The 144,179-nt window shown below is 39.4% G+C and overlaps 1 protein-coding gene across 2 annotated transcripts; it reads left to right on the top strand.

Moving 5' to 3' along the window:
• The first annotated feature begins 32,501 nt into the window (after positions 1-32,501).
• SH2D4B (SH2 domain containing 4B) lies at positions 32,502-105,048 on the top strand. Of its 2 annotated transcripts, XM_076338058.1 has the most exons (9): positions 32,502-32,685; positions 48,616-48,775; positions 49,902-50,049; positions 61,086-61,230; positions 69,638-69,827; positions 70,532-70,542; positions 73,204-73,347; positions 101,013-101,233; positions 104,956-105,048. In XM_076338058.1, the coding sequence occupies exons 1-9, from the start codon at positions 32,502-32,504 to the stop codon at positions 105,046-105,048; spliced, it is 1,296 nt and encodes a 431-aa protein (XP_076194173.1). The 2 variants fall into 2 exon arrangements, with proteins under 2 accessions (XP_076194173.1, XP_076194172.1); XM_076338057.1 differs by lacking the exon at positions 70,532-70,542 and having other exon boundaries at positions 69,638-69,848; positions 73,220-73,347.
• The last annotated feature ends 39,131 nt before the right edge of the window (positions 105,049-144,179 follow it).

The raw sequence follows: 144,179 nt of genomic DNA, 5'->3' as shown, positions 1-144,179 counted from the left end.
TCTTGTTCTCTCGTTGAAATCATCATCTGGCCTTCTCTTGGCTCTGATTTTCTGAAAATGTACTGTGTCACCAGGGCAGGGAACACAAGTCTCTATTAAATGCATCCTGTGTAACAGCTGAGTGATAAGAGTCCATGTTGATAAACTGCTAGAGTTCTGCAGGTCAAGAGTAGCTGGAAGGCATAAGAAGAGTCCTGAAGAAACTGAAATTTCAAGTCATAATACTGGAAAATAGCTGTTGGGTCTGTCTAGCAATTTAATAATAAAAATTAAAAGTTGACCTGCATTCTTATTCGTGTGCCTGCCTGCAAAATCATGTAGCTGTAAGCCTCCATTTTCTCATAGTATTTTTTAATGCTCTTCCCTGAAATAACAAAAATAACCCCTGGTCCATGGTGTCTCCCATATAAAGCTATGGTAACAAATGTGCCTGCATGCTGAATAGAAGAATTAGTAACAGTAGTAGAAGTAAGGCCCCCTCGTCTAGGAATGTGATATTATATTTACTTCATAATGAAACGTGAAAAAGGTGTAAATTGGAGATGGAGAACTCTAGAAGGGCTGGTAGGTTTATGTGTGTTAAGAGCAAATAAAGCATATAAGGTCAAATACTCACATTCCTGCTGACTGTGAATGGTGCAGCTGTATGATTATGGCAGTTTTGCTGTAACCAAGGGAAGCAAAAGCTGCTTCTTTTGACTTTGGTGGCCCTACCAGGGAAGGGAGGAGAAAGGTGCAATTCAATTTGAGGAAAGGTTTTTGAATTTCTCCAGTGGTGAATTATTATTATTCCATCTCTAGAAAGTCATGCAATGGTCTTGGGACTGGGCTGACATATTCTTTCCAATAGAACTATCTTATCTTGGTGCATGAAGTAAAGTATTGGAGGAACAGATCCTCCATCTCTTCAGACTTTCAAACCCGTGGCAAGAAAATTGTCCAATAAATCAGATAAGCTATTATCTATGCCTCCATGAAAAGCCACTTACAGCCACGTTAAAAGATATGTTTTGTGTCTTTGTCACTGCACTCAAGAGTGATGAGATGTAGGAGAAAAATCATTAGATTAAAAAGGAGCTGGGGAGAGAATTTAAAACCAATATCCTAAGGATGACAGGGATATAATTATGAACAACTCCTCACCCGACTTTTTTTTTCTTACTCTTGTTTCTCTAGAAAATGTTTTTGATTACTCATGTCTATTCTGTAGCCATAAAGAATTCACAATAAAAGTAAATTTTAAGGATTCCTTTGACTGAGGTTTTTTAACTTTTTCTGCATGGAAGTTACTTGAACAGAAATGTCTGTGGACAAAAAACGAATTCTGCTTTGTGGACACATTTGCTTTATTAAAATTAGAAAAGGGGGAAGAAAGCTTGAGACAGGATTTTAATTTGCAGTTCTCTTGGTGGATGTTCACTGGAATGTCCTTGGTTTAATTAAGCTGAACTGAGCTTAAGGCTTGATCCAGCGTGTATGGCAGCATGGGGTTGAAATCTAAGATGTTGTTTGGAATGGCACCCGGCATTACTCTAAATTAATTCAGCCTGGGCAGTCCTGAAGTTTACGATCATATGGGCATATATAGCCTTTGTATCTTTCTTGCCCCCGCATCCCTCCGCAACCCTCTTCAAGGAGGAAAGGAGTAGGAATGGATGGCTAGTATAGGTTGTCCTAGAAGGCTGGAGCCATGTCATTATCTGGGAATTGAAATCTCTCCTTCTGCCCACTCTCAGAATCTGAAAAGGGACGTATTTTCCCTGATATTCTTTTCTCCTGGTCTAGACTATTGGTAAACATTCTCAAAGTTAATGGCCAAATATGTACAGTTTCTAAGCATGCTTTAAAAATACCTGTTGCCAAGAACTGGAAAATAGAGGAAAGCCCACTGTGTTGTCCACAAAAACTAGCCTTTGCCCATTGCTTTTGCAGCCTTTCTGGATTGCATTGACCCATCTTGAACTCTTTAGAGCATTGTTCAGTGCCTGTGATCCTGTGGGATGCACCTTTGAACATTTTACTATTCAAAGAACGTGAGAATGCAGTGGGTTTTTAAGGAGATTTTTACTGTTTAGCCTGAGCTGCAGGTTGAAAGGATGATGAAAACGGGAATTTAAGCCTGACTGGCTAGTACTTACATTAATGTTCTCTATTAATCACAAGGATTTAAGAAAACTTTCTATAGTCCATATCTAAAGTTCTCTTAATTGTCATAGATCAGCCAGGACAGCCACAACTACTCTGTCTTTGACATGGTGTCATGTGTGGCTTCCCCCCACCACCACCCCAAAAAAAAAAAAAAGGTCAAAAAATGAGGTAAAGAATAATAGGAACCACCTAGCAGTACAGTAGAAAAAGCAAATGGATATAGAATACAATTGGGTCAGCATCTGGTTGCCACGGCTGGATACTGAGTGTTGAATTTTTAATTTCTGAACACCAACCATTAGACAGAAGAGCATTGCAAGGGGATGGGGAGCAGAAAGTATTAGAGGGAGTTTACTATGGTGTTGGTATGTCTACAGTATGTGCATCAGCTGGCCTTGGACTATTCCTTAATCTCTCGGCTGTTGATCACCACCACTCAGCCTTTATTTCTGCAGGGTTTCGAACCATTCATCTGCTCGTTGGCCTGCAGTTTGTCCAGAAAGCTTAGTTCTCCTTTGGCCTTTGATGCCAGGCTTGTTTCCAGGCATATTCAGAGCGGGTATCAGAGAACAGATGGGTGGACAGAGCGATTCGCTTCTGAGCAAGAGTTTTACTAACAATATGACTGCCCTGAGTGGTGAAAGACAACTTCGTTATATGGCTGAGAGATTTAAAAAGAAGAGTGTGCTGTTGCAGGAAGGAGTTTTAATTGATAACATTTATCCGTTGAGAACCTGTGCATAGTTTTAACTTGAGCAAGACATAAGTGAGTGAAGAACTTGGAAAGTGTAAGCAGTTAAAGGAGATGTAGAAATGTTGCATTATTTGGGTGGGAATTACATGGTTGAAACTTAGAGTTTCACAGTGCAATGACTGAAGTACAAAGCTGTAACTGCACGAACAAAGGCTTTTTTCTTTGTTAACAGGAAGAGCCTCAGCTATGCTTCACATGATCAGAAGGTGATATTTGCAGAAAACTGGTAGAGAAATTCAGGCGCAAAGGAAGAGGCCTTGGTAAAAGGTGATACTGATACTCCTTGTGGTAACACAAATTGGTACATTGTCTCTGGTGAGAAAAATGGCAATTGATTGTGAAATGGAGATTGATTGGGAGGGGGAAAACAACTCTTTTTTTTTTTTTTTTTTTTTTTGCAAATTTATTCTTGGACAATTGAATTCCACCAAGGAGGGAATGCAGGAAAGAGTGTGTGTGGGGGGAAAGCTAGGGGTAGAAAGCAGATACTACTGGCCTGTGGCTGATGCTGTGCCCTGTGGAGTCAACAGGAAAAATGGCTGCAGAACCCTGACTGAAAACAGATAAGAGGAAAAATCTGATTATCCTAGGATAACCTAAAACAGGTCAGTGAGATAAGTCGGAAGAAGGCCAGCCGAGTGCAGTCAGGGAGAACGTATGTGCTGAAGAGATGACCCATAGCATGAAAAGCTGCTTAATCGTATTCTGCTAAACTTACTCCTTTGATAGTGAAGGAGGTCAGTGGAAATGCTCAAACCAGTTCCTTCAGAAGGCCATTTATTCACCCCAGCCTGAAAGATGAAATAGGTACGAAAAGGAAATTGTGTCCTTCTCTGCCGTCTTGTGTGCTAATTCATATGTGTATGCAGTCCCTACGTATCAGGCACCTAGGAATATACGAGACAAAGAGGGGAAACAACCTTCAGAAAGGCTTACGGATGCAAGAATTCCTTTAGCTGGGCCGCTAGCTTTAGCTGAATGACCTCAACCATTTGCTGCCGCTTATAAGTAAAAACATGTAATTATAGGAAAATGTTATTCTACTTATTACCATTTCTATTACATGCAAGGTTGGTTTTAAAAAAAAAAAAACAAAACCAAAAACCCACCACCTCATCTGCTGCTTGAGAGCAAAGATGCTGCACGTCCCATCATTTCACCAAAGAAATGAATGCATTATGAAGCGCATGCCTGCACTGCAAGAGGTTCAGTGGAGAATAGGTCATATGGAGGAAATCTGGGAACTAAGTCTTTTCAGAAGTGAAGACTAGTTAACCATTAGTTATAACACTCAGGTAACAACCTGTATATCATTATCGATAGAATAGTCTTCGTAATCGTTTCATTTCATATTTATTTGTGCATTTAGGAGACATTTCAGATAGTGTAATGTAATTTACATTACAAAGGGATTCATTAGAGCCTGAAGTATTACTGTAAATGTCAGATCAATTTATTAAAATAAGGTGCTTAAAATAAAGGGTTACTCCTTCGCATTATCAATTCTGCCAATTCCTTCATAATAGCTAGGGAAAGCTGAATGTTAAATTATCTGCAAGTAAAAGCAACATTTTTACCACTACATCTTGGAATCTTAACTCAGTCGCACGTTGTTGATGAAAATGTGCTAGGAATCAAAATGTTGTAAACTTGTGTACAAATATGCACCTTTTTATGTGCCTGATAATTTAACTGTGACACTTAGTGCTTATGGAATAGGTCTGTCTGACATACGCCAGCTTCATAGGCTCATGCTGAGCCTGAGCTCCCAGATGCTCTAATTCCTTACGCAAGGTAAAGGGAACGCCAGCTTTCGGGTTTAGAAGTCAGACTTGCAGGAGTAGCAACAAATGTACTATGCTTAAAAGCAGAGAGTAATGCACCTAAAAATTACTTACTTTCTCTGTGAACAGCAATTTGTGGTTAGGTCATATTTTCAGGTTTTTCCTTTGTAAACAAGAGGTCAGGAAACTTGCTGGTTTAAATCAAAGTTCAGCTTTTTCCATAGTTGTTTAGTTCCAGGAGGTGTTGATTTCACCAAGTATTGTGAAACATAGAGGTAAATTGTCAGAGCTGGCAAAGCTATGCGCTGACTACAACAACGTGAGCAGATAAGTAATTGGACAAATTGTGACAGCTGGGTATAAATTGACTGACTTCATTTATGGAAATGAATGAAATCCCTCTGTCTTGCTTGCTCGCTGGAGATCTAGTTTTCTGCATTTGTTATGAGTGATGTTGGTCTCTAAAGGTACCTTTGATCACACCGTTAATATACATCTTAAGTAGGTTATCTTTTGTGTGATGGGCTTGCTGTTTGCTCGCATTCTGTAGTTTTGCGGCACAAAGTGAATTAAAGGAACCCTTCCCTTTGGTCATTACGTGTGTATGGGAAGTAGGCCATAGTCTCAGCCAAATAGCATTCAGTCTAATTTCCCTGGCTCCCTAAATTTAGCTTGAAGAGCTGTTAGTGGAGGAAAAACCAGTTAGACTCCGTAGCAGAGAAAACACTAATTTCCTTTAGCTGGCAACTCCTACAAGGGGTTTTTCAGCCAAGTAAAAAACAGCTGTGAAAAAATAAGCCTTTGTGCTGCTATCAAAGCATCAGCCCAGTCCTCAACTATTCCTGCTAAACAGTCTGTTGGGAGTGTAGGTGCATGTTAGAGACTATAGACAGTGACAATAAAGTTGGTGGTGTCCAGACCCCAGCATGTGTTGTCATAAGAAAAGATGTTGACAGGTGTTGGAGGTAGACCACAGAATGGTAGGCTGGGTAGCTGGGAAGATGTGCCATTCCTGACCTCCAGCTGTCTGCTGCCTCTGCAGTGAAGCAGAGAAGTCTTCATCCCTGGCCATGGCAGTGCACGTAATCCGGTTCTCCACAGGGACTTGTTGCAAAGCCATCTGGTTGGCTGTAGATGTTTTGGTTGGTGTATAGGTGTTGCTGGAGCATGGCGATGCACAACTGAAGCCAGAACGTGTGTCTGCAGTGAAGAGAGCATCACCAGGTAGAGTCTAGAGGATAGGACTGGCTGCACTGGGAAACCCAGCCATGTGGCATGGCTGACGGAACAAGGAGGCCCCACGAGGGAGCCCAGGAGCATGGGAGCTACATGGACAGATGACAAGTAATGAGGCAAATGCAATTATTGGCCTTTTGTGCCTGGACTCCACCTAAATAGGCATAGCACAAAGGTCCCACTGTGCAGACTAAAACTCCTGAACTTCTAGGGTTTAATTTACAATTGTTGTCTGTGCAAGGAAACTCACAGGCCTGAGCATTTGTCTGTTCCACTTGGGTGTGACAAATGCTGTTTGAGGTAGGTGTATCATGTAGGTTTAGGAGGCTATAGTACAAAGCTATGTTGTCAGACTTGAAAGGACATTCCTTTCTCCTTTGCATCTCTGGTACAATGCCAAAAAAAAAAAAGTGTATTGCTGTAATTCTCAAAAGGACAGAGCTTTTATCTGCAACTCATCCGTCACCTGCACTGGTCTTGTCCTTGCCAATTGCTTGTATGACTCCACCCAAGATCTGGAAAAAGCCATTGAGAGAGGAGGATCTTGTCTCTGCACTGTTGAGGAAGATAAGGGTGTCACATGATCTATGGTGCAGTTAGTGAGGTTCCTTATTAATCTCGGAGGTTTCCAGAATAAAACAGACTGAAGTGGGGACTTGTGTAAATTCTGGCAATTTCTTCTGTGGGCACTGTCTGAAGCTTTTGTAGTGTTCAGTATTATAGTGTCAATCCTGACGTGTATTTGACCTATTTTATATCTTCATAGGGATGTGAAGAAGATCCCTGGAAGATAGCCTCGAAGTTGGTTGCATAATGGACGTGCTAGGAATATTTTTTTCCTAGATAGTCGGGGTGTGTGTTTGGCTATTTTTATGCAGTATAAGATACCTCATACTGAAAAAAGGATCATTCTGAGGTCTGACACACATTTTAAAAATTATGGCTTTACAAGATCTCTCGGTGCTTAATACAAGTAACGTGTTGCCGTAATATATGAGCTATATTTTAGAGCTCTGCTCCAAAACCTGAGTTGCTCAACAGAATCTGCTTACTGGTACATCACTTTATTGATACCTATAAAGTGTTACTTTTGTGCTCGTTCCCAGTGGAGCAAGAAGGATCAGATTTTAAAGGTATGTAGGAGGGCACAGGTGTACTAACACTTTTGAAAATTCTATTTGGGTAATTTTTTTGTTTGTTTGTTTTAACTGAATTATGTTGACCTAGTGTTACCTGTGCTGAGCTTAGGTTTGAGCTCTGCTGCACAAGTGGGTTGGCGTTGAAGGGGGAGCACGCAGGGAGGACTGGAATGCAGCCTGAGTTCTGCAGAAGACTTGCTTCTGGGACCTCCCAGTAGCTGTTCTCTGCTGCCAATGCAAGAGGGTGATTATATCAAACAGGACTGTTTGAAAGGGAGCAGGCTTATACAGATTGACGTCGTGAGAAAACCCTGGTTGTATTAATGGAATAAATTCAATAAAGCAGTTAGCACACATTCAGTTGTAAAGCATTTTAAACAGAGTTCATGTCTACAATAGCTCCAGCCTATGCAAGATAACATGAATAACTTCTATCTTGGGTATCTTTTCCTGGGCTGAATATTGCAATAAGGTTTTCATGCACAAACGTATGTTTACGTAATGCTATAGAAGCTTTTTTGAGAGTACCTAGAACTGCCAGGTTCAAAAGTCTTTGCAGGTTCTCTCACTTTTATTTGCCTGGAAGAAACGCTTACAATCATTAGAAATTATCTAAGTCAGTTTTTTAATATCAAAGCATCTATCAAAGTTTATGGGGGGGGATTTGGAGAAAGGAAAGAAAGGAAACATTTAATAAAGGGGGGGGAAGGAAGTGTCTGTGAACAAGTCATAAGATTCTTTTGCTGTGGTGAGCTTGAGCACTTTGGTCTCAGTGCTTGGTGACTAAATTTCTTCCTATTGTTCTACTTCTCTTGCACAGAGAAGTTAAAGAATGATAAAATGCTTTTGGTGAAATAGTTTTGGGGTGCTAGATGTTTCAACAAATGGGTAGAACAGTGCTGATTCCGAATACTTACTGCTGGTATTTCCTACCGTCTTAGAAGGAAAATATTCTCTAATTTGTAACATGGGCTAATTTCTCTTAAATGGATAAGTATTTACTTTTACTTTCTGGAATTGGTGTATTTGAAGGAGTTTCTAGAGGTCTTTCAGTAAAGCTGAGCAGCTTTTATCCCCAAATATTTTTAGATTAAACAGGACAGTAATTTTACACTCCAATCTACAAAGGACCCTAGCAAAGCTCCCCAAAAAATTGGATTTTGATACTAGAATAGTGAAAAGATAATTCAGCTCTTTCCAAGTGATGCTATATTTTATTTACTTAATTTAGGTTTTTTTAATGAAGGTGGGGGGGATCCCAGAGCACAGGAATGATAGTTTTAGGTGCATGGATATTAAAAGTTACTTGGATTGTCACAGAGCAAAAAGAGGTGGGTTTTTTCAGATTGTCGGTGACCTTGTGATGCAAACAAGTGTTTAGAAACGAAGGGAAGATGGAAACACAGATAGTGAAGTGCTACTGGGTATGGGCCTTCAACAGCTGCCTTTCCTCAAGTGCAAGACCTTTGTTTCACAAAGAACATTTGCTGAAATGGCACTGAGAAACTTTGAGGAGTTTGCTCAAAACCATGCTGTTTGGGACCCCGTCTCCCCTTCTTCAGCCCGTACAGGTCAGGATAGCTTTATTGACTTTGGTGCAGTCTAGGTTCTAATTCTACAGAACAAGAGTAGCTGAATTTCCATTAGGTGCTGGAAAGCAACAAGCTTTGTTGACTCCAGTTTATTTAAGTGCATCTGACACAATGCTTTAAAAATCTATAAGGAAAAAAAAGCTTGAATTAAAAGCAGCAGCTGTGGGATTTCCCTATGGTATTGATATATTAAGGGTATCATGCTGTTGAAGCAAATGGCAAGATGCTGGGGAATGCCAAGAACCGCACACACAAGGAATTTGTAATATTGTCCAGGCTGGCTTTAATATTTTTAGTTGTAAGGAAGGTAACACAGCTTACATCTAAAAATTGCCTGTATTGTTACATGGTTTTACATGAATGAATGTTTCTTTTGAAAAGGAAAGCTTGACAAATCTGTACTTAGAAGTGTATGGGTTTCTGTTTGTCATTTATTGTTCTCCTGTCCAAACCTTCATACTTGGGGAGCAGAAACAGTGCTGTGTGACCAAATGCATGCTGTAAAGAGCACTAGCAGAAGTGGGAATAAAAACTCCGAGGCACAATCAGCAAATATCTCAAAAGAATAAGCCTTCTGAACAGAACATTCGGAAAGTAGGACAGGTACACATAAGTGATGTAGGAATAGGAGAAGAAACAATCCACCAAGTTCAGTTATCTCCACCTGAATCGCAATAGAAAGTCCTACAGAAATAAGTCTGTCCAAATAGAGCTGGTTCAGCCGGAAGCAATACCTGTGTAATACTGGTTTAGTCCACCTATATTTTGTGTCCATCTCTCTGACTGTTTAAGGTGCTTTTAAATTAAATTTTGACCTGTTTTTTTATCAGTGCCCCAAAACCACTGAGATGATTAACTTCACTTGAATAATTATTTAATTGACTAGGAAGGTAATTACTCTAAATGGCTGCTCAGTTGTCATACTCCACTTAGAGACAGATTATTTCACCTTTAAACACGTTGAGTACTACTAAGATTAGTTCCACTGATGTCATGAGGTCTAATTGTGGAGTAAGTTACCACCATGTGAATGAAGGTGGAAGGCTGAACCCTTTGATCCAGTTACCTGATACCTTTGAATGATCTGGAGAATAATGGAAATTAAAATCTCAAAGGTGTATTTTAAATCCAGTATGAATGTCATTCCTTTCACACGGAACGATCGTAGCTAAGGGCTTACACTCCAGCTTTACCTAGGCTAAGAGTTGAGTCATAAAGGAACATATTCAAAAGCCGGACCACTTAAATGCAGCTCCAGTCTTTTTGGTAGCGCTTGACAAAGTGGAATAAGTATGCAGAGGCATATGTGAGCAGCTTTGCTTTGATGTGTGTTGTACTGTCAATAGAGAATGATGAATTTTAGTTCCCTTCAAAACACTTAAATTCATAAGAACTCATAATTTTCCAATGCTTGAAGTTAATTTTTCATTGCCATTCTCATAATTTACTAGTGTTCTTTAAACAAACCTTAATTTCATGTGACTTTGTTAAGTATTGTTTGAAATAGGACACAGGAATTTCAGGTCACCTAGTACTGCATTTATTATAGAACTATACTTCTATATTTAAATGATCCTAAATTAGTTTTCTGTTTCTATCACATACATTTACAATTTCTATATGAGAGAAAATTAATCACATATTAGAGATCATATCCATCTATAGTTAACAAGAATTTTACTTACCCATAAAAGCTGTAGCTCTCCAGAATGGGGACAATAAAGAATAGCTGATCTGTGCTGTGAGCCTTTGTCCTTTACAGCTAGCAAGCTGTGAATAAGGGGGGATACTTTATGGCTTTCCAGCTGATGAGCAGCCCGCAGCACGCTCACTCTCTTTTCTCCTTCTGTCTTTTTCTGTGACCCTGCTCTTCAAATGCATCTAATACTCCATAATTACTTAATCCTCCACCGCTGCTTGTGTTTCCAGTTCTTAGATGTCATTAACAGAAATGGAAACACAGTAATTATCATGCTGGGAGAGAACCTTTCAGATCTTCAAAATAACGTATATTGAATTTCCCTCTACTGTCATTCAGAAGAGTGATTATTGAATCTAATAAGGGACAGATTTCCAAGAGAGACCAGATCCCTCATTGGCATCTAGGTACACCAGCCAGGTTTAAAAAGTGTTTGGCTCCTAGAAGCTACTTCTAAAGTCTAGCCAAACCGTATCAATGCCTGAATCTTACCTGGTGGGTGCTGAGCGCTTGAGAAAGCCTGATCCAAACTCATCTTACGCCGCTCCACGCTCACCTTTCAAGTTTGTGTGGCTGAAACATATGGGAGTATTCTTTTCTCTTCAGTAGAGATAACATTAGCGCCTGAAGCTGCCATCTCTGGCTTACTGGTTTTGATCAAGTAGACTGTTTTTTTTAAATATTCTCAATTTTTTTGGTAATTGTTATGAAAAACACAATGCTGTCTGTCAAGCAATAGTTTCAAAAATGTACATTTTTTTTTTCCTGTTGCCTTTTTCAGCCCACTTTATTGGAGAGCTGAGCCTCTAACAAGTAAGAGCCAGTTATAGGATGGCTTACGAAGTACGTGCTGTGTTCTATTCAGGATGCATTACAACCCCCTAGCGTTGCTGCAGTATGAGTTAGAGGAAACACTGTCTGCCAGTTAATACTATTTAACGATTGTTCCAGTAAGCAGTTTGAGCTTCCCAGTGTGGTGCTGTGTGTTGCGGTGTTTGTGGTAGTAGCAGTGGGCTCCAAGTCTGTAGCGTTCTAAAACTTTGCTGCACTGTGGAGCTATAATCGCTGTGGTGATTATAACACTGGAGTGAGTTTAAATCACTGACTCTTAAAGATAAAAAGCGATCTGATAATGAGTTTGGAGCCTGAGGATCCTGCTAAAGAGGTTGGGACATTTTACTGACTCTCTTGCTAGATAATTAAAAAGCTGGTCCCTTTGGCTGGGCTTATGGAGAGGGAGGGTGAGCTGAATGCTTTCTGGATTTTTTTTTTTTTCCAGTTGTAATGGCGTTTTGCAAAGTTGCAAATGAATTAGAAAATAAAAGTCCTAAGGTAGATTGCCACATTACATCTTGTAGCGGGGAAAATTGCTTATGTGTGTATCAGTTGTTTGTGTTGTCACGTTCGGAAAAAATGTGTTCTACAGATAGTGGAGAAATACAGCATGTATGTTTGCTTAAAAGGGGCCAAGATCAGTCATGGATTAAGCTGCACGTCACAAAACGGTGAGACCTTCCTGCCAGTTCAGGGACTGACAAGATGAATTGGTTCTTGACCACTTTTGGGTGTCAAAGGTACTGCTGTTTATTGAGGTTGGAGTGCGGACCGACTCTTAAGCAGGATTGCCGCATGCTGTCAGCATGGGCAGAGGTGGTGACATTTCTGAAATGCAAGCAAGAGGGGTAAATGTTAGCATTTTATGGGCAGACCTGGTAAACTGTGAAGCCCCAAAAGAGACAAAATACAAAGAACAGAGGGGATGAGTAGGTGGTGTTACTGCAGTATTAAGTATGCCAGAAGCATTGAACCTCCACAGAGGCCAGCTCCAGTGCCTTTTGAAGTCAATGGGAAGTTTTTCAAAAGGACACTGGATTAGGCTCATGGATATGTAGAAAATGGTAATAATGAAAAAAAATTAACAGCTTTCCTTTGTAAAAGACTGAAGACAACAAAGGAAACAAAATGAGTTATACAGTAAATGGGTGAAGACAAGTAAGAAATCACATCAGATAAACTCATCTTCAGTGTCATTCATCACCTTGCTGCAGTGAATACTAATGGGAAAACAGGTTCATAACATTGCACAAAGCACTGACAAGCAGCCAGGTACGGAAATCCTGTGCCAAATGAACTGTGATTTTATGTGCAAACTAATCAGTTACAAAGATTATGGCAAAATAAGACAGTATGGGGATCCAAATTTATAGAACAGCACTGTCAAGCTAAAATGCTCTTTCTGTTTGAATATAATCCTGCAAACCTGTTGTAAGAGGCACTGCAGAAGGGTCTTACCAACATCAGGTGCTGATTATGCTAGATGCTGTACAAATGCACAGCGAGCAATTTTTGCGCTAGGAAAGTTTACAACCAAACTGAAAAATTGGAAGATATCTCATCAGCAGCCTGGTGGAGGGTCAGTGGCAGAGGCGGTGAGAGGACCCAGCGGTGTTCCTCAGGTGAGGGAGGCCCAAGCTCTGCTCTGGTGAAGCCTTAGGTAGTCAGCACTGCTGAGAGGGACAAAGCGCTTGGGTCTGAGGCTGACCGTGTGCCTGTACAGCTTCTGAAATAAAGCTTGGTCATCGGGGACTCTGCCTGGGGGACCTGAGGTACGTTTATGCCTCCTCTGCTAGGCACGTCCCAGGACTGACAGACGTGGAGAAACTTATTTTCTCTGCAGACGCCAATAAGAAAACTTCCTTTCAGCAAAAGAAATTATCTAGAATAAATGGAGGAGTGTTTCTTTCTTTCTTAGTTGATGGATTGCTTTAAGTTAAGTTAATCTAATATTCTGCATTGTGATGTATCTCTCATCTGAAAGTTAATTTACTGCTTTAATTTTTTACAAGGTGGAAATGTGATTTATTTGATCGCGGCTTCAAGTATACTGGCCTCTTTTCAGAAAAAAAGTGGATAGCGGATACCCGTGTTGATCTGAGCAGTAAAATACCAGAAAAAGACTTCTTGGAAAGGACTCTTTACGCCGGGGAATATACAGTGCTTCCATATATGGCATTGTTTTTCTTCTCTGCCTTTGAATGCTAGTGAAAGGATATTTTAGTCTGGTTCACGGGTCTAGTAGATGCAGTTATTGTGGGAAAATCAAAAGATTTTTAGAAAAGGAACTATCATTGGCTTACTTGCTCAGCATGAAATTTCTGTAACTACAATGAAAATAAGCCTAACAGAACAGAAGGGAAAGCGGAGGAGTTAGAGCAGAGGGTGAGCATATTGGAGAGTAGAGCTAGGGCCTGTGGTCGTGCTTCAGCAAACTTTTTTGAGGAAAGAATTGGAAATAAGCTGATCTACAACATCCCATTAAGATCCCCAGTGAGTCCCGTTCTTTTCATGGGGGCATATCATCACACAGGGAGTAGTGCACAACATCACGGTGCTATGAGAGATGTGGCTGCAGTTCTCCCAGCGTGCTGCAGCGCTGCTCTAGCTGTGTAGAGGACATGAAAGATATATTACTCTCTGCAATTCAGATTACTCTGAAGTACTTTTATGGGGAATCCATATTAGCAAATAACATTACCGGGCTTAGAGGTACACTTTTGATTTATTATGAAAATGATTATTTATTCTTACCTGTAAAAACAAGAAGTTACCGGAGTTCTGTCCAAGATTTCCTGGAAAGAAGCACACACATCTAGTGTGCTCTGGATTTACTGTACATGCTCCTGTGCACGTTGGACGTGACCTGAGCATACTGTTTGTCTTGGATTTCTTGATGTTTTACAATTCTCTTGCAACTCCAGCCCTGAGTGGGCTACAGATATCCCCAAATCCAGGACAAATTGCCATTATGTATCTGGAGCACCCTGGTCCTAATGCACATGCTGGAGACCCAACTGGTGCATATTTAGGGGCCACGTTGGGAGTTCTGGCAGTTTGGTCAGGGTTGTATCGGGATGTACCTAATGGTCATGTTCTCAAATTAAGTACAACATTTCCTGATGGCAAAAAAGGACTTGTCAAGGAAAGAGTGTATGAATTGCTGCTGTCACTGCTACTTCTTTTCAGGCAGTTTTTATCAATACACATTCACTATTATGAGAAGAATTTGGCCACCAAAAGTTTGTCTACCCATTAAAAAGTCATGGCTTTATGGAACTGAGGCAGTGGGCCATCTGAATACTCTTATTTCACTTTCAGACTGACGTAGGTTGGTATTCCTAATTAATTAAAAGCAGCAACTCTTATGCTCATAATGGTGACACTCCTACCAAAGATTTTTAAATTAATTGCTTAAAAATGGATTGCATTAAGTTGGTGCCATGTTTCAGTGTAAACAAGTTCAGCTGGCCATGGCATCTCTTTGGACCTTTTCTTCTTCCTTGGCTGCCAAAAAAAAAAGGTGATTGCCTCTCCTTCTGTATGTGTAGTTAAGTGTCCCACTCACTTCAGAGATACGGTCTTTAAACTTTGGGTCATTGAAAATAACTAGAGAAAAACTTTGTGTGTTTGGTATTTTTTTGGTGTTTGGGTTTTTTTGTCACATGTCCATGTTATCAGTTTTATCCTTCTCTGGAATAGGGTCTTCCCATCATATGAAAATGTGGAGGTGATAAATTTGTAGTAATATGGTTTCATCTTCTTGTGTTGTATGACTGTACTTTTTGTATAAAGCATCATGGAGGGTCCAAGATTCATTTGATGCCATGCAGTTTTAAGCAGGTCATATTTAGTTGGAAAAAGTGGTGTCTACACCTACTGTAAACTGACTGAGAACCTTAGAGAATACCTCGTGGCAACATCTCTGCTGAAGATCAAATTACTTTTGAAAGTCTGCTTATGAGTATCTACTGTGAAGAGTAAGGGCTGATGTTATAAACTCTTTTCTAATCCTTTCGATCTTCATGTTTTGACAATGACTAATCAGGGAACTCTACAAGGAAAAGTGTGCTGACCAAAATGATGAAAAACAAGATGTAGAAAAGGATGATATCTTTTAGTGAATAATGCGTTAAGTGTGAAAAGCCGGATTTATTATTCAAGTCAGTCTTTGTTTCCTGTCCCACCTTTACTATTTGAATGCAATTTGTGGTACTTCGGGGGCAGGAGGGTTGTCCTTTTCTATGCGTTCACAAGGTACCTAGATCCTTCAAGCCTATTCATTTTTCAATAGTTTTGTCCGTCTTTGTTCTCCCTTGCTGCAATTTTTGTGTATCACTTTTTGCTTCCTGTTTTGTGTGGTGCTGGTGCAATAAAAATATACATACACCCACAGATTTTTATGCTTTTTAGTACAGAATAAAAATATCAAATTAAAATGGAAAAGCAGCAGATGCCTGTCAGTTAGCCTGAATCTCTTCAACTGAGAAAAAACCACCACCACTATCCTGCCTTTCCCTTGACTCGCATTTCAAAGAAGCTTATCTGGATTTTCTCTGTGATGGACAGAGACCTGAAGTAATTGAAGTCTGTGATTTTGGGGACCAGAAAGAAACTCACCTTTTTAAGACAAGGCAGATGAAAAATACCAGTCATTTCAGTCCTCATTTTTAAGAGATGCTTCTGGAAGGCAAAGAAATGACTAACAGGAATAGATGTGATAGTTTGTGATACTGGCTGAATTTAACTTTAGTCTGGAGGCTTGCATGTTGAAGATTCAAGTTGGCGGTAACGATCTAGTGCTCTGGTTTCTTATTTGGTGTGTGTCACTTTTACGAGGCCCACATACTAACGTTTCTCAGTGTTGTCAAAACACTATTCCTAGCCTTGTTTGGTGCTGTAGCAGTGTCATGGAAGAAATTCAGATTAGCGCTATCTAAGTCATAAGCACCATCAGTCTCAGGATGATGGCCAAATTACTGTGTGCTAAAGAGCAGCCCTATTCCACGCACACTGGATTTGGATTTATTATCCTTCTCTCCCATAACGTTTTAAGCAGTGGTGTTGGGACAAAATGGTTGCTGTGGTTTCAGTCCAGAAGGTCATTCACATTCTAGAGTTTCACTTCTAATTTGGCAGTCTTGTACTTCTGTCGTAGTGGACCAGCACGAGCCTTTACTGTGATGCTGTTTCTTGCTATTGTATATGTTTATTTGGAAAGTCTTGTGGTTTTGTACAGGGGCTGCCAGTGGAAGTCCTTAGGCTGCTTGAAAGGCCGTTGCATAGACTTGCACATACGGAGCTACTTCTGACCTGCTGTGTGATAAGATTTATTTCTTTGCAGTTTTTAGTTAAAGGGGTTAAAACAGGGTTAATACTTTCCTCTCTCCCTGGAATATTGAGGCCTTTGGCAGTGAATAAACTGACCTGTAATGAATTGGAAATCTGTGAATTGCATTAAGGTAGTAAAACGTACGCAATCTTAATGTGCGTGCTCCGGAGCTCTGCTCGGTGGGGCAAGAACTGTGGATCTGTGTGACCAAAGGACAAGTATAATTACTAACTAGTACAACCCGCTTTCACCTAGGAATCCTTTATTATCATGAATACACGTCAGATTTCCATTCCTTGATTCTCTGGCTGTAATGTATAGCATAGGTGAAATCCTAGGTTGTCATTGGTTCACTGTGAGAGTTTATTTATATAAAAAAGAAAGAAAAAAAAAAAGAGAAGGGATATTAACTTCTCTATAGGTTCCCTAGCTTTGTTGAGGCTAGGAGATGCCATGTCCTTCCATATAACTCACTTTTAAATCCTTTTTCCCTCAGGACATTGGTCAAGAAACTTTCTGAGAGAAAATTAGTGAACTTTCTAATTCCTTTTCACAGACTAAGGAATGGTTAAAGGAATATCAGTGATGATCTGGAGGGTAACTGAGCAAATCCTTTGTTTAGGAGAACTGTTCTGCCACTATGCATTTGCAAAATATTCTAGGTGTTGTGTGTACCAGGCAAATTTTAAATTAGCTATAGATCTTTCATTCTTCTCCATCTGGTTCAGTAAAAAGATAATTTCCCTCATAACATGTGTTACAATAGCAGCTGGCTACACAACACCAACTAGAAGACTGTGCATACATATCCAGCTAGGCTGGTAAGGCTGGTTTGGGAATGGGGAAATGTACACCTCTGTTCTGCCTGCTATCTGCTGAGAGTAGGTTTTAAATGAGAATTCATCCAGGTACATCAAAGACTTCAATATTAGGGCCAGTGCAATGAGAACGTCTCACTTTCATACTTAGAGCTAGCCCCAACCACCCTTTCTTAATGAAATGTTTATTGATAAGTCTCTGAAATATTTAGGCTTTCACAGAACTTTTTTTAGTCAAAACCATTCTGATAATCTCTAATTATTTCCATCCACGTGTGACAGCGTGTACAGCACAAAAGGAAAGCTAGATCCTGCTTTCTACAATTAGTACATTTATTGCTCAAGCAAAAGGTTTAAAAGCAGGCATTAGATTCAGTTGTTTGTACTTTACGTCTGTCAGGTTCAGAGAACTTACATATTTGACTCCAGAATTCAAACACTGTAATAAGTAATATTAGTGAAATATTCAATATCTTCTATGCCACTTCTTAATTACCTATTGTTATATAAATCCTGCTGTTCTTTTTCATTTTATAATGGAGATCAGAGGAACTTCTTCACTGCTGAGATTAATTTTTGGTGTCAATTCTTTTCTTAGGTCCTCTGAGTATTTGAGGGTTTACTTCCTATAATTTTCATTAATAGCTGTTTTATTTAGACCGGTTCTCCTTCAGTTGCCCATGCTGAATCATAGAATCATTAAGGTTGGAAAAGACCTCTAAGATCATCGAGTCCAACCATCAACCCAACACCACCGTGCCCACTAAACCATGTCCCTAAGCGCCTCATCTACAATAGAATCATAGAATCATTAAGGTTGGAAAAGACCTCTAAGATCATCGAGAATGATGATCTGAGGCTCAAGAGACAGATTCAGAGCCCCCTGAATGAATTCTGACTTGAGGTGCTCTATTCCCAGCTCTCCGCCTTGTGAGGCAGTGAATATTGTAACGTCAAGGGAATGAAGCAGAGAGGTCTTACAGCTCAGCTGTATAAAAAGTGAACAGAGTCTTTGCTTAGGGATATTGGAGGATCATTCCAGCTGACCTTTGGAGAAACTCTAGAAGATACAGAGAACCCAACCGTGGTTGTTCCTTGTGATATCTTCCTGAAATGAAATACTCTTCTAAATCACTTGAGAGAAGAATTGTCTATTCTTAAATGGATATCTGCAGAGCAATAAAGCAATCCAGTAGCTTCTTTGTTCAGAGAAAAGGGCTGGTGCATTATGCTTATGGTATTATAAAATTGCTTGAAAATTAAGAAATTTGCATTCCTATTCATTTTTTTTTTTTTAAAGAAACCATGTGGAATGATTGAAACTACCTGAACCTCTGACTTTGTAGGGCATAGAAGAGCCTGTAAAATGCATTGTAAATCCCCCAAAAAAGATTTGTTGCTGGTACACATGAACTTAAAAAGAGAAGAGGCAAAGGAAGGATATGTGCAAGTGTTTCTGATGCTCAGAATTGCTTGTATTCTTCTGAGATTGTTGTGGATTTTCTTCATCTCATTCCACTTCAGTGATAACAATCTATCATTAGACATAAAAAGTTATGAGGGTAGGGTTTTTTCTTTTAGAATGGAGTTGCATATGTAATTTTTTACAATACTTGTATGATAAAGGAGTGTGTAAACACAGAAACATATCTTTATATATGATTTTGCTTATTGAAAATTTAGCAAAGACCGCAAAATATCTTTGCTCACAAGATCAGGTATCCTTAATGGTACGAGCTATTTTGTTGAAATATAACAGTTGCAAAATGCAATGATATATCAGTAGCGGAGAACCGCCTTTGTATTCAACCTGCTGTTGAATTAAAAAAAGAGAACTTGTTCATAATGGAGAATGGGCAACAGTAAGTCTAGAAGTTTTTCAATTTCTGGGAGGCAAACATCATGGAAGTCGGGATCTTGGTTGCAATTTCAGAATTTCCACCTGTCCAGCACCCGTAGTCCTTAATCCACAAAGGGATCCCTCTAGTAGAAGAGTTTCTGATTGCAGATCCAGATTACAATATTATTTTTGTGGTTAAAATCTGGGATCTCGCTTTATTAAAACAGGCTGTAGTCTGTTTATTTTATTTTTAGTTCGTAACAGTTAGCTCTTCCTTTCTCCCTCTTTTTTTTTTTTATGCAGCTCTGACTTTAAAATGATTTCCTATATCAACCATCTGCATCTTCCTGCAGCTTGTTTTTTTTCTAAATAGGCTATTTAGTCCCTGTTCTACATACTGAATGTCTGTAGTATCACTCCTAGAGAATGCAAATATTGTCCATCTTGCTCTACGATGGATTTCATTTCCAGAAAATAAGAAGTTTTAATGCAGCATTTTTGTAATGGAACAATAACAGCTGAAGAAATATGGTCTCTGAATATTTCTGTAGGATCATATGGAAAGAGGCTGAAATGGAAAGGAAGAAAATGCAATAAATGACAATCTCAAGGACCTGGTCTTCAATTTAGCTGAGCCAAACTCTTTGTATAGCCTTGGAGTCTATGGGAAGGGCTTGGAGCGAAGTTGGGGCACTTCAAATTCCTGTGTAGCCTCGAGAAGCCTCCAGGTTGTTATAGTGCTCTACCTACTTTTTCTCGGCCTAAAGGGACCTGGATATATGCATCTTTTCTCTAAATAAGCCACCTGTTCTATAGCATCCTGCTGATGCCTTGTAGCTTGCCCTTCAGCTGATATGTTTGCTTCTTTTTGTGAGCTGCTGTATAGACTGTACGGAGCAACACAACCTATGGAATGGGGAGTCCTTTAGAAACTAGCTAAGATGGTTGTGTGGTCCCTGTGGCTTCCAAAGAGCTATATCGGGGATAAGAATTTGGCCTGTATTTCCCTATTCCCCTACATATCGCATAATACTCCCTTGTACTTATTGGGCTTTTTTCATGGAAGATGCAGTGTCTGATCCCATTTCTTCAGTGACCTACAAAGCTTTTTAATATTACATACTCTAGCTAATCCCATTGATTTTACTAGAGTTGACTATACAGCATAAAGTTAAGTGCTTGCTTCAGTCTATATTTTCATTAACAGCTGGGCAAACAAAGGAAGGAGACTCTGCTGGTGACAAATCTGCAAGGAAATCCAATAAATTTTAGAAAGGGATAGAAAGCTGCTTTGTTTTCATTTCTATAATAGTTATGGTTATAAGGATTATTACTTTATATAATCAAAGTAAAGACTAAATAAAATTATCAGCACAAGTACTGCATTACTCCAGTGCCTTCTGGCAGTTACCATGTTTAAGTGCTAACTTCTTTGTGCTATATGGTGACAACTCCACTTGGGAGCAGTCTGTCTCGCTCTTGGGTGAGTTTATAGATGCATAGTAAATAAGCCAGAAGGGACTATTAGATCATCTTGATCATCACAGGCCACTAAAACTTCACCCAGTTATCCATGCAGCATTTGTTCTTAAGGTTGGATATAACAGACCTATGATCTTTCTGAATTCCATAGGTGAAAATGGAGTGACTTCGTGGGGATTGCTGGAGCACTCTAGCACTCAGAATTGATGGTTAATTTAGTTTGCAAAGAACTGTCTGTGGTGCCAGTAGATAAAAATTAAAAACTTCCCACTAACCTGGGCCTTCAGCTTCACGTTAGTATATGACTAGTCACACTGTGAGACTAATGATTATCAGTATAATCTAATCAAAGGAGCTGCTTGTATCCGTAAGATGTAACCTACTGGATGACTCGTTTGAAACTCCCAACAGTATTAATGTAAAAATTTCCTCCTCTAGTAAATAAATCACATTTCACCAGTCAAATCAGAGGGACCAGGTCTTCCTCCATAGTTCAGACGCTGAGCCAGATTGCAGTTAGTTATGCTATGAGAACTTAAGAGTGACTGAATTCCCTGATGCCTCACCGTTAGTTTACTTCCATAAACTGATCTGATCTACTTGCTCTCATGAGGAATAAACGATCTTTTCTACCTAACAGGTTTAGCTGGGAGGTAGCAACACACTCAAGGGCAGTGTAAGCCCAGCTTCTATGGAAGGGCCAGCCTTGTGGCTAGTGTGGAGAGCTGGGCCACAGGCTGCAGAGACAATGGTCATAAGATTGTGTGCCAGCCTGGCCTGGACACTGGAGTTGTGAAGAGAGGACTGAAAGAAGGTTAAGGGAAAAAACAATGAGTTTCTTTGTAGTTTGGAGCAGAACAGTTAGTTAAGGCTTCTGGAGTTCATGGCAGTGTGGATGGAGGAGACCTCTGAGCTACTTGGTTGTGCAGTTAGGGCAAGTGGCCTGTGGAAGAGAAGACAGGACCTATTAGGATGGCAGCTACTAGTGTGGAGTATGGTAAGTGAGCCTTGGTATGAGACATCAGAATCCTGAAAATATCACAGGAGCTGAACCAGTGATGTGCTAACAAACTTCAAGGAGCTCTAGTTATTTCAGCTGTAAGGGAGATGGACCTATAGGCAGGTGCAGTCACCCGTGAGTGGCTTTCAACTGGAGACTCTAACCATGACAGGCATGACTGTGCCCATGACTGGAGCACATTTTGATAACTGAAGTGCAGCATTTTGATAGCTTAAGTGCAGCAGCTAACTGAGCTCTACTCCAGATTTCTGAGGACAGCTGACAGCAGTGTCTGTCATTCAATACTTTGCAGAGAATGGAAGAGATCTGAACTGCTGATACAGGTAGCAGTGAGAGAATAGAAAAATGTGAAACAGTAGTAGTACACTGTCTCCCACCTGGACAGCACACTCACTGCCCAATGGTAAGATGAAGAGGTACTTAAAGAATTCTAAGATGAACACATGAAAATAATCTTGTTTGGCAATTGGAGGTAATCTTATTTTTGGAAATCTCAGAACATCCTCTTGAGGGCATGTAGGTGGCTTAAGATGACTGAGTAAAAGGAAAGAAAGACCTGGAGCAATAGCCATAACCTGCTTGAATCCATTGTTACTCAAGAATGGCTATTGGCCATTATTTAGACAACATATGGTAGGTGTCTCTTTGCAGGAACTAGCCTGTATAGTACAATGGCAGTTTTTCCAAAGCAAGAGTTTCTGTAAGAAGAAATTCCTCAATCACCTGAGTACTTTTTGTGGCCATTGTATATTGTATAATGTATTTAATATAATAAAGTGTATGTCCTGGTTTCAGCAGGGATAGAGCTAATTTTCTTCCTAGTAGCTGATACAGTGCTGTGTTTTGGATTTAGGATGAGAACAATGTTGATAACACACCGATGTTTTAGTTGTTGCTGAGCAGTGCTTACACTAGTCAAGGACTTTTCAGCTTCCCATGCCACACCGACTGAGCAGGCTGGAGGTGCACAAGAAGCTGGGAGGGGGCACGGCCAGGACAGCTGACCCCAACTGGCCAGAGGGACATTCCATACCATGGGACGTCACACTCAGTACATAAACTGGGGAAAGCTGGCCGGGGGGGCCGCTGCTCGGGGAACGGCTGGGCATTGGTCGGCGGATGGTGAGCAATTGCACTGTGCATCATTTGCTTTGTGTATTATTATTATTATTATTATTTTATTTCAATTATTAAACTGTTTTGATCTCAGCGCACAAGTTTTTCTCACTTGTGCTCTTCCAATTCTCTCCCCCATCCCACCGGGGAGGGGAGGAGTGAGCGAGTGGCTGCGTGGTGCTCAGTTGCCGACTGAGGTTAAACCACAACAGTGTATTACCTCTGCATATTTGGGTCACAGGGAATGTAGAGGGGCTCATCTCCCTGTTGGGAGAGGGGAAGGGTGGGATACCACAGGGACAGTGGATACCACAGGGACAGTACAGTCCTCTGTTGCAGTGAGAGGAGCAGGGATGAATTTACTTGAGCTGGTCCTCTTTCTCTGGAGGCAGCTACTGACAGTGGGTAGAGGCTTAGCGCAGGAAGCAGCAGTAGAAATCTAAAATGCAGAAGCTTAGAAGGAGAAAATAAACAAAAGCATGAAGAACTGCACTGTGTGGCACTGTTGGAAAAGAATGAGGAGGTGACTATCATGACTGAGGATGTGACAAGAGAAGAGAGAATGAGGAGAAATAGAGCTGCTCTTCATAAGTCTGCCACAGAGGATTGATAGGGGTGCATCCCTATTGTGAAACTTGTATCTGTCATGATTTTGCAAATAGCTTTGAAGAGTGTCAGGTGAATGGAGCAGACATGAATGCCAAAGCTGCAAAGGCTTGTATTGTGCAAATGAGTCAGTGGGCTTAATCCAGATTTTGTGGTTTGAAACTGTGAAGATGATTAGAGTGAAGAAAAAAAAAAATCAAGTAAGTTTCAACAATGTCCTGAGCTGTTCTTTGTCCCGCAGTATGTGACAGGAGTGGAGAAGGTCTTAAAAAGGCTGTGAAGTAAAAGGGAAGGATTTTCAGAATACTTCAGGTACTGCTTTTTAAACCTTTTGAACAGCACCTTGGTGTCAAGGTATGGCAAGTGCTGAATATGATCTGCAGCAGAAAGCTAGGGGTCTTTTGCGGCAGAGGTTTTGCCACCTTAGGAGGTGAGCAGCAAGCGAAGCTGAAAATTAAAGGGCTTTAAAGAACAATATGATGCCAAAAGCGTTTATGGATTTTTCTACCTGACCCTTGAAAACAAAGAAAAGTCTGGCTTCTTATGGTGAGTGAAATATTAAAACAAACCCACAAAAACCCCCACCAGAAACAAAACCCAAACCAGAAATCATCAAAAGGTTGTTGATGCAATTCAGAATGGCAACTAGCTTTGTCTAGCTGGATTGTTGCTGAGGTCTTGCAAACAAGAGTCCGATAGTCAAAAGAAATCCTATATAGTCTGCATGCAGCATATGCTCTGCCTTTTGTAAATCTGTAGGATTTTATTGCCAAAAAAGATGACAAGAATAAGAAGTGGCTTAAATGGGCAAAATGCTATGCCCTGAAAGAAAATCACTTGCATGATGCCACTAAAGCAAGACATTTTGTATATAAAGCTGATGAGTCATTTAAATGATTAAAAATTTTCCAATCGGTGGCCTTCAATTACACAAGTAATCAATTTAGCTGCCATAATGCAGTGCCTAACACGATGTGAAGTTGGTATGATATGACTGCTGCATTATACATAATGCAGCTAGATTGTACCAGGGAGTATATTAAAGAAAATTAGCTCTCACATGGTACATTTTGATGCACTTATGGTTAGATGGAAAAAGGTGAACTGACTGAGCGTCTTCATAAGTTAATATATATCTGAGAGAAGAAACTCACATAATTTAGAGTGTGATATCTCTTGGGTAGCTTATTGTAATGAGTTTCATTGAAAATGTACCAAATGCTGGAATAATTTCATGTAGCAATTAGGTCATGGAATCCAAAGGTCTCTTGGGCTTTGCAGATACACAAAGCGAATAATTCATGTAAAGGAGAATATTGAATTCCTGCTTGAAGATATGTATCCTGTCGTTAGGCAGACAGCTGGGTCTTGGAAAGGTGTGTGCTGAGGGGCAGGGGAAGAAGAGCAGGCTATACCAGTGTTCTTTAGGTAGCTGTCAGTACTTGGAGTTTCGTCCTAGGTTAACAGTTCATTATAAAGATCAGATAGAGGTAAATCAATAAAAAGGAAAGGTTTGTAAAGTCTTAAGAAAAGCCTATCGCTCAGGAGTTGAAAGGCAGCCAGTTCTGCTTTGAAGAGTCATGGATGGCCTCCCTCAGCTACGGAAACTTCGGCTGAGAAACAGATGGACTGATGTATTTTGTACTTAAACAGCGCAAAGCTGAACTGCAGTGAGCAGTGTAAGTATATGCTGTGTTTAATGCAGTGAGGTATAACATCAGGATCTGACATGAGCAAGGAAGTGTAAATAGGAGAGCAGGGGGCAGTGCATTCTGCATATTTTTTTTAACTAAGAAATTCCTTGGGAGACTGTTGCCAGTGGGCCTTTTAATCGATGTTAAGGCTAGATCCCCACAGACACTTAGTGAGCTGCTTCCTAAGCAGAGCCTACTGCCTGCCAACCAAGTACACCCCATTCGCAGCTGAGGGTCCAACCTGAAGAGCTTGATTACTGTTTTGTAAATAAGTTATACACCAATTGAATTAGGCAGCACAGTCCGAGTGAGAGGATGGTGGAGTACCGAGAGTTCTGTTTTAGTTAACTGCAGTGTGTATGAGTGTTTTGCCTTCTTTTTCTGCCGCTCCTCTGTGAAGTATCTCTCTACAGTGCTTGGCTTATGGGACACTAGTTGTTGCTTGCAAGCCTATGTACTGTGTTTTCTCAGATAAACTCTCTCAAGGAAGCTTGACTTTTTTTCTGTTTGGTTTACTTTACTAGCTTTCACTCTGAATTATTTTAATGGTGGATGTTTCATTCTCCATTTGAAAAATTGCGATGGGACTTGCCAGTTCTTTGATGTATCTTGCTATTGTGAGTGTATTAATAGCAATAAACATGAAGTATGTAATGTTCTAGTTTGGGTTGCATCTGTGTCTCTTACTGTAGAGGTATTAAAATTAAAACAAGTCTAAACTTAAAGTTGACAAACTTGTATTAACCTCAGACCTTTGTAATGTAGGTCAGAATTTCAAATATCTACTATCAACTTGAAGAAAAATTGGAGTGCTGCCCTTTGTACCTGGCTTCCCAAATCTCTGATAAATTGTGCTGAACCACGAAGGCATTACAAGCTCCAGTGTAATCGTGTGTACAACAGCTGTAGCACAGAGCACAAAGGGATAGACCTAAAGTAATCTTGCTGGGTAGGATTGCCACGCTGCCAGGCAAAAATAATCACTGATGTGACTTCTTCTGAAGGGCAAGTAGTGTTGCAGAGAACAGAATTAACCTTGAGAGAGTGGAGTAATGACAGATCGCTCTATTGTCTGCGGCCCTGGACTTCAAATACTACTTTCTCTGGGTTAGTTTCCATCCCTTTCCTTTCCCTACTCTCAGTGCTATCTATATTTGGGATTGTCTAATTTCTGCGAGGGGCTGAGGAGTAACAGATTTGAATTTTGAAAAAGAACAGCTATCTGATGAGACTCCTGCCACTGTAAATCATCATCTCACCATTAAAATCCCAAGTTAGCATCACTTCACTTACAGCTATGTGACTGACAGTATAAAACATCTTTTCTCATTAATTGGTTTGTAGCTCTTCTGCTGCATTTCATTTCTTTAAGATGAGTTTTTAATCTATTTCATTCCTATTTTGCTGTACAGACGTCAAGTTTTTTCTTAATTTTTTTTTTTTATTATTATGCCAGTGCCTTGTAGAAATATTAGTCTTGAACCAGTACAGAGAAGATGACAAACGCCCAAAGCCAGTCCATGCTCCAAAACACTTCATAGTCTTATTTACTGATACTAGCCCCGTATGGAGAAGGAAGGTCTGGAAAAACATACCCTCATTCTTGCTCTGTGTGATGCTTTGTAATGGAATAGCAGCTTCAGGGAAATGATCATTCTGATCCAGCTGCAGATCATGGTGTTGAGGAGCTCATTTTAGCCCTTAGAGGGAGCCACAGACTTGACTATGGAAATGGAGGAAAACCAGGCAGGTTTTGTTACATCCATCTGTGACAGAGGAGGTGGGGAGGGGATGGTTCTCAATTGTTCTTGGTGTTTTCTAGTTTTTAATGGACAGCAATGTGCAAATCAGACACAAGACTGGTTTGTTGTGGTGAGTGCCCTAATGTATTTGCTTTTCTAGTGACAGATTTGTAGGGTTTAGAAGGCCTCAAACAAATGTTAATTTTACCTTTCCCCTTTCACGTTGTCAGCTCCCTCCCGCACCATTCAATGCCGGATTCCACTGTTCTCCTTTTGATGCTGACACAGCAGGACTTGAAAAATTCAGCTACTGTACACTGCTTCCTCTTAAAAAGTGAAAAATATAAAAAAAGACACCACAAAAAATTGATTAAGGCTACGGAGTTCACAGTCTGGAAAACATATGATTGCCACATTGTCTGTTTATTGTTTTTTTCTTAATTGTATCCCTTTCTTTAAGGAGAGAAGTGCATTACCCCCCTTTCTTTCCCTGTAATATGTATGTTATAGCAGAATATTTTTATGTAAATGATATGGCTAAAGTAGGTTATATGGCTGTGTCGTAAAATCCAAATGAAAATGCCGTTCTGCTGGCTCAGCATTCATCAGCATTGCCAGTGAGCTATTCAGTTCAGGGAATGGAGGATGCACATGCTCGGAGGAAAACGGATGAGGAGATTTGCAGGCCTTGGCTAATTAAGCGCTTCCCCCTTTCTTAAAAATGAAATGAAAATGTTTTTCTGTGCCTTTTCCTCTCCCTCCCTCCCCCTTCCCCAGCAGATGAATTCTAGTGGCGGTGCTGAGGACTGCTTAGCCAGAAAGATGCTGTACCAGAGATGGGACAGAGTGTGTCTAGTCCCAGAAGATACCATTAAAGATTAAAGGAAACGCCAAACTTAAATTTTAAACAGCTCTCAGCTCCTTGCAGAGACTGCTACTAATTAGAGTATCAAGTTGTGTGGCAGTTATTGTAAGGTAGTGACTGCCAACAAAGAACTGCATTAATAGTAAACTTTTATTTTGTGTATGGGCTGTTGAGATGTAATGTCTTTCTGTAATGAATTTAGCTTAGTTTGGACTGTTGGACTAGGGGTAACCAAGATGGAAGAGCAATGGAGAGGTCATTGTCCTTCTAAACTATTCAAAATACTTCCTAGAAAGGCTGGGAAAATGATGAACGGCCACAGTCAGGAAGCGAGCACCCTTATTTCAAATTTCCCTGCTCTTCTGAGTCATTAATTCATCCATATCTTAATCAGTTCTGGGAAAGGAAGGGAAGAGAGAATTTTTATTTTGCAATAGAAAGTTTTATTTTGTGTTTTGTCTGAGTTATCTCCTGTTCCTCAGCTTTCTGACTCTGGGTTGGCTGGAACTGCAAAGCTCATCCATTACAAAATATGAGCTAATCCTAGAAGTAGCAAGTTTTTAAAGTAGGTTTGGTGTTTCTTCAAGGTTGCCTTTTGAGTTTTGGACCTCACAGATTTTCCAAATTTTCTGAGAAATCAGGAGAGTCCGTGATAATTTCTTTGTGATAATTCAGACTATTCATTTGGAATATTTATGGAAAGGTGAACTATAATGAGAATCAGTGTCTACTAGGTTAAAAATCCAGTCTTGGTTTTGCATAGGATACCGCTGGGAACACTTCATATACAGACAACAGGTTCACTGAGATAGCCAAGAGAGAAGCAGCCCTTTTCTCTCTTTAATGGGACCATGTCTTCAATGAAAAGAAAAATTGTTTTCTAGTAGACAGACACTTCCTCTCCCTCTGACAGGACAGGTTTAGAATTGGAAATGCTGTTCTCAGTTATGCAAGGAAACCTGTGACCTCTCATATTTTGACTTTAACTATGGTGAGTGTTTTCTTTGAATTGTTGATTGTCAGACATCTCTCTCATATCAGAAACTGTTAATTTTTACCTGAGGTCATTCTGGAGATCGTTATTCATAGAGGAATTGAATGTCTAGCTTTCTCTTAGTGAAGAGGGCAAGCAGGAAGCAAAGCTGTGCAGATGCCTGTGTCTCGCTGGTCATCCTGACACCCCTGTGTGTTATGGGAGTGGGCTGTGAAAGAAGTCTACTTCTAAAGATCACTACAGGCCAGATGTGAGGAAGGCGTTAACATCTAAAATGATGCTTCCCACAGGAAGACAAGCAGTATAGAAAGAGAACGTTTTTACACAGATATTCTTTCATTCTGGATGAAGGGTCACAGCTAGTCAGGAAGGCTCTTGGGTTTGGACCGCCAGCTGAGGAAACTGGCTTCTCAAGAAGCTTCATCACAGTGGGCGGGAAAGCAGGTAGAGAGGCTTGGAAATAAACTGGGCTGGAAAAAGAATGAGGGGGAGAATTTTCCTGTGGTCCATCCTTCCCCATGATGGTTGTTACAAGGGGGCAGATGACTACGTTTTGTGTAGTCAGGTTTTTTAATTCTTTGCAGTGCGTGTTTGGGGTCATTCTGCCTGTATCAGAGAGGTCATTTAATTGCTTTCTAATAGTTCTTCAAAAGTATTTCTTCAGAGAGGAGAAATGTGATTCTGAAAGCATTTGTGTCAGGTGCAGAAGAGATTTGAGGTACTGGAATGGTGGTTAGTGACTACACTTCATTGCCTGAATTATTTATTGCTCCTTAGTACTTGTAGTCTGGTGAGGGTATGTGGAAGGTGGAGCTGCTGTCGAATTCTTTCATATCCTGCAAGGTGCTCAGCATAGACAGGTTGGGTGTTGCCAGCTCCTGGTGAAGGAACTTTAGCTCCTGATGAAGCCAACAGGCTAGGCCTAGTTTGGGCCAAATACCTCATTGGCCCAAAATATTCAAAGCTTGTATTTCTGGGAACACCATCCACCGTGAGTCTTTTCTGATAAGTGGAACATCGGATGGTTTCTCAAGCAGGTCTAGTATTTACTTATATGACTGAGGTTCTCTGTACCTTTGGGATCTGCAGCTAGGTAACCATCTCTCTCCTTCCATTCACTTCATCCCCAAATTGTTATCAAATCAAATGTTAATTAGTAAGGGAAAAGAAGGGACTGGTGAAAACACTTGATTCTTCCCATTGGTCCTCTTGGATTTTACACCCCATAAAGAAACATAAGTCTTAAAACAAACTTAGCTACCAGTGAAAGCAAAGGGAGAGAGCTGATGAAAACCTGCCACCCACATGAGAGTTCGAAGACCAAATGTTCTGAGGCAGAGTATTTTTATCTTGGACAAGAAACTAATGGCAGACTTCATGATGTATCTTTCTACTTCTGTTGGATGTTGGCTTATGTCAGATAGAGTATTTCTTTATCTTCCTTATTTCCCCTTTGAATTTCCATAATTTTTTATTTTGGGGTTGCTATGATCCAAAGAAGAAAAGCTACGACAGAGGAAGTTGATCAGATTCATTGCTGTGATTAGATGGTAACACTTCCACAGGTGTCTTTCTTTAAAAAAAAAAAAAAAAACAAACCACATGGATTAATTCCACTTGATCATTTGGTTATCATTCTTGAACATTTTTTGGTGAATAATCTTCAGGCAATGGGTTGTTCATGAAGCATTCATTTCATCTCCTTGCTCTTGCTATTTTTGTTGTGTGATCGCTCATTGAACATTACCAGTAGTTGCCTGAAAATTTGTTTGTATGCTGTCTTGTATGTCCATCCTAAGCTCCTTCTGCAGCTAAATGCAGTTCAGAAATGGTTCTTCTTATCATGTGTATATGCACATAATCCTTGATGGGGATTTTGTTCTTTGCACTGTGATAGCTTCTGATCAGGATTTGATTTCTGTTCTGTGAAGTCAAGTAAAATAAAATAAGAAAGATGACAAATGGGTAGAACAGCAAAACTGCTTGCCCTGAAGCCTTTGCAACGGTGAGTCTTTTTCAATTAGTGCCAAAATGTGGAGCCACAGCTCTAATATAATTGAATAAAAGCAGAGAAACAAAGGCCAACCCCCCCCCAGGCTCTCCCCTTTCTATACCTGACCAAGTAAAATAGAATAAAGAAGCAGTAAGAAAGTCTTTCTTACCCTAGGTTTTTTCTTGCCAAACTGTATTTCTTAAAAAATAAAAAATTAAAGCATTTTATTTTAGGAGACAAAATCTGTACATAAGAGAGATCCTGAATTGCAGAGTTGCATGCATGTGAACTGAACTCTGTAAAGCCCAGACATGATGGGTTCTGAAATTCTGTTTCAGCTGAAGGCATCATTCAAGTATAACCTTTGGATTCATGCTTCTAGGTGATACAGTGTCTTCTCCTGAATTTTAGTTTAGATCAGATGTATTTTCTGCCTAAGTTAAGATGATAGTATTTTGCATACCTCAAAAGAATGTTACATGAATAGATGCATTAACAGTATAAGTTTTTGAATATGAGGATCGTGGAGGTCATATAAGAGTTTGACAGATACCTATCTATAAAGCAGGTTTCTTGTGAGGAACTACAGGTCTGCTTTTGCTCTTCATTCTTTTATAAACATCATGCAGTGGGACGCGGCTCAGCCTGAAAATGTGATCTGTGTTTTGTTATGACTCCGAGTGGCCACATCTTGGTTCTCCTCAGAAGATGGCCTCCTTCCCACAAAGTGCCACCGTTCCCCAGAGGAGCTGAGCCCCTGCCCGGTGAAAGCTCCGGAATCGGAGGGTTTGTTTTTTGGTTTTTTTTGGTGTGTTGTGGGGTTTTTTTACATCATTAAGTGGCTGTTGGCCCTGTTGCTGAAATAATATTATTTTACTGATTTTGGTAAAACTCTGTTACATAGCGAAAAGCCACAATTAGCTTGAAGAGCAACGTTGTAACTTTCTCCAGTCACAAAGTGGAAAATGAATTAACAGCAGGACTTGCATAGTCCGCATGAACTGCTGAGAACTTACTCTTGTTTAATTAATACTAATGTACTATTTATAAAGTGATAACAAGATTCTTGTGGCTTTTGTTACATCTGCTTTTAATTTTAGAGGCATTTTAATCAGTTTGCTGCATGACAATATTTGTCAACACCGGGTAAATAGGACCTTTAATATGACCTACCCTGTTGAGACTAGTTAACAGGCTAGACTGGGAAATAATACGCAAACTCGTTTCTCCTCTCTTATCAGAAGAGATCGGTTCCCAACGTGACATAGATATTGTTGGTGTAGGTGATACCTTTAACCATGACATCACTTTAAACCCCTGGGCAACACTTACACCCTTGGGAGTGTATTGCTCCTGGAGGCAACCACTTGAGCTGACAGTCTGAGACTACCTCTACATTGCATTTCCTTCTGCTCCAGGGAGCAAAGCTGATGGGTTCGATCAAGAATCCCTTATTTTTACCGGCTTGCGGTCAGGAGCACTGAAGTGACTTTTTTTTTTTTTCCTCCTGACCTTTTCATTTTTTTTCCTTATCCTTGTCTGTTCCTCCCCCTCCCTTTCACTTGACACCTGTCCCTACCTTTGGAGGATGAGATAAGCGGAGAACTCCGTCTCTGTAAGAGACAAGGGGCAGAATATGCCTGCACGAAGAGGGCCAGAGCGAGAATCAAACCTCTCCTGGGCAGGCAGGTGTGGGAGAGCTCCTTTGCTGCAGGTTGCTTTCTGGAGTGCCGTTGGCAGGGTTTTGTCACTGTAGTGAGTATAATTGGAAGCAGGTTCTTCTCTCTTTTTTTTTTTTTTTTGGGAGCCGTCATGCTGCAGCAAATTTTGCGTGATATGTATATTGACCCTGAGCTCCTGGCAGAGCTGAATGAAGAGCAAAAGCAGATCTTGTTCTACAAAATGAGAGAAGAGCAGCTGAGGCGCTGGAAGGAGAGGGAAGAAAAAGCACGAATGGAGGAGGCCATGCTGCGAAAGACAGCGAGGCGCAAACAGAGTAAGATTTGTGACCTCCTCCTATACTTAAGAGCTGGGGATGGCGGGCATGCAGCTGGCTATGGTGCAGCATGCATCTGGAAGAGATTACAAGGAAGAGCGCCAGCTGTCCCCATAGGCAAAAAAACAGTCTGGGGCAGCAAAAGCACCATGTTCCTGCTCCTTGTCTCTCAAGGCTGGTTCTTTCTCCAGGGGAACAGTGTAGTGTGGGGGTAAGGGGAATCGTTCTGAAGTGCCTCTTTCAGTTGGGAGTCACTGTTCCTATTCTCTCAGTGGTAACAGATGCGCTATGACCAAGTTTCCCCTCCACTCCTAAGGCTTTTTTCTTCACCTACCATCCCCACCCCTCACCCTCAGTCAGGCAAAATGCAATCTTGCCTGTGCTGTTCAGGTTTCTTGACTTGGCATTAAGTGTTTCCAAGTGGCTGGAGTAGGAGATAAATTCATGAATTTGAGCGTGTTATGAAGGGCTGTTTGTGAATAAGATGGGATGTCATAACAGCCATACCATATGAGACTAAATTTCAAACTGTACTAATAAACACTCTCCAAAAGATTGGGATAGGGAATAGGATAATAGTAGGGCAAGCATGTAAAGAAAACCAACAACCAAAACCAAAAAACAGAAATGTGTTTTCATGCAATATGTAGTTAAACTGTGAGCTCCTTCCACAGGCTGTTACGGATGCTAAATGTGTGTGTTGACTTAAAAAACAAATAAGCAAAATCATGGAAGAAAACGTCAAAAAAGAACTTCTCCAAATGTCATTTCCAAGTGTCTGGTCTTGGGTCCAAGTGGTCTGGAATAAACAGAAATACTTATTTCCTTGCTCTCTTCTCTGAACAAGCGGCTTCCAACTCTTTCCCCATTCACAGGATGAAGTTGTTAGGCTGATGCAAGATAGAAAACATTTTCTCCTTGGAAATGCAGTTGCAGTGATTCCTCACTCACCAAGGAAATGTCACAGAAATATGTCAAACACCCCTTTCCCTGTGAAATGCCAAAGATCTTATCCTATTAATCTATTAAAATATGAATATTCAAGATTTCTAATAATTTTGGGTAGCTGATTTTGAGAAAGCGCTCTAATAGCTATGTGACTCTACAGTCAGTGTTTAAAGTGTTGCTCATCTTAACACACCCATGGTAGAAAGCTTTGCTTGGAGCACCTCAATATAGGTAGATTATTGGATTCAATTGTCAGACTTCTTAAAATGTTTAGAGCCTCTGAACCCTGCAAAGTGCCCATTAGGTAGTTAACAATTCAAAGACTATGATTAAAGTAACGTGTTTCAAAGCAAAAACTAGTTTCTAAGACTCACTTGAAGCAAAGGCCTTTATGAAATGACTCTAGAGTAAGTTACAATGGTAGCCTTAAAATAAAGGGGGAATGTTCAGAACACCCTAATCAGCTGTAATAAGAGTTTAAAATGCCCCCTCACAGATGGCAAGGTGGACGCTGGAAAACCTCATTCTGTTTCATTTCTATTTTATTCATGTTAGCGTTCTTACTGTGAATGACGTTCTCCTAAGAGGGATGGCATCAAAATAGCTTCTCTCATACAGCACAAAAACCTTGTTCGTTTTGATTGATTTGTAGCTGAGAAAAAAATTAAAAATGCAGTTCAGCTCCACAAACCAAAACAACATTGTATCGTTGAGATAATCTGTGTTATGCTCATTCTTTGAGGAAGACAGATGCAGAAAAATCTAACTGTAAAAATATTTATGTGATGATTTGTCACAGTGTTGACACCTAAATTTCCATATATAAATTACACATTAAACCTGTTCAGCTTCCTACTACAGGAGACCATTTTCTGGGTAATTAATTTTCTGATTCACAACGAATAAGAGAAAGGAGAGCAGCAGAGTAACCTATAGATTGTATTTGCTCTGACAAAAGTATTCACAAATACACATGGAGTTAAATTTCACAATAGCCCATTTCCATTTTACCTTCTTAAATTGCCAATTTAAGGTATTGCTTAGGTTTGACTTTTGCCCACTGTTAGAAATTTTCTGCTTCCTTCAGAACTGTACTAAAGAACTGATCTTACTGATTTTTTGTAGAGAGAACTATTAGAACTAGATTTGCAAGTCAGGCATTTGGTTCCGCTGAAAATATATTTTGACTTCCATGAACTGATGTGGGCCAGAGTTACAAAAGATAACTTCCATCTTTCAGGCATGCCGGTCATTAACTATACAGATACTTGTAACTGATTTCTACTGTACGGTTCCATAACATGATGGTAAATGGTCTCATAGCGGAGCTAGTTTCTTGTTAAAAAACAGAAGAAGGTGAAAAAAGTCAACCAGAAATTATGGGTGTAAGATAGGAATTACTGTGCAATATTTTTGCCTATATGACTCAAAGGGCCAGAGTAGATGACTGTAATAATCCTGTCTTATCTTAAAACGTGATTTTTTTTTTTTCTTTCTAAAAGACATTTGGCATCAACATTTTTCGGACCTTGAAGCTGCTTAGTTTTCAGTTTCCATTGACGTATAAGCGAATTTCCAAACATTCTCCCCCTGCTACACAGTGTAGAATGTGGAGTATTTTTACTCCTGTTTAAAATTAGTGGCTACCAGGAAATTTAGAGCTACCGCAATTACATATTCTTTATTCCTTTGAAACTGAGGGATTTGTGTGGTTTCATCTGCAAGGTTTTGTTTTTTATTCTCTACTGCATGACACAGGTTTTATGTTTGTGCTGTTTTGTTGAAGCCAAGAGTTACTCTGGCTTTAGAGAGATCTTTGTAGCCTGACATACAGTAGAAAACAGAGGTGAGACTTTAATATCTCTAACATTGTGCTGAGTTTCTGAAATTTTCTAGTTGACAGGAAAATGTGTATGTTGTTTGTGAATATGACATAACATTTGTATAAAATAATTTTTTACTAATTTAATTGGAATTATATTTATAGGACTAGCTTTCAAATCCTTCTGTTTTCCTCATAGTTTGAATAGCTACATATGAAAACTTTGCCCCACCTCTTTGGGGACAGGGTGAGATAGAACAAAAGGAATTCATGACATTGGGCACTTCTCTAAGCAAAAATGCTCCACAGAGTGCTTGGGCTTGATCTGGAGTCCTGTACCCCAAGTGGTACAATTCTCCATCAATTCAAGAGCTTACCTGCAATGGTACGTGTGAACCCAGCAGCACAGCAAAAGGGGTGGATTTTCTGAAACAGAGCAGTGATTGTGAATCCAATTTTGATTTTCTACGCTGACTTGAGGATGAAGGGTTCTTGTGCAAGGTTTAGATGTGTTGTCTTACAGAAACCACACGTGCAGAGTTGGGGAGGAAGGTCAGATTGGCCTTGTGCTAGAGTTAAAATCATCAGCAGGTTTAGGGAATGCTCGTCAGTGTGATCATTTTTTAATTGTTTGGAAACTAACTAGCAAAGGCCCAAAATCTACAGTGATTTTTGTAGAAGCGCCACTGAACGCAGATTGTCCATAAATGTCCTATTCAGTACTATGAAATTTGCTTCTTAGAAAACAAAAACAAGTCCAAACCATGGAATAAGATGTAAGTTGTTGAGAGTGTTTAGCAAGCCAAATAGTGTAACAGTCTCTGTGTAATTAGTCTTATTCTTCATTTCTAAAGAAAATAATATTAGCCACCTTCAGTAAATGCTAAATTGTGCCTGCTTTTCCATTTGGATTGTTTGGTTTCATATGTCTTGAGGAAAGGTTAAAATTGAAATGTGTATCAGAATGAGTCAATGGTAAAGAAATTATTTCACTTCGGGGTTGAATGAAATGTTTTCAGATTATTCAACAGTTGTAATTTCCTTCCTTTTTTAAAAACACAGATCGATGTCTAAAAGGGAGCAACATATAAACATCACTTCAGAATGAAATATTTCCTTTAGAAGATACTGAATAAACTGTTCCCATGTTTTTGCTGTTTGTACCTAGCCTACATTTGTACCTTGCCTAAAAATATTAGTAGAATTTGAGCGTCATCTGGGTCCTCCCAAAACTGCAGCATTTAGTGAACTTACTCAAGGTAAAAAAAGTATTTTGTAGCTTTCATTAAATCATGACTGCTGGCTTGTACCGAAATAGCTTCACAAGTGAGTTGAATTCTTGGAGGTCCGTCTCCAGTTCATTTATAAATTACTCCTGGGCAGATCTTTCAGGAACATATTTTCATTGTAATAAAGCAGGTTGCCTTTTCTTACTGTGCTAAAATCACTAAGGGAAGTCTCAAAATTTCAAGATCCCTTTGGGATTTGCCGAGAGTTGACTGACAGGCAGCTTTGCAATTTGCAAAGGAAAATATTTATTTGATTAGGCAGGAGCCCTTTAACCACTATAGCTGAGTTGGGACTAAGCGAAGGACCCTGCCAATTTGGATTTGACTCTGATGCAGTATCCAGAGCTGTCAGCATACCCAAAATGAGATCTCAAAAACTATTGAGCATTAGGTAGCTGAAGGACAGCCATGTGGGAGGGAAGACAATGCTGGTCTGCTGCTGCTTATTCTGACATTTATTCGTTGTGAACTACAGCTCATGATGTTCTGACAGGAGCTATTTGTAAACACTCTTATTTACCTGTCCTTAACAAGAGTAGCTGGGAGAAAATTAGGTAGGCTTATCACAGCGTGGCTAGAAAATAATGTCTTTATCTAAATGGCATTTGTGTTAGAAAATCATTAAAGAATAAATGAAGCTATTTGGAAGCAAGTATTTCAAATATCACAGGTGGATGGTCGGAGGATACATCAGTGTCGCGTGTGAAGGCCAGTGAGTAGGTGTGTGTTTCACTGTGTGTATGGAGGGTGAGTGGGTGTACGCACAGTGACATTTTTTTCTCTGTTTTTTAACTCAGAAATGTATTCCTCATTTATACGAAGGCCTCTACACACCCTGGTAATGCTTAGCTAAGATTTTACCTCCTACAGAGACGTGCTCCTGGCAGTGTTCATTGTCTCTTTCTCTGTATCGTTGGATATGGGTCTAACCAGAGACATCAGACCTGAGTATTTCTGAAATTTCTGGCTGTACGTGGTCTTGAATTCTGTAGAGCCCTGTCTTTTGTTTCCAATTCAGGTACAACTGAAAAAGTAACAGGAGAACGTTAGCAAGAACGTTAGAATAATTTTTATTAGGGGACTGAGCCAACTAATTTGAAGCCATTGGAAAAGTTTTAAAGTAACATTCACAACATGCATAGCAGCTTGCGATATGATGCAGTTTTGTTAGTACTGTATGCCTCGGGGCCAGAACTCAGTTGCTCAGAGCTCGTGCTCAGTGTGGCTATGTACCGAGGTACGGTGAAATGGCAGCTTCTAATCACTTCTTCGAACCTGGAGCTAGAAAGAGACCCCCAACTGCCATATGACCTGAATATGTACCAGATGGAACAAATCCAGAGGGCCGTCTCTGCCCTCCTAGGATTAGCCATAAGTCTGTGCTTTTTAGTCTCGTATCCTGCCCTGCAGCTGACTACTTTGTTTTGCAGAAAAGGGACAGCAGAATATTGCTGGCTACCTGGGCCTTATTACACTGGAGGTTTCTCTTGCACGCGTGCGATCCTCAGCGCTCCTGTTTTCTGAAGCATCTGGCATCAGCCGCTTTCTGAGAGGCTACTGGGTTAATTGAGCCCCTGGCATGGAGAGCATTCCTGTGTTTCTCTGCGGCATTGTGTTCCTCAGCCTGTCGGGACACAGGGGTGTTAGATGTGCTTTCCTGTACATACTAGTGCTCTGGTAATGGCATGAGGTTGTGACTGTCTGCAAGCTCATGAATACTTGATATGGAAAGAGAGCAGTACTGCGGCCCAGGGAAGAATGGGATTCACCCAAGCTAATTCAATGTTTCCTTGCTGATGTTGCCAGTTTTTAGCATAAATGACTAAAACATTCAAGGACAGAGGCACCAGGTTTTGATAGCAGGGTTTGGAAGATATGGGAAAACTCAGTGTATGCAAGTCAGCAGTGGATTTAGCCAGAAGCTGATGGTGGTTCATTAACCTTCAAGTCCTGGCACAGGTTGCCCAGAGAAGTCACGGATGCCCCATCCCTGGAAACATTCCAGGTCAGGCTGGACGGGGCTCTGAGCAACCTGATCTAGTTGAAGATGTCCCTGCCCAGGGCAGGGGGGTTGGACTAGGTGACCTTCAGAGGTCCCTTCCAACCCAAACTGTTCTATGATTCTAAGTGCACTCGTGTGCTGCGGTGCTAGAAAATCTCGCTGTTGTGGTATAGTTCTCCCTGCTTTTGTGGTCCTGTGTGCCTGATAAAAGGAGTCAGTGCAAACCTGCCACTCTGCATTAAGTAGGGGAGTCTTGGTGCAGAAAGTGATCCATAGTTCTCTGTTCATTCTGTTACAGAGAACCTTATCCTTCTGCTTTGAGTTTCCAGCAGACCCTGAAGTAGCCATGCAGACTTGTTTTTGTTTATTCTTCAGCAGTGGGAAAACCTGGATGCTTTGCGATAGCTCTGTGTGAGAAACCAAGCCCTATGTTTGAGCTTTGACTCTTTACAAGAGACAGTTGGGATCAGGAATCAGAAATTATAGTGCTATGTTCTTGACTTTATTTTTTTTTTATGAAGGAAAAAAAATCAAATTAATGATACTGACGTGAATGATTTTACAACCTTCAACTTTGATCTGACGTGTGCCTGCATTTTTATACTCTTTACAGTGAAAGGGTCATTAAAACGGACAGAGAAGAGACTACCTCTAGATTGTACATGGAGTTAGAACAATGTCTTTAAAAATGAGTTCTGAATGTTATCTCCCAGTTGAAAGTGGGCAAATTACAAAATTATGTGTAAGAGCATGCCTTGGCCAGGGAGCCAAGAAAACATCTGGGACAGACTAGATAGAGACCACATAAATGATACTTTATTTCTGTGTTTCTTTTTTTTTCCCCCTTCTTTTTTGGTTTACAATATGCAAACCTATATATACATATTGCATATATACATACCATGTGCTAATTCAAACCCACTTACTTTTGAGTGTTATGTACAGTTACCTTTGCTACATTTGTTAATTACCACAGTCTTATTTGAGCAACTGTTTCCTCCCTTAATGTTCGCTCTCTTGCAGTCACTCTTCCTTTACTTTATCCTTCAGGGGTATATTGCGGCATAATTATTTCCATGGTAACAGGCTGTAATTCCATAAACAGAAGATTGAGTTTGTTATATGATCAGGAAGCAGCTGGAGAGCCATGAAGGCTGATTTTTCAGCAATGCTGAGATCCTGCAACACTTACTGATATATTAATGTAAATCGGCTGAATTTCTTTCTCCCTCTGCAAATCCTCCTTTAAGTAGAAAGACACACAACACAGTGTTGAAATTGGAGGGTGTGTGAACTGAAATATTGGGGGGGATGCTTGAGAAGTTCAGAATTTTTCCCCATTTTCTTGTTGTTGTTTTAAGAATTAAAGTGACTGGGTTTTTTGAAGGTAGTCTTGGAAGACGGGTTCATGGACCTATGACTATTAGCAGGGGCAGACCAGAGAATTCCTTATAGCAGATCTTCAGCTTATTGTGGGATTATGTTATTTTCATTACTTTCATTACCACCTAATTATTCTATATGTATTTTAATGGATTTATGGCAGTTAATGTTTGGAGAAGTGCATTCTGTCCTTCGAACAGTCTCTCAGAAACATACACAGTAATTTCCTAGGTTTTCTCCTTAGAAAGAGGTGAAATTGTGTGTGTATGTTTGTATTAAAAAAAAATAATTAAACAAAATACTTGTACTGGGTAAGCTCAAGGAACTGAGAACAGCCTAAAGCTCACATTCTCATTTTCATCTTAATCAATGTGCTTCTAACACATGTCCTGCAGCTAATAAAACTCTGAATGGAACCTCATCTGCCCTGCAGACTATCAAAATTCAAGCTTCTACTTTAAAGAAGCCATAAAAATAATTTGCCTGGAAAGCCAAAGGTAAAATCTCATGTAAAACACATTGTGCTTAGACCAAAGTATACCAGGTATCTAAACTCCAAAAGAACAAAAAAACCCAACCCTCCAAACACACCAAACTCCACAAGCTACGGTTTATCTCTGAATGACAAAAGTAGATCAGGCTGATCAGCTTGCTGTCAGCAGTGAATGCTCATGCAGCCTATTTCAAATGCAGAATAAGTTTCAGGAGCCTTTTTCTAGCGCAGAGAGGAAAAGAAAAGGAGTATTTTCTAAAGAGAGAGTCAAAGGATATTTGTATGACTACAAAGCTTTCCAGCGAGTGACGAAAGAGAGTCAATTGCTATTGCAGAGGTCTGTGGCTTCCGAGCAGGAGAACTATGTTGGGAGGCCCAACCTGAGAGAAACAAGACTGTTCATGGAAATAGCAGACTCTTTTGAGAAAGTTTAAGCAGACTTTGAATGCCATTCCATGTTTCTGAGATTATAAATCAGTGGTCTTCTAATTTTCTGAATTTACACTTGACACAGCCTGTAATATTCCCTGTGATAGAAAGGCAGGCGGGGTTACTGGCACTCTCTGTCATTTTGCTGGACTAAGCAGGCGGACTGTGGCTAAGTGACAGCACAGCTGGGAGACTTGATACCAAATCAGGCCTCTAATGGTCCTTGGAGTAGTTCCCTTGTAAACACTGGAGATGGATCACAAATGGGAATTGTCAGGGACGTTGTAACTGTTAAAGCAATGACGAACAAGCTTGGAGGAAGGAAGCTGACGCCAGCAATATTCCATTTGCTCTCATTACTGTTATTTTTGAAGCACTTTTAATTAGACGCATGTGTGAAAATGAACCCAGATATAACCCAAAACTGTCATTTGAAAAAAAAAACACAACCCAACCCAAAAAACCAAAACCCATAAAACCTCCAAACCCAATCTGTGGTTCTGCTCCTCTGTCCCGATTAGCAGAGGCAGTGAAAGGCCCAGTTCTCCTTTGTGTAACTCCATTTGTTTTAAGCCTTAGTCACAATGTGAAAGTCTGAGCTGATTGGAATTGAAGCCTGATTTAGCCTGAGCACTGCATGCAGCCAGGATTCCCCCTCCCGTGCACCTTCAGGTGCTGCTTTCTCTCTCTCCCAAGGTGGCTGGCAGTGTTCGTGTTTTCTGGCAGCGCTCAGCCGTGGCAGTAATGATACCCTGCCTACACCAGGGACTTCCTAAGGGTAGCACAAAGGCCAAGAGTAGCCTGTGGTGCCGTATAGCACAACTCGTGGTTGCACTCCAGCACTGTGTGTGTGTGTGTGTATGAGATTAGTAGTGCTGCTGGTAGAGACTAATAATTCTTATAGGTGAGGGCCTTGAGTTTACTATTGCTCTCTAGGGCAATGTTTTATACTTTCATTGCTGTTATGGAACTGACTGCATAAATACAAACAAATAGGAAACATGATTTGGTATTATTTTTGATTGTCTGTGTTTTTATGTGCAAATTTGTGTTGCTGTTGGTTCAGGCTATAGGTCTCCAAGAAAGTTTTCACTGTGATCCCTTTGTGCTGCAAATTTGGGATACCCGATTTTGCATGTGTCGGGATACCCGATTTTGCATGTGTCTGGAGAAAGGAGCGATATCCAGAAACCAATTTACTGGTCTCAGAGCAGTTTAGATGTAGGTTTCGGGGAACGCCATGACAGATACTTATTCATGGAGGAGCTACAGGTGAAGAGAACTGCAAGAATTAATGTTGCCTTCTTGTGGTGCTACAGAGTTGTTTTAGACAAAAAAACTGGTAGAATACTACAGCCAATAAATCATTGGTCTGAAGATTAGAGATGGAAAAGACTTGGTAAATTATTCAGTACATTTTCCTGATAAAGCAGTGTTTGTGTCTAAACCACTTTCATTTCTACTCTCCAATCCAGACTAATTTTGATGTCCCCTACTTCCTAATGGTAATTATTTGCAGCCTGCCACAGTCTCTCCAGGAAAAGAAAAGTACTTTTGTGGTCCAGGCACAAGACTGGGACTCAAGAGATTTAATTTTTATTTCCTGACTCTGCATTAAGCTTTGTGACTGGGCGCAGAAGCTTGCTTCTGAACGGGAAACATAAGGTTCCCTTGCCTCTTTCTCACCTAGATTTCTAATTTCTTTAGTCAGGACCTGTCTCTTCCTTCTAGATTTAGTTGAATTTTTCTATTTCTTTTTTTTTTCTCTCTATTTCTGTTTCATTTGGAAATAAAGTGTGTTAACAAAATATCTTATTTTGCAGAAAAATGTAATGCTTGAGAGGCATCTTAAAGCAGAAATTGTTATATTATAATCAGCCCTCAGTGGTGGTAATTCTCTGCTTGCAAAGCAGACAACACCATTTCCCTAAAAATATTAAGGAAAATAATTTTCTGTACTTTCAGCTCAGATCTTGCAATTGGTTCTACAGTTTAAAAGTGCAAGCCCCGTATCGTTAGCCTAGAAGGGCTGACACTGACCACTGTGAACTTGATTCTGCAGGCTGCAAAGAGTTTTTGTATGGCAGGAATTCCATTTTCACAGTGCCAGATTTTCTCCCCGAGCTGCTTATTTCTTCTCCTGCACATTCATTTTTTAAGGTTATTCTGTGCTAAGAAACTACCAAGTTTTACGATCAGATTGTACAGTAAAGCCCGTCTCCAACTTTATGGGAGCGTAGGTTTAAGGGAAGATTTGCATGGGGGTAATTTCTTGAAGTAAAATAGAAAGGGTGGTTGGATGTGAAAAAGACCTTCTCTTGTTCTAACGAAAAACCTGAATGAAGGCATATGTCCTCAAATTGAATTGTTTTAAAATTGCACATGTGGAGGTCTGTCTGTTTAATGCTGAAGCTTAAAGTTGCCAGATTGTTTGATACTGCTATTATCTTTCAACTTGAACTATGGATGCGTATACAGTAGTATACTGTACCCTAGTATACAGTAGTTTGTGCTGAACCAACAATATGTTATACTGATGTTTTCAAAAGAGTTTATACATCTACCGTCTATAGCTTTAGAAGAGATCTCCATTGTTTTAAAAGGAAGAAAGAGAACAATTTCTCAAGACACATCTACAAATCAACTATTTGTTTTATGGGGCTGGGTAGTAATGGATAAGTTGTGCCTCTGAGAAACATATTAATAACTCTTTGGCATGGAAAACCTGGAAAGAAGCAAAGATAAAATTTGTCTGCTTACCTGAAAAGGGCTTTTTTATTCTCTTTCCATCTGATAAGCTCATAAATGAGCAGAAGTAGTGACGTTGTCTCAGAACAGTAGAAGTATTTGGTATCTACCAGTTATGATACAAATAAATTAACATGAGGCATGTTGTTTGCAATGTTTTCGTTAAAGTACTAAATAAAGGGGAACAACTAGGATATCCAGATTCCTCCCAGGAAAGAGGACATGGGCCACTTTTAAAACAAAAGCTGCCATTGCTTATGTAGGATCAGTACTCCTGGGAAATAATTCCATACCTCTCAAGATACTTTACCATGAAATGCAGTAAGTGAAAACCTTGTGGGCAAATACTGATATGGCCAGTCAGTGCTCGGCAGATGGTGTTCAAATGCTGTATCCAAAAAATACGACATAAATGTTGTGCTGACAGGAAGACAGAAATGTACAGAATAGGAACAACAATAAAATATATTCACATTTATAACCTGAGACATAATCTGATAGACTGAAAGAGCAAATGCTTTTGAGAGTTATTGAAGGAAAATGTTATTAGCTTAAATGTCCACCCCCCCTTGAAGTCAGTACCATTAGGCCAACACTGGGAATTCGTATAAATCACATTTTCAAATTTCATAAGAATATTAGCTTTCATTGAGAGATCTGATATGTTCGTTGCCTTCAGTTCGTATTGTCAACACTTGCGAGTGTGGGTTGGCACTGGCACTGCCTGCTGTCAACAGCCCCGCTTCATTCCCTCCTGCAGTTTTCTCCCGTCAGTCTGGGATGTCAAAAACACTTCATTGATTGTGCATCGGGAAACTTAATCTGGTTAAATGGATACTGTCCTACTGCAGAACAACAGGTAGCTGAAGGCAAGAGTAGCTAAGCTGATGCTAGTAGAGAAAGATGTAAAAAGAGCAGAAGCAAAGACTGGCCATTCAAATAGTACCAGGTTTCTTTTAATTCTTATGGGAACATCAGAGGAAAATGTCCATTTCTTCACGTTTTCAAATGAGCCAGGATGCCTTTTAGAAGCTATGTGGCCACGCACAATTTACTAACCTCAATATTTGGGTAAGAGGGTGAAATCTAGTGGACTGTACTATACAGAAAGTGAGATGAACTGCCGAGCCTTTATGGCCTTTTAGTCTGTGTTCTTTAAAATAAACCCATTGTCCATCTTGGCAATGGTCTTTGTGGTGGAATCTCCTTTTGTGAAGAACAGTTTCAACAAATCTGCAAGAAATAAACATAAAAATGGATGCATAAGAGGTGTTTCTACCAATTCCTTATTATGAACCTCTAAAATGCATAAAATATCTGTGTTACACATATAAAAGCAGAAGGAAAAGACCAAACCACACTAAGTCAGGTAGTGTATATGACTGTGAAAATGTAGTCAGATAGAATAGAGCTCAACGATTGTGATGATGATACGGTCGAGTGTTTATGGGTGAGGATGAGGGGGAAGGGCAACAAGGCAGATATCCTGCTGGGAGTCTGTTATAGACCACCCAACCAGGATGAAGGGGTGGATGAAGCGTTCTACAAGCGGCTGGCAGGAGTCTCTCAATCGCTAGCCCTTGTTCTCGTGGGGGACTTCAACTTCCCGGACGTCTGCTGGAAATACAACACGGCAGAGAGGAAGCAGTCTAGGAGGTTCCTGGAGTGTGTGGAAGACAACTTCCTGACACAGCTGGTAAGTGAGCCTACCAGGGGAGGTGCCTCGCTCGACCTGCTGTTTCCAAACAGAGAAGGACTGGTGGGAGATGTGGTGGTCAGAGGCCGTCTTGGGCTTAGCGACCATGAAATGATAGAATTCTCAATTCTCGGTGAAGTAAGGAGGGGGGCCAGCAAAACCGCAACCATGGACTTCCGGAGGGCAGACTTTGGCCTGTTCAGGACGTTGGTTGAGAGAGTCCCGTGGGAGACGGTCCTGAAGGGCAAAGGGGTCCAGGAAGGCTGGACGATCTTCAAGAAGGAAGTCTTAAAGGTGCAGGAGCAGGCTGTCCCCATACGCCGTAAGAAGAACGGGCGGGGAAGACGACCGGCCTGGCTGAACGGGGAGCTCTTGCTGGGACTCAGGAAAAAAAGGAGAGTTTACCACTTGTGGAAGAAGGGGCAGGCAACTCAAGAAGAGTACAGGGATCTCGTTAGGTCGTGCAGAGAGGAAATGAGAAAGGCAAAAGCCCAGCTAGAACGCAATCTGGCTGCTGTCGTTAGAGGCAAGAAAAAATGTTTTTACAAATATATTAATGACAAAAAAAGAACTAAGGAGAATCTCCATCCTTTATTGGATGCAGGGGGGAACATTGTCACCGAGGATGAGGAAAAGGCTGAGATACTTAATGCTGCCTTTGCCTCAGTCTTTAACAGGCAGACCAGTTATCCTCAGGGTATTCAGCCCCCTGAGGTGGAAGACAGGGGCAGCGAGCAAGATGAACCCCCATAATCCAAGAGGAAGCAGTCAATGACCTGCTACGCGACCTGGATGCTCACAAGTCCATGGGGCCGGATGGGATCCACCCGAGAGTGCTGAGGGAGCTGGCGGAGGAGCTCGCCAAGCCACTCTCCATCATTTATCAGCAGTCCTGGTTAACGGGGGAGGTCCCGGACAACTGGAGGCTTGCCAATGTGACGGCCATCTACAAGAGGGGCTGGAAGGAGGATCCGGGGAACTACAGGCCTGTCAGCCTGACCTCAGTGCCGGGGAAGATTATGGAGTGGTTCATCTTGAGGGCGCTCACAAGGCATGAGCGGGACAACCAGGGGATCAGGCCCAGCCAGCACGGATTCATGAGAGGCAGGTCCTGCTTGACCAACCTGATCTCCTTCTATGACCAGGTGACCCGCCTAGTGGATGAGGGAAAGGCTGTGGATGTGGTCTACCTGGACTTCAGCAAGGCCTTTGACACCGTCTCCCACAGCATTCTCCTCGAGAAGCTGGCGGCTCACGGCTTAGACAGGTGTACTCTGCGCTGGGTCAAAAACTGGCTGGACGGCCGGGCCCAGAGAGTTGTGGTGAATGGAGTTACATCCAGTTGGTGGCCGGTCACGAGCGGTGTTCCCCAGGGCTCAGTACTGGGGCCGGTCTTGTTTAATATCTTTATTGATGATCTGGATGAGGGGATTGAGTGCACCCTCAGTAAGTTTGCAGACGACACCAAGTTGGGCGGGAGTGTTGATCTGCTTGAGGGTAAGAAGGCTCTGCAGAGGGACCTGGACAGGCTGGATCGATGGGCCCAGGCCAACTGTATGAGGTTCAACAAGGCCAAGTGCCGGGTCCTGCACTTCGGCCACAACAACCCCATGCAGCGCTACAGGCTTGGGGAAGAGTGGCTGGAAAGCTGCCTGGCGGAAAAGGACCTGGGGGTGCTGGTCGACAGCCAGCTGAACATGAGCCGGCAGTGTGCCCAGGCGGCCAAGAAGGCCAATGGCATCCTGGCCTGTATCAGAAATAGTGTGGCCAGCAGGAGTAGGGAAGTGATCGTGCCCCTGTACTCGGCACTGGTGAGGCCGCACCTCGAATACTGTGTTCAGTTTTGGGCCCCTCACTACAAGAAGGACGTCGAGGTGCTGGAGCGTGTCCAGAGAAGGGCAACGAGGCTGGTGAGGGGTCTGGAGAACAAGTCTGATGAGGAGCGGCTGAGGGAACTGGGGTTGTTTAGCCTGGAGAAAAGGAGGCTGAGGGGAGACCTCATCGCTCTCTACAACCACCTGAAAGGAGGTTGTAGCGAGGTGGGGGTCGGTCTCTTCTCCCAAGTAACAAGCGATAGGACGAGAGGAAACGGCCTCAAGTTGTGCCAGGGGAGGTTTAGATTGGACATGAGGAAAAACTTCTTTACTGAAAGAGTGGTGAAACATTGGAAGAGGCTGCCCAGGGCAGTGGTTGAGTCCCCATCCCTGGAGGTATTTAAAAGACGAGTAGATGAGGCGCTTAGGGACATGGTTTAGTGGGCATGGTGGTGTTGGGTCGACAGTTGGACTCGATGATCTTAGAGGTCTTTTCCAACCTTAATGATTCTGTGATTCTGTCATATAATCTAGTGTCCTTTGTAGTCGGCAGGAATCCTATAGTTGATTCTTGAACATGAAGGTTGACCAAATGTAGTCTATTTTGTAAAGAGCATGCAGGCTTTTTTGGTGTTCTTAAAAATCACTCTGTCAAGACAGTAACTGTAGATTTTTGCACGGGGTCTTTCATGTAAACTGAACCGGAAACTTAATCCCTTTCAATTGCCTGCCTGAACAGAAAAGCTTCTGCAGCGTTGAGTGGTGTGCTCTGAGTATATAGGCTTTCTGAAACTCCTCCTTCACACAGTGGGAGCAGGAAATTCCTGGATTTTTTGCAGGGGTTCCGATGAAGTCCCTATACCCTCGACACTTGACATTCTCTGTGTGCTGAGCATTGCTAGTCACATAATGTCACTGGTTGTTGCTGTCACTCCATCTCTTTTTCCATTCTCTTCATTCATCCCTTGCTGAGTGAAGCAAGCACATATACTTATAACAATTGAAAAGGGATCATAATACCTAAATTCTGGGAAATGCATGTCAGAATTAATAATTCCTTATTTTTGTGGGACAGGGAGTCTCTAAAGATTGTGTGATCTGGAGTGTACAAACGTTTTTGTTCCCCAGCATGGTAGATTGGTCAAATCTGAAGATTTCATCCAACCTCTTAGTAATGTTTTATTCTGAATTGTACATTGCAAGCTTAATGTTTCTAAATTGCAGATTTCCCATCTTTTCATCTATATTTACATAAGAATTTGAGCCAGTATTTATATTTTTGGTTTGTTTTTGGTGGCTGTTGCAGGTAATGGCAAACACGTGCAGTGGCTACGTGGGAAGGATGGTGAGGTCTGGGTCTGGGTTATGGGAGAAGCCCCAGGTGACAAGCCGTATGAACAGATATCAGAGGAGCTAATAGCAGAGCGAGCCAGGCAACAAGCACAGAAGGAGGCAGAAGAACTATGGTGAGGATTTAAGAGTCTGAATTCAGGGTCCGCTTGGCATAATGGGAGACATGGCCTTGTAGAAAGGTGTCAGGTAATGGTGGGTAAAACTGGTAAGTATGTTTTGTGAACACTTGCTTTCACTTGTTTTGGCAAGTTTTCAGCACATGAAAAGTGTAACTTTATTTTTATTGAATACTGAAAAACAAAAACCCTCTTTCATAAAAAAAAGTGAAGCAAACGTTTTTCTTTTGGGGAATTTTGCTAAACCATTGACCAGTTTGTAAATAAATAAAAATGGAACAATCTGGTTTTGAGATTATTAAATTAGAAATGTTTGTTCTATCACACATCTGTGCCCACAATGGGGATTTGGTACATAAAATCCTTTTTGAAATTGGTTTTATTTGCATATTGCTTGTATTAATTCTTATCCCAGCAGTTCAGAAGCTGATTACACACAGTGCCATGCTGGTGTTTCCAGCAGGGCCTCTTCCAGCTTTGGGAGAGATTCAAAAGTGTTTTGATGCTTGATATTGTTGGGAAGTAGGCCACCTGCCTCCTGCACGTCCTTTTGTAGTGCAGCACTGAAAAGTGACAGCTTAAATATCAGATTATTCTATATTATTCCTTTTCATATGAGATTCTCCTTGCTTATAGTGATTACATATTTAAGCAGGGATTAAAAGCTTCAACCTGTGCTCTGCGTTCTTTTTACATTGTCAGTACTAATAAACAATCTAGTATAAGAATTTGGCAGACATTTGCATTGATATTTGAGAGACAACAAATTCCCAGTCATGCTTTGCTAGACTGACAGAAAAATCTATTTTTTCAGCCAGGGAAGGAAAAATATAGAGTATGACTCAAAGACATCCAAGAAATACTTCTCTGATTTAGAAGGTGCTATTTTAATTAGTCATTTATCAAAAATTGAAAATGTCTGCTTTCTGGATAGTTTCCTTAAATCTGATTTGTGGTAGGTCTCTTGTTAAATATGTTTTAAATCTTTCCTTGTAATTTCCATGAAGTCTTATGCTAATTATTTGTTGCAGCCAGTGAGCAAGTATTGATCCTTTTAATGTGATCAATTTAAAAAAGTAATCAGTGTCTTTAATTATTTTTGTTTTCAAATTCTTTTCTGAAGGAGACAAAAGGAGGCTGAAATTACGAAGAAATTCCGGCATGCTATGGCTCAAGAAAAAGCCAGAATAGTGGCAGAAAAATGGAAAATAGAAATAGAAGATCGGAAAGCTGCCAAATTGGAGGAGGAAAAAATTCAGGAGGAACTGAAGGTTTGCATAGAATAATTTAGCTTTTTTAATAGTGTTTTTGTATAGATTCAAAGTTATTGTCACCTTCAGTGCATGTTTTTTAATAAGCTTTAAAACCCAGGGTTGTAATTTTTCATCCTGGAATATACAAATAACTGCATGGTGTTCACTAGAACAGCTGGGTGAGTGATGCGAAAAAATTACATATCTCATTCAAAAGTGTCAGGACAATCAAACTGGTTATTCAGCTCACACATTAACAGAATTGTTCAGTCAGCTGTGCTGAGTCAATCATACAGGGGGAAAAAATGTACAATTGCGAAACGTCTCATTTTAAGTTAGTTTGCTTGAACATATTCTGTGTATTTTCGATGAGTTGTTCACATATTTAACTTGAAAGTTCTGTCACTACTTTCTTTAAAATAATGAGGGGTGGATCCTTCTACTCAACATACGAGAAAAGTCTAGTTGGCTTTGCTGGGAGAAGTTCATTTGCCTGATTTTTATTGACCTTCATGAATTTTCTATAAGCTCGGTTATAGTATTTTAATGTTTGTTTGAAATAGTATTTTTTTTTCACATTCTCTTGTTGAAAATAACAATTTGAAAACTAAATAGGAAAAGGAGGCCTCTGTCTACCCTTTTCATGTTACTTTATAAAGATAAAAACTTGTTTAAAAAATGAGAAAAAAAAATGTAATTGGTTTAGTCTGCAAGAGAAATTAGCACAGTCTTCTGAGTCTGGGATGTGCACTGTGGGACTGCACAAGATTGGTGAAGCTGGGTTTCCATGGAGAAAGCCTGTAGCAAAATACGACTCCTAGGAGATCTGCATCCAGTAACTTCCATCTACACGCCTCTCCCCTGCTGATGGCTTGCTGTGTCATTTTTCCCTTCCTGGGATGGTGATTAAAGGTGTGGAAAGTGTGGATAGATTCCCCCCCTTGTCCCTCTGTGATAGGAGGAATGCTGAAGAACTCAGTGGTAAATTTTCGCGCTTTGATTACAAACTAGAGTCAGCAAGGCCAATCGTCTCCTGGGCTGCATCCAAAGCAGCGTGGCCAGCAGGTCGAGGGAGGGGATTCTGCCCCTCTGCTCTGCTCTGGTGAGAGCCCACCTGCAGCACTGCGTCCAGCTCTGGAGCCCTCAGCATAAGAAAGACACGGACCTGTTGGAGCGGGTCCAGAGGAGGGCCACGAAAGTGATCAGGGGGATGGAACATCCCTCCTATGAAGAAAGGCTGAGAGAGTTGGGGTGGTTCAGCCTGGAGAGGAGAAGGCTTCGGGAAGACCTTCTTGCAGCCTATCAGTACTTCAAGGGGGCTTATAAAAAAGATGGCGGCAAACTTTTTAGCAGGGCCTGTTGCGACAGGACAAGGGGGAATGGCTTTAAACTAAAGGGGGGTAGATTGAGACTAGATCTAAGGAAGAAATGTTTTACGCTGAGGGTGGTGAAGCACTGGCCCAGGTTGCCCCGAGAGGTGGTGGATGCCCCATCCCTGGAAACATTCCAGGTCAGGCTGGACGGGGCTCTGAGCAACCTGATCTAGTTGAAGATGTCCCTGCCCATGGCAGGGGGGTTGGACTAGATGACCTTCAGAGGTCCCTTCCAACCCAAACTATTCTGTGATTCTATGATTCTAAGTTACTTGTCATTCTAGAAACTGTGGGACTGAGTGGTTATGTAGCACAAAGCAAGGGTGGTTCCTGTAGCCTCCTCTGCATAAAGTTGCTGATTTACCTTTGCACAATTAATCTGAATTCATAGGAGAGAACAGGGCCTTTGAAATTTGATGTCAATGGGTAATGAAACTATACCTTTCAAGTGCCTTTATTAATGTATGAATAATGAGCAGAGCAACTAATTAAACACTCTTTCCTCTGCTTTCTGGAAGGCAAAGCCCTCTTGAACAAAGGCCAATACAGGCCTGTTCACTTATATCTCTGTGGTTGATTTACAGTGCACTTGATGGGGTAAATGTCCACAAGCTCACTGTAGTTCTTCTGTTTCAGAGAGACTTTTTCAAAAAGCAGAGTGAGCAACTTGTGAGACTTTTAGTGGCCAGCAGCCATCATTTTCTCTTAAGGAAAACTAGTCTTTCAGTTGTTGAAACAATTTAAAAGGAATGGCACCAAATTCTGCTCATTTTCATATTGATGGAAAGGTAATGTCACAGTGATCTGTGTTCCCGCTGTTTCTTGGGAAGTGAGGAGGTATCCTCCATCCAACTGTGTGCCTGGTAGGAGCAAGAATTGCACTGCTGTAAGTGGGATGAGAATTTGGTTCAGTTTCTACTTTGAATTTCAAATACTAACCTTTGGCCAGGATTTCTTTAGCCCTATTCATAAAGGTGCCAACATCTCTATTTTATCAAAGAAACAGAAACCTTTTTTTCCCCCATGGTTCCCCTTAAATCAAGCACTTGAAGAGAATGTTTGCAAAAATTTAAATAAATGGACCACAATTTTTAAGACAAGACCCAGCAGAAATGAACTCTTTGGCTTCAAAAATGAGTTTGGAAACAAGATATTATGCAGCGATTATTTTTTAAATGCCCCTTTATTGAGTGTGCTCCCGGCATTTGCTGTATTAATGCAACAACATAGTCTAATTACACTTCCAGCCCTGGGTCTTCAATTAGGTCTATACTCTGAGATCTGTTAGGAGGGACTTGGACTAACATAGGGTTCCACCAGCAGAGATCCAAGTGCAGGATTGATCTCTAGTACTGTAATACCACACCTTTGCTACTCAGAAAAGCAGCTTATCTATTACTTGGTCTTGAAAGAGCAAATCTCGTACATAGTGCTGTAGAACTACTTAAAAACAGTAAAGGCGTTTCAAAGACAAGTGAATCTCACAGGCTAATACGGGGGAGTCATTAAGTTCTCTGCCCACTGGCTTATTTAAGCTCACTTGGCTTTCCTTCTCCTTCCCATTTTACTCTTTTTATAACTACTATTGTGCAGTGGAAGAAGTACATGAAATATTTACAAGCTGAATGAGTGGAAAGGTACCCAGACAGGAAAATAGGTAAGTTATGTTTCTGGCATCTACCTCCAACAAAAAGTGAAGAGAACTAAGGTGTTGGGAAGAAGATGTATTAATGAATCTTCTCATGTATGACTGCAGTCTTTGAAATCACGAAGAAATGTACCTTTCATGAATGATTCAGGGTGTGGAATGAGATGCAGATCAGTTAGCAAGCCCACTTTAAAAGGTTTAAAATATTTAATGCATTGGTAATCATCCTTCTGTGATGATGACCAGACCGTGTTTAAAGCAGTCTCCAAACCGGGGTATGAAAAGTTCAGTCTCTGCTAATGCTTCATCCTCTTGCAGCATTTTGACTTGGGAGATTGAAACTCTGTCCTTTCTGCTGATGTGTTTAATTTCTAACCATATTTTATCACAAACACTCCTTTTTAAAACACTTTTATTCCTCTTGACCTATCATGGGACTTTAGGGCTGTCTGTGCTAGATAAATGATATCTCACATATCGAAGTGAATGATGATCCCTGTTTTCTTTTCCAACGCTATTAGAAAAGTATTGCTTTCCTTGGTGTTTCTTAAGCAGAAATGCTTTTAATTTATGATGCTAGAATATAAATGTTGACTGCTCTATTTTTGCAGTTTAAGGACAGCTAGTCTGTTATGCACCTATTGCAAAGGACAAATAAGAGAGCCAATTACTATCATTAATCTTTTTGCTAATTCACAAAGGCTATGAGATCATAGGCATAATTTCCTGCTGTTATCAGTTGCTGTCATTAAGAATCTTGAACAACGTGCAGAGCTAGGGCAAATTAAAGATATGAGCATCAGCCAGCCAGGGCAGGGTGGTATCCTTCAGCTACATTTAGAAATAACAGAGATACTCTCTCAGCTTGTTCTTCATGTGGTCTACATAATGCAAGAGAATATTAACAGTAAAGTGCTGTCTGTATGACAACATCAGATACTTGCCAAATTTAATAACATAAGCACAGCTGACAGTAAAGCTAGATTGCTTCTTAAAAATTCCTTGGGAGATGAAATGTGTGTTAACCAAAAGCTGTAGGTAAACTTTCATGGGCATTGTTTTTCTTCATGCATCAAAAAATATTTGGTAGGAGTTTTAATGAGAGTAGCGCTTAAGGAGAAATAATCCTTATTCTCTTGATAGGCAGCAAGAGAATAACGGTGCATTATAATTTCCTTCCACTTTTTTGTTTTGGTTTTTTTTTGGTGCAAGTTCATGACCTTTAATTCCAGTTGGGATTGTGGTGAGTGAAGTGAGCTTTTTTAAGGTGTGGATCCAAGAGTTTCTATGTCCTGGCTGTTTCCATTCTCATCAAAGAAGACAGGTTTAGAATCAACCTTCAGAGAAGACATTAGTCAGTGCTTCAGTTCAGGAAATCTCTAATAAGTACAGCTTATGCTTAATAGAGAGCACACGCTTCAGTCCTATTGACTTCGATGGGCTTTCAACACATGTCTGAGTGCTTTGCTGTGCCCCAAAGTGCTGTGGACCTGATTCTTCAGACAGTTGCTGCCAGGTGTAGAGTTTAGGAATACAGTAAAATGTCACCATCACCACTTACAGTACTGTGAGCTTCTGATGATATAGCAGTGAGCAGTCTGTCCTGATCTGAAAAAACCTCTTGTCTCCAAGTAAACATCAAGCACGTGAGCGGGCCTGTTATCTTTAAGTGCAAATAAGCTGTAAGTTCAGCTCTGTGCTTTGCTGTGCCAAGAATACACTGAACTCTTTCCCAAGGACAGCATACGTAGAATCCAGGAATATGACAACAGCTTCTTGCTGGGGCTTGGCACCCAGCTCATTCTGAAAATGTCTCAGTTGGGTCCACTGAATCACAATTACAATAATTCAGTAATACTTCATTTTGTTTTCTTTTGTGCCACCACAGTTCAGAAATTCTTTTTTTCTATGCAGTTGTCTCTCTAACAATGTTGGAAGTGAGGCAGCTGTTAGTTTCTGTTGGGAATCAGGTCTTCAGGATTTTTCTATCCTACTTGTGAGGAACTGTGATATTAATTTTAAAAATCTTTTCCCTGGTGACATCAGTAATGATTGCGCTGCTGAAGCCACTGACGTTATTCTGGATCGCTAGTAAAAGCTAGCAAAGCTCTGATATTTTCCATGGGTAAATGGGAAAATCTGAGCCACTAATGAGGATAGTTTACATCAGGAATTCAAGCTGTGAGGAGTCCCTAAGGTCCAGAGACAAACTCTTAGTAGATTGTCACTGGACCTATGGCAAGTTACTGTCCTGGTTTCGGCAGGGATAGAGTTAATTTCCTTCCTAGCAGCTGGCACAGGGCTGTGTTTTGGATTTAGGATGAGAACAAAATTGATAACACACTGATGTTTTAGTTGTTGCTAGGTAATGCTTACACTAGGCAAGGACTTTTTAGTTTCCCATGCTCTACTGACTGAGCAGGCTGGAGGTGCACAAGAAGCTGGGAGGGGGCACAGCCAAACTGGCCAGAGGGACATTCCATACCATGGGACATCATGCTCAGTACATAAACTGGGGAAAGCTGGCCGGGGGGGCTGCTGCTCGGGGACTGGCTGGGCATCGGTCGGTGGGTGGTGAGCAATTGCACTGTGCATCACTTGCTTTGTGTATTATTATTATTATCATATTATTATTATTATTATCATATTATTATTATTATTAAACTGTTTTTATCTCAACCCATGAGTTTTTCTCACTTGTTCTCTTCCAATTCTCTCCCCCATCCCACCGGGTGGGGGGAGTGAGTGAGCGGCTGCGTGGTGCTCAGTTGCCGACTGAGGTTAAACCACGACAGTTACCCAGGTAGAGTCTGCTCCAGCTCGTGCAATAAATCTCAGATCTCTCCTAATCAGGAATAGTCCTTAGCTTTGTTTTCTATCTCATCTAAAAGAGGGTCTTTGTGAACCAGAGTATGTTGTTACCTCCCTATACGAGCCACGTGTGAATAGCGTGTCCTGGGGCATACCCATGACTGAAGTGTAACTTCTGCATGAAACATGACTGCCTTCCACACATTTGTCTCTGTGCAAATATATGCACAGACCAGTGAAGTGCTGCAGACTGTGTTCCTTTTGAGACACTGGCAGTAGAGAAGAAAATAATGTCTCTGCAAACACTTTCTTTTCTGAAGCACGTGAGAGAATTTTCTCAGAAAAAGGTTGGGAAGGGTTGGGCATATTTCTGCTGATACTCACAGCTCTGTTGGAAACTGTCAGGTGGGTTTGTGGAGAACGCTGATCTCAGAATTCAGCCTGCTGTGTCAGCCTTGCTGAGAACAGGCTGTCCTGGAGCCGGGGACCCCAGGATTTCCAGATTCCCTTCTTCAGAGCAGGGAGTCCTAAGGGCTCAGATCTGAAGACGACCTGCGCTCTCAGCTCTGTGGCAGGTAGCCTGAATGTCTGCCCTGGCTCAGGGATGATTGCTGAGGGGTCTCAGGAGATTCACAGCAGCTGTAATGCAGCCCGCTGGCTGCAGCTCTCAGGGCTGCCAAAGACAATTCCTGCCAGCCTGAAGCATTGAGGGAATCCCAGGCATCCTTTGCTTCGGAGAGGACTGTTGTAACAAATATGTCTTGTAGGTTTTGCCCTGAGCGGGGTGGCAGTCATTCAGCTCCCCTGCATCGCGTAAGACTCCCCAGAGAAACCCCGAGAGCCGTGGCAGCCAGAAGCTCAATTTTCCATTGGAAAAAAATCAACTGCTGTATTTTGGCTTTTCCTCAGTGCGTTTTTTAAAATCTTTCTGCAGCAAAAACTAAATGCTGACCTAATCTCCTCTCATCTGCATTAGACTGAAACATTAGAAGTTAACCATGGCTAATATTAAATATTATTTAGAGCTGGCTGTAGTAGAGCTATCAAACATCGTGAGGCACACATTTACAGTAACAAGCAAGAAGTTTGTGGTAAATGCTCAACTGCCAGAGGCTAGATAAGATCATTTAGCATGTTCAAATTCTCCAGAGGAGTTAAAGCTGGAGAGGATTACTGCTGCCTATTGAATTACCAGTGTGATTTGTTGCAGCAGGTTGGTATTTCTTGGCAATTTGCAACTATGTACTGAATTGTCACCTTCCTAATTATTCTGGAAGAGCTGAAAGGGTCACGGCACACCGTACAATCTCTCTCAACTGCCAGGCAGAAGGTGGTGTTTGTAGATTATTATAGCTCTTCACTCAGCTCAGTGCAGGATTGGGTTCAGGGGGAGAAGCAGATAAACTGGTTGCTGCATTCTTCCAGTGGAGTAAATGTGAAAACTTCAATTGTTGTTCATTTTAAAGACAAACATACACTTTTTACTCATACTTGACAAAAGGATGACTTTTCTTTCCTGTGTCATGCTAACAAGGGTTGTTTCTCCTCACACACGCCTTTAAGGAGTTGTAGAATGTACTTGTGTGCATCTGTGCGCTAATTTGAATAAATAGAATTTAAAAGTTTTCTTCCTTTAAAAAGGAAAATTATATGAAAAAGCTTTGTGAATTCAGAATCAGGTGCCAGCGTTAAGTTTGTTGTTGTTGTCTCTTTGACTTAAATCTCCTTCTTCTCACTAAAAAAAAACAAAAAAAAAGAGGTAGAATTTTCTTAGTAGGCATTACTGCTTTCCATTAAGAACTCAAACTCTGCCTGAATTCTAGTTTTCGGTTTATTTTTGGGTTTTTTTTAGACACGTTCATCTTTTTACTACAAATGCTTCAACAATAGCTACACTAAAAAAAACCAAACTTGTGACAAAAGTCTTGTGTGATTCAGGGAAACTGCTGTGAGATTCCGCCCCCCCCCCTCCCCCCCCATTAAGTTTACCTTGTGGTTTGAGATGTTGAATAGAAAACATTTTGATAACCCAGGATTACCCCTGTGTCTGTCCATCTTCCTGAAAAGATATCCTAGATGTACTGGATTTTTCTAGGTAGTGAAGCTAAGTGAATAAATACTCTCCTCATAGAATAAAGAATAGCTGATTGCAGACCTTTTCCAAGAAGGGAATAGAGCCATTTACTAGCAACTGAAATATGGAATCCCTAATTCTGTGGGGTATTTAAAGAGATAATTTATTTTTTAATGTATTTTTTTTATTCTGAAGAAGCTGCTGGGCTTTGAAATCGGTGCTTCCAAAAAGCATTGACTTTTCAAAAATAATGAACTGTCCACTCAACTAATCTTTTTAGGACTCGGGAGATAACAACGGGAGGATGATGTTAGAAATAATCAAAGATAGTAGCATTAAAATTGACTGAAGAACAATACTAGGCTTTTCTTTCTCAGAAATAATAAGAGCAGCCTAATGTATTGTTCATCATGTGTGTTATGGAACTATTATTCACTACATAGGTACATCACTATTAATACGCAATATTTCACGTCTTTTGATTTGTTGTATTATCAAGAAGACGGATCCTCTGCTGGTGTAAACTGGTGGAGCTCAGCTGTGCTAAACGGAGAAATGTTGATTTATGTTACTTAGGGAAGTGGAAAAGAGGTTGAATTATTTCAAAGGGTGGAGATTTGCATTTGTTCCGTTTTCCCACTCTGAAGATGCTGTTGCTTGTCACTGCTAAATTGCCTACTTCTTTTCAGTCTTTTTATCTTTCTTCCTCAAACGTGCCGTCGTGCGATCCCCGACCAGAACAACCAAACAGTCCTGATTCCTGCTGCTGCTTCTGTCCCTCACTGAGCTTCTAGAGGTTGCAAACAACAATATTGTTTGCTTTGGAAAGCCATCTTCCGAAAAGAATTGGAGTTGTCTTCCTTTAATTCCAGATTTCTGGTTAACAACAGATAACTTCTGCAGAGCTAGAGAGAACTGGGGTGGGGGAAGGAGAGAAGAAAAAGCCTTTCCTTCCCCACGCTGGACAAAAGGTTTCTTCTGTTTTCCAGACAGACTTTCCAGAAACCTGTTTCACCATTGGGAAAACACGTATGAGTCCCTCTTAGGGGCATCAAACAACAACATTGTTTGGACATTCATATTACTCCATTGGGGTTGCTTTTGGCAGGCGTTAAGATAGGACAGACAACCTTCGAATGAGTACTTTTCCAATGTATTATAAAATACAAACTATTTACTGTAGGGAAGTATTAATCAAGTAATATGTACTTTTACTGAATTAATATAGCTTTTGGATAGTTCAGCCCCTTTCAGCCTAAAAAGAGGCTGAATTATAACATACATTTATACATAGTGTGAACTTTCATATAAGTAGCATCTTCAAACACTGAACAGGAAGAACCTACGTGTTAAAAAAAATAGGTATGCAAGTTACTTTTTGCAGGATTATGAGTAACATCATGAAAGCTCAGTTTTGCATCTCCTGAACCCACAGACTAAGTTTAGAGAATAACAGAAGTCAGATTTGGGCCCCATTTTTTAAATCTCTCCACTCATATTTGTAGTACTTATTAAAATAGACCACGGATTGTTTTGGTCATGCTGTGAATCCTGCTGTGATGAAAGTTTGTTTTCAAACTTAGAAAACATGCCTTTCCACAAAGTTCACAGTGCCGAAATACAATATAATAAAAAGGAAGCTAAATATGTCTGATTCCCCTTTGAGAGCAGGAGCAATCCCATCTGAACGTAATTTTCAGACTTCACTTCATACCATGTCTTAAGAAAAAAAAAAATTACCAGTCCAAAGGCTGTGGCTAAGAAACATTTGCTCAAATATGTCAGCTCAGCTGACTGATAGAATGTGTTGGTACATTTGACAAAATCATTTTCCCGTTTAAAGCAATCAGGGGGGGTTGTTTGTTTGGTTTTTTTCCTGTGCTCAACTGTTGCCTGTCCAATTGCAATGAAACATTAAAATCCCACCGGAGGGGAGCAAAGTTAGGAAATGCAACGGTCTTATGAAATCCCACTTCTGACCTTTAATAAACAAAAGTTATTTAAGGAAGACAGAAAGATCTTCCCCCAAACCTCCTAATGTAAAAAGCAGAGTTTCACCAGATTTTGTTCAACTGGATGTCAGTTGCTTCACCCTAGAAATTTGATAGGATTAACATTTTGCAACAATTCACGATCTACTTAGGGCTTCCCTTACTTATAGGTTAGGTTAGGTAACTAGGTTAGTAATTCAGGGTGATTTTACGCAGTGACTTGTAACAAAATTCTTCTTCATAAGTTTGTTACCCAAAAGGGTATAGTGTTGGTTCCATTATAAAATTAAATAAAAAACTATTCTTATTCATAATTCAAGTTATTTCAATAATATGAGTAACAGTTCATGAAGTTCAGGTTTGGGTTTTTTGCAGGGTTCGGTTGAACAATGAATTAAATCTGCTTCTTCGCTACCTAAGGAAATTGGGAAAATTTATTAGAAAACAGATATGGATTCCTATTTCTGCACTAATCAAGCTCCTGTGTTATTGATAGTATGTGGAAGGCCAGCTGTAGAGGCAATCTTTATCAGATTTCCATCTCCTTTCAGGTGTTCTTGGAAGGGAACTTCTTTGTATGTTACTTTTAGCTACATTTTGCAAAGTGACTGGTGTGTGCTGAAGGATCCGGCTTTTCTTCCAGAATGTAATGATCTTGATATTTGGAAAACATTATTCTCTGTGTCGGGCATGACAACACATGGTGACAGTTGCTAAACTAAGAACACCAGTAAATCAGTTACTGAATTGTACAGATTCTGTAGATGGTGTGTATACTGCTTGAGTGACAGCGATATCTCCAATGGGAGTACACGTGGACTTAAAATGAGCACTGCTTATGGATTGTAGGATAGCACAGGCTTTGGTGCCACGTGATAAAACATGTTTCCCGTATAGATTTCAGGTCTTAGCTACTTACGTGTTCCTTATTCCTGTGATACCTGTGCGTCTCAAAACATACCTTTCTCAGAAGTTCCCAAGAGGTAGGAAACTTCTATTATGCCTGTTGTGGCAGGTGAGAAAGCCAAAGGTAGACGAGACAGTGATTTGTCCAAGGTAACGTGGCTACTCTGTGGGAGGAAGCAACTGAAGCAGTGTCCTAACTTTTGGCACATTCTTCCTCTTTAGTCACCTCTGTTTTACTTCATTTTGCCTAGAAAAGAGAAGAAGAGGAAAGACAAAAGGGTGAAGAACAAATAAGGCAGCAGGAAGAAATCCGAGCAAAAGAGTTGTATCTGAGCCTCAAGCAAGCTCAGCAGCATAGTCAACACAGCGACGATGACCAGGAGTGGGAAGAACAGTGTGAGTAAAGTTACCTTCACAGGATTAATGTATTTCTAAAAGCAAATAAAAGGAGACTTGTAGAATGGAAAAAGGTATTGCCGAAAACCTCTTCTACCCAGAGCAATGCAAAATGCTGTATTATTTTATGGGAAATTACCAGCTTGACCTTACGAACAGAAGTTACTGTGAGTTTACCAATTTCACATTTCTTTCTGAGTAAGAATCCATGTCAATGCCTTACAGAAAATTTTTCATGTACAGTGACTGAGATCATTGATTTTTGTCTAGTGTAATTAATTAACAGTTTTGGCTTAGTAATAATAATTCTGGACACAGTTATTTTGACAGCTTGTCCTCAGCTATCTCTGAAGAGGTAAAATCTGTCTTCATCTGTATTTTAATTACTTCCATATGGTGATGGGGTCAAGCTGTGATATCAGCACTGAAACTCACTTCATTTCAAAAGATTACAGTAAATAATACTTAGATTGTTGCCCTGAAAAAAAATCCTTATGATGATGATCTCACTCTATGCAGGTGCTGTTCCTTTTTAGCCACCCTGAAATTCTTTCTTAATATCATCATTGTGATTAGTTTAATGTACATTAGGATTTTTAAAAGCCTGTAAGGAACAGAACAAATATATTACTCTATATATGTATACATACATACTGTAGGTAAGTAAAGGTCCACATTATGAGTAAATAAGACTTAATAGCTTGTGTGAATAAAATGTACGTCTACTCCATCTGGAGTCTATTGTATAGTTGGCTTTAGAAGGAGGAAATTTGTTTGCAGTAAGAGTTGTGCATTTTTGTTGGGGGAAGAATATTTTTTATTTCCCACATCTATACTGATTTGATTACTCTGCAGAAAAAGGAAATGTAATGATTGGAAAGTTTTAGCTCATGTGGGGTTATTGTATTAATTATATATAGCACAAAGGTTAATTAGCTAATGCTAAAAATGGAGGTTTAGGGAGCTGATAGTCAGTATGTGTTACATGAAATACCTCATGAAGTAGGAAGAAAATATTGCTGTAGCATTACTTATTTCCTGACAGAAGTAAAAGAAATGTTTCAAAATATGCAATGAGTTCATTTTATGGGTTTAGTCATCACTTCAGGAGTTCCTGAAGACTAATTACTGAAGTCCTATTACCTGGAATTGATGTGATAGTCAATCATTCTGTACAACATGAATTAAATCTATGTAAGATACACTGGTGCCATTTTCCAAGCTCATAGCAGGCTACGCTCTTTTTTGATCAATAAAACCTCTGTATATTACACTGTCAATAAAGAGAAGGTAATTATTTCCTGGAGAATTATCTAAATCCAGGTGTACATGTTTATTCAGAAAGGAAAACTATAGCTTTCTGTATTTTGGGTGTTTAAGAGCAGAATGAGTTGGGGAAAAAATAGCCCTTTAGTTTTGTAGAAAATGAGGCATTGTCAATTAGCATCAGCTGGCAACCTAGCATAGAGGATGGTGTTATGTACTTTAGCATTTCTTTGATGGTAGATAAAGAAAGAAAATAAATTTGCAACCATTTAAATAAAAAATTAAAAAAAAGCCAGCCTATGTTTACACTGAAATTGGCAATAAAACAAAATCCTATCAACATTGTGAAAACCAGCTATCATTTTCTTACTGTTGCATTAAGGAGGTAACTGAGGTTTTAAATTGCTGTCTCAGTTTTCTCAAGGAATGCTGGTTGTACAGGGACAGATATCAGAAATGCATCAGAGGAATTATGGGAGAAGGCAGAGAGGAAAGGAATAAGCTGTGAAGGGTTTTGACCATGATTTCTGTAACAGCATTCCTGGTCTGTCAAAAGACTTTTGACTGCATCAGGTGCTGGTGGATATAATCTACCACCAGTATTTTTTCTTGTGTAACCTTTGGAGTATTCTGTATGCTCTGAAGGAATTCTATCACCCTCAGTCCGTGTGCCTCAATACCTATAGACCTGTCTTCTTGTGGTCAAAAGGGTGACCGACTGCAGCTCACGTAATTTCAAGCTATCTAGCCTGGTCACCAATAATAGTGCTGCCGTGGCAAAACAAAAGCCCAGCACCTTCTAGCTGGCGGCACCACAATTGGGTTTTGCAGCCTGCTATAAATTCTGTGCTGCCAGAGTTTATGCTGTTATCAGTAATTGATTTAGCATTAAACTAACTGCAGACTAATGACTAGAGTGTATCACATCCTTATTTATCCTATTATGCTTATCTCAGTGTCTCAATTTATCCCAGTTGGTTTGAGGGCTTAGAACTGGGCTCCATTAGCAAATGGGTGTGACAACTTAAGATATGAAGATGCAGTGTTTAGTGCCTTATCTGAAACCAGTTCCTGGCTGGTTTAGATTATGGCATCAGACTTTGCACTGAGCTTCCTGAGGAATGTTAACATCTTCCATTTCCTTAACTTTGCTGCAGAAGCCAGAACCTCCAGCAGACAGGCAATAACAAATATTTTGAAGCGGGAACATCTGAAATTGCTATGGAATGAGCTAGTACCTCAGGTTTGCCAGATTTTTCACTTTTTATTTCAGTTCCAGATTTTTTTTTTTTTCCTTTTTATGGTAATCCTTTCATTTTGTCTTCAAATATTCCTTCGGGACACCGAGAGGAAATTTAGTCAAGTTAGGCAAAGCTATCCACTTTTCATCTTTTATAAGCAATAAATAAATGCATGAATGCATAAAAGAATTACAAGCAGATGTGATATTAACATCTTTTGTCTCTACACACCTGCAATGAAAACCATATTGCCCATTAGGAACAAGGCCAGGCTCCTTTGTGTCTTACCTCCTTGAAGTCAGCCCTTCCTATTCAACAGTGCTGGGGGGTCAGTACTGAAGGGGAACAGCAGTGCTAGAGCAGCTATTGTGGAGACCAAATGTAGCAACGATATTGATGACGCTACTAATTTATTTAGTAGATGGAATTGAGAATGTGATGAGGATTCATCTCTCCTCTCCCTCAGCTCTTTATTGCCAAGGCAATAAGCACAGTGTTGCTACTATTAGTTTCTGTTGTTTGGTTCAGTTTGCTTCTGCTGTTTGCCTGATTGTGCCAAATAACAATAAAAGCCCATAGAACCGCTGTGTTAATTGAAATACGTAATTTTAGTGCTTTTTAATATACTAAATGACAAATGTAGAATAACTCGAGAAATCGGTACTAAAAGGAAAAAAATGATGTTGTAAGAGCAATTACACACTTTGATTTCCTATAATGGATATATGTTGGGGTACTTTAGAGGGCAGTTGTGAGTTAATATGTGGAACAAGTATATTGGTTGGGAAATGAGAAGATGAATAGTGGAAAAGACTGATTCAAAGAGTCCACTGATCAAAGCTCTTATTCTTTGAAACTGGGAAGTGAGAACTAAGGCTAAGCTTGGACAGAGGAGTGTATATGTTCTGATTAGTTTTGGACCTTTCTACAGGCTGTTCCATTTTGTAGGTTTCTAGAGTATTCAATAAACAATACCCTGTATCACAGTCTCTAAGTGGGATCTCTCTCTGTGAGAGCAGAAAAGGAATCTGCAAAAGATAATAGGAAAAACTGTAGCATAAATATTCATCTGATTGAATATTGCAAAAGACGTTCTGTTAGTACACTTACAAACCCCTGCAAACCGCATCAAGCAATGAAGTGCTCAGATACCATCTGACCAGCTGTACTCCTCTCCAGACAAAAATTATTCAAGTAAAAATGTAAACGGAGTTGAGTGACTTGATCTATTCTTATGCCTTTCCCTAAGCACTCACTTTTGGTCTCTGTTGGAAGTAGGATACCAGGCTGACTCATTATAGCTTCTTTTATATTGTTATATTTTTATGTTCTTCTACAAACTATGTCTATGAGTTTATTTTTGCCTGAATTTTAAAGGAATTTATGTTAGTTTGGTACTTATCTTCCACAGAAATTTGAGTGAGTGAGTTTACTGGCAGGAGCATTTGATAAAATACTGAATTTTAAAGTGAGTAGTCCCCAGTTCAGCTATGCATTAACTAAGCAAGTGCTCAACCTTAAGTATGTGCTCACTGAACTTCAATAGGTCTCAGAGTGCGTTGTTGAATAGGGATGCGATTATTCCCATGCTTTCAGATAAGAAGATTGTTGAACTGGAGCCATATTGCAGAGTATTTGTGGGAAGTTATTTTCCAATTAGGAAACGGAAAAACACCGTGTGATTTGTATGTGCACTCAGAAAATCTGAAGATTTAATTTTATCTATTAAGTAGGCATTTTGAATTGCTCATAAACAAGCTTCCAAGAATTATTAACAAGGGTAAAGCTGAAACAAAATAATTTAAAAATGAGGATGTGTATTCACGGCACATGTTTTTTTTCTGCTTTCACATAGCTCTGACTGTAGCTCACAGCTCTTCAAAAGCATAAAATAGATTATACAAAATGGAGACTTCCTAGTCTTTCACAAATGATGTGATCACGTCCAGCTGCAGCACAGCATGAATTAATCCTCATCTGTATCAAAAGATTTGGTATTAGAACTTTGCCAGGACTGCTAATAGGGATTTCCCAATCCTAAGTGAAAATATAAAAGGCAAGCTTGTATTTTCACTCAAAAGACAACTGGGGTTAGCATAGAGGAATAATAGATTCTTGTAAACTGTTCAAGGTAAACAAGGCAAACTCAAATTAAGACCTATAGGATCATAAGAGCTATTGCATACACAAGCTTTGTGGTTTCCTCTTTGTTGTTAGAGTATGTTCTCACTGCAGGTCATGCAGACATGGCCAAGCTGGCTTTAAACTATTTATTTCTAGTAATGGTAATTTTATAATCATGGCAGCACAGACCTCAGTCTGGATATTTGTACCAGTTTTCCAGGAGGGTTTGGTAACCCATTTTTGGCCTGCTCTACTGCAGCTACAATCATATTGGCACCTAACCTATATAAACAGCTCAGGCATTTCTACACAGGTTTCGGTGCCCTCAGGGCAGAAGTGTGCTTAGTTTTATGAGCGCTGAAGGAGGATGTACCTGTTGTTGGTATCACCAACACCTGAAGAGAAAACTAGTAGTGGAGATGGACTTATGGGAACTGGCTGAACTGTAGATTTCCTGTGAGCTTGACAATTCAATCAAATTCCTCATTTCCCAGTCTTGTCAGTCCTGACGTTATTCCGTAATATAAAAGGAAGATGAAGAAAATATAAATTATTTGTAGCAATTCTTGATGCTAGATATATGGACCTATGGTGATGATTCAGAGATTTTAAGGATGGAAGATGTCATTCAGATCTCTAGTCTCCCTACTGAAAATATTGACTATTGAATTTAATGCTTCGCACAGGGGTCATGCCAGAAGTATGTTTACTGTAAAAGGACAGCCAGTCAAGAAAAGGCATCTGTTCTTACTCAAGATAGTACTAGAAGTCCTGACTACTTTTGCTTTCTTATTGTGAGAAAGGCTATGATGTGTCCTGAAATACAAGTAATGCAGAATTTGTGGCTTCTTCGATCTTAGAGTATTTGTGCTACACTTGATCCAGATATAAAGTTCTTATTTCTAGTGAGATGGTTCAGAGTCAGAGAGAAAGATGAATATTCATTAAATTCTTGTCCAGATTTACCTTCAGACTTTGAGCGACTGTCTCAAGATAGAGAAATTTGTTGGGAGGTATCGGTAAGGGAGGACAGTTCGTGTGACACACATCATCTTGTCTGGAGTGTAATGGAAAACTTTTTGTAGATTCCTGACCGCAACGGCTGGATAAATCTTTATCCACACTACTCTTTCCAGTCACCAAAACCAGTTATTGATGCCAGTGACTTTGATTATTTACCCGACACAAAGTCCCTTGACCAGTCAGAGAGTTTTAAAAGAAACTTGGGATAACAGAGCAACACAGATCCAAAGTAGGAGCTGTACTAGACAATTCCTAAAGATAGAGGAATGTGAGGTAAGAGAGAGAGGTTTCTGGGAATAACTATAAGGAATGGGATAGGGAGAAAATCAGGACCCCAGTAATGAAAAAAAAAAAGGATTAAGAGATCCTATGTGTCCTTATGGTCAGTGATACAATTCTTCAGATACCTCAGTTGGGAAACGTCAATAAAAATTCTTCATAACATGAAAGAGATGCCTATGTATGTATATATATAAAAAATCTATATGCATGCACTTAGATATCTATGGCATGCAGCTTTCCCTATCCCGACATATATACAGACACATATACAGGTGTATGGGTATGTACATATATGTAAACACAGATACATATATATATGGATGGATAGAGAAGGCTGCATGTCATACATAATTTCAAAAAGCTTTCTGAATGTTAATATTTGACAGTGGCAAACTATGCTACCTGTCCCCATTGTTTTGTGATAAGAAATATTAAAATTTGATACGGGTTGGGAAAATGTGGTCCAGGTCACTGGCTTCTGATGGTATCGATTTATTAGCTAGCAAAAATACGGGAGGAATGTCTGTTGAAAAGAGTACCTATTGCTGAGGAAAGTGGGGCATGAAGATACCTTGCTTTTTTCATTAGCAGGCAGCCTGTACCTCAGTAGAAAAGAATCCCAGAAAGCTCCAGGCAGTCTGCCCTCGATCTGTATACTGTGATTGTGATAAACAATGGCTGGTCTCACCAAGAGACCAAATGTCTCACCAAGCTGCATTGCACTCATCTTCCTTGCTGTCTCTCGTGTTGTTGCAAACACAAAGTCCACATTTAAAGCAGCCATTACTGAGTGGCTTTACAAAGGATAAATCACAGAAATTTTGTAACTAATATACTTGACCCATTGAAGTAGTATATTTAGATGATGTTATCTGCCCTTAAAAATTACCTGTAAGATAAATAGTGAAACCTGTTACTCATATTTTCTGTGCTGTACAGTTGTTTGTTACTGCGTTTAGCTAGAACTACAGGGCATGTAGTTAAATGAAACTGAAATCCTGCCAGTCGTATCCATATGAAGCATCTATGACTTCTTTATTACACTATCTTCATGAGCTTTTAGCCCTGTATATCTTTCTACCTATGATAATATTATATAGCACTAAGCTTAAAGGTCTTTTGTCTTTCCCTCATTTGCCCAGAGGGTTTTATTTAGTTTCATTTTGCTTTGCGCGCTTTTATTTCTTGATTCCATTAAACCTTTCATAATTTGGACAAATCCATTTATACTTCTGCTTGCTTTAAATCAGGAGTGTAAACCAGAGGCATGCAAACAACCTAATGAAATGCAGCTGTCTGGTATTATATCATGCATTCCTAGTCACAGGTACAATCACCGTAGAGTAAGAAATAGTGTGTGCACTTTATGAATTGGGTATGATCTAAGCCAAGATAGTCATGGCGGGATTGATAATTGCTACTGGAGGCAATAGCTTGCTTCTTTAATATTTGCTTCACTGGATGTTAAAGGTTTGTTTTGCACTGGAATAATTTGCCTGCCTGAAGTTATTTGTGTCTCAAAAAAAATCATCAAAATGGGGCTTGAGGCACCAGAAAAGAGCTGATAGATGACGAATATTTGCAGTACAATTCTTGGTGCATTTAAGTTATATCATTTTGAAGACAGGAATGTTAGTACATTAGTTTTAAAATGAAGAAGCTTTAGTGAAAGATGCCTGACCTGCAATGGCCAGAGCAGCGGTCTCATTTCAGGTTATGGAAATAGGTAACTCCCTGGTCAGTGCCATTGATAGGTATGTATTAAATCTTCCAGTACAGATTGTGGTTCTTTATATGCAATTGCAGAGACTCAAGTGTGAGACAACCCCATCTGTAGCATCAGCATGCTCTTTCCAATGGCTATTAATTTCTCCATTGTTACTGAAACCATTTTTAGACTGCAATTTTCAAGATGGAGACTCCTGTGACTTTAAGTACTGTAACAAAGATAGCATATGCCTTTCAGAAAGAAAGCAACGTTAACAACAAAAAGTGTGACCTACATGTTAGTTTTTATAATTGTCAGTTTTGGGAGTAGCTCCTGCAGTTCTAGTTATGTGCATAGTTGCAAAGAATTCTGTTAAACGCAGACTTAATTTTAAGAAGTAGTTAACATTCTCTCTTGAAACATAAAACTTGGTGCACTGCCAGTGGAAAAGATGTCCTGAAGTAGAATTTCTCTTATTACAGTCAAAGCAAGTGCCAGATGTAATCGCAGTATGTTATTGCCGGTGATCAGTTCATTGATAGCTCAAGCCTGGCATGCTTCATCTAGTGGTAGGCCTGTATTTGAAGCACCAGGGAAGTCATCCAGCTAGCCATCTCTTTGGTAGTGCATTGTAATTTATACGTTCTTAAAATCAGGTCATATAAAGAATAAAGGTAGTAAGTTGTTGTATAAGGAAAGGGGTAAATGGCTGTTTGTATTTCTAAAGTCTCTCCTCCCCATCCTTCACATTCATCCCACCCAGTGCGCCGCTCCAAAGCTGCAGATGAGGAAAGGAGCCACAAAGCACGCAGGGCCCGGGATGAATACCGACGACAATCCTTGCGTGCCATCCAGAAGGGAAGAGTGGCTGGCCTGAGTAATTTGTTCCAGGGGACAAGGCTGAATAACGTTCAGGAGATAAAACTGAACGACGATAGTGGAAGTCCTTTGCTGTCTCTCTCTGCAGCATCCAGGTTGGTTTGTACAGGAGTGACTTGGAAATAGTTTTCTGTTGAATTGCTCCCTCTCCAATCCCCACTATTTCAACAAGCTCTTCTTCAGTTGCTGGAAATTCTCAGAGTCTTGCTCTTTCACCATGAGCAGAAAAAGAAAGTTTAAAGAAAAATGAAAACAGATTGAATACCTAATGTAAACTAAATGCCATTTATCTTTTAGACAGATTTCTTGGAGTTCACACGGAGAGAGATGGGTCCTTCAAAAATTGGTATTAGATTAGTATGCAAGGCTGTGATATGGAGAAGTCAAATGGACAAATTCTTAGGCAAGTCTTAAGCCTCAAGCCTAAAACTGCCTGCTGCTTAACAGCTCTCTGAAACATTTTACAGAGAGCTGTCATAATCCTAAGTTTCAGGGGTTTTAAGGGTTTTTTTCAGGCAAAATCAAGTGTCTTTGGTGTTTATTAATCTTTCATCTGACTATTTAGGGAGTGCCATGAATTGCAGAACAGGAAAAGAATCCAAACTGGCAGATGGGTGCTAGAAAGTTGACTAGTCACTCTACTCTTTTCCTGGTTATTTCTTATACCATTAATTTGGCTTCGTGTGATGATAAAGGCAACATGAGCACTGGCAGGATGGTAGCATTAAATGCTAAAACAAAATAATAATCCCAACAACCAATATCCAAGCTCAGAAAGGAAAGAGCCCCATGACATTGTTCTTCTTTACCAGTCAGTGTAGCACCAGAGAGAATCAGTCCCTCTTTGTTTGGAAATGTGTTCTGCTTTGACACGTTCTTTGCTGTACTGTGTTGAGAGACAGAAACTCTCCGATAACAGCAGCCAAAACTCCCAGTTTGAGGAGGAATCAGAATTTTATTTTCAGAGAGAGCAGGATCTTTAAAGTTACCATCAAATCAACTTTTCAAAGGAGTTCTCTCGTTATTTTTCCAAACTACTTAAAGTTTTCTTCAAACTGAAGTAAAAAAAACACTAGTAAAAGTGGCAGATTTTGAAAAAGACGGTCTATAACTTTGACCTGAAGTTCTGAGCTTCTGAGGTGAGGTTATTTACTATAGAATTTAATGGTGCTAGATGTGATCCTTTTCAAAAAGGGCCTGAAAAAAAGCTGAAAAATATTCTGATCATTATCCAGCTCATGTTCAATACTATTTATCTGTTTCTAAGCTATGCCTATACTTCAAAAAACAGGCAGTATTTATTTTTCTTATCTCTTAAGGCTCCTTTTTGTTGCCTTTTGTTGCTTTAAACATGTGCTTTAATAGTGAATATACATAAAAGTATATAATTCAACTTCTCACACCTAGCACTGGTATGGTAAAGCAGGAGCAGATGCGTATCTAAAATTTTACTTTGCTGGTGGTCTGGGAGGTCGAGGAGGAGGTGCACAGTATGTTGTTCTTTACCACTAGCGTGAGACAGATTTTCTGCCTCAAGGGAATGTGGGTTCAGTGTTACGTCTCTTAAGATTTTCAGCACAAAGCATAGCTCCTCTAGTTTTTACCTTGCCTTACCTTTTCTTTTAAAAAGTCGTATGAAAATGGTATTCTTTTATTTTTACTTGAGATACCTCTTTCTTACAATTCCTATGTAGTTTAGAAAGCTTCCATTCGTTTTTTTTTCCTACTGTCTTTCTTTGCTGAGTGTTCTCTTCCCAATGAAACTCTTTGGCCCGCTTACTCCCTTTTATCCTTTTGCCGCCTGTGTTTTTTTAATTTTTACTTTTGGGGTTGTATTTCTTTCCTCCTGCCCCTGCTGGACAAGCCGTGCAGAAACTGACAGAGTAATTTTGAGATTTGGCCCAGGGCAGAAAAAGTTATGGATTTGACAAGTTTTTCAAAACTAAACTGAATTAGAGAGAAATGAGTTAAGAAACAAGAATGGTGGACTGTAGAGCCTTGGAATTCGAAGGGTTTCTTGTTTCTTTATAGAAAATATTCGAAAACAGAAATAAGAAACACATGTAGTTTGGTTTTTTTTTTTTAATGTGTGTCTATAACTGAATTCTCATTTTCTCCCGTCACTCATGGTTGTATCTTCAAATTTTATGATGAATATTGGTCAGATCTACTCACACATGTTTGTGTAATTTAGCAATAGCTATTGCAGTCACTGCCGGCTTCATCACTTGATATCAACAGAATCAACCGCTAGTTTTAGTAATAGTAAGACAAGCTGAAAGGAGGACTCAGTTGCATATCATCAAGCAGACAGCATCTATCTGTTTGCTTTTATTCCTTTCTAAAGAGCACCTTGCTGTCACGAATTGCAGAACCTTGATTAGTTTTGAGGGTTCTTGATTATCTCGCAAATTAGTTTAATGCTGTTTGGTGACTTCTGAGCTGGCGTTCTAATCTTAGTAATAGTTCTCCGTTACATTGTCTAGAAACACGCAACTAACTGGCAGCTCCATGGCAGGTGGAATAGGAAAGCCAGAAGTATGTAGCCAGCTACTGTACCGGGCACTGTGAAGTGTATGTCTCGCCAAATGAAAGTGAAATTATAGCACAAGTAGACCTACCCACCCTAGCCTTCATCCTATTTATCTGAAGAACAACAGTAATGAAGATGTGGTAATTTGTGCTAACCGTTTGAGCACCCAGAAACCCATGGGATTTCAAACTATACAGAAATCCATCGTAAACCCTCCCTTTTACTACTGTTATCAAGGCAAATGAGACTGTATGCTTAATTGGAATGCAGTCATGCTTTGATATAATACACCTTAGTCCTTATTTGGGGTAGCTGGATGGATTTTCCACGTATTTTACCTGATTTGCCTCCTACTAGCTAACGTAATCTAAAATGCATAGAAAGTAGTAGAAACAGTAAGGGAGGCTGGCAATTAGAGAATGCAAAGGGAATATAAGAGTTTAAACAAAACATTCCCTCTATCATGCTCAATGGTTTGGATACACAACCTATTATAGCTGATTCTGATTTAGAATTTCTTGCCAGTGAAAAGGAGTATACTCTAAGCAAAAAAATAAACTTTGTTTGTCAATATCTACATTGGAATAAAAATGAGGTGGAAAAGGAAAGCTGACTGAAGTGTCCCTTGCATCTTTTGTGGTAAATTCTTTTTCAATTTAAGTTCTGTGCTTAAGAAAATGTTTAGGGTTCCATTGCAAATGTAAAATCAAAATATTCTGGTTTCCATAAAAACTCAAAATAATTTTAACAAATCTAAAAAAGGTTAAAATTGTTCAGTGAGCTATACTGAACAGCAGTTATACTGACCATTTCGTAGCTGTATGTTTTGTAAATATGTTAAAAAAGAGATTAATATTTATATTCTCCCTTGCTTTCATACACTGCTAATTCTCTGTATGACTCTTTTCTGTAATTACTTGCCTTTCAATGCAGTAACATCTGGGAGCGTCCTTCTAGACCCTTTTCCCGAGATGTCATCATTCGCTGGTTCAAAGAAGAGCAGATCCCTCGACGTGCTGGGTTTGAGAGGAACACCAACAGGATCGCTCAATGGTTTCATGGTAACGCACTGATCCTTCATTTCTTATATAATAGAGCTGTAAGCATACGCTGAGGAAATAAATCTTGCCAGCTTTCACCACAAAAAGGAACGTCTACTGACATTGTGAAACCTACTGCCTGTTAAAACAAGATGTTTGCATCATTCCTATTATTAGCACATGGTTTTCTTTTTTCTGATTAAGTAGACTAATTTGTGACTCATATCACCAAAGTTTTTTTCAGGAATATTTTGGCCAAAATACACTTGCTGTAAAATAGCAAGCCAAGCAGGAGAAATGAGACCAAGATAGGGTGAGGAGGACTCCAAAATAAACTGGCAAATACCGTAGTGATACGGTAGGTGGATGACTGACATTCAAATTTTTGCTTTACCTGATTTGCAAGAAGGACTTGAACTCATACCTGTTTAATCCCTGTTGTACTTTCTAAACCGGAGTAGCATTTTTTCTTTCTCACTTTCTTTTGCAAACCAAAATTATTGAAAGATCTTGATTTTTCTCAAAAAGACTTGGGAGTGTATGATTTTAGGCAGTTTTCATGAAACGGGAAAAACGATTCCTGTTCAGATCTGTAATTTGCTGTCATATCTGCTGGAGTTCCTAGCATCTCTGAGGCTTTTGCTCTGTATAGCATTTGCTATGCAGCTGAATCTTTGATATCAAATTCAAGGTCAGACATCTTATTTTCATAGGTATTAGCAATGATCTTTATATTGAATTAGCAATGAAAGAAAGAATTCTGGCTTAATAGCTGACATAATTGAGAGACTGGGAAGACTTTAAAGTTAAATCTCAATATTTTTTCATTGCTGCTTTTGGTGAGTCTGATATTTCTTTGTTCAAAGCACTAAGCTGACCCTGATCCTACCTTCATGATTCTCTAAGCATAAGACGAAGATGTGTGGGCGTTCTAAACTGAACCAGGCAAGGAAGATTTCTGAGCAAGTTTAGTGTTTCATATATTTCAGATTTCTTTTTATGATACACAAATCCTTAAATGTTAAAAGACATCAGGAAGCTGCTATTTTCTTTGGCTTAATTAGTCAAAGACACTGAAGTCAGTCATGAATAGCTTGTAAATGCTACATACTTCCATTTCTTATGAACAATGATGCAGACAGGGTTTTTTGTTTTCTTACAAAAGACATTTGGTGTGGTTTCTTTCTGAGACAAATTGATTAAAATGTCATCTGTGGACATTTTTCAAAAGTATTTTCAACCATGATCTTTCTGTGTGCTCCAATGGTAAATGTTTTCCCTGCTTGTGGGAAGTTCACATCCACATAAATTGACATGAGTAGTTATGAACGTCATTCACGCCTTAAGTTAAGAAGGCATCTGGGCTTGAACTAATGCCTGTGCAGTCTTTCTACTACCTTCAGTGGCTTTTGGATTAGTCTGTTAATCACTGCAAGAACCGAGGAATTCATGATCTTTCTTGAGTTTCTCAGATCGTGCTGTTCATATCTTAAGAAACTGTGACAGTCCAATGACATTTCTAAAAGTGAGCGAAGTACCTCGTTTGTCCTCCTCCCACTCAAGGAGCCTGACAAAGATAACTAAGATCCCCAGCACAAAGCTTAGTGGTTTTCTTTGCAGAGATCCACATGGATGCTGCTTTGGTACCTGTTTGCTGGGTTAGCTGTTTTAGCTTCTGTGGCTCTGCTCAGATTCATCGTAATCCTTAGTGAACAACTCAGGGGCCTTGTAACTCTTCTGGAGTGGTGGAAGCCAAACATCAGGTTGTTACAGACGCAGTAGTCAATGGTTTGTAGTGTTATGTAGCGTCTATGTTACATTTTGTAATGTAGACAAACTTTAAGGAAAAACAAACAAACAAAAAACCCAGAGCAAAATATTAGAGACTATTGACATACTTCAACTTTTTTCCAGAAAAAAACCCCTTCTTCACTGAATTGGCCTCCGATTTGGGGGCGGGGGGAGGTAGGGAAGGGAAGGCAACCACAAAACTTTTGATCCAGCCAAAAATCTTGTTTCTATTCTTTATTTACTTCTTCTTAAAATAAAGATTGTGACTTCTATTGTATAGGCCTATTTAGGATCTTCTGTGTGTTGTTGTTTTGTATCGTATTCAGCAAACCAGGACATTATATTTGGTTTTTGTGTATGAACAAAAATACAGCAGAATATATCTGACTTGTATAAGAAACTGGCGATACAAATGAAAGCCATTCTGCAAAGCCTAGAATTATGGCTAACCGCTTGGGCCAACGGGGCAATAATAGAATCATCATTTGGATAGGTGGATGTTTCTGCGGAAAGGACTGCTGCCTAGTATTTAATGTTGTCTAGTGTTATGATGACAGGTTCTTAAAACCTCAAGCATCTATCGAAACCGGTATAATCAGGTCCTTCACATCCCTGAACAATTTCTGTATTTTCTTATTTCCCAGTTTTGGACCATAAAATGGGAGTATAATATTCTGTCTCATGTTAAGGGCTTTTTGAATGCAGTGCACTACAGAGATCTATTACAGCAGGACTGAAAAAATAGATGTTAGTCTGTTACAGAATTACAGGTTTTTGCTGAGGTCAATAGACCTTTGCTTACCTGCTTTGACTGTCAGGTGGTTCAGCTTTTTAGCTGAAGTTAAGCATTAGCCGATTCACTGTCTTCAAATTGTACTATGGACATATGATATTTTCTAATTATGCAGAGATGAAGGTTTGAGACAGATGTGTTTGGCTAAAATAACGAAGCCCAAATAAAAACGCAAAAATGTCTTTACCCTCATGTATTTGGCATATTTCCCACGTTAAGTCATCAAACTGATCTGGATTCTGTTTCAAGTTCTATATTGTCTAGGGCATTTTCATGGTATGTGAAACAGGGTAACATATGGCATACTTAATTTACCTTAAGGTTTCCTTTTGTCTTCATTTAAAGAATCACTACAAAATGTTTCATTTGAAGTGCAGTGGTAAAATCTGTAGTAGAGAAAAGTCTTTTTGAAATTTGAGCAATTTCTTCCTTATTCACAAGAAGTTACTTCTGAAATGAATATCAGTTTCAACTTCATCCATCTCTATTTATATCTTGAAATTATCATGTTATCTGAACTCCACTAACAGATGTTTTTAGCTCATTTTGAATAGGCTTTACTGTTTCCTTGATTAAAAAAATTAACGTTAAAGATACAAACTGTAACGTTCAGCTGACTGTTGGATGTAAATTCTGTTATTTTGCTAAGTTTGAGTAATAGATCCCTGCCAAAACCAAGATCATTTACCCCTTGGATATAGGATGATTTTTTTAAGTTTGTAAAGAAAAAAATGTTATTTTAAAATATCCATTTAAAAATGTTATTTATAACTTAAAACCATCTTTAATCCTTTCAGAAACCATAAAATTAGATGATCTTTACTTCATTTGGATTGGGAAGCAATGAACCTTTTTTTTAAGTGGCTTATGCTCACTTAGTGGCCACAGTGCAATGATGCTCGGTTCTCAAACCGCTAAAATAAGGGAGAATCAGAGCAAGCAATTAAGGTGTCACTGAGGCTGTCTTGGGATGTAAGGTAATTGGTGTCTGTATCTTTTGTACAAAAAGCAGCTGTTTCTTTTGTGTTGTTTAATAGGTGCCTTAGGTTTGAGTGAAAAGAATTATGCCTTCAATTTTTTGGCTCTGAAAACTAAGAAATTGGTCTAAATTTAGTTGAAGGTAAATTCTGATCATTTTGATAACCAGGAAGTTAATAATCATATTCTGATTTCTTACCTGCTAATCGATGATTGTGGGCAGATGAATCTAACTTACAAGGCATCCTGCTGTTGTATCAAGATGTATGAAACTTTTTTTGTGAATCTGAATTCAGGCCATTCTTTGCCAAGACCTCAGTTGCTGGTACACTTTGGAGGCTGGGGAAGTAATTTGGTGTTCAGGGTGGGAGGTCTGTCTCTCAAAAGGGCTCGAAAGGGAGACACGCTCATTGTTTTGGCCAAGTTTAGCTTTGAACTGGAATTTTCTTTTCAAGCCTCTGTGCGACCCATGCCAAGTGAAGGGAAAGTTACCAGCCTTCCCTGAATGTTGAAGTGTTTTGCCAAACTCTATCACAGACATTAGCAAACCGTAGTTTTCAGTTTACTGCAGGCATAAGACACTGGGAATAGAATTCCACATGGCAACAAAACTAGAGGCCTCTTCCTCCTGTAAGCATTTAACAAAAGGATGCTGGTGGCTGAAACAGATAATATTTCCATTTGTTTGCTCTGTCTTTCGTTTGTCCTTTAGCCTTTCTCTTTTGCTTGAAAACTGTTTCAGCATTTTTTTCTCCCATTCCCACTGGTTTGTCAGCTGTTACTTTTGATATTTTTGATATTTTTTTTAACTTCAGATGTTCGACTTTTCGCTCTCACATATTCTGTTCTGCGTTTGGTTATTTTCCATTCAGAACATAGGAGTGTTGCTGTTTGCAGGGGGGGCTCATCTCTAAATATTTCCCCAGCTTTAGTTGAGACCAACGTTTTATGATGGTTGATGTTATTTATCCACGATATAAAAGGGATCTCTCAGATGTATAGTGAGTATCATACAGTATGACAAAATGAGGAATTTATTCCTTGCCTGTCTGTGCGGTGGCTGTATGCGTGTTTGCTAAGCATCTACTGTCGCACTATCAGATCTCTACTTGCCTTCAGGTTGAAGGAAAGTTCAGAGGCTGATATCTCAGATCTGGAAACATGAGGTAGTTGCCATAAAGGTTGTACTTTTAAAATGGAATTGCAGTAGCATGGTTCCTATTGCGGAGAACTATTTTATCAAGGGAAGTCAGGGTGGCGGCGCAGTTACTGGCTAAGGGAGTGGCAAGCTGCGAAGAAGCTGATCAGAGCAAGTTGAAGGATGGATTGAAAAATGCTGAGAGAAGCAGAAGATGAGTAATCCCTGATTGTCAGGGAAGACAATTTTCAGCTTAACAGGATCATGTTGCAAGTGTTTATAGATCAAGGTTTAATTTCAGATGGCTAATATCGTTTTCAGGAAGAAACTTGTTTTCAGGAGGAAAATCTAGCAGACCTAAACAGTGACAATGGTTCTGCAAATCAGATGCTCTCAGTAAAGGATTCAAGACTTAATATTTCTGAAAGTCTACTAATTTTGAGTCCTTGAACAGCAGTGGCAACACTGGGCATAGTGGTATAGCTGAACTGTGGGAAATATATCTTATAAAATACAGCTTGTATTGTAATGTTTTCTAAGAGCCACAGAAATGGCAGTGGTTCGGTTTGAAAAACATCTAACAGTGAATACAGTTTGCTGCTTTGAACATAAAAGCATGTTTTTTCTTCTGCTCTTGAAGAAGAACCTTCCCATCACTCAATAAATGCATGTTAGGAAGATGTAAAGCAAGTGTTGTCATCCAGCAGAAGTACAGCCTTCTTGGTATTAATGATCTATTTTCTAATTCACTGCTTTATCATAATCTAGCTTTTCCTTCTATTTGAGAAAGCGCACAGATAGATTCTCTGCTTAAGTAAACTGAGCCCCAGGGGTCTGGGATTTTTTTTGCCTTCTAGAATTGTTGTTGATGGGGTACTTTGTTGGGAAAAAGATACAAGATCTTGTTAAAAATCTCCTGAATTCATTGAGAGCTTTTCCACTGTCTTCCACAGGCCTTGAAAGACGCATCCAAAACATAGCTATATGCAAAGCTTGGTACCTAAAACATCCTGTGATGGGGAAACATCTGGAATGGAATCAGAGAATTCCTGGCTCAAATGATAAAAACAGCTAAAATAAAAGTTGTCAGTTACAATGTACCTGTTATCTTGCACACAGTTGCAGGACAGCTCTGGATCTCTAATTTATGCAAGTAAATGAAGAAGGGGAAGTGTGAGATTAAAAAAGAGTTACAGAATATCAAAATTTATTTTGAACAATTGTCTGGGAAAGATTAAAAAAAGACGACTTTCGAGATGGTAGATTTAGAAGAGACTATGTCTTACTCTCTTTATCAAAAAGGTAGACTTCTCTGTTTTCTACCCTGCCAGCCTGTTCTCAGAGAGGGCTGACACAGTTGTGATCAGCAGTTCGAATATACGTAGACTTTGTGGCTTGTGACGGCTGCAGGTATACGCCCAGGTCGACACAGGCTGCCACCTGGTTGACTCTGTGTAAAACAAGTAATGCCACAGTCATTTAGTATTAATCATCATTCCTAATCTGTGCGGATTTCTCCAAAAGTGTTGTTAGGAATTAGTGTTACCTTTGCTGGGAATCTTGGCAGGAAGAACAGACATGGAACAAGTTTGGACACCAAATTACGCTCTCATCACATAACCCTAAATTAGAAAATGGGTTGAGGCATACTGCTCGGCCTGAGCGGGGAGGCTTTCGCTGCTGTCACCCCTGTTGTCCCTATTCTGTGGTTAAACAGAGCACATTAGTTTCCAAGGCTGATTAGTCCTGTGCTTTTCATCGCTGCTGAATTCAGACACAGAGATGAGTGATATTCATATCACAATGGTTACACAGGATGAATGACAGCCCTCTGTTGTATTTTATGAAGGGGTTGCTAAACACTGAATGAGACAAGTCAGGCTGGAAAATCTGTGTCTAGCGTTTGAAGGACTGAGGATAGGCTCACTCTGGTTTTGCACCATGGCCTTTAAATAGTAATAATACTGTAATTTTACTTTACTTTGAAATAATTATAAAGCAGTAATGTTTATAACCTACACATACAGGTTTTATTGGGGCACTATACACGAACCAGTTTGTCCTTGCAGTTTTATATATATTCTCTATATGGGTGGATTTACACATAGTTATTAGAGCCATGATCATCTGGTTACCTGCTGTGAGATGGAACACTATTTTTTATATTACCAGAACAAATTCCTATCAAACATCTACTGGACATTCTGATAGTATTTTTCAAAGATAGTACAGTATTTGGAGTTAAGTGGTAGTGTGGTTTAACCCCAGCCAGCAACTAAGCCCCACCCAGCCGCTCGCTCACTCCCCCCTGGTGGGATGGGTGAGAGAATCAGAAGGGTAAAAGTCAGAAAACTCATGGGTTGAGATCAAGACAGTTTAATAGGGAAAGCAAAAGCCGCGCACGCAAGCAAAGCAAAACAAGGCATTCATTCACTGCTTCCCATGGGCAGGCAGGTGTTCAGCCATCCCCAGGAAAGCAGGGCTCCATCACGCCTAACGGTGACTTGGGAAGACAAACGCCATCGCTCCCAACGTCCCCCCTTCCTCCTCCTTCCCCCAGCTTTCTGTGCTGAGCGTGACGCCATATGGTGTGGGATATCCCTTGGGTCAGTTGGGGTCAGCTGTCCCGGCCGTGTCCCCTCCCAGCTTCTTGTGCCCCCCCAGCCTGCTCGCTGGTGGGGTGGGGTGAGGAGCAGAAAAGGCCTTGACCCTGTGTCAGCACTGCTCAGCAGTAACGAAAACATCCCTGTGTTACCAACACTGTTTCCAGCCCAAATCCAAAACACAGCCCCGTACCAGCTACTGGGAAGAAAATTAACTCTACCCAGCCAAGACCAGCACAAGCGTTTAGATCCTATGGTAGATTCTGGTACTTGATTATGGATGTCTCAAGTCAAGTCAGACCCATAACATACGACAAACCCCAAATACTTCATCAGCTCTAATTCAGTTCTCAGCTTCTTCCTTAAGAAATGAGAGGTGTTTTGCTGTTTTCTGAGAAATAAGATGATCCTTCATGTACTAAGTCATTCCACTTAGGTCATAATGATTGTTTCAGTCTGTCAGTTCTTTTGAAGGCTTTGGAATTGTTTTTCTAGTGCCATTACAGTTCCAAAGTGTCTACACAGACAGTTTATTAGCAAACAAAGTAAATGTTTTAGACACATGGCTCCCCCTGGAAGGGAGCAAAGTATCAAAGTGAAGTAATGTGAGCTGTAACATGCTGCAAGGAGAAAGGAAACACGAAAGAACAGCAGGGAAATTGTAGAATGAGGCAATTGAATAATTAATGTAAATAGGCTAATTGCTAATGTGAAAAGAGCTTTCTTACTCTTTTACAGTACATTGTCCTTCTTGACTGCTTTTTAACTGGAAGCTATATTCTAAAGATTAGGCATGTTCTAAAGACAGAAGGCAGCAATTTTTCTGAACAGGTATTGTAGACACTAAAAATGAGAGATAATAAAGAGCACGTGACCACAAAGGGGAAACAAGTTTGATGAAGTGTTAACGGTTTCATGGATACAAACAGGTCGGTGCAGTGCCCATACAGAGCACTGCTAGTCAAAGATTTAAAAAAAAAAAAAAGAGTCCTTTCAAGTTCAAGTTTGTGCCAGACAATTCTTTGCATTTGTGAAGAACACGCACCAGCTTTTTCATAGAGTTTACTTCCAGGTGAATTTACTAATCTCTTAATGACAAAATATTTTGCTGTTGAAAATCAAATTGCTTTACACTGAAGATTTCTTGCCCCCTTTATTTAAAACGCTTCAAGGTTTTCTTCTCCATGTACTACTATTAGAGCATGACATGGTGAGCAATTATGATTTCATTTAGTAAGCCATCGTGGTAGCTTAATGTATTTACCTGTAATTTTACATTACAGTTCTGTGTTCTGTCTCTTTATGGAACTGGACTGTGTGTGAGTACATTTCTCTATTACTGCAGCTCCTTCAGTCGGGCTTTCTTTATCACATTACAGAAAACAAAAAGGAGAGGTGCTCCTGAACGGAAAGCTCTGCTGTTAGTGTTTGGAAATGAAGAATCATTTATAAAAACCAAGTGATATATGAGCATGAGTTATTTGGAAGAAATCATATATAGAGACTTAAAACTGACCCATTTTAAAGAAAATAAGGAATGTTAGATGCAAGTAATAAGCCCTGGCATCTACAAAGGTTGTTTATGCTAAGACTGGAAGAAATTATGACTGTTTACGGTGACCAAGGCGAACGCAGAAGGCCTTGTTCATCTGTCCAGCAGCCTGAATCTGAGCTGTGGTTCCCTTTTACATATATTGTAGTCTGTTCCTTACGTGCTGGATCATGCTTTCTCCTTTCAGTGTCAATTGTATATGTGTTAATTGGTTAGTTAGTTTATCCACGCGCAAGGTGCACTCAGATGTCAGTCGCTGCCAGCACAAGACATTCAGCTCATACTGCGTATCTTTAAATGCTGTATCTGGATGTTTCCTGATCACGCCCTCTAGCATACCACAGGTGTCCTGGGTAGAACCTTGTTAGTCTTGGATGAATTGCTGATATCCTGCTTCTTGTTAGTCCATATCTAACTGTTTATCAGCCATGCCGCCAGCTCTTGTTCCTTTGCCTGCACACTTACAATAACATGCTTTCTATTTTACAGGCTTCCATATATTTTCTTCAGCTTATGCTAGACTAAGTTATATTTATTATTTTATCTGCAGTATTTTCTGTTTAAAGCACAGCAAATATCTGCACACCCAAGGTCAGAAAACTTTACTGGTTTCCCAGCAGATGGCCTTCTTACGGGTCCTTCTGTCTTGCTACGCAAAGTATTGAAACTGCAGTCCTATTGATCCAGCCTCAAGGCAAAAGATTACAAGTTATTCGTTCGACAGTTGCTTTGAAATAATGCTATTTTCCTGCTAAGCAAACACAACTCTCTCAAACAGGGTATCAGCAGGTATGGTGTGTAGTCATGCAGGTGGGGAAAAGCATGCGACTGTGCAAAATTATGTTGCTGTTTTAGCTTAACTCCAGTTCACCCAGTTTGGAGCAGATTGTGACACTTAAATTGCTTTCACCGCAGGAGATAAACAGTAGGAGATGATACAAAAACAAAGGGAAGAGATTTCTGTGACTCTGTAGGCAACTAACGTGTATGTGCAACTTCACCATGATTCACAGATACTGGCATGGAGGCAGAATGAGGTGGAGTGTGGGAAACATAAATTTGTCCTTCCCTTGCAAAAGTTAAGGGAATGACAGCTCCCTTTCTTCCCTCTTGGATTTCAGAAAGGTCAGTTCTTCCTTTGTCTCCTGGCCTTTCGCTGAATGGGACTGTCAAATCACAAACTCATGAATCTTTTTAAGAGGAAAACTCCAAAAGAGCTATGCAGATTAGCACGCTGATTAGCATTGGCTCCGACTGGATCGTACCCTAACTCTCTATCCAACACTAGCATCTGTAATATCACAGAATAGTTTGGGTTGGAAGGGACCTCTAAAGGCCATCTAGTCCAACCCCCCTGCCCTGGGCAGGGACATCCTCAACTAGATCAGGTTGCTCAGAGCCCCGTCCAGCCTGACCTGGAATGTTTCCAGGGACGGGGCATCCACCACCTCTCTGGGCAACCTGGGCCAGTGCTTCACCACCCTCAGCGTAAAACATTTCTTCCTTCGATCTAGTCTCAATCTACCCCCCTCTAGGTTAAAGCCATTCCCCCTTGTCCTGTCGCAACAGGCCCTGCTAAAAAGTTTGTCCCCATCTTTTTTATAAGCCCCCTTTAAGTACTGAAAGGCTGCAATAAGGTCTCCCCGGAGCCTTCTCTTCTCCAGGCTGAACCACCCCAACTCTCTCAGCCTTTCTTCATAGGAGGGGTGTTCCATCCCCCTGATCATTTTCGTGGCCCTCCTCTGGACCCGCTCCAACTGGTCCATGTCTTTCCTGTGCTGAGGGCTCCAGAGCTGGATGCAGTGCTGCAGGTGGGGTCTCACCAGAGCAGAGCAGAGGGGCAGAATCCCCTCCCTCAACCTGCTGGCCACGCTGCTTTGGATGCAGCCCAGGATACGATTGGCCTTCTGGGCTGCGAGCGCACATTGCTGGTTCATGTCCAGCTTTTCACCCAAAAGTGAAAAGTACCCCCAAGTCCTTCTTGGCAGGGCTGCTCTCAATCCCTTCATCCCCCAGCCTGTGTTGAGACCAGGGGTTGCCCCGACCCAGGTGCAGGACCTTGCACTTGGCCTTGTTGAACCTCATGAGGTTCACACAGGCCCACTTCTCGAGCTTGTCCAGGTCCCTCTGGATGGCATCCCGTCCCTCTGGCGTGTCCACTGCACCACTCAGCTTGGTGAATATAATACACAATAGTTCTTAATCCATGATAGGGAGGACTCAGATCTAAATTATATTTAATTCCATGGAACGTTCTGCCACTGCTGTTAACCACTGCTTCTCACAATTAAACACAGCATGGATCTTTAATGAGTGCATGTGGCTATTGTAAATTCATTCCAGTATGCTTGATAAAAAGAATCTTTTGTACTTGAAGTGAGCTGCAAACATTTGTAGACATTTCAATCCAAAATACAAGAAAGTAATAGTTCATTAGTCATGGGACAGAGCTCCCTCTCCTATTTTCTCTCTTAACCATGCTACTGTTTACAGGGTGGGGACGGAAGCTTTGAGAGCTAAGATGGTGGTAGCAACAAATGACAGCACGCTTGCTGTCTGTGTCCAGATCCCTTTATCATGTAAACTGGAATAGTTCCATTGATGAAATTTAGCATAGATGAAAGACTCAATTCCAGACTTTGTATTTGAAATTAAGTAAAAAATTCTGTTTGCTTCTGTTTGTAACTTTTTCAGAACCTCAGATGAAGTTGATCCCGCCATTGAAGCTATTTCTGCTTACTTAGTAGTGGCTTCAAACACCTAATTCAGATTATCCTGCTGTGAGTTTGAGCCTAGCTGCTAGCTCACTTACCGTAATTCCAGTGCTGGTAGGAAATGAGGCTATTTAGTGGCTGGTTTTTAGTGGCTTAACTGAGAACTGGGTCAAACCCCAGAGGATGTCCAGAACTGGATCATTGTAAGAGCTGCACGTGGTTATTATACTGCCACTCATTAGGCGTGAAGTTTTTACTATCCCAATGTTATTCTCATTTGACTTTCAACAGTGCTTCAGCATCTGGTTCACTTTATTGAGTGATTAAAGGTAACTTTTTCCCCCGAGGAACGGTACACTAAATCAATATGCAAGAATGTTGCAAGCAGCTAGAAAGCACTGTAATTAAAAAAGTTAGCTCAAAGTTCCCAAATCTAGCCAAGTGTGTGAGAAGAAAAATTAGTTATCAATATTATCCCTAGATTTATTTTTCTTTGAGCTGAATAAAGAAGTATAGTTTCTTAAGTACTTACAGGAAATACCACAATCAAACTGCTTTGTAGAAATCTATCTGGAACCGCTATTTTAATTTGAATGTGGGAAAATACTCCAGATACAGCATGATTTAAATTCATATCCCTTTTAGCAATAAAAGTTCTAATGATTACTTGATTAAAAAACATGTAGAAAGATTTCTTCCAAGCTCAGTGATATCATCTGGAAGATTCTCACAGATGTAATTAGATTTCAGATTTGACTGCTAATGTACCTAAAAAATGTATGCATTCTTTAACCTTACACAACTGGAATATATTTGAGGCAAAAGCATTTTCCTTCACCTATGAATAAAGCATGAAAAGCAAAGAACACAGTACGTTTTTCTGCTTAGTTATCTGTTGTAACACCAGCTGTAAAATTTGAATTCCAGGGCTCCATGCTAACTGTGACTTTTATTTTTCTCCTTCTATTGAGTGAGCTCTGCTGACACTGTGATTTACTATTACAGTTGTCATTTAGGTTTATGGAAAAGGTATCTTGACAGCTTCTTCAACACCTATAAGATTATAGTGTTCTAGGTAAGCTGTAAGATATACGTGCTTTTGAAGACCATCATGGGCACAGGCATGTATTTGTATACGTCTGGATCTATTAACTTCATTACAAAAAGGAGAGGGGTTGATCGGTTATTTTTGAGTGTGGGATGTATTTTTGTTAATAACCAAGGGGTTTTTTATTATTTAAAAACAAATTGAGAATGCATTCAACTGCTTTTCTTCCGTCTAATTCACAATCAAGAACTCCTGAAAAGTTTTTATACCTTGTACTCACAAATTGTTGTGGTGATTGCAGAGCCAGTTGCGCTATGTAATTATCAGCTGATATCTACTCAGTGTACTCATGACAGTGTGTCAAATTAGCTATAAACTGTGGGCCAAATTTATAACAGTAGTCTAGGTTCTTCCTGAAATTAATAGTTTCATGCCAGGATGATAGAGCAACCCTCAGCTATGTCACAAGGTACAAGGAAACGTACCATGGGAAGAGAGAAGCTGGAGCTTACTGCACCCTAGTGACGATGCCATTCTGGTCCCTACCTGAATGAGCCTTGGGCTGCCTTCCTAGGGCTGATGTAGAATGGACCCCAGAATCAAAAAGTCAACTCTTGTTGCTTATGGAGCTGGAGGTTGAACTAGAGGTTTAATGAGTCCTGTTGGATGCAATGAAGAATCAAAATCTAACTTCCATATACTCAGATAAAAAGCAAATTAAAATTAAAATAGCATAGGTACATCAATACAAATCAGTATCAATATAAGAAGGCCAGTGGAAAACATCAGCAACTCTAGAAAATTAGCAGCTTGTCAGAGGCTGTAATGTGATATATTGTTTACCACCATGTAACTCAATTAACTTCTAGACATTTCAGTGTCCTTTCATTGGGCAAATGCTCTTACAGTGAGACCACTAAATTAATGAAGTTGTATTCATAATGCATTCCCAGTGTACTGAATGACAAATCAATACTAGCATAAAATAAAGCCATTTAAACTAGCAGTATACCAGGAAGACTCCTGAAGAAGGCTCTGAACATTCCTAATGCTCAAAAACTTGATCAACCTAGATATCACCTCTCTGTCGTTAACCGGTAGAATTACAAAACCTTTCCCGCACAGCGGTGCATTTTGTATTACACTAGTCAAGATGTTTGTTCACAGAAATTTGGTATTTGCATAAAGCTTACTAAGTATGGATGTATATGGAGAGATTTGGTTTTCAGTTTACATACGAGCAGATTTTGAATGTCTAATAGTCCTTACTCATGTGAAAATCTTACTTCTCTGTTTCACAGCAGTAATTGTGAAGCTTGTTTATCTTAGGTAGAACTGCAAAGTAATTGCCTTTATGGAAAGTTATTTAAGTATTTATTCAATATTATTTCTGCTGCAGAGATGCATCATATAGAAAACTATTTGGATCGATAGAACTATCGGTGACACCTGCTCATCTAAAGCCAATCCAGTTGTCTTCCTTTTTGTACCACTAGCATGATCATTGTTATTCAGATGTTCTTAAAATGTGCGTTCATTCAGTACATAGAATCATAGAATCATAGAATCATTGAGGTTGGAAAAGACCTCTAAGATCATCGAGTCCAACATCTCATTTGTTTTTTTAAGTTTTATTCTAAAGAGGATTAAGGTATATTTCCCTGTTTGCCTGAAGCTGTAATCTGTATTTTTGGTTGCTTTACTGCCCAAATAAAATATGTCAACCCTCTAATAAAGACAGTAAGTTCAGTTTCTAAGTCCAAATTTGAAGTGTTGGGCTTTATCTTAATTCACCAAAATTGTGAAAAACTTAGGTATGTATTGAAGATATTCTTAAACATACTTTGTTTTTGTAATGAAGAAATTATACTGCTTTTATACGAGACATATTGACGAGCTTCATGGCAATGTGGAGAAGGAAAGAATACCTGAGAATGACTCCTTTTTTTTTTTTTTTCCTCTTTTTTTTTTTTTCCTAAAATGAGCTTGGGAAAGTGGCACTGCTGATTTTCTCTGAGTTTTAACCATTAAAAATTGCAGGCTTTTTATAATTTATCTCATGACTGAATGCGCTGGTTTTCCCTCCTGGGTTTTTCGTATGGTTCTTGGAGATGCTGTGATAAAGGCAGGAGTGCCCATAAAATATGGTGATATAGATAGGGCTCCTTTGCTTTTGTTTGTCTTTTTATAGTCAATCTCTGCAGCATGCAGCCTCCAGTGCAATTAACTCATGATTTAAGAATCTTCTTCTTGTTCACTTTGCTACTTCTCACTTGGCCTGATGAAATTTGCCAGTACCTTCCCATTATCTAAGTAATTTGTTCATTTTCTTCATTTAGTAAATCCAGTGGCCATGTTTCATAGGTATTTACAGCTCTGGCAATAGCGGCACAGGAAACCTGCACTAGGAGTTAAGGTTGGTGTCCTTCTTATTCCTTTTGATATGAAATCATAGCATATTACAATTCTCAGTAATTTGTCACTATTATTATTAGAAAGCTTTTTGGCAGCTGATTGTCTCAGTCCGGTCTGTGTGGACAAGGGCCTGATTTTTTAATTTCTCTGTATTTTCCGTACTCAGTTACATGATGGAAAAATAGGTATAATGGGCCACAAAACTGCCCCAGAATAAATGACTGCACAACATACAAGGCAAAAGCAAATCAGGCCCTAACTGTTCTGCCAGAGTGTATGTTGATTTATTGTATCATTTATTCAGTATAATGTCATAGTCACAGCCTAAACACGAAGAATTTCATGGGCACTGAATTAAATCCCCTGTTTTCCTCTATATTCATGATAGAGCATACAAATGGTGGGGTAACCACGGTTTTTAATAAACGTGCATTATTGCTTTCTGTTCTATACATCCTTAAAAGTGGCCACGTTTTCAGAAGAGGGGCTGGTTACACAAAGGATCCAGTGTGCATTTGCAAACATAAATGATTGTTTGCCTAAGCATCCATGTATTCACAATTCAGAAGCATCAAAAATGATTTACATATCAATACTGTAAGACTGTAAGTGAAACCATATATCAGTGGTTTTAGCACATTGTGTTTTTCTTATGTCAAAATTATCTGAGGACAGAAAGAAGCATTTTACTCCTTAAGAAACATCAATATATTAAAATGTGTAGTATAGAAGCAGAACCTGGTGCTAAAATAAATATATTGTATATTTTTTAGCATTTAATTTTTAAAATAGTACTTATGGAATTACATGTTTTGTAAAGTATTCCACGCTCCAGTCAGTAATGCTTATTTCAGAGCTTGTAAAATATGTATGCTGTTTTAAAGGATTGCATAGTTTATCCTTCTAGGTAGAAGTTTTGTGCTTCACTTGTCCTTCTTGCTGAGATTAAACACCTGTTGATTTGCAAGTACAAGTATTTCTTCTGGCACCGGTATTCAAAGAAAATCTCGGTGGTTAAATGTACATATATACTTGAGTGAAGCGGCAAGCTGATAAAAATCTGGTAAGACACGTTTTTTTCAAAAGCGCTCTCTGAGACTGACAGTAGTTTTAACGCTTGCAGTTTTTCATACTCGTCTTCCACTTGCAGGCAGTGGGAAACGGTAACGTTTACACGCACCAAGTGAGCAGGTGTGGAGAGTTTTAAGTTCCAAATGCAGCTTGCATGGCAAATCAGAGAACTTGCACTCAATTCTGATTCCAGTGCCTTCAGCGTTTAAAGTGTCCAGTGATTGATGATTTTGAATTGCAAATAATTTCTACTCTTATATGAATATTTCTTTAAATTCTTTTTTAAAGGAGCCTTTGATTCAAGAAAGAATTCCCCCCAACCTCACAAACTTTTCTCAGTTTCTGTGTGTTCAGAACTGCACCTCCCAACTCTCCTTCAGCAGCTATCCATCAGCCAGTACCGGGCTCTTTGAAACCATGCCTCTGCCGGAATGTCATCCCAGCCAAGGCTATTTAGTTTATTATTATTTATTATTTAGTGCTCTTCCATGCACCATTCTTGTCTTTGGTCCCTGTGTTCCCCCCGGAGTGTCATCGGGCAGTGTTGCCTCAGAATGGGTTGTACAAAGCCAGGAAGCGGCTACAAAGAGACTACATTTAACTAAAAGTCTTCTACTTTGCCTTTTTACAGAAATCTAAAGCAAACAAAAATCTCACTGGGGGCTTTATTTTGTTTTGTGCAGTTGGTTTGGTAAAAGCTCAGTCTTCCATGTTTTTTCATGTCCATGCTGCCCTCAGAAGTATTTAGGAGGAACACGGACTTAAGATGGCTGGAGTTATGAGAACATAAATAGATCCCAGGAGGGCTTTTGCTCTCTCATCCTCTCCTCTCACAGATCAGCTTTCTCATCTTTTTCCTTGATTTAGATCTTATTTGCATACCAGAAGATTTTCTCTCTCACTTTCAAATTCAGCAAAATTTGAGGATTTAAATGAGAAGTTACAAGGTGAGTAATGTAAACAAGTGAAGTGGTTAAGAAGTGCTGCAAATGATGCCCACAAGCTAGAATTTCCCTTTCTTTTTCCTCTGTTGCTTGCAAGACCAAGACTGATAGAATGCAAATATTTTGTCTGCCTGGAGAAAGGATGGCGAATACTGGCCACTAACCTTCTAACACATTGCCATGCTTTTCAATTTTCACACAAAACACAGTATCAGTGACTATTGTACCAGAACAGATGTGTTTCTCTTTGCTGGACCAGGATCAGAGCTTAAATCAGCTTCTTTGCTCTACAGTGTTTTTGTATTACACCACTGTACTATTTCTAGCCCTGTGTGCTGGTTTTGGCTGGGAGCAGGTTTACTTCTGAAGGGACTGTGGCTGTGGGTAAGGCCATGCTGGGGCAGGTATATCTCTGAAGGCATTGTGGTCCATAGAGAAGGCCAGGCTGGACCAGGTGCACTTCAAAGCGACTGTGGCTGGGGTAGAGTTAATTTTCTTCCCAGTAGCTGGTATGGGGCTGTGTTTTGGATTTGGGCTGGGAACAGTGTTGGTAACACAGGGATGTTTTCGTTACTGCTGAGCAGTGCTGACACAGGGTCAAGGCCTTTTCTGCTCCTCACCCCACCCCACCAGCGAGCAGGCTGGGGGGGCACAAGAAGCTGGGAGGGGACACGGCCGGGACAGCTGACCCCAACTGACCCAAGGGATATCCCACACCATATGGTGTCACGCTCAGCACAGAAAGCTGGGGGAAGAAGGAGGAAGGGGGGACGTTGGGAGCGATGGCGTTTGTCTTCCCAAGTCACTGTTAGGCGTGATGGAGCCCTGCTTTCCTGGGGATGGCTGAGCACCTGCCTGCCCATGGGAAGCAGTGAATGAATGCCTTGTTTTGCTTTGCTTGCCTGCGCGGCTTTTGCTTGACCTGTTAAACTGTCTTGATCTCAGCCCACGAGTTTTCTCACTTTTACCCTTCCGATTCTCTCCCCCATCCCACCGGGGGGGAGTGAGCGAGCGGCTGGGTGGGGCTTGGTTGCCGGCTGGGGTTAAGCCACGACACCCTGTCAGGCTGCTCTAGTGAGGTATTTCTGTGTGCTTTACTGATTAAGCAAATTTTAGCGTTTCAGAAGATACAGTAAGGGCTTAATATCTACTTTGCATGTGTCACATCATGCACCTATCACAAAAGTTTATTGATAGTCTGTATAGTTGGCTACCTTTTTCACACATAATAGAAATAAAAATTCAATCCCATCTGTATTGTAAGGAGGTGAACACATCCTACAGGAATAATATTTGTAACAAAGTTCCCTATTTGGATTAGTTTACTGATATTTTCTTAAAGCATGCTTGTTTCTTATTTGGAGTTTGCAGATATCCTCATGAATACGCTTATTTTCCATGCTATTTGCAGCAAATGTCAGCTATCTATAACAGCGTCTAGGATGCTTATATAGGCCTGGAAGTATTTACTGATTTATTTTTTAAAAAACCCCCACCTTCTCATTTTCCAGTCATCCTATCAGCAAAGAAAAAACCATAATTTTCAAGAATATTTGTACTGTTTATGTAAGGCATCCTAGTTAGGTGCTTGGGACCTCCCTGTTGTTGATCTTCCATTGACTTTACTAGAACATAGAGGCTTCCAACGTTTGTCAGTGAAAACAATACAGAATTAAATATTCTTGCCCCTAAATTTCTGTCAATCTACTGATCATACATGGTAAAGTACACACAGAGAACGTAGTTTGAGAAACCGCTGAAAATGGAATGGTTAACTGTTCCATTTTTTTTAAATGAGCTTCTTTTCAGAAGCTGTTCAGATGATAAGAGAAAACTCAAAAATTAAAGGGTAAAGCAGAGGTTTAATGCAAGGATTTCAGGTCAGAAGAGCCCCTCTCTAAAGAAAAAAATCAAGAAATATATATATGAGATAAAAGGTTAAAGGTCTTTTGTGCTACCTTTTCTCCTCTGATAGGTGACAATTAATAATGTACAAAGAGAAGAGAGGGTTTGAAATCTTTGTTTTCCTCCTGGCTAATGCATTCTATAGGCTGATCTGAAAGGAAGGAAAGAAAGAAACCAACGCTATGCTTTGAGGAGACATTAACAGAAAAATTTATAGCTCTATTATACCAGTGGTGCATTCAGACAAGTAATGCAAACGCCTGTCTTTTATGTGCTGCACTGCTTGTTAGTGAATATGGTGTAAATATTTTGACAGTGAGTGTAAAGGGTTTTTACAGTATTTGATACTTTGGGTATAGAATGAACTTTAAAGGAGACAATTAAGGGGTATATTTTCTGCAGAGTGCATAGGGAATTAACTGTGAGCCACACTGGCAACAATGGATGTAGCATATCTGATTTTCTGTAAACCTGAAGAAAAATACCCATTATAACTGCATTACTCATTTAGATAGGATTTTTCAAAGATTCCCAGGGGAGTAAGGCACCCATTTCCTTCAGAATTTCAGTAGGTTTTTAATTGCTTTAAGGAATCTCAGCCTTAGGGAATTAAAGCTTCTGAGGTCTGAGTATTCTTTATTCTTAGAACTGCTTTATCCTGGCAGAACAGAGAGATGAATCCATATTAATTAAAAAAAAAAAAAAAAGGTAAAAAATCCAACAAAACAGGCCTATATATTCTATATATTTTTACATATGATACTTTTCCTTGGTGAATTTCTCCTGTGTATAAAGGCTCAAGATAGTCCTATGCACCACACAAGTCTTCAAGGAGAGTTTGTTTAGGGCCTGGTGCATTATCAATATGCCTCATCCTTGCCTGAAGGGATCTCTTGCCATCAGAAAAACATTATTCCTCTGGGCCTTGGCTTTCTATACATGTCTGTACGTAGCCCAGAGCATACTTTCCATACCGCACAAGGCCCACTGGGGAGGTAGCTGAGATTCACTGATGTGTTGATTTCCAATTCTGCATATATCTTAAACGCACCAGGATGGTTACAAAGGAGAGGAATGGTGAAGAATGGGTAATGGACTCTGGCTCACCTTTCAACAGCACAGACTTACCTCTATCTTAGGTATGTTCCTGCATGCATTGCTCCTGAGCTTGTGCAGAAGAAAAGGTGGTGAATGTGGAAGAACGAAAGGTTTCTCCAGAGGCTCCCTAACCAGTGTCACTTCGCTTTGCCTACGCAGCTCAGAGGGGAGGCCGCCCCCGTACTGACCACTGAGTACTCAGATAACCCATCTGTGACATGGCCGGTGTATTTCAAATGTGCATTTTACCTGTTGATTTCTAAATACATCCCAGCTTTGCCTCCCATTGCAGTTCTATGCAGACAGGAAGATTTTAGTTTATTTACTCATACTTTAGGTTTTGCTTTTTTTGCAAAACATCTTTTCTCTATTATCAGCACAGAGGCCTACAGCCCCTTACTTAGTAACATTTATGGATATTGTGCTATTTACTAGGACTTAAATCAGATTACCAACATGCAGCACAGCATGAAGTATCTGCGTTCTCACCAGCTGTAAGTAGGAAAAGCATTTCATAGGAACTTGGCACCCCTTGGCTCTTGGGCTCTTGCCATGACACTTGTGGCCAGATTTTGAAAAAAAAACAGTCATTGTGCTGGGGTTTTGTTAGGTGGTTTTGTTTTGTTTGTGTTTTTTTTTTTTTTTTAAAAAAAACTGGCCATTTATTTTGATGCCTAAATGGGAACAGAACTCTTTTGAAGATTTAGTCCCATGTGAGTTTATCCTGCATTAACAGCAGATGGTGAATAGCTTCAACAGCTTTGTTTCTATTACCAGCCGCCTTCGATTTACTCCCTTGCTTTGCTTCTCAGTCTTTATTGCTTCTATTGTGAAATAGCAGAGGCAGAGCTATTGTTATCTCTCAGCCATAGCTTTTCTCACACAATACTATTGATCTCTTCTTTCACTATTTGTTTTGTTGCACTATCCAAAAAAGTATTGTGACTAAAAGGAAGGAGAAGGAGAGGATGAAACCTTTTTAATAGAGTGGCACACTGTAAGATCCTACTGCTGCAAATATTTGTGCACGTATTTAATTGTGCACGCTACTCCTGCTGTAAATGCCAGAGAAATGACGAGCTATGACCTACGTTATCCTTTGGGTATTTCAGTTGCAGATCAGTCCATAAATCACCGTAACTGACAACAGTGTTCTTTAAATTATACGTATCATTGGTAGTCTCAAGGATAACATAAAGTATTCATTCTAGACACCATAGTTTTGTAGATTAATTGTGTCCTTCCCAATGAACAACCATAAGTATGTTCAGTCAGCTTAAGAGTCCACATATAGACTTGCACCTGTGGGAGAGAATTGAAGAAGTCAACCTGAGGAAACTATTGCTTTGAGTGATGTAGAGACTGCTTTTCCTTGAGAGCATAAACTATAGCTGCTCTACTTCTTGCATTGCAGGGAAGCAATCACTTCATCTTCCCTGCTTTTATGCTTTTGATCTTTCTGAGTGGTTGAAGGAGCTGGATTTTCCACCCTCTCCTAGACCAGAGCTGGTTGCTACTGTCATGCATTTGAACAGTTGTTTCAAGCCTTTACTGTCCCACCTTATTACAGGATCTAAAAAAGTTCAGATTTATTCCAAACCCTAGTTCCCCAGCTTCAGTTTTCGTCTTAGCTTGTGTTTGTTCCTTGTGTATATCTTCCCTCCATGAGGTTCATAGAATAGTGTTCTTACAAGCTGTTCTTGCACTTCCTGACAGTGGTTTATGTTAATGCTGGCATGCTAACACAGGCTGTCAGCTCTTCCTAAACCACACTGGCTGCAGTTGGATGAATCCCTTCTGAATTTCTGTTTACCTTTCTGATTATTTCTTTCAAAACTGATCGTCTTTATTCATATTTTGATCCCAAGTAGGTTGAGTCTTTACTTCCAGCTACATGATTTTTATTATTATAATGATGTAGGCAGAAAAACCAATGACATATTTTCCTCTCCTCAAACTGGAACTTTTCTGTTTTGATTAAAAATACCCAAGACCCTAAAATCTATTCTATACAAATTTATTTTCAGGCTTTTATACTGGTTTGTTCTGAAATTTGTTTCAGCTTTTTTGCAAGGTGAGCTGTAATCCAGCTTTTGACTCTCAAATTAAGTCTCAGAGAGAGGAAATTTATTTGGAGATTTTTTTGAAAACTCGCTTGTTTATTTCCCTTTGGGAAATATTTTATTCCAAATGGAATAGTTATAGTAGTACGTCTGTCTCGCTCAGTTTTTCAGTTCCAAAAAATGGAAGGGATTGGCTGGTGCTTAGCAAACTGATCCTTCTAACCCTTGTGCCATTTTATCGCTATCTTTCAAATTACTGTTTAGATCTGCCTGTATAGTTGGACAAATATAGTCCTTTACATTATCCAGGAGTTATCTGCTAATTCCTCATAATTCCTTGTGTTTACTCATTTATTTATTATTTACACTTGCTCCAGGTGTAATGTGTCTGTCTCACCTTTAGCATGTGAATTATTCATGTAATGATTGCCAGGAGTATTAGTATTCATATGGGCTTTGATCAAATCCCATTGAAAACAAAATAGAGACTGGTATTGGCTTCTCTGTGTTTTGGATCCTGCTCCTAATTTTGATTGGTGACCTAAATCACACATTTCCCTGGTTAGATGTCTTAAGTTGTATAAACAGGATGAGTCTCTTTCCTCTTCCTTGATTACCTGTGAATATTCATAATTGTTCAACAAATCAATTTTGCATGAAACAGAAGGCTTTTCATAACGGTCATGAAAGCACTTTTGGCACGGAATGCTCTCATTAATATTTATTCATGCCAGCTTTCATGTGACGCTTTTGCTCTGTGAGTAAAACCTCATGCACTAGAGTGTTTGAGATCCAGCTAATGAAAAAATATGAAAAGAGAAAACATCAGCTAAGCAAATAGCTTCTGTTGCAGAAGGGTAAATGAACGAACGCTTCTGGGCTGTGTTTGTACCTGCTCTCCCTCTAATCTTAGTTGACCTCTTGGCATATATAAATGCATATATGCATATTAAAAATATATTGATCATTAAAGGCCAAATTTTCTTTATATATTGACATTGTTATTACATTAGACCACTAGTAGATTACAACAATGGACATGATGTAACTTTATCGGCATAATCAAAAAACTAATTTTAGACTTCTACTATATAGTCTTGCCTTGTTGGCAAAGTTTATCAGCTTTTCTAGTTTGGATTCATGCTTGTTATGGCATTCTGTTAGCAAATATTTATGTATTTCACCTCCTGGGTTTCACTCAAGGATGTATGTAGGATAATGCTGAGAGAAGAGTGGGAAGCTGAAGTGTCATTGCATAATATTTCAGAATAGCATTTTCTGCTATTGAGGCTGCTGTAAACTTGAAGGCAGCATCGAGATTTCTTAGCTGTGCCCACTAAATTCATAATGGACTCTACAGTTCCCATGTGAGCTTAATATACTCTAAATGTTAGGATGTTCTTTCTCCTTTTTGGAAGATTGGTGGCAATAAAAAGAACATAATTACAACAAGGATGTTAAGACTTGCCTATCATCTACAAATTGTCATTACAGGCACTGTATTTAAAAATGAAGCTGTTAATTAGGAACATGTCAGTTGATGATGAATGTCCTATGACTTGAAATAACTGTCTTCCAAAATTTTATTCTCTTGCTAAGAATCCAAAATGTTAATATGTATAAGCATTGCAAAACTAGAATGTTTAAAGTGGACAGGTAGATGCATGAAACGTGACAGATGCATGCAGTGAATTTGGAGGGCAGGGGGCTAAAAGTCAAGCCAGCTGACAGGGTTTCCGTGCTTTCAAGAGGAGTTAGTTACACCTTTGATCCTCTCCCAGTCAAAACCCTACTGCTCTTTTACAGTTTGTTATAGACAACAGCAGTTTGTATACTCTGAGAGAAATTATTTGGCATGACAGGTAGAAGATGTAAGTGAGTTTCAGCGGGGTAGCTAACTGCTGTCCAAATATGCTATTGTGTATTTGGCCACATGACGAGTTAAAATGATGATATTGATGATAGATTGATTAATTGTGAGGTATTTATTTAAATGACTGATTTGCAAAGTTGTGCTTACGTGAAAGGATTACTGCTTTTGACACAGTGTTGCTTTACACCAAGGGAAGATGTTGCCTTTTTTCTTTTTTTTTTTTAAGAAATTAGCAAGAATTAGAGAGAGGGAGAAATTAGCTTTCAAAGCATCAGTGGTTTATTTTCCAGATAATATTTCTAATTAATATCCTAACTAGCAGAAATAAGAGCATCGGTGATTCTAAACCTCTTACCAGAGCCTTGGGAAACCAAAGTTTCTTGACTTCAGTTCAAACAATTTTAAATGTTCATGTAGGGGTTTCACAGATGTTGTTTATTTCTCTACAGCCGTCTCAGGAGTGAGCAGTGCCACTCTTTTTCTAGTTGTCTTGAGAACAGTATAACGTTTTTTAAAGGGTGGAGGGAGGCTTTCATTGCTGCAATCACCACCCACTGAAGAATTGAACCAGAGCAAAATAAAATAACTGGGAGGCAGAGAGAGAGAGGAGGTGGTGGGGAAAGATAGTTGCTTATGAGCTGTTAACAGAATCAGGAGAGAAAAAGGGAAGAAAGCAGCTGACTGATAATTTATTACACCATCTTCAGCAGAAAAGAGAATTAAAACAAAAAAGAACTTGGCCTTGAGCAATGTAGCATTTCTTACCTACTCAATGATAGGTCTGGCAAAGAAGATAACATCATGTGGAAGCCTGCAGTGTTTTAGCTCTACTGGTGGGAGTTGAGAGCAGGTGAACAGATTGTTTAGCATTAACCTAATCGACGCTAAATGAATTTCTTATCATATGCCTGATAGTGATGGTCACTCAAACCCTAGAAATATCCTAAGAATAATGTTCACCATATAATACGAACCCTCTTTTTTTACAACTCTCTTTTTTTACAAACCCTCTATTTTTATCGGTGCTAAATTGTCTAGGCCACCCCATTCCCTAGCAGGGCTGCATAACAGTTCTGACACTGCTTAGAGAAGGGGTAGTTGTAACAGCACCCAGTTCCTATCCCAAAAGTTACCAGCATGGTTTCAATCTAGAATTACAGTATAAATATTGATTATTGGAATTAATGTAGTATTTGCTGGTGATGGAACTGTTTATCCTTTCCTGTATCATTGAACGCTCTGAGCTTGTTAGTGTGGCTCATCTGCATGTATTTCTAGCAGAGATTTGTCAAGAAAGTAGGCATCATGATCACTAATAAAACCTCTCATTGTATATTTAAATTAGGGCAATCTGAGAGAAGATTGGATATTTGCCTTAACAACTAGTGTGATTTCAGAATCCATTTTTGTGTAATTCTTGGCACGTGGCACCCAGTATTGGGATCTAGAGATACAGCTTCACATAATATGCTGTATCAAATGGATTCGTATTAGTACTATCTCTTCATTTGAACAGAGTTCAAGAATTTTTAACAATTCTTCTTGGAATTCTTCCAATAAAACTGTTTTTAGTTTTGCAAAGTGCAGTAATTGACACTGTTGGCTGAGCAGTTGCATGCTGTTTCTAAACAAATGCGTATGTTTGCATGTTTACTGCCTGTTTTGCATGCCTGGTGCAAAGATGCTGTAATATCCTCCAGAAAAGAGAACTGTACGTCATTCAGCAGAGTATATATGTGTATGTTTCTTCTTAGTACTGAGGATATTTCAGTAGGGACCTCTGAGCCCCACCGAGATTGAGCCCTTGTCATGTTCATCATTGCACCAAGTAAAACTGTAAAAGAAATTCATTGCCTCAAAGCAGAGAAAAACTGAAAGAAGGAGATGCTTTTCTGTCTTTCCTAACATCACACAGTACTTGCTTTTAGGACCCAGATCTCCTCAGTCCCTTCCTATGTCTCCCAGAGGCATAATTTTCCTTGTGGGCTTAATTAGAGCATCCCAAACTTTGGTCTTTCAGGTAGGCCCTTCTTTGCACGAATTGGTAATCCCTGGGCTATGGTTATTATTACACTAAAACAATGTGGCTTTTCAGTACTTGGACACCATAGAACTCTCACTAGGACATGTGTAGGATTCTATGATGATAAGCAGTTCCATTAAATATTACATGTATTGTTTTCAGAAAGTTTAGCTTCACAGAGAGTAACTTTGGAACATGTACATATCTTATTTATTGACATTTGTGCCATGTTTACATTTAGGATGGCCTAATTCAACATCTGTTCCTGATCAAAGCGAGCATCTGGTATTTCACAGATAAGTATGAGACATAAGCTTGATGTCTGCTAGGCCTACCAGAGAAATTGGAGCCAGGCTCTCTAGGTGGATGGTAAGACCTGGTTCAGCGCCGGGTGCAATTCTGATTACACCTTTTACGTGGGGTGTGATCAGAATAGGGTTTATCTGTTATACCCTGTTTGCAAGCAGAAGTACCAGCAACTTCAGTGTTGTGTCCTAGGATCAGAAAGAAAAAAGAGAGACAAAGATTTTTCCAACACAGAAGAATAACATGGGGGAGTTCTTGAAAGCTCTACTCCTGTTAAACTTTATCCCTTGATTACTCTGAAAAGCTGAATTTGTGATCCTTCTTTTGCCCTGACAAATAAGTTTGTCATACAGCAAAGGAATGAATTCACCTATAAAACAACTGCTTGGTGACCAGGATAGGCGGAGAGAGTTTGTTCCCTGATGGAATTTGTCCAGAGAGGTAAGTTGGCTCATAGAGCAAATGACCATGGGATGACAGTTATGTACTATAAGAAGTCCCAACTAATTTTGTCTTCTCTTGTCCTGGAGCAAGGTGCATAACTCACAATTGTTCGTTATGAATCGTAAAGACTAGCTCACTTCTGGTCAACAAATACAATATTCAATCTTTTCCTTGTCTTGGTACTCTGTTTAGTTCATGGCTACCGGTTTTAACTAGAGGAGATGATTACTCTGATATCAAACCTGAAAGGTCCCAGAAGGAAAGGACTATGATCTTTGTTTCTTCTTTTCCTCTGTGACAATGTTCCCTAGAAATGCAAGCCTGTGAATAAGTAATCTAACGTACCCATCTCTGTTAGCAGCTCTGTTAGTTGCAGGGTTTGATTTCTTTGTGCTCCAATTTATCTATATGCATCTATGGATGTGTGTGTGGATGGATGTACAAAAGCAGACAAATGCTTTTTCTCTTGGCACTTGCTTTATGTTCCTTTTTTAGGACCTATAAAACAGTTGTAAGGCAACATAGTCAGTACTGCAATAAAATCGCAAATATCAGCAATGTATTGCAAATTCAAATTGCAATGCCAAACCATGCTAGTCTGCTAAATGATCACTTGTACAGAATTTGCTGGTCTGATAGGCCAGTTGCGTTTATGCACTTCCTTTGAAAAAGCAGTAAGGCTGGGAAAAAGCAATTCTTAATCAGTTAATTAAAAAGCATATCCCACCAGACTCCATCAAAACTTTTACAGCTATCCTTCAGAAGCAAATAGCATAAATGTTGTCTCCATAGCGCTAACTCCTCCTATAAACATTTAAAACTTGAGAAGTTACAGCATTTTAATTTCAGTTCTGCTCTGTATTTGTTGCATTTGATTTACTCTGACATACCTGTTACCTGCATAAGCATAGGTTTTTTTCTTGCCAGGTATTATCAGCCGCCAAGAGGCAGAAGAGTTGTTGATGAATAAATCTGAAGGAACATTCCTGGTCCGAGTCAGTGAGAAAATCTGGGGCTATGCGTTGTCTTATCGCCAGCAAAGTGGGTTCAAACACTTCCTGGTTGATGCTTCGGGGGATTTCTACAGCTTCTTGGGGGTAGATCCAAACCGACATGCAACGCTGACAGATCTTATTGATTTTCACAAGGTAACACTTGCTAGGTAGAGATCAATAGCTAAGTGGAATGGATTAATAATTTAGAGAGGAACCGTGTAATTTGAAACCACCCTGGAAAGCAGAACTAACCATAGTGGGGAAAAGAATATACGTATATATTCTACAGTAAGCCTAGCTGTAACATTTATAGTTTGTGTCTTTTGTTGCAGTGAATCAGAAGGCTTTTCCCCTTCTTTCAAATGCTTCAGCATGTATTTGTGTCCCCTTCTAAGCAGATTCTTACGCAATGCGTGCTCTCCTGGGCTAAAAATGGACTAATAAGGGCTGACAGAGCTAACACTTTCCGAGCCTCTTTGCTGTGCAAAATTGGATTGGAAATACCATAGAAAGGTCTTTCAATGAAATTTCAGCATTTTTCGACCTTTGATGTGAGGGCTGTAACGTGCAAAAGCAGAGGAGTGGGGCCCTGCAGTAAAGAAGGGAATGTAGAGGGGTTGTCTTTTAGGGATGTGCTAAGGGTCATTCCTTATTATCCAAAACAATCTTACAAGAGTAATTTACTACTCGTCTTTGACTTTAGATGGGTTTGAATTACTTTGCCTCTAACTTGTGTTTCTTGTTGCCAGGCTGTGACTAAACAGTAGCACTGTTTCTGATAGCGTAGGTTGTTTTCATCATCTTGCATCTCTCCCCATCTTCATCAGTTTTAATTCTGCTTTTATCTTAGCCACCCTTACAATTTCTCTTCATCCTCTCTTTTCTAGTTCCCTTCCCTTTTTTATCCTTTTCTCACTCTTGTCTCAAACTAATTCTATTAATTTTTTGCTCCTCCTTTTCTTCACAGGTTTTAATTTTTTCACTACTCAGTCTCACAGACACTACGCAGAGATTATTTTTCTTCTAATTTCCCTTCTCTTTTAAATCTTTCTTTTATTTCAGCTAGTTTGCAACATCTCTTCAGTCAAGCCTGCATACTATTTCTTCCAGCTGTAATCCTTACATTTCCATTGTTATTAGCAGTACAGTAGAAGTAAATTATCTTGGATTTTATTGGCTTAACAAAAAGAAGTTGAGTTTCTCAGAATTTACATTACATGAAGGAACAGAGATTATAATGTGATATCCTTCATAAAAGCATAGATGTTCACTTCCTAAATAGGATTTTTAAGTCCCCAAACAAAAAAAAATAAATCAAGGGCAGAAAATCCCAAACTCATTCAGGTTCACTGAAAATGATTAATTTGTTCTGAAAGTTAGACTTTGGTTGGCCTCCTCTCCCTCACCTTCTTTCTCCCATCTTAGCTACTGGCATGTGTGCACACAGAGGTGGCTTTATTTTAAGATCAAATAAAAAGTTAAGACAAATGAAGTTTGCCTTAGTGTCCCCTCACAGATCACTATGACATTATATTTCCACATGGGAGGATAGTAGATATCACATTTGACCAAAAAATACCTCCTCCTCTAATTTGATGAAGTTCTCTCTCAAGTGGCCACCTTGGAAGTCAACCCCCCCCACACCCTTCTTCCTCTGTCCCAGTTTTTGTTTCCGAGCATGACATTATATGGTATGGAATATCCTTCTGGCCAGTTTGGGTCAACCGACTGGGCTGTGTCCCCTCCCAACTTCTCGCTTATCCCCAGCCTACTCACTGCCAGCAGGGGCTGAGTGGGGAAAAGAGAAAGCCTTGATGCTGTGCAAGCACTGAGCAGCAGTAGCCAAAACATCAGCGTGTTATCAACACTCTTTTAGCCACAAATTCAAAACACACCACTGTACAGACTGCTGTGAAGAAAGTTAACTCCATCCCAGCCAGACCCGGTACAAATCAGGCATTGGATGTAGGAGCTCTGGCTAAAGCAGTATCCTCTGTGCTCCTGGAGAGGGGTGATGCTGACAACCAATTGCAACCATCTCTGCTTCAGCTTTGTTCCTATATTTTCATCACAGCTCATCCTAGGCAGTTACTGTACTAGAAACACATCTATTTACAGACAGCAGTAGGGCACTTGTCAGAAGCAGAATGGCTTTTAGTTCCTGACATTAAAAAAAAAAAAAAAGACGTTTTCTCAGGTGTCCCCTGATAATAGTTAACAGCTCCCCCTGTAGTAAGCCTATCAGAGAAACTGGTTCACCTTTAATGTCGCCACACAATTCTCTTCTAACTGTCTAGCTTAATAGCTATATTAAAACTGGTCTCTTTGGCAATCACTTCAGGAGGCATCTTATCCTGTCTCTCACATGGTTTTCTTTGAAGCTTTTCTGCCTGCCCTTTCTGGTGAAGTACATTGTCAAGTGTCCCAAAGCCTTCTGGTAACCAACTATGCAACCTTTATGTAAACGGTTGCACTGCAGGCACACTTTCTCTTGCGGCTATTGCTGTATTGCTTGGAAAAGTTGCTGCTTCCTCGGGACTATTTTTGGCAAGAGTATACTTCCCATCCCAAAAGTTGCATGGACTTCTCTTTGAGGGTCTTTTTCATTTTCAATCAAAATGAGCAGGGCTGGCGTAACTGGCATAACTACTTTTTTAGTTGCTTATACTTATGAATCTAAAACTGCGTCATTTTGATTTAAGAAAATTAAGAAAAGGTCACTCAAGCAACTCAGTTGACAGATCCAAGAGGGTGGTAACCATTAGCTGGAAGAACAAACTTATTACAGAAGAGGGTGTGACTGTGCATTTTCTCTTATTACTATTTGCATTTAAATACTGTGTGGAAAGCAGCAATAACATATCCAAGATAATTGCTAAATCTTTGTATTTACTTCCTCATAACCTTCTCAAAAGCATTTAATTTGAGTAGTAACTTTCTGAACTTACTCTCAGTCTGATGTAGTGATTGGGAAGAAACCACAACTGGGAACCTGCATGTGTTCTGAGGAAATCAGGCACCAAATTTCCATTGAATTTCAATAGAAACTAGATAAGTTTTGAAAATGTTAGGCCCATATATAGATCCATAACTTGGATCTAAACTTTCAGATGAAGGATTGCTATTTTAGTCAATATAATTCTGGATTCTGGCTCATTTTGATGCATCTATAGATCTTTAACTTCTACAAAAATAAAAATGAACTATCATTACTCTAGGAAAAAGTGCCAAGACCAAGCTCTCTACTTTTCCAGTAAGTTTTTTTGTATTCATCTTGGTAATCAATTACTGGAATGACAGACCTGGCATATGGGTATTTAATTAATGAGAAAAGGTGCTATTTGTAAAGGCTGTTTTTACCCTAGCAAGGTTAATATCTTTCACCTCTGTAATCAGTCAGAAAGCTGTTACTGTTGTGTGTGAGCACTCAACATTGCGCTCTTGCTCACTCTGCCTGGGGAAGCTTCTTTCATCCCAATGACTACAGAAGTAGCACAGTAGGACTGGCACACGTCTGTTAAATTAACCCTTGAGAACATCCTTTATAGGCATCTGTAGCTGTTTTTCTTAAGTAGCGTAGCAATTTACAGGTAGTACAAATCACAGCCTTTTTTGTACACCAACTCTTTGATGTCACTATTTGATACTAGCACAAGTTACTACTGGCATAAGTATGAGATAAACAAGCATGAAGATGATGAATAGTTGGTAGGATCCCTTTGCTGGTCTGTACTTACTTTATCAAGCGTTTATTCATAATTGGTTACCAATTACAGTGGAGTGATGGTCTTTATTGCTATCAGTTGCTTTTCTTAGAAGACAGGGAAAGGCTTAGACATCTATGAATGATATTTTAATTGGTTTTATCTTTCTAGGAAGAAATCATCACATCCTCAGGTGGGGAGCTACTACTGGAGCCATGTGGACAGCAGAAGAATCCACCAGACTACAGCCCTTTATTTGAATAACTGATCCAGGACTAACAGGAATGCATTCTGGATAGCTGTAGTAATAGCTAGCTACAAAAGTAAACACTGAAAAGTAGTTAACAAACTTCCAAAGCCACTGATCTTGTGGCCAAAAAGTATCTTCATTAGAAGGCCCAAAATATTTCTGGTTCGCATCTGAATTATCATCATTATTCATATTGCTAACACTTTAAAGGTGAGAAATTACTGGCAAATTACAAATGAGGACGATTCCCAGAAATTTTTCAAGGGGTTGTGGCCAATTGCACTGAACGCTAAGTTCCTATCTTAATTTCCTTAACGTCTGAGATTGAAAATGCAAAATGCAGCAGGAAGTATGGGTGGGAACTATTCATAGAGTATTGTATGAAGTACCAATATTGGTGAACAGATTCTTTTTTCCAAAGCAGGGTTTTTCAGTTTTTTGACAATCTCATTACTCAGCGGTGCACTTTTGATAACAAGAGAAGCAGTCTTAAAATGTCCTTTTGCTGTTTGTGATTGCTTAAATGGTTAGGTGTAGCTGGAAACTTGCCATTGTGCTTTTGAATTCAGGCCTACAAAGTTCACCACAGCAGAGACAGAATAAGGTCATTCACATTTTATTTACAATTTCATGCAGTCCAACAGCCTTGGAAAGAATTTTACTCCTGTACAGGAAGTGGTCAGTTTATCCTAAACTAGTTATTCTAATGAAAGCGGTTTGATTTGCAGCAACAACAACTCCTCTCACTGGCCTTGTCATATTTTCTGCTTTCTGATGTGCGAGACACATGCTGGAGATTCCTAGCTTTACTTTGCTATAGGACAAGGTGTTTTCCTTCGCTGAGCTATGAGTGAAGGTGGGGGTGGTATATTTATCCATAGAAAAGGTACAACTAATTACATTGTCATCATGCTATTTCATGTTTAAAAAAAGATGCACCCAATGTGTTCTTGATCCGTTTGTTATACATACTAAACCCCACGAAAATAGACCTGTAGCCTAGATCTATGGAGCAGTTGCTTAGTGTTTGGACTATAAAAAAAATCTCATCCCAGTAGTTAATTTGCCCTCCTGAAATTTGTGTCTTAGCAGTCCTTGCACTCTGGGCTGTCACACGGTATAGATGTAGTCCTGCGTTGTTTCACTGGTAAGCTGGATACTACTGAGGCAGCCAATTCGGGAAATGGAGTGAGAGAGTTGCAGAACCGTTACTATTACCTTCCTGTGCTCCTTGCTCTATTCCCATGAATGGCCAGACAGAAACTGCTGGGTATAGAAGTGTTCTTTTCAGCTCCAAACATTCATTTTGCAGGACAATATTTCAAATAACAGGGTTGTGACAATTTTGTATGCACTTGATTTGTTTCAAGAGTGAAGTGGGACGTGAGGGAAGTAGTTGTGTACCTATTGGTTAGTCTCATAGTCACGCCTTTAATAGGCAGTTTCTCAGTACTCTTTTCATATGTGACGTATTACATTTTGAGATGTGAAGTGGACCAATCCGTATGTGTTACTGTACCTCCATGGTTAATTTTTTCCTGGGAATCTCTGAACACATAGGAAAGGCACACTGGGTGTATTTCTATATGCTACAGCTTTGGGCAGTCTCTGATTTCTTATGTGGTTCTCTTCCAAATCCCAGTGTAGACGTCCCTCCCCAACCCCATGTAAATCCATCTCTCCTCAAATAGTCATTTATCTTGACTCACTGTTATGTTCTGTAATTTGTCTGACCTAGATGGTAAGCTCGTCCAGGAAAAGAAACTTGTCTTGTCCAAGCTTATAAAGCACATTATACATTTAAGGTGCTACAATAATGATAAATACCTGTGGTAACAATAGCAACAATTTTTTCATAATTAATTCTACAGTTAGCCCATATTAAAGTACAGACTTTTGCACACAAACTTCACTGTTGTTCAGGAAAATTTTCTTTTGTTAACATTGCTTTCTGTGTGATTTAATCCATCAATGTTTGTGACCCATGAAAAGAAAATTCTAATGAACTTTCCATGGAGACTTAGCTAGACAGTTTCTGTATTAATCACTTGGGACACTGGCTCAGGAGGTTTTAAACAGTTACTGTTAGCACCTCATAACAAAGCAAATCTGAACACAGCAAATAAGCAATGCTTACTGGCTGGAGCAGCTGTTCTTAGTGCACAGTGCTCAGGTAAGACAACAGCGGGGCTTTTCACAGCAAGTAGGCTTACAGAGGTAGGACATTCTTTAGCTGTGTGCCTGGTACCTTGAGAAACAAAGTGACTTGGCAGCTAGATGAAAGGTCAAGATACCCAAGTTGTCTTGGAATTTTGTTCAAGCGTGGTCCTCTGCAGGTCACCAGGGGCTGGATTCTCAAAATGGAATACAGCTCTGCAATTCTGAACGTTGTAACTCTTAGGTAGGCCTCCAGTAGGATTTATAGTCTCCCTTAGATGAGAAGCCTGGTATGTGTGATCCGGGATCAGAATACACCTGGTACAGGTATATACAGACATTGAATCCAGCTACCAGAATGTGGAGCTCAGTACAGAGTAATTCACTGTGTTTCAGATATGGACTCTCTAAAATAATCACAGAGTAAGTTGCTTTTTTCCAATAGAACATTCACTAAGTGCAATCTACCTCCTCCAAAGAGCCCCAGTATCTACCAGCTGCTTCCTCTGAGAAACTAGCTCTGCACTTGCTCCCTCTATATAGGCATCTCAAGAACCACCTCAGCCTCAGGTTATTCACAGCTGCACATGTGAAATGTGAGGGGAAAAAAAAAAAAGGCATAAAATGCCTTTGGAAAAGGTGCTAGGCATGCTAGAAAAGAAGACATGCAATTTAATTTCCAAAGTTTTCGGAAGATTACTCAACCCATTGTACACGATTTTGGGAATGTTTATAGACAGAACATTGAAGAACTTGTTCCATAAGGAATTCACATTCAGAGACTGATAATAATACAGCTATTTATTTCTAGTGACACACTTCCCAGCAACTGCTTGCATTTTGTTTAGCTGATAAGAAGGCTTGGAAATATTAGCTCTTTAGCTTATGCATCCTCTTGTGATGTAATTAACATCACAAAAGCACCATCATTTTCACTTCAGACCACATTTCCTACTTTTAATTTTGTGAATTTTTCTGTCTGTGTTCCATCTATTTCTCATTCTAGGTTTTACCTGGCTTTAAAATAAATCCCCTGTAAGTTCCCCTGCAAATGAAATTACTTGGAAAACTGCAATTTCATCTGAGAGTTTTATTGTGCTAATAAATGTCAGAATTCTCAAGTAAAGGAATTGCTTTTTTTTTTCCATAGCCCCACAGAAATAATGAAAAATAGCCAGCCAATTCATAGAGTTACCAGGAAAGAAAAACTCAACAATACATAACCAGAAGCAGCAGCAATAAAGTACAGTGCAACTTAACTGAAGATAAATTTTGAAGGAAACAAAAGGAGATCACAGCAAGCAGAAATTAAGAACAGAAGCTTTCCTTGGTAGAGATATGCAGCTGCTGCCAATATACTTCAGGGCTGTGGGCGAAGTACAAGCGTGGAGATGTTTTCTAAGCTAACAAATGCTTCTTGATGCCTTCTAGAAAATAAATGGACTATGAAAAGGTAACCAGTTAGTAGAAAGAATAGAAGGGAAAGCAGTGAAGGAGTAAATATGGAAAATGAAGAAATAAGAAAGGGGAAAATGTGCTTATCCCATTGTTTTGAAAGCATTTTGGATTTTTGCTACTCTGGGAGGAAGACTGGGCACTGCTACCTCCCTTTCGCTCTGCAGGTCTCCAAGATTTCAGCTTTGAGCTAAATGTACCTCGGAGCTAGATTTTACACTCTCAGTTGGTAAGAGTTGGGCTGGTCCATACTGCAGCCTTGAATGCTGCATCTGCTTCACGCTGTCTGCCTCTACATTTAGTGCTGTCTGAAGCTGTTCATCACTGTACACAAAATCTTTTTAGTGCTGCAGTTCCATTGTCTGGAATGGCTAGCTTTATTCTATCACACAGTGATCTTCAAGTCTTGCTTTCTGATCTGTTTTTCTAGTGGTAGCTATTGTTCAGTCCTAAGAGGTTCGTGTTACGGATTTTCATTATAAGATTTCCTGTCAATATTTCTTGTCAATGAGACCACCGGGAATATGCTGAGAGACCTATTATGGTAATTCTGTTTCGTAAGGAAAAATGCTACAGCAATAAGGAAAACTTTTAAACTTTTACATGAATTGAACTTTTCTTCATATCTGTTTCACAGCAATAAAATGTGGCACACAAGGTCCCAAGCTTGTTTGCATGTATCTTTGAAAAAGCAGCTCTTGAGGATTTATTCTTGCTTCTTCCTGGATCCACAGATGCATCCGTTCTTTCTAATTTTGTTTTCATCTGTTATTGTACACAGATATCTCCAATTTAATACTGCTCTGTTCTCTAAAAGAGAAGAAAAACCAAGCAAAGAAATTGACAGCAATCATGGAGGAGATTTTCAAGGCTACTCAAAGAATGTAGATGCCAGTGTATTACCTCTTACAATTACTGTAACGAAATAATTATGTAGTATGAGTATTTATGTATTAGTTTTATAGAAGAATAATCCAGGGCAACTATTAAGTACTCAATCCCTATTGTGCTGAACAAGTACTGAGCAAAAGAAGATAGCTCCTGCCTCAAGAAAGAGGTATCTAAAAATTCTAGTTATAACAGAGATTATTTTCAGACTTACTGAGTAGAAACTGTTTCCAAAGACCAGATTCAGAGTGAGAATGTCCACCAGATTTCAATGACTTTGAATCAAATTAATAAAACCTATTTCTTTGCTGAGGTGAGCCAAGATTAATACGCTGACTACAGTAAAACAACTCAGTTTTGTACGAGCTAGGGATCCACTTCTGCTCGTTCTTCCCCAGAGTCCCCACAGACCTGAATATAGGGCATTAGTGGAGTTACACCACATCTCACTGCAGTCTAAATTCTTCTCTTTACATAATGCCACGACACAAAGCTGGTCTCAGGTGAAATGTGGTAGTTCACAGTGGGGGAAATTTTTCTCTTCCTTTGCATGAATAAATTTGTTTGCATAATATACAGGTTGGAGTTTATTTTTCAATGTTTTTCAAGGACTGACGTTCTTTTCTGTTTTATTATGCCTTTGCTTTAAGATTCCTTTTTCCCTTCCCAAGAGGATAGGGTTAGTGACCTCTGTGAAGTAATAACGTGTCCCTGGCTGGGCTATCAATTGCAGAATGAGGTGTTTACACTTGACCAGATGTTTGATTTGTGTTTCCTGAGATGAATCTTCTGGATACATACTGTCTGATGATAATGATGCGTAATTGATTTTTATAGCTAATTTCTTGCCATGCAAGTGCTGTGTGAAACCTTCTCTTCAAATATTTGTTTACTGCTAGTGATTAGTCCTGTAGCTTCTATATTTACATTATGACCTGTAGCTAATGCAAATTTTCTACTAGGCTGGAGCCTTCAATGAGTTTTGGTTTCTTCTCTCTTGGAATTTCTTCCAGTAGTTTTAAGCGAAGGTAACATCATTTTATGGTATCTTTATTAAGCATCAACAAGTGATTTTTCTTATGGAGGAGAAATAACTTCAAAAGAGATTGGACATTTAGTTTGGTCCTAATTGTGTTTGTTTGATCTATGTGCAAAGAAAACACTTAGCATGTTAATGTCGCCTTTAAAGTTTAGCTGCCATTTCTCCTGTTCTCAGTTTTAGTGAGAACTGTATGTGGGAGAAGGTCATATGCTCACAAGCAATGGAGAGAAAAGAGAGGAGGTAGGACTGTCTTATTTCATATAATTTTACATGTAGCAGCAGGCAAAGTCTTGAATTAATTATTTCCTGAGAGGCAGTGTTTTTCCCGCTTAGCATTCAGAGGATCTAGGCTGAGACCCATTGTCACTACTTTTCCCTTACACAAGAGAAACAGGAGTGTGAAAAGGGCCTAGAGTTGAATGAGTAATGTTACAGTGCCCCAGGAGCGGTACAGAAGTAGTGTAGATCAAGAACATGGTAAAGGCATATTTTGTATATAGGTGTGTAGAGAGAGCTAGGAGTGATTGCAAATTCTTGTTTGGTAGAAGTTAATTCTTTTAATTATACGATTGTCCTTAATGGTCAATGCATGTGAAGTCGTGGCCAATCTTAATGCACTTCCTACTCCACAAATTCATAGAACATAGATTGCCTGAAAGGAAAATCAGAAATACTTGTCTTAGACAAGAGTTAATATGCATTATTGTATGATATTTTATGAGAATTTTAAAATGTATTGTGCATCACTATCAGGATATGAGAATGTAGAAGCTAAACACTGCTTACCACATAAAGCATAATGAACTTCTCAATGTGATTTTTATAGCACTTAAAAAGTCAACAAAGAATAAAGCTATCCCCGGTTATACTCCTCTCCTGTAGGAAATGCTGTCAATATTGTAAACAAGAAAATGTCTTCTCATCTAGGAGTTTAAGCTTAATAATGGCTGTACTTAAATATTACAGCAAATCATTTCAGAGCTGTACACTGAACACTGCTCTCCAATTAGTAAGATAGCCTGTTGCACTTATATTTGTTCTTGGTTCTCAAACTCGTCTTGCTTATGATAGCCTGATGCTAATGAGAAATATGTTTTTAGCAAGTCATTCAAATCCAACTTTATGGAAGATGTATTACAGTATATGTTTCATTATCATTTTTACCATTAACATTTTCTCTCAGGGAATCCCAGAAGAAATAAAATTTCTAAGAGCGATGACTAAATGCATACAGTTCTGGTCTGGCTGCTAGACAGTATTTTGTTACCTTTTATGTGCTGTACTCACAGCACGCTGGTTCATTCATTTTGAATTTCAGTATGCTATGTGCTACATTGGAACCCATCTACATTTTTTAATAACGAAACAGTAAAGAGCTGTGCATGTGAGAAAACTGTTCTATGGGATGAAGATATTCACCCAATTCCAATGCTGAGCCCCCACAACATCTACTGGAGTTCACGTAGCAATCCTTAGTTGATAAATATGAGAATTATTTATAAGGACTGCCTGTCAGAATCGCTTTTCACTTCCCCCAGAAAGAAATCGAGCTACTCTAAGATTGACACTTTTTAATGGAGAAACATTCCATTTTCAAAATGCAAAGTTTCATTAAATTGTTTCAATTTTTTAGAATTAAAAAGATTAAAAGTATCTAAAGGCATTTTTAATTGCAGAATATATGAAAAGTATGCACAAATTTAACACAAAAAAAATCTATTTTTTATTCAGCCCTAAAAGAAAATGTGCTGCATTAGGCTCCAAAGTCAATACAGATATTCAACGATTTTGACATTTCATCAGGTATCCATTCTCTCCCTTAATGCTAGTTTCCTTTTAAGGGAGAATGGAAATACCCAGGGAACAGTTATTCAAAATGTCAAGCCCATTAAATATCTGATTTGACAATGGAAATAAATTTATGAAGGTTTAAATAAGACCCCAGATAATGTTTTCTCCAGAAAAAATCAAGCTAGCAGGGTGGGTGAGTTCAGAAAGAAAACACCTGATATATATTGTTCACAACTTTGAATATTTTGTGTTACGTGCTTGGATCCTTACAGTGTGATTTCCATTTATACACTACTAAAAAGTGTGAACACTGAAAAAAATTAATTTAAATGGAATAATAAATAACATAATGGAAATTAAGTCTGCTATTCCAGTTTCTCTGAAAAAGGTTAATTCTATCAGCCCTATGGTTATGTAAAAGACTAAGCCTATTCATGAACTTTTGCAGGAAAAAGGTTCTAATTTTCCAAGTTGTCATTGTGACTAATCACAATGGAAATCTCCTCCTGGGTGAAGGTCTCTGTTTAAGAAATACGAAGTTCTGACTACACATTCAAATACCAAATGGAGACATTTGCAATGAACCAGTTGCACGCAAATATGAAACATCCCACAGAATAGCCATTGTCGTGTAGCAAAGATGAATAGTTTGGACTCCAGTTGTTCACCTTAAGCTGGACTAGAAATGTTGACTTCATCCAGAGTTCCAGGTCAGCATGGTATCAGCTCCTCTGTCAAAGATCACTGGTTATTTGAGGAGACGTGGAGTCAGGAGAGAGTGTGAAAACTTTTGAAACCTTGAAATATTTCCATGATAGGAAAAAAAATACTTCCCCTTCCCCACCCTAGATAAGAGTCAGTTTGTGAAGAAAAAAAGGAGGCTTTGTGAAACTGTTGCAGACATCTTTTTCCTATTGGCAAGTAGACATTTAGACAATTTGTTGAAGTCAATGAGAAGAAAGTGGGGAATAAGGATTTCACAGCCAGGTCATTTTTTATTCATTCTGTTCTACAGCACCGCACATACAGTCGTGAAGTGCTAACCCATCTGTTCTCGGAAGTTGTTCAAAATCCAATGGACTAAAAATATTCTGTCTGCCAAGGAGACAGTCAAGGTGATTTGAAAAGGCTTGGATGCTTTTACTTTGGGCCACAGTCTGCAGATAAATTAAGAGGCATCAGGGCTTTTTTTTTTTTTCCCTCGCCTTGTCCCCCCGACCTATTAATAATGAACCAAATTCACAACAACCAAGGAGAAACCTGCCTGCTGGCTAATATTCTGTTTGTAATACTGTGTCTGCACCTGCCCACGGTTCTAAAATTCATTTCAAGTTACACTTTAGTAATTGATGATCACTTGCCATATCCCTTTATAAAGCTTTTTTATCAATGTCTTTGGTGGTTCATTTTGTATCTGCAGCAAATCAATGAAATTTTAATGGAACAGAGTGCTCTACTTGAGACTGAATTAATGTTGTTTTACCTGTTTCAATATCAAGTGAAGTTTTCAAAGTCTAGAAGGATAATAGTTTTTCAGATTTTTTTCTTTGATAACTTTGTTTCTGCACAATGGTGGCATCCTTGTGATCAGCTGTAATAAAGATTAAATGCATTAATGAACTTAGTTTAACATTAGCAGCGTGCTGTGAGAGACAATGGAAAAATGTGGGGTTTGAAGCTGACGGCTGGATCCTTGTAAATGTAAATGCCACAGAGATGTAGCAGGGAACACATTAACTCCTAGAATACTAGCTGGGGAGTCAGGGAGGATCTGACATGGTTTAAAAATCTCCAAGGTAATGCAGTAATTAACCATGCACAAGGAAGTACAACAAAGTCATGAACTGAGTTCCCTTCTTTAAAATGGCAGGAGAAGCCTATATTGTTGTCAGAATAATCCCACAGCACTGCAGGAATAATATCAACCACTGCACCCACCTCAGAACAGCCTGTCAAGTACAGATGTCTCGCCTGTGAACTCAGAACAGAGGGAGTACTGGGGCTTTCAGTGCATAAATCCTGCCAGTCTACGTCTGTCACAAATTACGAAACTTAAGGATCTTGAGAAGCTCGAACAACTCTTACATTGTTTTGGAGCCATCTGTACAGCAAAGTGACTGAATTATTTTATGCCCTTGCAGAAATGATTTCTTTGTGGTCCTCTAAGCCATATGAACTAATTATGTGGTATTTCACATTATTTTTCGCTACTATAGATGACTAAAAAGCATCCAACAAAAGAAAATTACTTCCACTCAAGCTTAAATAGAGTAGGAGGAAATCTAAACCTTTTCCTGACAATTTACCTCAAGGCTGGCGCGGCAAGTTGCATGCAATTTCATGCATAGCTAGAGCTGAGGCTGCGTGTTGTCTGTCATTGGGCGCACCTGGTAGAGCCGGGTGGCACTGGTGACAAGCAGATCACAGCACCGGACACAGGCTCATAGACGGGGGGAACTTAGCGAATAAAACATGAGAGCAAAAAGCAGCCTGCGGCCTGATGCAGCCTCACGCAAAATCAGCACGACGTGGGTAAGACAGTTGTTCCAGAGAGTTCCTTGAAGTTAAACCTTCCCGCAAATCGAGCCTTTCCGTAGTTTATAGGCTCCCGCGCATTTTTGCGAACAACGCGGTTTCAGGTGTTAAAGCTTATTCTGCTTGCTGTGCGGCCCCACCCGCGCCCGGCTGCCGGCTCCCTCAGCTGAAAAGCGCGGGACGCCTCAAGGCGGCGGCCCGCCCCCTCCCGCAGGCCCCTCCTCAGGCCGGCGGCTCCTCAGCCAGCGGCGGCAGCGCCCGCGCCCGCCCCAGCCCCAGCCCCAGCCGGGCGGCCAGCGCGCCTTGAAAAATGCCGCTTCATTCCCGCCTTTCCAAAACAAGGCTGGGAGGCTTTACGCATCAAATCTGCCAATTTTTAGCCGTTCTAAAATCACACACACAAAAAAAACCTGAACCGGTTTTGATAGACTTCCCTCTTTTTTTTTTCCCCCTCCTGCTCCCCTGGGCCCGGTCTCTCAGCGCAGCAGCTGGATGGAGGAACCGTCCCCTAGCCCAGCCTTGTCGCCGTGTGGGTCTTGGGATGAGGTGCTATGGCCCTGCTGGGGTGGCTGGAGGAGCTGGCAGCTACCGCAGCTGCGGAGGAGGGCGCGGGATGGAGCTGGCATCATGGCATAGTTTGCTCATCCGTGTTCCAAAGTGAAGGCTCGGAGGTTGAGGGCTTAATTTTGCAGCTTTACTGGAGGAAACTTTCAATAGCAGTTTTCGTCTGCCAAAAGCCTCCTATTTACCAAGTCCTATCTGAACCAGGGCCCAAAATGCAGGCCTGATGAAAAAATTTTTTCAATGAGTTGACTCCTCTCAGGCTGAACATAGCAGATAATTTACAGATTGACAAGATAAAACCGGCAATAGGAAATACATGGGGAAATGCCGAACTATCCTGGTTTAAGGACTCTTCATCTGCTGAACAGGACTTACTCACAGTTGTGCTACTTGTGGCTGCACAATAGAAATGGGAAGACCATAAGGCAGGATGCTGCCATATTGCCTCCAAAGACAACGGGAAGGAGCCCTCTTCTCCAGTAATGTTCACCTGATGGAGGCGGACTGGTGGGTAAGATGCATTTTTTTGTTGTTGTTTGGCTTAGCTTCCCAGAATTGCCAGGGTAACGGTGCTGGAATGCGGGAAAGATATTGACTGATTTTTGAAATAGGAAAACCCGCAGTGATCGCTACAGAGGTTAGCGTTCACTGGCCCAGTTTGTTAACCAAGTCCAAAGTTCAAGTCTGATCTAGAAAGAATCTAAAGGAAAAAATTGTCCAACATGTTTGTATCTCCATGAATCACTAAAAGAAAATGAAATACTAGTTCAGTATGGAGGATATTTACAAAAACGTAAATGTTTTCCAGTGTTTCCAGTGGGTGTTGGATCAAGCCTTGAATGCAAAAGTAGATAAATCTGCCTTCTTACCTTAACAGTCACAGCTGGAACACACATTATCAGGGCAGCTTGTGTTTACCTTAATGGAACTGTTTCTATTCAAGGAAATAAAGTGTATCAATCTCTGAAATTGTAAATTTAAATCTTATCACTAACACCTTTCTCCATACAGCACTAAACACAATTTCAGATACAGGAGAGGGAAAACTGTCTGAAGACTTAGAAATGTCAAAATAAGAAATATCTAAAATAGAATTGTTGTGGTAGAGAAAGTAAAGTGGCAAACAGCTATCTTCTGGTCGATTTGATGTGCTTTGATACAGTCTATAAATACTTTCAAAAATGGGACTATTTAATACATACTGAAATAATGCTCAATAATGTAACATAATAAAGCTTTTGCATAATAAGTAATGTTGTAAATAACTACCAAGAATACAATGATGCCTGTTTTTCACAATGGAATTATTCTGTTTTGATTTCTTTTTCTAAAGTAATCTCAATATGCATCCTTTCACTACAGAAGAACAAGCTAGATAACATCTAAACGAAGTTAATGTTTTCTTAAATAGTTCAGATGAAATGTTTATACTTATTTAATATTTTGTAGGTATTTTCCGTGGTAATTTAATTTTCAATAAACCACAGAGTCCAAAAGAGAAAATAAAATGTAGACATATGAGACTGTAACTTTAGTTGATTAGAAGCAGCAGGTAGAAGTTGAAGGAGAATCTCCTGCCCTCACCCTGCACAGCGCAATGCTGGGTTAAAGAGCCACTTCATGACATGAAAGAAAGGAAGCTGCTTTTAACTCAGAATGGAAGAATTGTAGAATCATAGAATAATTTGAGGTTTTAGGGGGTCTTTGGAAGTCATGTTTGTACTAAAATTTTAGGATGGCTTCCCCTGGACTTGTGCAGAGTTTGCTCGATTTTCTTTAATCTTTCAGCGTCTGGGATTTTTTGTTTTTTCCTTCCTTGTCACCACACCCTCTGGAGGGACCATAGCTGACTAATTTATTGGTCCAACCAATAAATTTTGAGATCTGTCCTTGTGCTGTTACGAATTACTTTCAGATTGTTGTTCCTGGACCTCATCTTTCAGTAAAGTTTTTGCCATACACTTTTTTTCTTAGATTACAGCAGAGATACTGGAATTCATTATGTGTGAATATGGGCAGAAGTTCTACTGAAAAAGGCTGAAAAGTATTTTACAGAAGCCAACTGGGAATTCTCACCCATATTTCATTTTTGCAGTATTAAAGTTCTTAATATGTATGTAATAGAGCTACAGAGGCGTTTTTGTTGTTGGGGTTTTTTGTTTGTTTAAAGAACTATTTGATGGGATTCCAGAGGATTTGCTGAAGGCTTCATTTTAGCCTAGACAGCTGGAGTTTCTTCTTTAAGCTTGATATTTTCCAGTGACTGCTGTTGTTGCATGTCTGATAAAATGCTGTTGCTATGAGTTCTGTAACAGCTACAGATACGACTGAGAAAGTGTCTGGGGTGTTGGGAGGTATATAAGGAAAAAAAAAAGGCAGCCCATTTCTAACCAACGAGTGCAAGGAAACAATTCGTCACTATTGACAGCAGGAAAATGAATAAATATTGCAACAGATATATGTCTACCCAATGAATTAATATTAGCATCTGAGTGATGTCCTGTCTCAGGAAGGCTAGTAGACCAGTGTTATTAACTTCCTTGATGGAGATCTTTCCTTTCAGGCAGGGAATTTGTGGTGTGAAATCAACGTCTTGTTTATTGTTTTTCTTGTATTCTTTTACTTCCTAAAGGAGTATGCATCTAACTACATTTATACTATGCTTAAAAAAAAACAAACAACAAAAAAGGTCTTAGGTGCATGTCCAGAGCTAGGCTCCGAAATTCACATTTTGGCACCACAATAGAAGTGGCCAAACTGAAATGTCTCACATATTCTACATAACTTTATATGTGCAATGTATGTTCATCATATTGGAAAAAATGCAATTCAGTATAGGTGCAAAATAATAAATTTGGAACCTATGTTGAGGCAGAGAAAGTTCTGACAGTTCTTGTCAGTCTATTTAGACACACATTATGAGAGTCCCTTGTCAATAGTAATCATGAGGCTATAAAAGGAGCCAATGGATCATGTTTTCTGGGACAATAAACAGCTAATTGTAGCACAACCCAGCCCATGAACTGGTTCAGTGTTTCTACTTGATTCTTCTTGTTGCTCAGTTTTCCAGGTCCAGGACCTTCTGCTTCTTTTCAGAGATACAGGTATTTTCCCCTTCTTGATTCCTCCCTCCTGCTTGCCTTTTTTTTTTTTTCTTTTTTTTTTTTTTCTTTTTGGTTGTTTTTTTTTTTACAGTCTAGTGTTTGCTGGTAAGTTGTAGTCACTTGAGTGCACCATTAAAGTGTGCTTGAAGCATTCCTTTGGCAACTGTGCCAGAATAGTTATTGTAGAAAAGTTATTCTAGAAAAAATAGAGAAGAAAAACTCAGATAAACAATTTAGTTAACCAAAGGAAAACAATTTCAGGCAAACTGAATTAATTCTGGTTTTATACGTAACAATACCAGAACTCTTTTGAAGTTTAAGAAAAGCTCAGTGCCTCCACTTCCAGTCTCCCCTTAGGCTCTCCTAAGTTCCTGATTCTTACTAGTTTTGAACTGAGCGCTGAAAGAATGCTCTGTTAGTGCCTGCCTAGTCCAAAACTCCTGGAAATCCATGCAAGTCTGCTTTTATCTTCATTTTCCAACTTGTTAAACGGCTGATACAAGAAGATATATAAAGAATAGGAAGTCTCAAAAGAAGACCTTTCTAGGAATAAATCCGATGGACCCCAAAGACCTGAATTCTATGAAACAATTTCAGATGAGTTTCTGGACTCTTGTGCTTCATATAAAAACATCTGAACTTTTTGAGAACAGCCAGTCTTGAATGAAAATGTCCTTATCTATTTTTTAATCTATCCTGCTACTTTGGATGATAAGTCCTTTAATAACTCTTCAGAACACATCAAAATGTCATGCTGTGCCGAATGCCTACTTTTTTCCCCTCTGGATCCTAGCTTAAAAATGAATGCTGTACAGTAGGAGATTATTTTGGATTACAGAATAACTTCTCAAAATGTCAGTGGTAAATAGTCAGCAAATCCCTCATTACCAATAAAATGGCACTGATATTTGGTAAAAAGCCATTTGTAATACTTTCAAATCCATATCCTCACAAACCTTTTATCTTGTAGCAATCCCACCAGCACCAAGCAAAATACAGTTTAACGCAAGAGGAATCTTTGGGTTTTTTGCATGCCTGATGAACTTTGGTAAAGGTTTTGGAAACTCCTGCTGGACAAGGGACTTTGATTTTAATAGTGTTTTAAATGAAACTATTCAAAGATGTTTTTAATTCCCCATCTTTCATCACTCTAATAGATATAAAATCCTTTAGTATGTGTTCAGATACCATTCATTTCAAGCAGTTTATGAAACTGCTTTGCTCTGAGTACTGGCTTGAATGTCACTAAATTAATCTTGTTGAGGGTGTTGGTCTCTGACTTGTGTTTAGTTACCTTATTCATTTACACATATTCCTTAAAAGCTCTCTATCTTGTGTGAAGTGAAAAAAACACCTCTCTAGTGTTACTTGTGTGGAAATTGTAACTCAATAGGCCTAAAGCCAGTATTTCTTCGATATAGGTCAACTGTAAAATTCCCATTGACTCCATTGGCAGAGGAGTTAGACCCATATGAGAAGCAGACAAAGAAAACAAGTCAGTGGAAAAAATACTATGAAAATTTTATGCCGTCAGAGAAAATGCAGTGATGTTCAAGACAAAAAGTGTGAGCATAGTCATAGGCATTGGTGTTGGATTGAAGAGTGCAAGCTTGTTTAACTGCAGTGCTGGGCTTTCAGCACCACGTTACTGTACGGTTCATCTTGGTTCTGTAGATTTTAAGACTGGGAGGATGAATTTGACTCTATGCTTTTGACTTACCTGCTGAGGTTTTCTGACTGGCTAGGTAGCTGTTTACTGGGAATCCCATTAATGTAAGACAGCTCATCTTACATTAACTTCTATAAGTCATCAGCCTGAACTGAGCCGTCTCTGAATAAATGACTCACAAGGGTAAGTCTAGGTATCTGGTTGCAAGCTGCTAGCCAGTCAATCATATGTGAAGTATTAGGAGAGCTCGTAAAACACAACTCATTAAAAAAAAAAAGTTTACCAGGAGATAAGTGGATCTGTAAAATTCTTGACAAAAGAATAACAACGAAAATGATCTTGTAAAAAGCATCTGCTACACCTTAGATATTGTTGCTTACAAGTAAACATTCTTTCAGGAACATGTTGTACTAGGACTTCAAATAGAGACCTTTTTGAAAGGAAAAAGCTCTCAAATTTTTGAATCAAAATTGGCTAGATTCGACTTCCAGAAATGATCCAGTCTGAGTAAAACAGTGCCACAAATGTGTGTCAAAGTCGTTCTCAAATACCAAACCATTTTAAAATCAGATTCATGAATAGTAGCTAAGTTTCAAATGTATATGTTCTTTTTTATAACATATTACTCACATGCTCATGACAAAAGTTTGTAGACCTCTGGTTGACTTCACTAAAGGTTGGACTGCCCGCATAGCTTTTCTTTGTCAAACTTGTGGTTCCTGAAAGTATTTAATGATTCTTTCTCCAGCTTCTTTTTCCTTCTAAACTGCCAGTTGTGGTCCATAACTGAGCAGTCAGCAAAGTTGACAGTTAGGGGATTACATAGTTGAATCTCAAAGCACTTTCTGCTAGGAGTACAGATTAGACTATTGCAGTGGTATGCCTCATTTAACACTTGAGCAGAGTTGGAAACAGCAAGGGCTGAACTTACTTGAATAACTCCATCCAAAAGGGAGAGAGAGAGCATGCAAGCTCCAGAGGATAATCTAGACACACTTCAGGACGTAGAAAGCAGGGCTTTTAGATGTAAAAATAGGGTTCTAAGGTTTGGTGATCATCACAACAGCACTTCTAAGGTAAAACCAAGTAAATGCATGTCAAGCTGTTTCCATAGTCTATGCCTTGGGCATTATGACTCTAAAGAACATAATCCTCAGCTTCAATTCATTCCCTACATGGGGATTTAGATTATTTCCTTCCCTTGACATTGTCTAGTCCTCTTGTGCTACCAGAGAAAAATTCAGCCCTATTCAGAAGACCGGCACGCAGCCAATGCAGATCTGAAGTACTGTTTCGAAGCTCCCGAGCGGCTGTGCAGGGGGAGTTGGTGTACAGGGAAAACTGTAACGGTGCCTTGTCGTGAAAACTATGTTTCCACAACCTGTAGAACAAGGCAGTTGGATGTGGGCTGGAGACAGAATTGGAAAGAGCCTTTGCTACATGATGGGCTGCATTCCAGTGAAGGTCCACCACAGCAATAAGTTGATGGAACAACTTCAAGCCAAACACTAAATACTTTAATACAAAATGTTGGGTGCCAAATGTTTCCTTTGCTGAGAGGGTTTTTTTTAATGTTACGCAAACAGTACATCGAGTTTGTGAAAAGGTATGCACTGCCCAAGGAAGAGAAGGGTAATTAAAACATCATTAAAACTGATGTAAAGAGAAGGGCTTTGAAAAACTGACTCCCTCAGAAGTTCAGCATATCTAACTTCTTTCCTTTTGAGCCTAGTGTACAGAATTTGAACATGAGAATATAGTCTAAATAGTCTTATCCACCCAGATACGAGCGAACTCTTTTGCTTTGCATATTCCTGGTGCAAGCAGATATGAATATATTCCTCCTGTGCTCAGAGATCTGAAGTCAGTGAGCATAATGCTGAGTCAAACTAATAAACCCTGAACCGAGTGAGTATATATTAACTCAGCTCTGACACTGTGCAAATCGTTAAGCCTACCTCATCATTTTTGATGCTCAACTTGATGATCATCTATAACTCATAATGCTGGAGTCAGGAAAGTCTTGATGGGCCAAAGTTGAAGAATGAAGAAAGGGGAAAGATCTTGCCAGAGTTGTTCCATTTTACTTTCTCTTCCCTTTTTTAAAGTGCATCAACATGCCACTTGATTTTGTTCAACTTGCATAATTCAACAGTGATAATTATTCTCAACTCTCTGTTACCATATTTCTTGTAAGCTTTAGCCTCCTTCTAAAAAACATTTTTGTGTATGATAGAATTTATTGAAATGTTCAAGAGGTTTAGTCACTAGGACAAGCCTGCTGAATTGGGATTGTCCTGCTCACACAATCCCAGTACTTTGGCTAGTCGCCGCATCTTTTTAAACAGTATTTTATTGAACCAGGCCACCAGATCAATTTTTTTCCTATTTGTTCTTGGTATAATAGGAGATCTTTGAGTGACTGTAGCATCCCCTTGTAGCTGGCTTAGTTTTGTAAAATATATATACTGGAGTAGAGCCTTTCTTCTTATAGGATAGGGAACCCCCTGCTGCAATATTCTGCCAAGATTTGACAAGGATGCATAACTCATCATAAGTATATAATGAGAGTAGTTTTGACAGGCATGGAGTCAAGTAGGTTGCATTCTGGTTTTGTCTGGACATTCACAATTAAACCCTTCTCAGGGTTTGGCAAACACACCCAACTTAAGACGTTTCAGATCACACTAAAATTGGAACAGGCATAAAATCCTCCTTAGTTAGTGTGTCACTGCCACTGCAAAAGGCCCGAGTACTGAAATGTCAGTGAATTCGCTTTCTCATCACCCTTCTACTTGGGAGACAAGTAGAAAGCACACTTGTTAAAAATAAATATTTTAGTAGTATTTGGTACTTTGGCTTGCATGTGGTGTTATGCCTTTGAAATTAAAGCCAGAGAACAAGACAAAAATTGACTTGTTTTGTAGAAACAGTAGCCATTTATGAACTAGGATGATTATATGCTCTTCCAAGAAATATAACAGACAGGGCTGATCATCTTGGCAGACAGCACTCTGCAGTTCATATATTTGTATCTCAGTGTATACTTCAAGCACAGTCTTGGTTGGGAACATACTACAGCCCAACTTTTCAACTGTGATGAGTGGTTTTGCATTGTCTTGTTTTGTTAGTTAGAGACATTTTGTAAGGTTTTATATTTGCTAGTGCTTTGCAGAACAAATCCTATCAAAGGAACTCAGGCGAAAAATTGAGGCATCCAAAATCATTAGTCATTTTTGAACAATCTTTCTTTCCTTGTTATTTGATAAAATGCATCTCAACAGTTCTTGATTAGAGCTTCTAAGGGAAATTAAGGGTCTGGAACATGGTTATCAACAAGAATGCTCAATTAATGGTCTCCATTTTGATGGATACTTTTTATGTATGTTAAATATAGTACACAGATGCAATGCTGTAAGCCAGCCTAATCAAGAGAGAGAGTCTAGCTCCTATCTGGCCCACCACCATCTTTTTGAGAAGATATGGGGATGTATTGCCAAAACAGTAAATGCCGCTCCTGATCCAATGACGTTTAGAGAAGAGGTGGTTTGTGCAGGAACAGAAATGTGTTTGCCTACGAAGGAAAGGAATGCTAAGAAATACATCAGCCCTTTTGGCTGACTCACCCTCAGGTGAGTGGATGTGGAGCAATTGGAGGATAACAGCTGCTAGAGCCCTGGTACTCAGGTGAGAGAGATGATGAGTGTCATTTTGCCCCACCAGTCCATTGGTTTCTCCATTGGTTAATGCAAATTTAGGACCTCTCCTCATTCTCTCTCCCCTTTGATAGGAATGCATGGAAACTTCAGTGCAAGGTGAAAAGCCCCACAGACTGAAAGGAGGTGGAAAGAAAATCAGTCCCTGCTAGCAAGTCCCTAGGCAGTAATTCATCTAGGAGTCAGGCTAAAGTTCTTGTCCCTTTTTCATGATTTGTTGCTACTGATTCTTCTCTTCTACAATATCACTGCAAAGAGTTGTCCTTTCAACTGTGTAAGCTTTCAAGGTCTCCAGGTAAGTGGTATTAGGAAACCTATTTCTTTCTTTCATGAAGACTATGATGGACTAAAAATATGATTTTTTTCTCTTGATATCTCAAATTCATTTCAGTATTTGAAAGTTTCATTAAAAATGTGAAAGAAGATTACCTGGAGTTTCACAGTTGTGGTGCCTATTGAAAATAGGCAACTCCATGAAGACCACGGAGAGCTGGCTTAAAACAAGAACTTGAATTTCAGTCTCCTACATCAGATTGCTGCTTTAATAATGAGCAGGCTTTTGACCATCTTGGATAAAATCTTTCCCTCTGTTCCTCCCTTCCTTTTCTTTAGTTCTGTATTCAGAGAAACTGAATTTGCGTAATCAACTCATCTTCCTAATGTACCTTGTAGCCTTCTGGCTGTGCCGCCAACACTGGATGAAGACAGCAGAAACAGATTTGTTGTTTGTGTGGGGGCTTTTTTGTGTTTGTTTTTGGTATGCTCTCCTGAATTTCTTTCTCCCACAACTTGAGCAAGAGATTCCTAACTGAGAAAAACTGGGCTCATCAAGTTAATCAAGGGAGTAACTGGAGGATGATTGGCAATGGAGGGTGACCAAAGTGATTCATCATGTGATCAGGAGAAGGCAGGTATATATGTTTGTATGCTTATTTGCTTTTCTTAAGCAAATACTTGCAGAGACAGTAAGATTGCTAAGCAGTCCTAAATTTTGGGAATATATTTGTAATACACCACAGCACTGCCAACGCTAAATTACAGACATAATGGCTTGAATAGCATAGCGTTATTAATCACATTTACTAATTAAGAAAATTGCATTGTTCCCCCCAAATATCATTAGAGAGAAATTATACAGTATTGACATTTCCATGAGAAATCAACATTAAAAACAGTGTTTTTTTCCTCATAATACAAGTAATTAAATAGGGAAAAAACAGCATCAGCGCTAGATTCCATGGGTTTCAGACATATGATAGCAATGGACATTGTGAATCAGGGTTTAAAAAAGAACATGTCTACTGTGAATACTTTGTATCTTTTTTACAAGATTCACCTACAAAACACCAGGCAGACTTAAACTATTTGTTCTGAATAGCGGAAAATGGCTTAGCTGTTACTCAAAACTCCTTCAATGACTTAAAAATAAGCTTAAGAAGGCAAGCAAATAAGCTTCTTATGGTCAAAATTTCTATTCAGGAGGAGCATATGCATTAACCAGTCAAAGATTACTGTTACCTATCATTCTCACTGTAAAGCTGCATGAATGTGTACAGTGTTCACAGTTTAAATCTGCAGAAGAATGTAGTCTGTATGCAGAACGTGATGATCAATACAATTTAAGCACTTCATGGACCATCTGGGCTTTTGGTTATTTTAAGATGGAGAAACAACTGCTTGACATGTTGACTGTGAAACTGCAAATACCAGTATTGTACAATATTTTTCAGTATTTAGTTTTGTGTCTTTTGGTGAAAAAATGCATACAAATCTTATCAATGTAACATTAGAAAGAGACATTTTTATCTAGCTCGTCTCCTTTCAGTGAGATGGGATTAATGACAGATGTTTTGTCCTTCATTGTCTAAGCAGTGATAGAACTTCCCTGGCCACTCTTATGATAAACACAGAAACACTTTGAATTAGAAAATTTCTTCCAGTATCTGTCCGAAATCTCTGCTGCAACCAAAGTCTTTCTCTTTTTCCTTCTCCCAGTGAGACTGGAGAACAATTTATCACTATATACCAACCTTCACATTAGAGAACTGTTGTCATGTTACCTGTAAGATTTCTGTTCTCTAGACTAACCCTACTGAATTCCTGCAGCTTTTCCTTTTAGGTCACATTTTTAAAACCTGTTATTACTCTTAATGTTCTCTTCAGGACTCAGTAATTTGCTTTTGTCTGCCTTAAGCAGACTGGCCAAACTGCAGTCGATGTTCTAGCTGAGCTCTCACCAGGACGACGAAAAGCAGAGCAATTTGCTCCATTTCAGATTTACAATATTCATGTTAGTACAGTTCAGAATAAGTGTCCCGTATGGTTGACACTTATTCAGGTTTAATCTTAACAACCAGACTCTTTCCTGCCATAATCTGATTGCTTGTTTCCCTTCTTTGTATCTATACTCTTTATTTGCCCTTCCTATGGGCAGTGCTTTGCACTGGTCCTAACTGAATTTATCTTACTGACTTTAAACCGTTTTTCTGACTTATCAGGGGGTCATTTCAAATTCTGATTGTCTCCTCCAAAATGTTTCTAAATTCTCCCAGTACGATGCCATGTGTGAATTTTGTGTGTTTATTTCATTACTCAAATAATTTACAGATATTATGGCTTGAATAGTTAAAAAAAAAAATAATCCTAGGACAGACCTCTGAAAGACCTCACTTAAAGTCTCTTTGTCTGATAATAAGTCATAAACTATTAGTTTTTGAGATTATAATTTTGCTTGCCATTCTGCAAATATTTCCAGTTTATTACAATGTCACAGTGTCAAATACCTCACTAAAGCTGAGGTGTGGCACATCTATTGCTTAACCTTGTTCATTAAGCTAGCTAGAAGGAAATTCAATTGCTCTAGTAAGATATTTTTGATAAGACTGTACATCACAGAGAGAGTTATTTTATTTACTTATCACTATTCTCAGAATGCTTAGCAACTCTTCCGGGTTCTTCCCGGGTATCAATAAGGCTGGGTGATCTGTGATTCTCAGGTACTCCTTTACTCTTTTAAAAATAGGTATTATTTTCTGCTTCTGCTTTTGCAATCTCAGTCGTACTTTTCCCTAAAAATCAGGATCGGTTTCTGATCTTGAGGCACAAGTGTATAGACCTGTGTTTCTGGGGGAGCTCCTTCCAGCTGTAACTTCATTCCCCTTGCAGGCTCATTGCATTTCTCTCCTAGCTGTCACTAGCTAGATATGCACGCATGCATGTATTCAGGCACTCCCAGAAATCTTTATATGAAAGAACTGACTTCAGAAAAAGCAAGATAGAGCCCACAGAACAATAGAGCATTTTCAAAAACTCTCTCACAATATCAGTATTTTAAAAATATACATAAAGGAATGTTATTAGAGATGGAAATTCACTTGTACCCTGTAAAATGGATGAATTACTTGCTAAGGTTCCACATTATACATAGATGTAAGTGAACATGCAAGGTACAGAACATTGGATAATTATTTTCTTCATTTCCACACCCTAAACTTATGAAGGAAATGAACAGAAGTATCTCAGAAAAATGTGAGCTATGACTGTGACTACCAGATAGCCAGACCTCCTTCTCAGGATAAGAGCATGCAGAAAATATTGGAAGCTGTTAGCACCGGAAAGCCATGGTCCCAGCCTGAATTATCTAATTACAGTAACAGAAGGATTTTTAGTATTAAGCAAAACTAAACCAGTTTGTATAAATTAATTTGGAACTGCAAACACACCCCACGCAGCCCCCCCAACAATCAATCAACTATTTGTCTGTTCCATAATTTGTAGGGGGGCAAGGCAAGGGCGCAGGGGTGTCTGTATTTTTGTTAGATATTATGCATTTGATGTAGTCTGATTATAGGTCACAATCTAGTGGGTGAGTTAAGATGTTTTTAGTGAAACACATGTTACAGGAAGTCCCCAGTTTAATGAGACGGTGGAAAATGATATCAAAATAATAAAGCATGAGTTAAGAATGTTGCAAAAGCTAACTTTGCTCTGTAATTTTTATTTTAAATTAACAAAGCGTTGACATTGTTGCATGGGTGGTTATTTGCTAGTATTTATTTAAGAATTGAAACAACGCCTGCATTGTTAGAGTCCAGCCATTGTCACTGGATATGTACAAGCAAATAAAGTAAGAGCAAAGGCATAAGAAAATGTTCAGTATATTTTAGCCTGCTGCAATTATTTGGTGAAAATGATTCCGAACGTATCTGAGTCCTCAGTGGTGGTTGGGGAAAACTGTTAAGCATATGATGTCGCTATATAAAGCATCTCTCTGAATTCCATGCAAGGACAATTACAAATAGAGGTCTTGCATAAGACCTCAAGGAAGCACCACAGTAGATAGACACCATTCAGGCAGGATTACCATCTCAAAGCGCTGTTCCTGATGTTTTCATGTGCTGACACAGTTGAATATAGGAGATTTTTTTAATGTGCTGAAATTATGACTAACACTAGTTAATATTATTATGTCAGAATGGTGAGAAAGTATGCCCTTAAGAAGCTCTGGCAAGAGCCCTGTGGCTTGATTATTGCAGGTGAAACGTATCAGTTCCAAGGGAATGGAGCAGACCTTTGTCAACATTTTTTTTTTTTTTTCTCCTGAGATATTTCTAAGCACTGCCTCACTTTCAGTGAGAATCTTTGTGGGAGGCTGAGACTGCTACAAGGTTAGACAAAAGACTCTAAAAGCAGGATTTATTTTGAAGTAATCTGAATGACTAATTGGGTGATCGATATACGGCTTGGAGCAAGGCATCTAGAAGTAGCCAATACTCTACTCCAAACTGAAAACTCAGTTGGAGTCTCACAACAGAACAGAGTTTTGCAAATTCTCATAATGAAATGTCAGACCTTCAGTGCAAGTTGCCCAGTTTTGGTAGAATCAGTTGAATTGTATCAGTGTACACTAGCTGAGGATTTCTCCCATGGACTTGTTAACAACAGAAGCATGGACAGCAAGATAAACAAAATTGGCGTGCCAGGTTTCCTTTTTGGGAGCTACAGTTTATCTGGGAATTAAGCTTTAGCATTATAGGGGAGAAAAGCCTTTTAAACATTGAAATAATTAATGAACATTAAGCAACAATTAAAGGAAACTTAAAAGTGGATAATCATGCCGTTCACTAGTAGTTCAGATATAATGCGTTGTTATTTTTCTTTCAGAATGCTCAGTCAAAAGGATTGAATTAAGAAAGGAAAGCGAGATAGTACTAGCCTCCTACTTTAATTGTAAATACCGATTTCTACATCAAAGGCTCAATTTCTGCTTTTAATACTAAGCAGAGAATGTTTTGAGGATTTAATATTTTTTTCCAAGCCTATGTTTTTCAACTCCAGCATTCCAAAACCGATTCCAGTCTCCCAATATGTGGTCTTTCATCACACTGTTAACTTTGAGAAAAGCCTTTCCAACATTTCAGAAATTCTTTAATAGAATAAATGGCTACAGCTACAATAACTGGTTCTTCTAGCCCATGGGGGTTCATGTTTCTGATAGCTGAGGAGCAAACATATTTTTATATGTTGAAAGAGAAGAATGACACATTCAAGCTGTGATACGTTTTATTGCCTGAGACTTCATCATGTTCATTAGGCCTTGAAATTAAAGTTTCTTGTAAAACTGAATGTGCTTCTACTAAGAGTTGCCTGGATAGATGCAAGAGCATAGTTGTACTGAAGACAAAATACCTTTTTCCTTTTTTTTTTTTAGTAACATTGAAAGTTACAAGCCACATATGTTCAATTTTTAGATTAAGTCAAAAGCTACTGTTCTCCAAAACATTAACATGGCTTTAGGGATGGTAGATCAATGTTATCGTTAATTTTCACATGTTTGCTAGAGGACCTTCTTCATGCTGGAGATGTGGGACAGAAGGCCTTGTTATATGCATTCTTTATAGCTCCTAGTAGAAACCTCATAACTACAATTTTACATCATGATTTATTTCTTCCTCATCATAACAACATGGATAATGAGAGCTGAAAAGGTCTGGTGCCATTTTTTCTGCAATATCTATGTCTGAATCGACCAAAGTCTCAAGAGTCCTTCCATTAATTTCAGTGATTTGCTATCAGTGCATTTTAGAGGCTGATTTGATGGTCTAGCACTGTAAAAGGACTTCAAAAATTCTTCATGCTATTGTTGTAATTGCTGTTACTATTAAGAACTTTTTTACTTATTCACTCATTTTTCATAACTATGAATCTAACTATCCCTAAGTGGATATTAGTGCCATGCCTTAAGGTTATTTGATGCTTCCAACAAAAACCTTGATTTTTTTTTTGAAAAAAATAAAAAATTGCTTTTGACTTTTCTAAGTATGTGGGATGAAGAAGGAAAAAAAAAGTTCCAAAAAAACTATGTCAAACTTTCCATCTTACAGCAAATTGTATACAAATTTTCCATGACTGCAAAGTAACTTTTTCCTCTTGCTGTAGTTTTGAATTGTTTTAAACCACAAATAGTAGCGTAAAAAGGAATAGCATTATGACAGAGAGGACCATATTGGGTACATTTACCTAAATAAACTCTCTAATCCCCAGTGATCTGATGGAACACCAAGATTTTCTGTGTTACCACCATTTAGAGTTTAGAATATACCACCCTCACTTTCTTTTTTTATTTCTAGGTTTATACACACACATACTTGCATAACACGTCACTGCAGATTATACATATTTACGTACAACTGTGGCACGTGTTGGAGACATGCAAGTGGAATTATTAATTCTGTTTGTTCTCAGTCTGAAATCTCTATTATTCTGTAAGAGGAAGGTACGTTATCTAAGCCTCAAAATGAAACTGGTGTCTCTTATTCATAAAATCAACTAGGGGAGAATGTTCAACCTAGAGAATGGTGTTAGTAGTTAATACAGAAAAGAAATGGTGTATCTACAACAGTCCCAGCAGTAATATAAAAATAGGAGGTCCATGCTTTAGATTAGTCTAACTACGCTAGAATTTTTCTTACTTACACGTTGCTAAACATTCATTCAGTATGAGCCAAGTGAGTAATCATTCAGAATGATACCTATAGACTAATAACATTCAAGAGCCTTTTGGTTAGTGAAGTGGGAAATTGTAAAGATGCGCCATGAAAATACTGAAAATAAGTAAGTTATGCTGGCTCAGCTGACATTAAAGCACTGGAATGAAACCATACATTACTTAGAAGGACACCTTAAGGAACTCAGTGTATTTTTCTTGTATACTAAAGTCATTATAAGTAGTAACTTCCTAGGAAATTCCTAGTGCCATGTAGCTGTTGATACTTGAAGTAGTTGTAGTGGAACCTGGCTATTTGCATTCCCATATTCTTGGAGCACATGCTTATGAGCAACTATTATAAAGTTCATACTACAGTGGCACAGTTGCCATATAGAAAGATAGCTTCATGCTGCTTCTGCTGGGACTAGAACTTGAGTGGAGTAATCAAGCTATTTTTCTCTATTTCATCTGGCTCTAATACCCATGGTTAAGGGTCAAGACCCTTAATTCTCTGGGAGTCCTGTGTATCTGATTTCATGCTGCCCTGAGCCCTTCCGTCGAGAATTCTTGCAATCTCTCGTCTACTGCTATTATCATCAAGAATTTCTGTTGGCACCTGGCAAAATGAGGTCAACAGAACTGAAAGCAAATCGGGAAAAATCTTGGGAATTTTAGGTAATCGCTGTTGTACTTCAGTGGACACCTTGCAGGCACACAGAAGAAACAGTCTGAATAGCAGTTAGACAATGCTGTTTATTTTAGCAGCTCAACAAGAACAAAGTTACAATCTTGAAAAAAAAAAATATAGCAAACAATTAACATATGTCTGTTACCAATACAGGGGAAAAAACCTAAACCTTCATGGTAGTTTGACTTAAGATTTAGAAAGAAGAAAAAAAAAAAATCTTCCCAAAGCAGCTTGGGAAACTGATGAAGGTCTATGATGAGATCAAGAATGGGGAAACTCAAAACAAAAGTCCCAAATGCAGAGCCAACAATAGCTTGCAAGATGAAACCTTGTACTGTATGAGATGTCCCTGATACATTGCAGCTTTTTCTCACATCCAGTTATGTAACGGATAATCCATTTTGTAATGTTAACTTTTGATCATTGCATACCTACCTTCATAGGCATCACTATTTGTAGTTGTATTTTCATACTGTTTCTAGTTCCTTTCTAGTATTTGCAGGAGTTCCATAGTTTCCTGGCTCGGTATGGCATAGCATAATACCGGCAGGGTAAATGTTTCCTTTACACAATGCCAAAGCAGTTGTACTACGAAGGTGTTGAGCAATGACTCCTGTTGCAGACTTGGGCAGATTACAGGTCTGTCAAAAGAATAGATTATACAGCTGTGGAAATAGTAGAAGCAGTGTTATAACAGAAGTACGTTGACTGGGATGTGCTGGGGGAATGTTGTGTGTTGAATGTATGTGAAATTCCTAGCGGGTGCGTGTTCCTGATCAGGTTCCTCGGGAGACCTTGATCTAGAAAGACATATGAACTAGGAATTGGGTTATTGCTGTTCTGTCCCCTTAGTGTAAGTGGGTAAGTAGAAGCACCGAGTCTTCACGACTACATATCATGGTGCTCTTATCCTGGCTCATTCGATCTCCACATCTAGTAATACTCTTAACTACTATTGTTCACGCCTCTTTCCTAGCGCAGTGTGTAGGCTCTGGAGACACATCCTTCTTAATGAGTTCTTCTGAGAACATTCTGGCTTCTTCCAATCAAGTATTAGTTTCACTTATCCAGCATTGTTTTAAAATCTATATTCTAGTCTAATATTATTCAGGACGTTTTAATATGAGGGAGTCTTGCAGCATTCATTGTGATGGAACAAAAATGGCTGTAAAACTACTGATAAAATGTAGAGTAAAGCCAGTCCTTACTGAAGCCAGTGACAAAATCCCGAACACAGCAGTAAGGCCAGTGCTTGTGGTCTTAGGCAAAATTTATTAAGATGCTTTAAAATCACACAATTTTATAACAAGGATAGATGTTTCAGTTAAAATCCTGAGGACAGGTCAAACAACATTTAGATAGAATCTTATTCTCCATTGAAGTTCTACAGGGAAACCTTACATTTGAAAAGCTCTTATTACCAAACAAAATGAATATTCTTACTATCTTTAAAGGTCTGTTCACTTTTCTTTGCACAGGGTGACTTTGCTGATCAATGGATATTTAGTGCGTATGTGCTTTTCAGCCTTGAGAATAGGACATGAAATAAACTTTAATGAGTTTTCCTCCTGTAAAGAGTTTTGGGTTGGATCTGGATTTTTTTAATAAAGAGTATCTGGCTTTATATGTACACCAAAAAGAGCTTAACTTGCTGTTGTTTTCCAGAGCCTTTGATAGTTTTGGTCCCTTCATCCATTATTATTTAAATATTACAGTGTTTTGTTATTGTTGTTGCCCATGAAATTACTATCTGATCAGAAACAGATCAAAGTGTTATAGGTGGATATTTAAAAAGACTCCATTTGAAAGTGGGTTAGCCCTTATAGGCATGATTTATATCATCTTGGCCTGATTTGGGATAATAATGAAGGACCACAGGCCAAAATAATCTTTTGGGAACACTTTATCTCATAATTGCATTGGGCCAAGAACATGAAGGGGCAGTTAGCCACCCCCTGATAGGTGGTAAGAGCGGCTTTTGGCAAAATAGGCACAGAATTTTGCCAAAAGGCGCATCTTTGCCCATATCCAACTGCAATGCGTAAGACCTGAGGTGGTGAAATCTAACTGCAATCTAATTGAGTAAGCTTAGCCTTTGTTTGAGTTGTAATCAAAGGTTTGATTACTCTAGCAAATTACCTGGGTTCTATGGCTTGGTTCTGTTTGTAGAGTGGGAATAATACTAATAGGTAGCAGCACAGGCTGTGAAAGAACAAGGAAGCCGATACCGAGTGCCTCTCTGGATGTCTGCCTATGCACGGTCCTTCTGGCTGTTTGTATGATTGGTACTGCTGTTCTGCATTAGAACATCCATCTGCATTTCATGGCAATGTTGTTATATAAATAGCCCTGGCATCCCTTGACTGTTTTTTGTGTTCTCTTGGAAATCTAAGTAAGTTTCAGTTCTTAGTAAGAACAGACACTTCCATGACTGTTCATCAGGCTGCTCACATGCCTCACCAACATGGAGAGCTAAAATTCCATACAGAGAAGCTTTTTATTCCTTCTGCCAGCACCATCCAGAGGCAGAAAATAGTTACCTTGAAATATGAGTGAGGCTTTTTTTTGCAAAACTTCACATAAATTCCTATCAGCAGAAAAATCTTTCCAAAACCAAAAGGCTTAAAACATTCACTCTGCCATTGTTTTGGCAATTAACGAGGCCTGATGTTTAAATGAAGTTGAACTCAAACAAATTCATATTGTCCCCTTTAGAAGTACAAGGAAGAACAAAGTAATGAATAAATGAGATGATTGAGGAATTATTTTATATGATTATCTGTTCAAGATTATTCTGTCTGTCCTCATTGTTTTGGATATGATTCCCTTTTTCCTCTCCTCCATTTCTGACTGAATAATACTGTGCAACTCTGAAGGTCTTTTAAAGTGAATAAAAAAAGCAAGTTTAGGTATACTGATGAGGCCACAATTCCATTGTCTTAGGTATGCAGCTGACTTACAGAAGAAGCCTAAACAGTCTGAAGAAAAATAACACTGACTTGAAGCGTAAGCCAAAATTTGAGCTTACTTTTTATTCATTTATTTTTTTTTTAGATAGGACATATGTCAGGTACCTTTAACACATACCAGCCCACTTATATGATGTATTAAATCTCAGGAAAATGTAGATTTCTGGGTCCTACCTTTACGTCTCCACCACACACATTTATAGGGTATAGAATTCACTAGTTTGCTCTAGCTGTCTCTGGTGTGGAACTGAATAGATATGTTGGTTTATTATTTAAGAGAACATCTTATAGAAATTAGTCCACAGAAATGAGTGGTTACCTGCCTAGCTGGTCACTTCAATGCATATATTGCATATATACTTGTACATTCATATTTGCATGAGCAAAATTGAAGTCAGCTGACACTGTCATCCTGGTGATAATTATATGAAAATTTCCTCATCATATGAAACTAAAGGGGAAATTATATTTTGACAGAATAGTCATCAAGATAGAATTAGTACAGATTGAAACATGCCTGGGAAAATTAAGTGCATGCACCTGACAAATAGATTCATCTTTCTTCAAAATAGCACTGCATTTGCTTGCATACGGTGAAAGAAATCAGGAGACCCATGGCAAAACAGGTCCTTTTTCTCCTTTGGAAGAATTTGCTTGTAGAACAGGATGTCTTATATGGCATACTAGAGAGAATAAAATTTAAAATACTTATGAAAATAGTTCTGCATGTCACAGTTGACAGCTTTCACACACCGTGTGTTCCTGTGTGTACCCTGAAAGTTGATGTCAGAGTTACACAAAGGAAAAAATTGGAAGGAAGACTAGGATAATACTGTGAACTATCAATGATAGTCTGCCTGTGAGTTGATATAAATAGTTAACAGACTGTTGGTATCTGCTATTCAGACTGTAATTCATTCTTCATCATAGGAAAAAGAGAACTCTGTTTTTTCCAGGAAATTGTTACTAAGTGAAGGGACGGCCAAGTTTAGTGTGCCCTCCTATAGATAAGTCACTTAGGAACTCGTAGGCATCATCAATGTACATGACTGCCATTTAAGAACTTGAATATTTATGGGAAAGAACTACTTTTTCTCTCTGAATGGCATAGTAAACTATGCCAATTTAAAAGTGCTGTGGCGGGGGAGGGGACCAAGCAGTTTTGGTGATGTGATTTTTGGAACACAGCATTTGAAAGCAAAAAAGCCCACAGAAATGCCTTTATCAAAAGCTCGATGTAGTGTTCTGTTTTCGTTTATTCAGAGATCATGGGGATTAGAACAGAAAATTCAGATAAAACCAAACAGGGTGGATCAAAGCACCTGTGGCTACTTAATTTTGGAATTTGATTATTTAAAATTATTGCAGATTTCTTGCATGGATCCCAATTAATACGTTTTGTAATGAAATGTGAGTGACAAAGTAAACCTAGCAACCTGGGCCTCCAATTGCTTGGAATTTTCTCTCTTTTTTTTTTTTTTCCTTTTTTCCAAGTACCTACAAAGACTTCTTCAAGGAGGATCCTTAGATCTGATTTACTGGGTTCAGTGCAGTGGAAACTGGGTGCTTTCTGCTGGTTTGTATTACATGATAGATCTTGACAGTTGACTGAGTTTACCAGTTTCATTTTAAAATGTGTGGGTCAAGATGTCCTTCTGTGTTGTACCTCTAGAGGCCGTGTACTGCAAACTGTTAGAGCTGCACTTGATTTTTCTCTTCAGAACATCTCCTGAATTAGACTTACTGATAGGTTATTCTTGTAGGCTTCATTTCCACACTAGGAAGCACAGTTTACAAACTGTGAAGCGGATCACCCTGTCTGTAGCCTTGTCCTTCTTCTTTATGGTTCCATTACTTTGAAAGGAGATGTGTGGTTTGTGTTTTCCCCCCTCTTCTTTTATTCTTTAGCATGAGAAGATGTTGCAGGGAAGAAAAAGGAAAATTTATGTGCTTCAGGCTCCTGAATTATCCAGGGTAATGTATGTCAAGGGTAATGCTAAATATATGCATATAGGGACAGCAGGCTATGTCCTACAAACAGTAGTCCATGTCTTCTGGAGGTATGCAAGATTTCTGATGCTTAGACTCCTTTCAGGTGCTTGAAAACCTCCTTCCCTGTTTCTGAGTAGCCATGGCACTGTGGTGAAGTAAGTCCAGCCCCAAAGAGGATTTAGATCTTCAGCTCAGTATTTGCCCTTTGCCAGTGTGTGACCTTGGCTGTAAGAACTTTGTTTTGAGGTTTAACAGGAAGGCTGTGTTAACTGGTGTAGAAGCTGAGCCGTGTTGATACAGATTGAGATCTTTTGATGTGAACACACAAGCATTCACTTAGCGAAGGAGATCCGTAGTCTCTTCATTTTTATGAGCTTGACAGTGGAAACTGTGTGTTTTGTGTCTGCTTCTCTTCCTTTCCTTACCTTCATGCACACTGTGGTTGTTACCTCTCTCTGAAATAACTTGTCTCTTAGGTGTAACAAAGGAAAAGAGCGCCTATTGCTTGAGCTGCTAGCATTTACTAATACAGGATGATAGAAGCCTGATTAAGCTAAGAAAGGAGACCATATTAAGAATAAATAAAGAATGATTTGAAGACAGATACTTTAAACCCTCTGTTGTAACCTGAGGAAGAGACAGATGGGAAACATGCCACCTTCTAAATCCACAGCTCATTTGCACCTCAGCCGAGACTGATTTCTAGGCAACTGCCAGACAGATGCTGTCCTCGTTTGTGTTTGTCCACCTCTACAAGAGGATGAAACCCGGCCAGGGGAAGGGAGCCTTACTGCGGTGTGTTATGCAAAGCAGGACTGTGAAGACATCTGATCCTGAGCAGTGCAGAAATGAGACGCACTGTCTGAACGAGCCAGTGGCCTCGGAGGCACCAATGCCTTGAACTTTTTCTCAGCAGGTGGCACTATTGAGCTTATGTCAGCAGAGCGGGTTCCTCGCTAGAGTTCTCCCTCCCCCCCGCTTTGTGTTGTTTTTTTTTTTATTTTTAATTATTTTATTTTAATATCATGGTGATGCATTCTGCATGTGTCTCAAACTGCAAGTCATGACAGGGTGTTGTTGTACCACTTTAAGTGCCGAGGGCAGCAAAAACACTGTACAGGAACAAGGTTTCTCACATTGTTCATGCTGGAAGTCCATTTCTTTCTGCTACCAGAATAAAAACCGTTCTGATTCTGAGTAGAACCTATTTGTATTATTTTTAACGACTAATTCTATTCCTTAGTTGAAAGAAATTGCATGCATATTGATAGAATACATAGTGGCACAGCAAACAGAGTTACGGACAGAGTTTAAGATGGCTTAAGTCCTCTCAGCATCTTGCCCTGTGCTCCAGATGCAAAATACATCCTACGGGGGGACCTACACGGCTGGGGCCAACATTCATAAAGACCTTGTAAGTAGTTGCCTCCCAAGTGACCTATTGCCAATACTTTGTGTCATTCTCCAGAAGTGCTAATGTATGAAATACTGTTAAGACTAGGAACATTGTGGTTGCTGTAGTTACATTCCTTTAGTTTCCCTGCACCTGTCAAACCAGTTTCCAATGGTTGAATGCTCACATTTCGCCCCTGCTGGTTCACAAGCTATGAGATCTTAGGGTTGTCATTGATGTAAAACTGAACATAATGAAGGTCTAATCTGCTAAAGTTGATTTGTATTACAGCAAGGTTTGGGTTTAAAGGAGCTAACTATTCCTGATTCATTCTTGTGTGGCTACTGTCTGAATTAGCTGCTTCTATTTAAAAGAAGTGTAAGCTAATTCAGATCTGTGTACTCTTTTTACTTGAAAAGAGCAGGGCCAATGACAGATAATGAATAAGAAGAATCAGGAATAACAACTAAGAATAATTACCTCTGCAAACAGTTCCTCAGTGTAATTTGTAGGAGATATTCTACATTAAGACTTAAGAGGAAAAAGAAAGAAGAAAGACAGTCACTCAAAAATGCTTACAACTGGAATGTTAGTATTCTTAGCAGGTAAACAATAACATCCTTCATACATCCTCATTTATGTGCATAACACTTCACAAGTAAAATATAGGTTCCACAAGGAAATTAAATCTGTTTGTGTTCAGCATTTCCACCCAGGGGTTACCTCCACTGTTTTTTATGTAGATCACATCCACTCTGGGGTAAACTGTGCCCACGACACAATACAGCGCAGATGTGTCTAAGTTATTCCTGTGCGTATACTGTGATGTCTTACTCATTATTTTTAACATCTTTTTTCTGCAAATGTCAGCGATATTCCTATACTCAATAACATAAAGCAAGAGCACATTGCATATTATGTGTTCAGTTTTGCTTGACTTTGGGCAAGTAAGAAGTGAAAAGTGGCTAAGAGGCATGGTACATGCAATTCTGATTGAGGTCTATCCTTAGCTGCTTGAAAACATGGGTGTGGTCATGATATATTAAAAATGTATTATGGAGAGCTGGAATAATACTGACCGCTTTTCGCAAGGATCTTGATATTTTGTTCAGAAACCATCCGTTGACCTATCAGTTACTGCCTAGGTTTTTCACTTCATGAAAAAGAGACTATGTTTCTTTACTCATCACTTCTGAGACACTAGCAGCTTTTCAGGCAGGTATTCCATCTAACTGGAGATTCAAAAGATACAGGCATTTCAGAGCAGATGTTTCAGCAACTTCTGATATGACTAATCATGGATAATTGTTTCAGCAACTAAGAGATGCTACTGGAATATCAGAACTTATCCTCTCTTAAGACCAGTAAGAAATAATCAAACTGCAGAGATGGTGCCCAGAGGTATGAAACATGACATGTTTCAAGGGTCTGTCTCCAAACCTTTGTTGCTCAAAGGACATGTGAAGCCTCTAGACAAAATTGTTTCCTAACACAGCATAGAATAACATCAGCACTCTCATAATGCACAGCTGTGTAGCTTGTACCCTGTGGAGTTTAGTCTCTGCTCTGGAGAATTGCTTACATGACATTGCCATCTGGATGCATACAAATTATTTTGTTCTTAGTTTTATAAAAACATTAGCCTGGCTGCCGAGGGGAGGTCATTCAGGGTGTCTTTATCAACATGCACATAAACACGTTCCCTGCCCAGGCAAGTTTACAATGTGTTGTGGCAAGGGCACAAGAATTGCTTGACGCAAATGATAGTGAGGCTATAGGTATGTAAAGAATGTAGTAGTTTGCCTACTTTATTTTACTAGTGAAGACTGTCATTGCAGCAAGCCTCTTCTAATTGTCTGTCACTTGTTGCAAACTACATCTGTTCTATGGTAAGCCCAGTTTCCTGGACATGGTATGAAAATATCTCAGACTGCACATTTTGGTCATCCTGTGCGTTTATTTGTCCCGTCCTGACCTTGCAACTGCAAGACATCTTCCTCATAAGCATAGTGCTTGACTTATTGCAATTCCCCTTCAGTTAGGCTTCCAGCAGAGTAGCTGCTCTGCTTATGCTTCCTCAGAGTTCAGGGACATATTTGCTCTCTGGTTTTGAACAATCCTGAGCAACTTACACCTCTTTTGTCTTCTTTATATTGGCTGCCTGTAAATTAGCAAACAGACTGTAACAAGTACAATAAGGGGTAATTAAAAACAAATTATATTGTCCAATTTTTGTTGGTTTGTTTTGTGGTTTGGTTTTATTTTGGGGGAAAGGTGACTTATTTTGTCATCTTTTAAGAAAAGTCTTCAATGAAAAACTGTGTTAGGACATGTTTGTATGTGCAGTGCATGCCTCAGGAGTTTGGCAGGTTGTGTGGGTATGCTGAGATGTTTGCCAATGTCAGAAAAGAAACTGCATTTTCCTGTATTACCAATGGTCAATGAGGAGAGGGTGTTTGCCACCTTCAAATCCTTTTGTTCATGGGATATTTTTTTCCCCCCAGTCAATTAAAATGTGATGATGATAAGCAGTGCTGTGACATACGCGGGTTGAGATTTCAAATTCCTTTTGGGAAAAAGTCTCAAAATATCAAAGCACTTCACACTCTTTAGCTGTGTCATCCTGACAGCTGCTCTTGGGCAATATGTTAATCCCAATTTACACACAGAGAAACTGAGGCACAAATTGGTAGATTAAATATACTAAGTCTGCGTTATACCAGAAAACTACAGCTTCACTACAGCTGTCTGAGCCCAGGTTTGGGAATGTGCCAAAGGAGGAATTTCTGTTGGACCTGTGGTTTGCCTGCAATTACACAGAACCATGGAAATTTTGGCTGGGAAGGATCTTTAGTGATCATGAAGTCCAAGTTTCTGCTCAAAATAGGACTTTGGCCAACAGTAGATCAGGCTAGTTGAGGCTTTGTCTAGCTGAGTCTCAGAAAAACCTCTAAAGCTGGAGATTCCTCAACCTCTCTGGTCACCTGTTCCGGTGCTGTGCCATCCTCCCATGAAAATGTTTTTCTCTTATGTCCAGCCTGTACTTGCTGATGTGCAATTTGCAACTGTATTCGAAGAATTGAGAAAGGGGTGATGCCTGGCAGAGATACTTGTTGGCCCTCCTACCACAGAGGAAGAAGTTCCATGGAAACTGCCTGTCCTTTGGCTGCTGAAAAGGACACGTGAAGATCCATGAGTGCTTAAGCTTAGACAGTTCTTGTATTCTTCCCTATCTGATGAAAAAGTAAACAGACATTTAGGCTGTTTGGAGAATGAAAAATAAAAGGAAATATCAGGCGAAAATATGGAAAAACTGTTTCTCCATTGTCCAGTCAGAAAACTGAGTCTGCCACAACAATGAAGTTGTTTAGTCGTGTCAGAATAATAAAAGGGCTATCCTGTCTGATCACCCCTGGTTTGTAAATAAGATTAATCTTAGTATCATTGCTATTTATTTTTTCATGACCATATAACTTGTTAAACGTCAAAGGATGAGTCCACTCCAGGCCCTATTTACTGTACTATCAACCATCTAAAGAACTTAGAGGGACTAAAAAGCTGACAGGTTCAAACATGACGCTACTTATTTATGTATTCAGCAGCTCAGTGAAGAATGCTCTGTTGGTCTTAGTACAGCAGCTGCAAAACCATTTGATTGAAAAACAGCAGGTAAGATGATGTGGAAACGACCCTCATACATACTACATACAGCACAGACCGTCCATGCTACTGAAGAAATGTGCAAGTAGCACATCTGGACAATTAGCTGCAGCAGTAGAATTAATATGACTGGCGTGGAAGTTTCAGAAAGAGGTGTTCTTAGAATAAGTACTCTTAGAGAGAATAAAGAAGAATATTTCTCAGGTTGCTGTCATGCTTCAGTCATTTTAACCTTTAATAGCAACTCAACAGCACGGTGCATGAAGTATATTTCCCTACTGGTTCCCCTGGTTCACAGTACTTAACTGTTGAGGTCTACTTAAACATTGATTCCACCCTGAGCTCAAATTAAGGCTTAAATTCTTGAAACTTTGACACCAACATGTGACAGGTTATGAAATGGAGCTAACCTATGCTTCTTTATTTAGAAGACACTAAGAGAAGTGATGGATTTGTGGGACCCATGTGACCTTTTAGAGGCAGGAATACTGAAACCTTCTTGCTATTCTCATTTTGTCAAAAGAATACAGAACAAGAGGAATACATACAAAAAGATAGCTCATGTTGTTTCTTCATCTCTTACAGAGTAATTTTCTGGATGATTTCAACAGGCTATATCGAGCTAAGAAATGCTGGTGTTGTTTCTTAATTAAATAAACCCCTATCACTGAAAGTATTCAAGACTCACTCTTAGCCTTGGTCTCTCCAAGTTATACTAGGTTGTGTTGTCTCAGAAAGAGGTAGCAAGCAAATATGGTTGCTGGTACAATATGGTACTCTTTTTTCCCTTGTCCTACAGGGAAAAAGCTATCCAAGCTGTTTTCTTCACCCACGTAAGTTCCTCTCTTTACTGGCACAGCTTTTCTGCCCAGTGCAACCCAGTTCTCAGTTTTCTTTGTAGAAATCCACTAAATTCTGGTTTGGTCAGACTATGAAAAAAAATTGCCTAAGCAGAGGTTTAAGTAGGAAAGCTTTCTTTTGGCAGCCTCATGACAGAGCGTTTCCTTCATTCCTTCCTTCCTCTGCCTTCCCTGGCTTATTAACATGTAGACTTTCACAAGACATGGCTGCCAAAAGTATTTCATGGTGCTGAAGAGAAATTACTAGGGGATATTAAGAGCTCTCAACTTCTGCCCTTTTGATCAGTAATTACCTAAACTACATTGGATTATTCTGTCCCTGATCAGAAAAAATATTTGATCAGTTTATTAGGTGTGGATGGTGAATATTAACTCCATATGAGTCTTTCTATTTTCTCTAAAAAGGTGAGACTGTATAAGAAGCATAGATGTCAGGGTGGATAGACAAAAATGAGCTTTCAAGACAAAGCTATAGAAAAAGGTTTAAGGAAGTCCTTGGCTGTTTACAGTGGAGATTGGTGAGAAGGGAAGGACTTTACATCTTTTTGCCACAGGTAAGAGTGATACTGAAGTTCTGTGAAGTTCCAGTACTCATATTCTTCAAAAGAATGTTGAAAATCTTCTGACAGCGCAAAAAAGAAACAAAACCCCTGTGTATATGAATTGGAGGTTTTTATTGATAGAGAGACACAAAAGAGGTCAGCCTGATTAGTTGACCACCAGGGAAGACTGAGAGATGGCATTCATTACAATGTATGAGTATTTTCCAAATAAAAAAGTACTTTGTAGGAAAAGGCTGTTCAGTGGAGAATGACTTAATGAAATTGGATGTCAGGAAACTGAAGCCTGAATGAAAGTAAAATAACTCTAAAATGCAAACACCTAACTTTGAGGTTATATTGTGCTGTCCTTGTATCAGGACCCAATATATTTTGCTAACCAGTTACGAACCCAGAACAGAGGGAAATATAGTATGATCACCTTGGAAAAAGCGGTGGGCATGCAAGAAGATATGTCAGGGTTTTCTTTATTCAGCTGTCTAATTTATTCATTGCATAATTGTAGGTGCTTGTCATGGGGCATCTACAGTTTCCATCAGTTAATTTCATAGTTAACTTTTTAAAATATAATTGAAAAAATGATATTTTTCCATCTGACCTTAAGGAGCATTGACTTTGTATAGCTGTTCTCATTTCAGCCTACATTCTACTTCAATAAAGTTAAATACTGGTGGGTTGAGATTTGGAGGGAATTATTACTGACTTCCCGGCTTGTTTGTCCATGGAAACTGAAGCAAGATCTCTAGGTCTAAACCAGAGGTCAATGAAGAACACCCCTTATCAGTCTGAAGACGGTATGGGGTCATCAGGCCCCACCATGCCACCAGATATGAAAATGTGAAGAACAAGAATGCACACTTACTTAGTATTTTAACACGATAAAATAATTCTGTTTACGTGACTGTCTTCTCCAGTGACTACCAACAGTGCGTAATAAATCACCTAAATTATATCTAGAGATTCTTACTATTCTATAATTGCTGCAATAGGGTGTTTTGTATGCTGTGATTGCTTTCTACTATGCTTGTTTCAGTTGGAAGACACTGAACCTCTTACCTGAACAAATTTTCACCCTGTACTGTGTTTCCTAGGCTGCACAGTAGACAATACTTTT

The sequence above is a fragment of the Aptenodytes patagonicus genome, chromosome 5 (genome assembly GCF_965638725.1).
Source record: "Aptenodytes patagonicus chromosome 5, bAptPat1.pri.cur, whole genome shotgun sequence".
NCBI lineage: Eukaryota > Metazoa > Chordata > Aves > Sphenisciformes > Spheniscidae > Aptenodytes > Aptenodytes patagonicus.
Note: the sequence above shows the minus strand (reverse complement) of the source record. Positions and strands in the feature narration are given on the sequence as shown.

Coding starts and splice junctions, on each gene's coding strand:
- SH2D4B (XM_076338058.1), top strand. CDS start 32,502: ATGCTGCAGCAAATTTTGCGTGATATGTATATTGACCCTGAGCTCCTG. Junction 50,050..61,085: donor AAATTCAGGAGGAACTGAAG/GTTTGCATAGAA, acceptor CATTTTGCCTAG/AAAAGAGAAGAAGAGGAAAG. Junction 101,234..104,955: donor ATCTTATTGATTTTCACAAG/GTAACACTTGCT, acceptor TTATCTTTCTAG/GAAGAAATCATCACATCCTC.